The sequence below is a fragment of the Xenopus tropicalis genome, chromosome 4 (genome assembly GCF_000004195.4).
Source record: "Xenopus tropicalis strain Nigerian chromosome 4, UCB_Xtro_10.0, whole genome shotgun sequence".
NCBI lineage: Eukaryota > Metazoa > Chordata > Amphibia > Anura > Pipidae > Xenopus > Xenopus tropicalis.
In genome coordinates, this window is record NC_030680.2 from 36,623,286 (window position 1) to 36,767,464 (window position 144,179).

Consider the following 144,179-nt stretch of genomic DNA (forward strand, 5'->3'; position numbering starts at 1 on the left):
TGTGCGATCGCGAGTTCGTGCATGCACGGGGGGGGGGGGAGGTTCGCCGTTCGCGCATGCGCAGGGGGCGCGACAGAGAGGGGGTGGCCTCGGGGCGCCCGGCAAACAAATCGCCCATGAGTATAGCTTTTACTGGGCAGGCGTTATTCCCCTATCGATATCTACACCTATGTATCTGCCAGTACAGTTCTGCCCTGAACCCTGCCTACTGTAATCTCAGTACTCTGCTGGCACCCAGTGGTAATATATTGAAATTGGGGGTTTTGAGGCTTGTATTATTAGACTGAATTCAAACACACAGTATGAGTAAGGAACATATATGCCAAAGCGTGTGAGATGGTGCTGGGATTATAGATCTTTTTTTGGCATACTGTGCTGCAGATTCCACACAGAATCATGGCTATTTTCCTTTTATTTTACTCTATGTAGTTAAAGTCTGGGATGTGACAAATAGGTGCCCAAGCACAGTTGCTAATAGCAACCAATCAGATCTTTGCTATCATTTTTCAGCTTGTAGGCTGCTCAAACAATAATTGCTGATTGGCTGCTATTAACAATGCACTTTCACAATTTAATACCTATGTGAGTAACTCATCTACACACTTTTTGTCAGGGTCTGACTGAGCCGCCCAGACTAAACCCTTGCCGGCGCTCCACCTGCTCAACTGTTCCTCTCCTGACGTGTTAAATGTATGCGTGCTCGGGGAGGACTTCGGGTAGGGGACCCTGCGGGGTGGGGGGGGGTAGAGGACGCGGCTGGCGGGGGCACTTGCAGGGCTCCTGGGGTGGGAGCCCTGATGGGCCATACAACTCCCAGTCCGACCCTGCTCTTTGTATTCCTTGTAGTTGGGTAGGGCTGCCACCTTTAATGAATTAGGAATCAGCAAGCATCATTTACAAGCGCTATATACGGCTGAGGTCAAGTTTGTTGCAGCCAGTTGCGCAAAAAGTCCTATTCATTAAAAGGTACCTGTGTCAAGAGGCGCTTGTTGCTCTTCCGTATAGTTCTGCTTCTGAGTCTGTGCCGCCACCTGTTGTGAATCAAGCACAGTATGCCTACTGACACAGGAATAAATAGTATGCTGAGATGTACCTTGCACCTGTTCAGGTCCTAACTCACACCCTCTCCCCTGCAGGCTGTTTCTGGGCACAAGTTAAAATTTGGATGAGTCATTGTTGGGGGGGGGGGCAGTTTCACCGGCCAGTGGCTTAACTACATGTACAACCGGCCCCCACGGTCACAGGGTCTGCTGTACCATAATCCCCCCCTCCCTGTGGTGGCTGGGAGGGGGTTGGGGAAGGAGGTACAGGTCATGCTGGGCCCCCTCAGAAGATTTTTCTACAGGGGGGCCCAGAGCAACAAAGTTACACTGCTAGCACTGGTATCAGTCTTCACTGCCACCTTAAGGTGGCCATACACCTTCAGATCCACTCGCTTGGCAATGTCGCCAAGTGAGCGGATCTTCTTCCGCCCCTGCTTGGATCTCACTTCCAACTACAGCAGAAATAAATGACTATTAACTATATTAAGTGCATTTGTATATAATTAATGATATGCCCACAGTCTGGCCAAGGGTCTGCCTGATATCTGCCAATATCTCTTTGAAAATCGCCAAATTAGGGTGAGAAATACATTGGCTTGTTGATGCAGTTCTCGGGGTGACGGCTATTCATTCCCATCATTGTGATTGGATTATTTGGCCCTCCCCTCAAGGTGGGCACATCAGAGAAAGATCCACTTGTTTGGTGAGCATTTTATTGATGGGCAACTTTAGTTAGGGTTGCTGACCATCCAAGAGCTGTTGAGTGAGAGCCTGAGCCTCATATTAGCAGATTAAAATGTTAAAACTTGTTAATACAGATATAGGATCTGTTATACAGAATACTTGAGACCAGGGGTTTTCTGGATAAATGGTCTTTTCATAATTTGGATCATCATAATTTGGCTACTAAAAAAATAATTTAACCATTAAATAAACCCAATAGAATGCTCTGCCCCAATAAGGACTGATTATTTCTTAGTTGGGATCAAGTATAAGGTACTGTTTTATTATTTCAGAGGAAAAGAAAGTCATTTTTAAAAAGTAGAATTTGCTTAAAATGGACTCTAAGGGAGATAGCCTTCCCGTAATTCTTGCCTTCCTCATCTTCCTCTTTCTAGCACGCAATGTATAATGGTTACTGTGGGAGGGTGTCACTGATTATTGCTCTGTGAGACTAATTTTTGTTCCCTTTTTACTTTAATCCTCTATTCAGGCCCTTTCCTATGTATCCTTTAGTCTATTAGGCAAACTACTGCCTAGTTGCTGGGTGAATTGGACCCCTAGCAACCATATAGCTGCAGAAATTCTAAAATGGAGACCTGCTGAACAAAAAGCTAAAATAAATTTGAAAAGAACTGTTTACATCATACAAAAAATTGTTTCAAAAGTGAAGTAACCCTATAATGGCTCCAGTCATTATTTATATTGAGGAACTGACTGTCTAGGACAGCTCCTCCTTTCCTTTAAAAGAAAGGGTACAACAGTTTATTGGTTTTAATATCCAATTATAGGGAAGACCAGGGGAAACAGTGAGCCCACGAGTGGGGGGGCACCTGTGATTTTGTACTTGTGGGCTTGAAATGATGGGGGCAGTGATATGAAAGTACAAACACAGATATAGATAACAATGATTCGTCTCTATTTCTGAATGTGTCCCTGTAAGTAAATGGATTCAGTTCTGAACTCTCTCTCCTACTTGCTGGTACAGGTATAGGACCCGTTATCCAGAATGCGCGGGACCAAGGGTATTCCGGATAAGGGGTCTTTCCATAATTTGGATCTCCATACCTTAAGTCTACTAAAGAATTAATAAAACATTAATTAAACCCAATAGGATTGTTTTGCATCCAATAAGGATTATTTATATCTTAGTTGGGATCAGTTACAAAGTACTGTTTTATTACTATAGAGAAAAAGGAAATCAGTTTCAAAATTCTGAATTATTTGATTAAAATGGAGTCTATGGGAGATGGGCTTTCCGTAATTCGGAGCTTTCTGGATAAAGGGTTTCCAGATAAGGGGTCCGATACCTGTACCTTGGTGTTGCCATTTAAGATATAACCAGCACACAGAATTCCATGCATCACGTTTATTTGCACTGTATTTACACTTGTGGATTCAAAGTGCGGAAAAACACTTATTCAATAAAAACAAACAAACCCCCCCCCCCAATATTTCATGATATACATTCTCTTAAAATAAACCAATACATTCTAATTTATGAGGTGTAGTTCATGAAGGGTGCTAATACATAGATCCCCAATCCCATTCTTAGAAAGGCACCTGTAGACACAAGGGCCCTTAATGCCTTAGTCACACTGTTAGTGCATAACCCCCAGGAGAGGAAATCACTTCTAAAAAAGTGCAAATTAGTAGCAGAAACAATAAGGGAAAAGACACACTGGGCTACTAGTAGCAGCTACTTTTCAAGGCTACTAAACACCAGAAAATACCCTGCCACAGACAATACCGAGAATTGCATCTGCTAAAACACACATAGAGACAATTATCAGTAAATGATCAGCATTGCCTTTTTTAGTAGCCACGACAAGAAGCTGCTACTAGTAGCTCCATGTGTCTACAACCTAAGACTGAAAAGCAAACCTTTAGTGATACTCTGTAGGGCATAATGTTTTACATAATTATAAACTGTATATAGCCAGTCAAGAAATTCAGTTTATTTTGTTTCTCTATTAGAGCCAAATTTAACTACAGCTCTTTTACTGACTTCTGTGTCTAGCCTGAAGCCTTTTCGGACCTTTTTTTCCCTCACAATAGTAGAGATCTATTGTGGGGAACACAACAGCTCTATGGGTTCTTACCCTAAGGGCTCTGGCACACGGGGAGATTAGTCGCCCGCGACAAATCTCCCTGTTCGCGGGCAACTAATCTCCCCGAGTTGCCTTCACCTGCCATCCCACCGGCGACAATGTAAGTTGCCGGTGGGATGGCACACGCGGCGGCGCGATTTCGCGCAAATTGCCAAAAAAGCCTCGCGAGTCTTTTTCGGCGACTTCCCGAAATTGCGCCGCCGCGTGTGCCATCCCACCGGCGACTTACATTGTCGCCGGTGGGATGGCAGGTGAATGCAACTCGGGGAGATTAGTCGCCCGTGAACAGGGAGATTTGTCGCGGGCGACTGATCTCCCCGTGTGCCAGAGCCCTAAGGCTAATGCCAGACAAGGTTGTCAGCCTGCAGATAAATGCAGACCCTATGTTGGCATTAGCCTTTGCCTGGAGCCGTTGTGTCGGTCTGCAGACACACAGAAATGATATTGGCACAGAAATCTACTCCACAAAGATTAATCTACACAGGGGATCTTATTTACCTGCTTAATTATTTTAGTTCAGTGGGAGCAGATATGATTGTTCTGTCTGGGTAATCTTACCTCATTTATCAAGTAACAGCTTTTGTTCTAGGCTTCTCCCGATAAAGCAGTCCCCTTGTTTTATTGGGAGGAGATAAAGCACACAAAGATTGCATTGTGTCCTTAGTGTCTGATGTGTGCTTTTAGGGCTGTGGCACATGGGGAGATTAGGTGCCTGCGACAAATCTCCCTTGTTGCGGGCGACTAATCTCCCCGTTATGCCATCCCACCGGCTTGAATGTAAATCGCCTGCGGGATGGCATACGCGGCGCTGCGATTTCCCGAAATTTCAGAAGTTTCCTCTCAAGGCAACTTCCGCGATTTTCGGAAATAGTGGCGCCGTATATGCCAGTAGCCCAGAAGCTAAAAAAGCTCTAAATATACAGAGAGAAACAAACATAAGCATGTATTTAAATGACTCCCTTTTTCTGCACAGATGAATGTATCCGACAGACATCCATATCCCACACAGTGGCATAACATTACTGAGCTGGGCCCCCAGTCAAAAAACTATTCTACCCCCACTGCATGGGGTAGGTGGGGCATTCCGACCCTTCTCGTGGCCATGGTCACAGACTGTTTTGTATGGTTTTTACACCACTAACTCCACTTACAGCCTCCTCCAAAGTACTCCACAATCAGTTTACTGTAAATCTACAAAAAAAGCCAATGAGTTGGACCTACACACTGTATAGTCTTTGCTGAATTCTGGACTCCAATCACTAATATCTGTCCTGTGTCGAACTATTTAATGTTCTCCATGAATAAACTGTAACACACTGTGCCATACACATTCCCACTGTGTAACACTGGGGTCCCCAACCTTTCTTACTTGTGAGCCACAGTCAAATGTAAAAAGACTTGGAGAGCAACACAAGCACCATAAAAGTTCATGGAGATGCCAAATAAGGGCTAAGATTGGCTATTAGGCAGCCTCTATGCACACTATCAGCTTACAGGAGGTTTTATTTGGTAGCAAATCTTGTTTTTATTCAACCAAAACTTGCCCCCAAGTCAGTGCCCCCAAACCCCCTGGTTTGGGGGCACTGGGAGCAACATCCAAGGGGTTGGTGAGCAACATGTTGCACCCGAGCCACTGGTTGGGGATCACTGGTGTAACACATTCATTCCACTGCCTTTATTCTATGCACCTTTACATGGGCACATCCCTACACCAGAAACACATAACTATTATACGGGACAATGTACTCACTTGATTTAAATTTTGTGCCTAAATTGTTGTCATTTTTGGTGACATATATTATTCTACTTGAAATCCACTCCATGGCTGCACCTAGACTGACATGGTGCCCGTGTGTGTGCAGACACAGAAGGCACCAGAGGCCACTGATTGGCTGATTCCCAGCCAACATATATTCAGCCCCTTGTGGCTCTAGACTTAAGCTGGCCATACATTGAAAGATCACACTGATGGGATACAGGCCATCAGGACAAGGACCATATGAATGAACCAATGCACTCCGTATTCCAATGGGACTTTTAAACCTGCCCAATTGACATCTGCCCAAATTTCTGCAAGGTATTAGTCAGGTAAGCTCGCCTGAGGGTCCCATACACAGGCTGATAAGCTGCCGACTCGGTCCATGTGCACCTTTATTGGCTTGTATATGGCCACCTTACTGTAGCAAATGCATGGGAAGAGGTGTAAAGTAAGGGCCTTAAAGGACATGTAAACCCCCCACAAAAATTTTATCAGTGAACAGCTAAATACTTGCCTCTCCTGTAGTAAGGCTTCAGCACCCCACTAACTCACTTCATCCCCTCCTCAGAACTTACTTTGGCTGTCTGCAACTGAGCATGCTCAGTTCTTCTCAACTCAGGCTACCAAACACACGCTCCAGTCTAGCAGCCAATAAATAGATGGCACTGCTGGTTTCCACTGCACTAATCCAGTTTTTAGGCCAAACCTCTGTGTTAGGCCAAACTAATTAGGATTTGGAGGGGTAAATTTTCTATTTCTATGTTTATATGACAAAAAGTAATGTGATTTTTAGGATTCGTTTTGACCAGGACCATGGATTCAGCCGAATCCAAATCCTGCTGAAAAAGGCAGAATCCTGGGCGAATACAGAACCAAATCCTGGATTCGGTGTATCCATAGTTTCCATAGAAACTGTGCTCTACCTGTGCACTCTGCTGAAGAAACATGGTTTTTCTCCTAACCTTCTGTCCTGAGCTCAGTTTAAAGGGAAACGAAAGGCAAAATCACTTGGGGGTGCCAAAATGTTAGGCACCCCCAAGTGACTTTAACCGCTTACCTCGTACCCCGGGCTGGTGCCCCTGTTAGGAGAAAACAGCACCAGCCCGGGGCACCTGGAGCGGATCGCTTCCTTCTTCCGGTTTCCGTTGCTGGAATGCCAGCGGTGGGCGCATGCGCAGTAGAGTGAAAAGCCGACTTTAATGTTTAAGTTCGGCTTTTCACTCTAATGCGCATGCGCGCGCAGCGAATCAGGAAGAAGCAAGCACCGGCAGCTACCCCGGGCTGGTGCTGTTCCCTCCTCACAGGGGCACCAGCCCGGGGTAAAAAGGTAGGTGGTCAAAGTCACTTGGGGGTGCCTAACATTTTGGCACCCCCAAGTGACTTTGACTTTCTTTTTCTTTAACCATTACGGGGCACAATCCAAGCAGGACTTTATTAAAGTAATTTCTGCCTGTGTAAGCCTGCAGTCCTCACTGTACTGACCATGTGCTGTTTGCAGATGTAAATCAATGTAAATTAGTCACATAAGATGTGTGGGAGGGAAAATTGCTGCTGGGTGGAAGCTGCTATTTGTTTTAGGAAAATATGATGCTGCTAGAGAATGGATGGGATATATGCAATACAAATGGTGTGGATTGGGTAGGGGAGATGTGCCCAACTTATATACATTGTAGGAAAATGTAAGGTTTACATGTTTTTTAAAGCACTGGTTTGCTTAAATGAAGAAGAAACTGACAAGCCTGCACAGAGTCCTGACCTTAACCTAGCTAAACACCTGTGGGATGACCTGGAATGCCATCTGGTTCCCAACATCATTGCCCAACCTCACTATTGCTCTGGCGGCTAAATAGAAGCAAATCCGCCTCACATTGTCCCACCATGAAGTACACAGCCTTCCCAGAGGAGTAGTGGTGGCAAAGGAAGGATCAACTTCTTATTCATACCCATAGTTCCTAATGAGATGCTAGGCAGATATTTCTGGCAATTTAATATATAACTGTGCTTTTTATAAGATTGCACACATTGCAACTCCTTTTAAACCTCCATGTTCAATTCTCAAAACAGCTTACTGCTCTGGGGGCCAAAGCAATGCCACAATGGATCTCTCCTTGGCCTAAATGATAACAGTCAGAATCCTGCTAACATCAGATGCACAAAAAAAATTGCATATACATAAAAAGCTTCAGAATGTACTGTGTCTATATACTCACACTGCTCCAAACACATACCCATATATCATAACACTGTTTCTTGTAAAACATAAACATACAATATTTATGATTTGTCGCAGTGTATATATATATATTTATTTATTCTTACAATGAACTCCATGAAAAATAAACATCTAAAAAACTAAAAGTTGGCTTTATGAAATGCAAAAAGGCAACTACTTAGAGAAGACTTTGGAACACATAGCAGGCTAAGGTGCTAGTTGCATTAACCAATATGGCTTTTTAATCAGGCAAATGGCAAACAGTTTCTTTAGGACAAAGTCAGACCTGGTATAAGGTCCACTTCTCTCCACCTGCATTTTGTAGGCAGATGGAGTCTCCTGCTATAGGACAAAGTCAGCACAGATTTCTGTTCCATTTTGTATGTAATAAAGCCAAGTTCTTTTGTCATGACAATTTCATATGAAAAGCATTCTATGCGGCTCTAAGAAGGATTTTGACCTGCTGCTTTCAATGGTTCGTATTTCAAGCCAACATGTTCTACTCGCACAGTTCTACTAAGTAAAATCATACTAATTGCTGCACAATGGTGCCATAAAAGGCAACTGTTTCTGTGGACCAACACCAATAAGCAGCACAAGGTTTACTGGGGGGATCTAAAATGGAAAAGCGTATACAAGGGGTATGTACGACAATTTCACAGCCCAAAAGCACACACAGAACTTTCACATGCATGTACTTATGCATAACAATCGTAAGAAAGTAAATCTGTTGAACTATGGGCTTGTACACACAGGCATTTTGTCCTTGCACTGCTCTGTAAACACTGTATACAAGACTTTGGTCCATGAATGCAGCAGATTTGTAGCCCTGTAAAGAGAATAAAACCCACATTGCACAAAAAAAACCCAGCATATAAATAGTGTGAAAAATATTAGGGACTTTCTGCGACTTGAAAATATCCAGTGTCAGTGAGCCCTTATCAATACACTTGGGTCTACACTATTCTGCTGTTGCATAAGTATGTACAGATCATCTAATAATATCTATATACACTTTAGTCATACACAAACATACAGTTTCCAAGGACTTAGCTAGGCCACATTCTGCTGCAGAAATATATAGTACAACAGTGCTCTCCATTTCTTTCTGGGATATTCTGGCATTCCAAAAGGTGGGATAACTCTGAATATGCATATGTACGTATAGTGATTGTGCGTGAATATATAAACCCAGGAAAACCACTCCATATATATCTATATATAAGCATATACATCCCTTTTCCAATCTGTAAATACTGACATGTCTCTGGCTTTATAAATGTAACATCCATACATATATGCACATCCAATCATATCCCACCTACAGAGATACCCACAGCCACTGATAATACATAATAAAATGTTTGTATCATGGGAGACTTGCAGAAAATTCATGGGTAAGGGAACACATATGACCTGCAGAGGTATTGTGTATTTCCCTGAGCTGTTGGTTAAGAGTTCCCAGAACAGTTGTTCTGAGGGGTGCCCCTGGATTTTGGAGGGGAGGATGTAGGTGCAGCAGCTGATGAAGAGGAAGATGAGGATGATGAGGAACCACTGCGTGTGTCAACCCCAGTACTGCACATCTTTAGTTTGCGTCTCTTGGCAAGGGGTGCATTATCCACACTCTTTAGGAATACACCCTCTCGCTTTCCTCGGTTAAATGCCTAGAACATGAAAGACAAAAACAGTTGACCAGTGTGACCAAGAGAAAGTGGTAATATAATATGTTCACAAAATCTTTACTGTTTGCAATAGAGGGAGGAAAACAATGTCATGATGCCTGGGAGTGCACAAACACATGGTCTGCATCAGATAAGGGCCACTAGTTCGAATAAGGTGGCCATATATGTGCAGATTTAAGCTGCTGATTTGGGTCATTTAGATTCAGCAGCTTACCTACCGTGTATGGGGCCTTCTAATGGGCATAACTGCCCGAAAATCAACCTTCGAATCGAGGACTGCATCGGCTCATTGAGGAAGTCCTCACTCTGACTGTCCCTATTTCCACTGTTGTAATCAGACCATTTTGCCCAATAAGCCTGATATTGTTCACCTTAGGTGGGCAACCACGTGGGCCCAGACTTAAATGAAGACAATATTTATATGCAGTTACATGGAGCGAAAAAGGAACTGGCTAGAAAATGATAAAGGAAAGTTGCTACTTGGCTGGCTTCCATATTTGCAGTTGGGTTTTCGCAGCAAATATATGCTCACAGTGGTTCCAAAACTGTAATGCTGCCCCCCAGGGTGTACGTGGAGCAGTGATATGGGGGCCTCATTTGCTCTCCTAGATACACCTTAAATACCAAACTCGAAAGTCAGATATCTGATATTAAGCCTATGGTTATGTTGAAAAACATTGGACAGCACTGCCTTGAAATGTTGTACAGTCTTGTTTTAAAAGAGAAGGAAGGAAGTCCAAACCACTGGGGGGTGCCAAACGTTAAGCACCCCAGTGACTGAAATGCCTAACCTGATATCCTGGGCCGGTGCTCCTATCAGCAGAGAACTACACCGGCCCTGGGTACTTTCCAGTGAGCACCACAGAGCAATCTTCTTTCTGCTTTATCTTTCTTCGCATGAGTGCGCAATAAAGTAAAAAGCAGAACTTTAACAAAAAGCCTCCCTTTCACTCTACTGCGCATGCATTGGCTTCGGGGTACTGAAAAAAAAAAAGAAGCAGCAAGAAAAGGATCGCCCCCTGGCAAATACCACTAACAGGGGCACCAGCTCAGGGTATCAGGTAATTGATGAAAATCACTGGAGGTGCCTGATGTTTGGCACCCCATAATGATTTAGACTTTCCTTCTCCTTTAAAGGTTTTAGTTTCTGACTATATGATGGATTGACAGACTGAGTCTGTGGGATGGAGTATTGACTCTTGATTTCAGAATAGGCTGCCAAGAGAAATACTGATACAGCAAATGCACACATGCAATGTGGGCTGCACTGAATATACCATGAAAGTACATAACAGAGGCAGTTCTATTTCACAAAATGTTTAATCCAGTGAATTAGGTACACTCACCATGAAGGTAGCATCCACACAGTTCTTTGTGGCCAGGCCACTGGATTCCAAGACATCTGGAGTCATGAGCGGAGTGGAGGAAAGAGGACGCCCACCGCAAAGCCACTCACTTTCCTGGAGTTCACTCAGACTCAGCCTGCAAGTGGGGTCCACAATCAGAAGACCTGGGAGAGAAATCCCACATAAGTGCTTTGTGATACTCTTATAACTGTGTATTACAGTCTGGGAAGAACACAAAATGGAATGATATCATTTTGGCACTACCCACATTCTAGCTATCTGACAGGAGGGCGCTACGGGTGTTGTGCATCTAGTACACAGGGTCACTGAGGGAAGGACCATATTTTGCTAATTGTTTTTTCCAATAACAAATTACATAAAGCAGCCCTTCGTCTTGTTAATAACTGGGAGGCTGATTTATGAATTCTGTGCACCAGTAACTTAAATTGTAAGCTCTAGGGGTTCTTCTCAAGTAGATTTAATTGCTCTTATTTATTCTTCGGTCTGTGAGCTCCATACTGTTTGAACTGCAAGGCCTGAAGACCACTGTATTATTTACACACATATTTATGTATACTACAGTGTATATATAGATACATTTTATTTTCATTACTGGGAATCAGAAAATCAGTCAAGATGATGAAGCAGGACACTATGGCAAAAAAGAATTGGCAGTTATTCTGATCTTTCTGGATAACAGGTTTTCACATAACAGATCCCATACCAGTTTTAAAGTCTTTTGATACGCCAGACCTAAGCAAAGCAATTTATGGTTCCCTCACCTCTGACCAGCTCCTTGGCCTCCTCACTTACATGCTCCCAACACTTGCCCTCCATGCTAAAATCTCCTTTCTTAATTTTCTGTATGATGTCAGCAGCACGGGTATGAGGAGATTTGCCTCTCTTTACTTGGAAGGGCACCTGGCCAGACAGCATGGTGTACTAAAAAGCAAGAAGGGATGCAAAGCAAGAAGTCAGACCATAATAGCAACATGTCAGAGCAATTCGAAAATACCACAATAAAGTCAGAACCTTGAAGCAAACCATGTATTTTGTAAAACAAGTTCCAATGATCCATACTTGAGGACAAGTTAAATAAAAGATCCCTTCAGATAAATAAAACTTTGTCAAGCGGTTCTGCAATCCCCATCAGCAAATGTACAGGGCAACCTCAGAATTGGGAAAAATAGGGCTGCAACTTCTTCCTACATTTATTCAGATCAGACTGATTTGGCACTGGGCAGAACAAGCAGTTCAGTGCATTTGGGGGATCTAAACAGATGACAATCTCAGCCATTATTTACACAGATAATAAGCAACTAGGCTCTGTTAAGGTTAAGTTGTTGTTAAGTTTTTATGCAAGGAGGAAATCATATCTATGGGCTTAAAGAACAAGATATTTGTGCAGGGCTATCGTCCTTATGTCCTTAGAAACCATTTCTCTTTTGAAGGTCACTTTGTAAGATGGTCTAATACAAGGTCCCTGGAAGCAGATGATTGCCATTCTGTTCATTTGCTGAATATAGCTGAAGGACTTCTGATTCCAGCAGGGAGTGTGTGTTACCATCCCAACAGCTGCAGCTAATTCTAGACCTAAGTACCCCAGTACAAAGCCGAGCTTGCAGGGACAGGGTGGTGAGAATATTTCCAAAAAGCCTGTCAGCATTCCTCTTTGAGTGCTGCTATACTGTGTTCAGAGAAACACTTGGGCCAGAGATGGCTACCTCCTTTGGCAAGATTAACCTATCGCATAGGTTTGTCTATTGCCCCCCCCCCACCCTTTTGTTGTGGGGATGTCCAAGCTGCAGTTAATAGAGATTGCTAAAATAATAAGCTGGGCACACACAGGCTAATATTTCCTACTGATTTGACCACTCCTGGTCAGGGCCAGATCTACCAGGCTTGCAATTGGGTGAGGACTGTCATATTTGCAGGACTCTTCCAATATATCTGCACAGACCCCTAATGTGATCTGGCTGTATGCCTAGGTGTTCCAGCAAATGGCCATCTTAAAACTGTCAGCAGGACTGTAGATGCACTAGAAAGGGAGAGACAATGACTGCCCAGGGCCTGGCACCCAGCCATCCTGCTCCACCAGAGCCAGTTATCTTAAAGCACCTTTCGCCCTGCTGCCGGACACTTACAACCCTCCTAATCAGCCCAATCACTTCTCCCTTGCCTTCCACTCACTCTTTCAAGTGCCCCCACCAGTAATAATTCACTGACCCCCTCAATAGGATTGTTTTGCCACCAATAAGGGGTAATTATATCTAAGTTGGAATCATTTACAATGTTCTGTTTTATTATTACAGAGAAAAAGGAAATAATTTGTATTATTATTTTATTAATTATTTGCTTATATTGGAGTCTATGGGAGATGGCCTTTCTGTAATTCGGAACTTTCTGCATAAGGGGTTTCTGATAAGGGATTCCATACCTTTATAATTAGTTTCAGCAAGCATATCTGACAATATATCTAGATAAAGATCTTGCCATTTTACTACATCCCAAATCCACCCACCACATACATGATCTTGAGGCCAGTACACCCACAAAATTGCTATTTTATTAGCACTGCCCAACTCTCTATGCTTCTTAAAAGTGAGAACATATAAGATACAGAGAACAGATATAGCTTTATTATAAGCAACTGTTCCTCCAGAGAAATTCTCTGGTCGAGGCTTATTGAGCAACTAAAATGCGATCAATCTACGCCATTGGATACCGATGGAAAATTCACCGGTCAGCTCTACTTTCATAAGCCTTTAATTGCTTTCCAAACATGCAGGCCGCCAGTAATCAGCTTCTCCTGTTTCTGTTTGGCTACAAGGAAGGCATACCTCTTCCTCTTGAACTTCATTTGTTAGTCAATATCTCCCTTACCACCAGGACATTTCCTAGGGGTTTGGCCACAATTGTGCAGACCATGGTGCTATGCATTGGCCTAGAACATAATATTTGTAATTGGATAGAAAACTGGCTAGGTTACAAAAAGTGGTGGTAAATGGAACATTTTATAATTGGCCCAGTGTGGTTAGTTCCGCAGGGGTCAGTCCTTGGTCCTTTGCTTTTTAACTTGTTTATTAATGACCTGGAGGTGGGCATAGACAGTACTGTTTCTATTTTTGCCGACAATACTAAATTGTGCAAAACTATAAGTTCCATGCAGGATGCTGCCACTCTGCAGAACGATTTGACAAAATTGGAAAACTGGGCAGCAAACTGGAAAATGAGGTGCAAAGCACTTTGGTAGATATAATATAAATGCGAGTTAAACACTAAATTGTACTGTGTTGGGGGGATCCTTAATTGAGAAGGATCTGGGAATTTTTGTAGATAACAAATTGTCTAATTCCTGGCAATGTCATTCTGTGGCTACTAAAGCAAATAAAGTGCTGTCTTGTATAAAAAAGGGCATTGACTCAAGGCATGAATACATGATTTTACCTCTTTATAGGTCTCTGGTAAGGCCTCACCTTGAGTATGCAGTGCAGTTTTGGGCTCCAGTCCTTAAGAAGGATATTAATGCGCTGGAGAGAGTGCAGAGACTGCAACTAAACTGGTTAAGGGGATGGAAAATTTAAGCTATGAGGTGAGACTGTCAGGGTTGGGGATGTTTTCTGTGGAATAAGGCGCTTGCGAGGGGACAAGATTACTCTTTACAATTACATTAGAGGGGATTATAGGCAGATAGGGGATGTTCTTTTTTCTCATAAAAACGATCAGAGCACCAGAGGCCACCCCTTTAGATAATAAACAAAAAGCATGTTCATAGCAAGACCTAATCTGAACTGATATCTAACAAGTGGGTTACACTGCCCTTTTAGAAAAAGCTCAAACTGGGGAGAATCCTTGTGGATTCCCAATTTCAATCTATAATTAATCTGCCTCTAAGACCTTTTCTGACAGGTAGGGGTAATCTGGGGACCCCGGCCCCCCTGAAAGTTATCATTTGTGGGCCTATTTTCTACTAAAACATCCTCTTTTATGGCAACTTTTGGCAGAGGTTAACTCTATACACGAGACTGGATGGAACAAACATAGGGAAAGCATCTGCACTGCTTTTTAACAATTCAAGTACAAATGCATTCTCTGGATAAAATGAATGAAGGATGGATTAGTGAATGCTGCACTGCTTGCATAAAGAAAAATATCAATAATTAAGAAAAAAAAAGGTTTGTTTTTTTCTTGCTTGCCCATGCCAACCACAGAGTGTAGTGGCAAAGACCTGATCAATAAAATGAAAGCAGAAAACCACTATACCACTTTGTATAAAATAATGTATTTCTCAACAGATACAGTAACCAGTTTATATTTTTCACCTGTAGCTCTGGTCATGCTCTTTTGATTTCTGATGGCTGCCCTGATACTGTATTAAGATGATGGTGATGATGTTCACACCAAAAAAAACATGACACACATTCCTAATTTCTCATTCAGCATGGAGAGTGTGAGCCGTATGCTGGGACAGGCTAATGAATTTCTAACACACAGCATGATTTTATCATCTTATCCACCAGGTGGAGCAATAACCTCAGAACATTTGTCAGCAGCAAAGAGGTTAAAAAAATCTCAAAAAAATGTTTGTTGGCAAAGTTATGATTTGAGGGACTCTTATTGATGAGTGGAAGCCAAGAAAAGAATGAGAGAGCTTAATAATCCTGACTCTCATGGAAAGTTCTACGCTTCCCCTCGAGTTCACTGAATGAAGAGCTTGCCCTGCCACGCCCATGCTCCATGCCTGGCACTGATACACACAAAATGGTGCATTTATTACTCATCAACAAAATGGTCACAGCTTGCAGGATGTGGGTAGTGCTGCTGGAAAGCCAATTTCCTGAAGCACATCACAGGGCCAATGAAAAGAGAGGACGGACATAGGGAAAAAGTGACGTTTAGGAAGTGAATGATAGCAGGAATATGAGAGTACTTTAAGCTCAGGGGATGTGAGAGGAGGGCATAAACTAGTCTCTGCATTAAAGGAACATCAAGCAATTAATTCCCTTTGCTTAAAAACCCATAAAACCCAGAATGGCAGCTCTCTGTGCAGGGTATGATAAAGAGAGCTGCCCTAAAGATGTGCATTTATGGCTCTGTGTGGACTGTTACATCCCCCAGTTATTTCATATCATTCCCCCTGAGCTGGCAGGCCACACCGCTTCTAGCTTCTGACAAGGCTAATGGAACACGTATAGTTGTGACTGCCGCTGCCATCTGGCAGAAAACAACAGAAGTCTAAACATTCCTCAGTCTGTCACTGCTTGTCATATTAATGGCTCTGTATGAAGCATGCCCAACAGTGACAGGCAGCCCTCCACTCAGACATGCTCAGAAGATCAGTTTGATGGAAGAGTTGTCTTGTCAATGATACATGGGCTGCAGACACTGCATTTTCCATACATTAATATGGGAAGTGATGACAGCCGGTGAGGATGGCAGTGCCGGTCAGAAAGCTATGCCTAGTATTAGCCTATGGGGATTGGAAGTCAATGCTATTTTAAACCAGAGGGTACAGTTATATAGGTTGAAAAAGACACACATCCCTAAAGTTTAGCCCTCAGTTTTAGGGAAACCAGCCTAACTGCTACTTGATCCAGTACTTTATTTGTTTTTTAAATAACACACAAATTACAGTAAGTCATGTGACTCAAGTGACTACACTAAGCACAGTTTATATAGTGAATAATGTACCCCCCCTATAGTAAAATGCACGTATATTATAAATCACCAAGTTCCATGACCATATAAAAGAATGATGCTTAAAGGACAAGGAAAGGCTAATTCACATGGGGGAGCCAAAATGTTAGGCACCCCCAAGTGACTTAAATTGCTTACCTCGTACCCCGGGGTGGTGCCCCTGTTAGGAGAAAACAGCACCAGCCCGGGGTACCTGTCGAGAGCGCTTCCTCTTTCCTACTCCTTCCTTGTCCCGGACAAACGCATGCGCAGTAGAGTGAAAAGCCGACTTCTCTGTTCAAAGTTCGGCTTTTCACTCTACTGCGCATGCGCGCGCGATCGATCAGGAAGGAGGAAGTGCTGGCAGCTACCCCGGACTGGTGCTGTTCTCTCTGTACAGGGGCACCAGCCCGGGGTAGAAGGTAAGCAATTAAAGTCACTTGGGGGTGCCTAACATTTATTACTGGCCATGGAACTCCAAGGTGACTTCTAAGGCTGTTGTGGAAAAAAACCACAGGCTGAGAATCAGCCCCTCCACTGGCAACAGCCTCTTACCTTGCCTACCACATTGGTTACCACATTGTGGCGGCCCGGGCACATATGTTGGCTCTGAAATGCGATTTCTCTCGCTGTGTGCCATGGTGTGCAGGGTAAGAGGCTATGCCAGTGGAAGGGGCTGATTCGTGCCCTGCGTTTTTCCACAGGCCAAGAGTCAGCCCCATGAGGCATCAGCCTAAAATCCTCATATTTTACAACAGGGAGTACATTATTTATTATATTATGTTCCAGTGAGTCATGTGACAAAAATGATATCGCTAAGCACCGATTATAAATTATGACATCACTAAGCACCATTTATAAGGATATAATTTACAGGATATTTATGGCTTTGTGCATTGTAAGAATAATATTTACAGCTTGTGCATTACATGAGGAACAATATATTCCATATTGTAAAATATACAGGTATTAGAAGCGTGTTTACACAGTCCTGTAACTAAATTTACCACCCGGCCGTTTGTGAACAGGACAGCCCTATTTCTGCCTGGTGTTCAGCACTGAGAACACTGGACAAAAATCCTCCCAATGGCATCTAAGTGATGCAATAATCCAGCTCCTACAACATAACTCTCCCTCCATCATCATCACGCCTGCCTGATGTCACTTCTTAGCCCCACATCATTTACAGGTTTTTCATAGCTCTTGTGTATATAATAAATCTATTCCCCTCTTAATATATCAGCGTTGAATACTTATACCCCCAAATATATGGCCCATAAAAAAATTAAAGAACTAAGAAGAATAAAAAATGACAGTACTAGAATTAAAATAAAATCTAGCTATCAATTAATATCTAAATATTCACATTACATTGAAATATGTATTTATCATATTGACAAATGACAGATAAAAAGGGAGAAAATAAGAATGGCATGGTAAGGCAAACTATGTAATGGAACAAATATCTCCTTCAAACAGATGCCAATTATTATTATCAAGTATTTCACGAGCACACATGAAACTTACAGATTACATACAAACACTGTAAGATAGAACTCATCAACTTGAATAAATAACACATAAATAACAGTGGGGAATTACCAGGATTACTCCAAGAGTCCACAGGTCACACAGTTCATCATATCCCTGGTTAGAAAATAGTTCTGGAGCAGCATAATGAAGGGTAAAGCATGGAGTGTGCAATGGCCGGGATCCTGGTGGGCGAAGCCTTGCAAAACCAAAATCGATGACCTTTAGAACGGCGTTCTCCCCAGGTGATGACAGGAGAAGATTCTAATAGTGGGAGAAAGCTAAAATTGGTCATGTAAATAACTGGTGGAAATTTCAGCAAAAACTCAAGGCAAACTCTCCTGCTCTCTTGCACATATAGTAAACTCCATCTACAGTCAGCCAGCTTCATACCTTTAATGACCATTCTTTCATGTGGCTAAACATTCACTCGTTTCATTTTTATCAGGTTCCTTGTTCAGGTCCACGCTGAATTTCCAAACAGGCCTTGGCATCTCAGGTACACAGAGGCCCAAAAAGCCCCCCACAGGCCCAATAAATAGTGACTGTCTATGGCATCTTACAGCAGCCCCTCTGGCATTTGCCAGAACCCACAGATTGCCAGTCCAAGCTTGTTTGTTCTTAACTTACCTCTGGCTTTAAGTCCCTATGTACAACTCCGACTGAATGCATGTGTGACACGGCGCTCACCAGACTACGCATTAGACTGCTGGCCTCCACTTCACTGAAACAGGCCTGTTTTTTTATACGGTCCAGTAACTCCCCTCCATCCAGGAGCTCCATAACTAAATATGAGTGGTACTGTCAGAGGGAGAAAATGTTTTCAGATTAAAGTACATATTAATAGACAGAAAAAATAGTTTTAATTTATTTAAAGTCTCTAAGTTTGCCCAGGAGCAGTAACCCACAGCAACCAATCGGCATGTAAAATTTAATGGTCACCTGTTTAAAAGGTAAACATCTTATTGGTTGCTACAGTTTACTGTCCGGGGGAAACTTAGTGCCTTTTATTACATATGAGTACTAAAAGACTGGAGATAAATAAACAAAATAAAGAAACAAAAGTACAGGTATGGGATCTGTTATCTGGAAACCTGTTATCCAGAAACTCTCATATATATATATATATATATATATATATATATATATATATATATATATATATATATATATATATAAATATATAATTAATACTTATTGAAAACACAACACTCCTGTTGGGTTTATTTAATGTTTAAATACATTTTTGGCAGACTTAAAGTATGGTGATCTAAATTACAGAAAGACCCCTTATCCAGAAAACCCAAGGTCCCAAGCATTCTGGATAACAGGTCCCATACCTGTACAGAAAAAATTTAAATGTATGAATTTGACTGCCCCTCAATAGCTTCTTCTGTTGAGTCATAACTGAATAGCAGGCCTAGTACAGAGAAACAAAGACATTTCCAGCAGTGAAGTCTGCAGGCTGAATGACTGAAAAAGCAGTTATGTGCCATATGTGCTCTGGGTAAATTTAGACTTAAAACATCTTAGGAGAAACACTAGTTTCCCAGTAATACTTTTTAACATGAGAATTGCTAACAAAGTGATAAGTAATAGCTGATTGTATACAGGTATATTATGCCAGACCTGGTCATGTAGGACCTCATGAAGTGTGACAATATTGGGGTGTCCCTGACAAAGCCTCAGTGCTGCTACCTCCCTCTGGGTGTTGGCTTCCATCCTGTTACAGGAGACAAGCAAGAAATTCATGAACAAAAGCTTCCATTTATTGCACCATGTAATATCAATGGACTACTTTTACACCCATCTCCAAAAGCAAACTGTCTGCACTTTTTGTTGTTCAAAAGGTACAGATATGAATGCCATAATAAAGAAGGCCCTATATCCTACTATGTACTACAGGTGAAAATAAGACTCAAAGATGCTCTTACACAAAATCTCCATGTAATTCAGGAGGCCTGAAAATTAGGACACACAGATAGATCAGGAAGGGAGAAATAAGTGTCATTAAATGAATAAAAGTGAGAAACATGGATAAATATTGTAGCTAAAAAGATTAATAAAAGAAGAAAGCATTGGTTAGGGAAAACAGATCTGTGATAGCTGGGGGAGGGCAGAAATACCCAGTGGGGCCCTGACTGATAAGTGATTTTAATATAAATGTGAAAAAACACACCTTTCCAAAGTTTTAGGGACCCTAAAAAGTTCCAGTTACTTTGCTGCTGAATGTTCTTATTAGAAGGCAGAAATACCAAAAAGAGAGTATATTAAGGTATAGAATTCAGTTACCACAGCATAAAAATAAGTATACTGTCTTATAGAGTTTGCCAGCTAGCCAACTGAAACATGGAGTCTACTGATTTCATGTCTGCAAGAAGTTACTACAGTTGAACATTAATTGAAGGAGAAATGGCACACACTCCTTAAGGTCCCCATACACTATAAGATCCACTCGCTTGGCAATGTCGCCAAGCAAGCGGATCTTTACCCGATATCCCCACCTACGGGTGGGCGATATCGGGTAGCAAGCTGCTTTAAAAAAAAAAATAATCCGATCGTTTGGCCCTGGGGCCAAACGATCGGATTACATTTGCGGCCATGGGCAGTCGGTTCGGGGACCGCATCAACGAGTCGATGCGGTCCCCGATCCGACTGGATTTTCTAACCTGGCCGATTAATATCTGCCCAATTTCAGGCCAGATATCGGTTGGCCAGGCCGCTCGTTTCTGTCCATACATGGGCCGATTAGCTGCCGAATCGGTCTAAGGGACCGATATCGGCAGCTTCTATCGGCCCGTGTATGGGGGCCTTTAGTCCACTTTATAAATAAAGACAAGTTTTAGGGGACTAAGGAGTGCATGCCATTTCTCCTTCAATTGATGTTCATTTATACCTCAGGCTACAGGTTCGGGGCGCTGCACCTGGACCAACACTTGTCTTTGGTGAGTGCATTTTCCCTATAATTTTGCCAGGAGTGTTTTGAAGTCGCGTGTTGGAGGTGGAGGGTCCAGGCCACATAATTTACTGGGCTCACATTCATTAATGGGGAGCCTTTAAAAGAGCTTTAGAAAGTCTTTAAAAAGTTTTTTTCCCCCTCCAGTTACCATATAACTGAGCCACTTCTTTTTTAGGATTGATACTACAGTTGAAACCTTCACTTGCAATAACACCTCTTGGTAACCAATACCTACCCTTTTAAAGGAACAGTAACACAAAAAAATAACTTTTGACATATCCCTTCTAAATACTTTATTAAGATATGTAGCATTTAAAAAAGTGCAATATTCTTCATGGTTTCAAAATAAATTACATTACCAATGCCTTACTGTGCAGAGCTTGAAAAGGCGACTGCTAGACTTCCGGTTTAATCCGGAGGTTAAATGCTGCATTCTTCAAAGTCCGTTTTGAGTTATTTACGAGCTATTAGCAGTTGGGGCATGGAGAGGGAGAGGAGAGGGATCAGAGACGTACCGTTTCTTCTTTCCAGCTAAGTTTGAATCGCTGTTTGAAGGAGCACTGTGTGTGCCTGCATGAGGAGAGGGAGGGGGTGGAGGGGGGAGCGGAACGGAAGCGTGGTGCGAGACTTAGGAGTGAACAGCAGCCTGTTCTCTATAAATCAAAGCTAAAGTAAGATTTCTTAAAAAACCACTACTGCTATTGAAATTTCTGTATGATATATTTGATAATGAAAGTGTATAGAAGGGATATTTTGAATGTAAAAAAATTGTGTTACAGTTCCTTAAACTAGATTGTAACAATTAAAAAACAATCCCATATACAGAGGAGCTGCAAACTGCTTATTTTAGCTAAAAACATATCTGATAACATTAGCAAATATATGAAAGTTATTAAAAACAAAGGCCCATATCAGTAGATAGGAATGTAATAAAAGAGCAAGAGACAAAACAAGGAGAGGCTAAAATAATCAAAAAGGACAGTATAGGAGAGGGGATGGCAAACAGTCGGAAGAGTTTTATAAAGTGGGCAAACATTGAAGAAGTTTGTGGCACTGCCAGAGAAGTGGAGAAGCAATCAAACACACTGTTGGGGAAGACTGGCATGTATAAACTATAATGTGTATTGTTAGATCTGTCTAACATTGCTTTTCTGCTCTTGTGGGTGTTTTAGGACCAAAAGGCACCACTGTTTTCCATTCAAACAAATACTGTACAGTGCTGCGTACATAAGTAGTGCTTTATAAAGAAAGATATACATACATACATAAAAATGTGAGGGGGTTCCGTTAGCCTTATATGAATAGTGCTGAACTGACCTCCTGCTTATGATTTTCACAGCATATTCCTTTTGGGTCTGCCTATGCTGACACTTTCTGCAGAGCGAATAGCTGCCAGATCCCAGAGCTGGTTCTTCAAGATCTATTTCATAAAGCTGGAAGAATGGGGAGTCCTGGAAAAACAGCAACAGTCGGATACGGTGGAAAATGATAATGAATGATAACATGCAAATTGGTATGGAAACACAAAGCAAAGGGGCTTAGAACATGGGCGCATAACCTAAACTGCCACTGGCGTTATGCTGTCCATTACCTTCATAGCAGCACTAAGAGCTAGAGTAGGACTTCCAGGCTTGTCGGCAGAAGGAGCTGCCATGTCTGTCATCACAGCATTCCGGCCAAACAGGACAGAAGGTGCTATAAAGGAGTAGCCCTAAGTCAAGAACAGAGAAAAATTAAGAAAGTCACAGCCACGGCTTACGCTCATGGAGCTAAAAATCAAGGGATATTGTGGGATAGATGATGCTAATGCCAGATGGGGCATATAAACATAGGTCAAGAATAAGCCCATCCATTGGCCTTTGCTAGCTTTGCTAGTCACTGTGTTGGCCTAGGTGCAGACACATGGAGTGGATTTCAGTGTGAAAACAAAAAAACAGAAACTTCCATGCCAAAATCCACTCTGTGCATCTGCACCAAGGTCAAGGCAAATACAGATTCAATGAGTGCACAGAGTCAAGAAAAAGGGGGATGCAAATGCAAAAGAAAACCTAAGAAACATGATAATGGAAGACATGCAGGACAATGGATTATAGAGGAACACAAACCTGGAAGACTGGAGCACCAGAGGGAGGTGTGCCAGCTGGAGAATAGACAGGATCTAGATTTGTGAATTCTTCAGCAAAATTACTGACATCTGTCTCATTCCTTATTGAAGGGCGGAATGGAGGATTGACCTTGTGAAGTGACAGGGCTTCCCAATCCAAATCCTGCTTAGAAATGAGATAAGAGTTGGTAGTGACAGATCCAGCTCTGATGTGACATTATATATGTTTTGAAAACAACAGTATTCTTACCCTTTTTATGTCAATGTGCCTTCAGTGGCTCTGTTTTATTGTTGAGTATAAATTACATTTCACTCTACCTTAGCAGAGAAGGTAGGATGGCATCACCAATCAATAATAACAAATTTAAATCTATAAATCAATAAGGCTACCTGTGTAATTACCAATTTTTATATGTTTTTGATATATAGAATGATATAAATAAAATGAAAGAAATATGAAATCTTTCTGTAAACAAATGCATGGTTTGTCAGTAATGCTAAAAGGGATATGTTGAAAAACCATTAAGACCAGGATTAGACAACCTTCAGCAATCCAGATGTTGCAGAACTACATACATCCCTTTGTCAATAGAACTGTGGTTTTAATGCTGATGGTTGTACTTCTGTAATTTAGGGAAGTCAAGAGATCTTTACACTGCTATAAACCTTTCTGTACTCTTAAGAATGAGTGCAGTGATCCCTCACCTTATAGAAAGGGTGTTCCTTTATTTGGGATGCCCCTGCAGCTCCTAAACGTTTTTTGGGGTCTTTACGAAGCAGTTTCTGGAGAAGATCCCTGGCCTCCAAACTCAGAAAGGAGGGAATAGAGGGGTCCATTTTCAGGATCCGCCTGGGAGTAGAGTTCTGTATCATTTATCTTACAGTTTTTTCCTTATATTCTCACACATTGTCAGTACTCCACCCATTCCATGCACACAACACTAAAGGACTGTGATCATTCCTTTATCTACAAAAAATGTTTTTTTTTAAAGGAAAACGGAGATCTTGAGGCTGCATTTGCAGCCCTGTGGTGCACACCAAACAGCTGCTATCAAGGACACAAACTGTCCCCTGTAGCTTTCAGCAGGCCCTTTCTAGTTGCCAAGCAAGGGGCAAGTTCTGCAGCAAGCACAAGGCAAGCACAAGACTATGACTTATATTAATTTTCTTACTTGTGCAACAAGACAGCTGCAGGGGACACTGTGTGCAACTGACATTTGTTTGAGACTGACAGGATCCCTTCACTGCTGAATAGATCTGACTCTTAATTCACACTCTCTCTCATTTATTGTCAGCATTATTTTTAGTCTCACCTGGAAACTTCACTCTGTGTGTTCTTTTCTCCCTCTAAGGTGAAAGGAGATGCTCCTGTAAGTAATTCATAGATCAGGATTCCCAAACTCCACCAATCTACAATCTGCATCAGAAAAGGCACAAACAAGTTGAGATATCCTTACTATAATATACTACCCCAGCTGGAATACAATGTATATCTGTGTCAAGCATGCTTACATTCAGCCACTTACCTTACCATGGCCTCCCTGCCCACGTATAATTTCTGGTGCCATGTACTCTGTCGTCCCACAGAAGGAATATGTGCGCTCCTCCTACAGAACGAAACAAGATATAAAAACTTACAGAGAAGAGGAAAAGGACACGCAGGCAGTGCGATGATTACAAAATAAATGGTTATGGCACACAAATAAAGGCTGCTTCAAAGGAAATTTGTACAGGGGATAGCAAAAAGAATGTAACAGATAACTAAGCAAAATGTTCATGTATCAAATTAGGAATTAGAATAACAGCTCAACGAGGCTTCAATTGTGTTGGCTAAAGCAGCAGTTTGCTACAACAGATCGATTACAATGATCGATATGCAGGTATTGCATGATATCCTGTATTCTACACACACATATTGGACATAATCATCCACTTGTTAGAGCAGGGGTCAAATAATACCTTTATGCAGGATGTATGTAAAATAACATATGAAATGATTGCATATGTTATGGGAGTAAACATCTAAAAAGGCATCCTCCACATATATGCATTGAAATTGTCTGTAATTTTATCTGGATGGTATCAGTCATAATGTGTTTAATTATTTGTTCTGCTTAATATGCCACACATTGTTTTAGATAATTCTTAACACCTGTAAATTCAGTTTTAACTTCTCACCTCTTCAGAAAGGAACTCTTTGCTTAGGCCAAAGTCTGTCAGGATCACATGGCCTTCACTATCCAACAGGATGTTTTCCAGCTTAATGTCCCTGTACACGATGCCCAACTATAGAGGAGAGGGATGGAGAAAAAAAATATCCTCTCACAATGGCAAATACAGAGAGCATAGTGGAAGGGACTGACACAGGCATTGCACTGAGTTCCTCCTGTGGGTAGTACAGCTTTCAGGCCTCACCTTGTGCAAGTGCTCCAGAGCCAAAATAACCTCTCCAGAATAAAACCGCACTGCGTCTTCAGAGAAGTTATCCCGCTGATAGAGGTGAGTGAAAAGCTCTCCGCCACTCACATAATCTGTAAAAACACAAGAGTGTACAACTAATAAAAAAGAGTAAGTGATGTGGCACATAGGGCTATAGGGCACATGTACGTCTACAAGTGCAATGCGCAAAGTGCTTTTTTAAGTGCAATTGCCATATTTTTCCCCCCACAATGTTTTTTTCCCCCCCAGAATTTTAGCTATATCATGAACAATGCTTTTGTTACAACTGCATCCGATTCAGTAAAATTACCACAACTGCGCATATAATTTGAAGCAAATCAGACCCAATTGCAAGGAAGTCTGTCTGGCATAATTTCTGGAGTGTGAGTGACATTTGCCTGATTCTTTAGGCACATGTGTGCTGCGCCTATTGACACTGGGCATTAAAGTGGACCTGTCACTCTAATAAATAATTCCAATTTCTTCTCTATTGTGTTTGTTAAGCAAAATTAACTTAACATACTATATAACATACTATATAAATTATATAAATCTTGTTTCCTTGAGTCTTGGGAATATACAATCAGAGCCAGCAGGCAGGCACCATTTTGTGGGCACTGTTATTAAGGCAAGCTTTGTATCACCCCAAAATCTTGTGTATGTGCCAGAATGGGGGACCTGATGCAATTGCCCATGCACTGGCTACACAATTAGATGGTGAGAAGGTAGGGAGAATGCGAGTGCTGAATGAAAGTTTAAGTAATTGTCTGCCCCGCAGGGCAGGCAGTATATGATTGACAGCTGGGATTTTTAAATGCATTTATAATTGGTTTGGATGTGTTAATATAAAAATGAATTTTGTTTAATTCAAAAAGGACTATTATTATACAGCTTTTCATGTCTGGGTGACAGGTCCACTTTAAAGAATAAGTAAACCTTTTTTTTTTCTATGAGTAAAATTACTCTAAACAGCCTCCAGAATTACCTACCTTTGTCCCAGCATTCTCTCTGACCTGGTTCCTCAGTTAGAAGGTATTCTTTATCATTGCTTCCTTGTGCAGAGTGAAGCCCCGCCCCCACTTCCTGTTCAGGTCTCTCATAAAAAAAAAAAAAAAAAAAAAACGGCTAATGCACAGACTGGCTCCTGCTGCCTCCAGGCATGCGCAGAAGGCTCTCCACTCCGACAACCTTGTCGAATTGAAGAGAGAGCTGAACTGGAAGTGGCCCCCATGGCTACACAGCAGCTTTGCTTATATAAACAATAATAGTCTTTCTGAGGCAAACACACCAGTTATACCAGTGCAGGGTAACAGTGCATCATATTGTAATTACTTTAATACGCTTTCATATTTTGAGGTTACTGTTCCTTTAAGGCAATAGAGCTTCTGCTTATATATTCTTGTGCCAAGCAAATTTGTAGGATTTACCCCAACTACATGTTTTATTATTATTCAAACGGAGAGCAACAGACTTTCCCAAATTAATAGCAAATCCAGATAGAATTGTATTCTGTCTGACATAGCAGAGAAAGAATGCTTAGGATATAAAATAGAAGAAGGTCATCTTCAAATATAGCCAATTTAATTTCTGCATGTCCATATGTAACACTGTGTATGGCACCCGATTCAGTATCGGATATTCGGATTAGTCTGTGTATAGCCGTCTTAACACTGTGTTACCTAAACTATGTACAAATACACATACGGTTTTCCTTTTAATGGTAACAGCACAATGAGAATACTTACCCAGTATAAGATGGAGCTTGGCATCTGTCTGGAAGGCATAATGGAGTGTTACTAGGAAGGGGCTTTCCCTCACATGTTCTAGTACGTTGCGCTCAGTTTTAGTGTGCTCCACAGTTTTCTCCTTCTTGACTAGTGCACATTTCTGGAGGACTTTCATAGCATAGAGACGGCTGGCATCTGGCCCAGTCACCTTCCGTACAAGGAATACCTTGCCATATGCTTTGACAGGACACAGGGTATACAAAAGAAGAGTTAAATATTTATAATCAAGAATAAGAAAAACACACAAATGTATATAAAACATATATTAAAGGAAAAATAAACATTTATAAACAACATTAATTAATATTTAATAAATATTCAGTTAAAACATACAAGGTTAGAGTAAGAGATAAACATTATAGACTACAATAAACCAGTGCCCAAATCACAAAAATCTATAGATCAATTGGAACAGGTGTTTGTACACAGGCCCCAAATACGGGAAAGGTGCCCCCATCACACTAACCAATATTTAAGCTAATAAAAACCAAGAGCACAGAAAGATTTGGCGCACTAATGTTTAGAAAAATAGAAAAGGTATCTTTTATTTGTGCAAACTGCATCCCAGGGCTGGTCTTTTAATAAAGGACTGGTTGGGACGTCACATATAAAGGACCCAGTGAAGAAGCCAAAGCGAAACATGTGTCGGTCAGAGTGATGCAGAGTGCGGGTACAGAATCGACTTGGACTAATCGCAGACAGCAATGACTAGTAACAAAGAGACTGCTACTATTGGACTATGTGGCAAGTAAAACAAGCATTTACTTGTTTCAACAGCATGGGTAAAGAGTGTGTAGTTGAACTATATCTTTTAGTACGCACCAGTTTATAGTGGCGGTTGATGGAGCATTTGAAAAGAGGACTGTGCACATTTCCCGTCACTGGTACTATTGATTGGTAATTATTGTAACTGTGGTGTGAATCAATATACAGTCTAGCTTCTAACTGACTCGGAGCACTCGGAGACCCAGAGAGGCATCTCCCTTATTACTGTCACATTCTAATATCAAGTACTCTAAATCAGTGCTGTCCAACTGGCGGCCCCCAGAGGATCCCCTCTGTGTGGCCCCCTACCTGTCTGGCTGCTTTGATGGTTTACCTTTGAGATTAACTGGCCCCATGGTTCTCACCTCAGATTCAGGCTGTAATCCCCCTGTATTGTTTAAAAATGTAATCCCCTGTGTTTTTAACACCTTTTAATCTCTGCATTGTTCACCCCCTGCAGTGTTCACATCTCAGGCTCAGGCTGTAATTGTTGACCTGTTCACACCTCAGACACTGTAGGTAGTGCCTAAACTATGCTGCCTGTGTGTATGGGACACACGGGGAGCATAGGGTAGGCAGAGTATGGCACACACAGGGAGCATAGGGTAGGCAGAGTATGACACACACAGGGAGCATAGGGTAGGCAGAGTATGGCACACACAGGCAACATAGGGCAGGCAGAGTATGGCACAAACAGGTAGGGCAGGCAGAGTATGGCACACACAGGTAGCATAGGGCAGGGAGGGTACGGCACACACAGGCAGCATAAGGCAGGCAGAGTATGGCACACACAGGCAGCATAGGGCAGGGAGGGTATGGCACACACAGGCAGGGTAGGGCAGTCAGAGCATGGCACGTACAGGCAGCTAAGGGCAGGCAGAGTATGGCACACACAGGCAGGGTAGGGCAGGCAGAGTGCTGCCTGTGTGTGACATACTGCCTGCCCTATGCTGCTTGTGGGAGGTGAACCTGGCAGGGGTTTGTTGTGGCAGTTTGTTTGCAGTTGGAAATAGCCATTTAATGGCCCCTAAGGTGTGTAATTATGTGCTGGGGGTTGCTGTGTTATCCACAGAGGAGGAGGAGGCATATGGATTTAAGGGTATATCTTAATATGACATAATATAATTCTTTGACATATGAATGACGGTTGATATCCCCGCAGTAAGGACCAAGCATTTGGGATTTTGCTGTGCTACCACCATTGTGATAAAATAGGTGTGGTTTGAAGTGGGTGTGGTTTTTAAAAAGGGGAGTGGTCAAAACTGGCTTCCATTAGCGGCCCTCCTCCATGTATGCTAGAGCAATTCCGGGCCTCGGCACCGCAGAAGTTGGACAGCACTGCTCTAAATGATGCATATATCAGACAGTGTAAAAGGAGAAAGCCCTGAGTGGCATTAACTTATAGTGGACATGAATGACTTCATAACACTCACAATGAATTTGAGGGGTTTACTAATTTGCAGCTTCTACATGCTGGGACATATGTCATCATAACATCACGTGTTTCTATTTTATATGCATAAGATGTTCCTGACCTTTGCTAATACTATAGTCTGACCCCAGGTGGGACACCACTTGGCGGTTAGCCTTTAGAATATTTTTATTGTACTGCACATTAGGAAGTGGTATAAGGTGCTGGGATGCTGTTTGCACAAATAAAAGATACTTTTTCTAAATATTAGTGTGCCCCAAATATTTCTGTGCCCCCAGTGACCGGATTATCACCAAAAATATAATTTAACATGGGCATGGAATTAACATCATAAAGGGGTTGATAAAGGGGTCACATCGCCCCGAAACGTTGCACCTCCGCAATAAACTTTTAAGGGTTATACCCTTGTTTGTAGTCCTGAGTGCCATTCGCTTTTGTTTGTAACCATGGAATTAACATGCAATACCTCTTCAACTTTCCATCTCTAAAGGCGCCTTACACATGAGTCAATGGAGTATGCTTTCTGACTGCTTGGCCCACAAGCCAAACAGACAGAGTGTGTATGAGGGACCACATACTGTATAGCCACGTTTCTATGATTTTTATAATTTGTGCAAAGGGCACAAAGGGGAACAACAAGTAAAAAAGAATCGGTGGCTCCTCTTCACTTTCTTATCTGCCAAATAACCAACATCCTTAGTACGTGGATATTCACACAGTCTTATCAGCACATGTATAGCAACCTTTGGGCTCATGGTACACTTGGCATACTCTTTTGTTGTCACCATTAAAGGAACAGTAACACCAAAAAATGAAAGAGCTTTAAAGTAATAAAAATATAATGCACTGTTGCCCTGCACTGGTAAAACTGGTGTGTTAGCTACAGTAACACTACTATAATTTATATGATAAGCTGCTGTGTAGCCACGGGGGCAGCCATTCAAGCTGGAAAAAAGGAGAAAAGACACAGGTTACACAGCAGATAGCAGATAAGCTCTGTAGAATACAATAGTGTTTTATCTGTTATCTGCTATGTGCCTGTGCCTTTTCTCCTTTGAATGGATGCCCCCATGGCTACATAGCAGCTTATTTATATAAATTATAGTAGACTTTCTGAAGTAAACACACAACTTTTACCAGTGCAGGGAAGCAGCACATTATATTTTAGTTACTTTTATACACTTTCATTTTTTGGTGTTACTGTTCCTTTAAGAAACATGGTTTCCATTAAAAGAGGACTATTTCAAAAATGAAAATAGAATCTAAAAATAATCAGTTAAACATTCTGTACTGCTTCTAAATTAATTCTTCAGTGCCCACTCTCCACAATCTGTCTCTCTATAGGCAGCTTTGTGTTGGAGTTATTCTGAAACAGGTCTAATACATAGTCTAGGCTAAGAGAGAACACACCTATGTATCTGACATACAGAAACTGTCAAGCAAAATCTTATTCTGATTCATGAATGCAGAGAGACAGATTGTTGATCAGTTATATTTAGAAAATGTCTTATTTCCATTATATAAAGATCATATTAAATGTTCATTTTCATGAAAATTCAGGCTATACAGTAAAGCCAGTAGAGAATAAGAAACACGTGCCATGAGTCCTGAATATGCCACACCATTGTTTTGATTAACATCAAAACATAGAGATAAATAGCTTAAAGGGGAACTCCAGCTTCCAAACCAAAGTTTGTTAAAGAGCCCCACACAACACAGAGCACCCCTAATATACCTATTACTGTAATCTGTTCCTTCAAAAAGTATGAATAAATACAATTTTTATATGCTGAAATCCAGCAGCAAAACAGTTCTACTCTTTCTGCATCATTTGAAATAGCAGGGGAGGAGGGGCTAAATCACTAATGTTACAAATGGTAACGACTCCACAGCTTACAGAGAGCATGTAGGGACTACATAACCCACAATGCATTGCACTGTGATGTTCCTTTCCTCACTGACATCATTTGCAGGGAACTGAGATTTGGAAGATGCAGGCTGAGAACAGTCAACTACTGTTAAATTATATTTGAGACTCAATGTAGTCAGCCAGATCAGCAAAATAGGGGGCAGGGCTTAGGTAACTGTTCCAAATCATATTACATTAAAAATCACGAAAAGGATGTCTATGAAGATTTTCATTCATCCAGGTCATGGTATATCTAGTATAAATAAATTTAAAGCAACTGGACTTGTTTGGTAATCATTGAAGACGTTTCACTACTCATCCGAGCAGCTTCTTCAGTTCAACTGACTGGTATGGGAAGTCCTCAGCATATATACTCTTCCACTAATCCAATCACAATGGCACTTCGTAACTCTTCAGAAAGGTGACATCTGAAACTCACAGAGGTGTGAATGCTGTGGAGTTACTTTGAAAGGATTACCAAAGTATCATGCAACTCTTCAAACAGGTGTTACTTTTTGGAGTTGCATGAATGGATGTGTGAAGAGTTCTAAAACTGCCGAGGTACAGATGTTAGAACAGCATTGTATGTAGCAGACAGATGGTGTCGAAGTCCCCCGCCTCTGTTAAGGGATGGTTTCTCCACTTTGACATGAATGGCCTCTTTTACACCTCTTTCAAACCAGCGGTCTTCTTTGTCCAAAATTTGGACGTTGCTATTTTCAAAGGAGTGTCCCTTGTCTTTTAGGTGTAGAAATACAGCAGAGTCCTGGCCTGTAGTGTTCGCCCTCCTATGCTGAGCCATTCGCTTGGAGAGCAGTTGCTTTGTTTCACCAATGTACAGGTCTGGGCACTCCTCGCTACACTGGACTGCGTATACAACATTGCTTTGTTTTTCCTTTGGTGTTGGATCCTTTGGGTGTACAAGTTTTTGTCTCAGTGTGTTGCTAGGTTTGAAAAACACAGGGATGTGGTGTTTGTTGAAAATTCTCCTGAGTTTCTCTGACACTCCTGCTACATATGGGATGACTATATTGCGCCTTCTCTCTGCCTCAGGATGGTTATTCCTTTTGGTGTTCCTGTTGGGCTTAGTTGCTCTTGTTTTGACAAAAGCCCAGTCTGGGTAGCCACAAGCTTTTAGTGCTCCTCTGAGATGTTTACATTCTGTGAAACTCTGTGAGTTTCAGATGTCACCTTTCTGAAGAGTTACATAGTGCCATTGTGATTGGATTAGTGGAAGAGTGTATATGCTGAGGACTTCCCATACCAGTCAGTTGAACTGAAGAAGCTGCTCGGATGGGTAGTGAAACGTCTTCAATGATTACCAAACAAGTCCAGTTGCTTTAAATTTATTTATACTAGATCACGAAAAGGATGTATATTTTTTAATTGATGTATATTGCAAATTTGCTTGAAATTATGTTTACTTTTCAAAAAGCTTCAGTTGTTTTTGGGTGGTGTTCCCCTTTAAGGTGCCTATAGAGAATGGGTTGTAGAAAAGGGAAGTCCTTACCTCCAGTTCCCAAGATCTTCAGCAGTTCAAAGTCTTTCATGGCAACTCTGTCCTCGTTTCCAGTCAGATTCACTAATAAAGATAGTATATAACAAAGGTTACATATATATATTGGATCGGGTGTTTTTAAGGTGAGGTTTATGAGGTATGTAGTTCATATCCTTAACAGCAAAAGAACAGGCAGGCTATCACCAAGGTACAGTGGGGATGCAAGACAAGGCAGACAGCCTTCACTACAATTTAATTCCCAATTTCAGTCTGGAATCTGCATGACAAATATGGAGAAGAATTTGGAGGTGTTGCTATATAATACATATTTGTCATCCTTTACTCATCAAAGCTTAGTTGTACAGTGGTCAGCTAGGTATCGATGGCTTGATTAAAGGGTAGGTAACCCAAAATTTTGCATGCATTATGGGTCACCCACAATTTTGTGCGGGGGGGCATATAAAATTTTATGGTGGCCCAGGCCACTGTGGACATTTTAAAAACAAACCAGCGTGACTAAATCTTCGTCCCTGACATGTTCTGAGCTACAGAGACAACCCATGGGCCAAAAAATGCTGTGCTCGGCCCATCAATGGCTGGCTGTAGTTAAAATAGTTTACAGTAGCTAGAATGGTAGCCCCCGAGGAGCTAGAGCAATAGGCTTGCTTAGTGATGCAGCCCTCTCTTATTCTAGCCTCAGTAACACGTCACCTATATTGTTTTCACACATTTTATTATTAAGTAGGTGCTTAATTAGTTGTTTTCAGGTCTATAGTACAATGTAGCTTAGAGCAGAGTCAGTGCAGGAGATCACCTCTCCCACATGCAACAAATAGGGTTGCTACCTAACTCCTTTAATACCGGCCACATATTGACTCCACATCCTACGTGGCTAATTAGCTATTTTGACATCATTTGAAAGCTATTTCTATCAACATCTGTGGTGCATTTCTAACCCTAAAATAGACTAGACACAAGAGCACCCCTCAATCTCCTGTACTTTCTCTCTTTAATGGGCTCAGGCCACTGCTAATTTCAAGTTCTGTTTTCCCTTTACTTTGTGGCACAAACATTCTGCTCTGTTTATTTGAATATTCCATAACTTCTATTAGATACAGCATAAAATATCCTTTACAGTTCCTCATGTAGCCCACAAATACTAACTCCTTAAATAAAACCACCAAGCCTCTCTTCCTGTCCCAAGCACTAAACCTTTAGGGTTTTTCCAACTTGTTTAATTCCCCAAGTGATTATATCTAAAGTATAACTTTTATGAACCAACTCATAATGTTCCACTATGGATCCATTTGTTTTAATTAATGATGTCTCTTTGCTTAAGTAATTGAACTGCAAGTTTCTCATATCCGTCAAAGGGCACTAACATGCACACTACTTTGGGGATTTTACATGATGATTTCTGATTCTGAATTGTCCTTATTTCCCTGTCCCTATTATTCACTGTTGCCATACCCCCTTGTTTTTTAAATGTTGAAGGATGACCATTAGACAGAAAGGGGGACAATTAGACCGAAAGGCATAATTTGCAGGCTATTTAAGAGGTGGGAGTGCCCAGGTTTGCGGCAGGTTGTGGTAGCAGTCTTGGCATAATTGGGGAGTTAAATCAGGGATGTACCTGTGTGTGCAAGAGGCTTTTTTTTTTTGCATTGGGGCACCACCCAAGTGGCTCAGTGGCCTAATAGCTTGAGCCCCCTGGGGGAGCACTGCTAACTAGGGATCCACTGAATAATGGATTTGGTTTGGTATTACGCTCATGTGCTGATTTTTCTCCCCCTGAATTTGAATTTATCAAATTACGCAACTTTTTCATGCTTTGCGTCAATTTGTCGCAACAACTACGAAAGTTTTGGAATTTATTCAAGCTTCGGTATCGTGACTTTCTTTAGGCCAGGTTGGAGCTGCAGAGTGCCACGGAGTCCTATGGGAGGCTTCCAAATTCCTGCATTGAAGGTTCAAAGTCCGAAAGGTTTTTTACTCCATTTACGATCGTTTGGATACGAAAATTTCGTAACTTTTGGATCGCACAACAATATTTTCATACGACCACGATACAAATTTTTGGCCAATTAACGCACATCAGAAATGATCTTAGATGGTCCAAATTTTTTTCCAATTGTACTTTTAACAATCTGAAAATCGTATTTTATAAATCTGCCCCTTGGTATTTGACCGAATCTAAAACAAAGTGTTTTCCATGCATTGGCAATGATTACTAATGGCAGCCCTGGCTCTGAGTGTCCTTAGTCTATTTCTCATCTAAAGTGAGCAGCGACCGATGTTTAGGTTTAGTCCAAAAACACTCATTCCAGTAGAAATTATATTCCATAGAAGATGATCATCAGAATTTCTTTGTGTCCATATGCCAGCTCATAAGGGACAACCTGCCACAAAAGTCCCCCCTGTCCTATTAGGTTGGCAGTCGTTTAACCCCTCCCTCACCTAGTTCCATGTTGAAGCGGTATTTAGACTATAAGGCTAAGGGCCATGGCCCAAGGAGATATTAATTGCCTGCAGTTAATCTTGGCTACCGTGGGTGCCAAATCTTCCTGAAATTCTTTCTCACTGGCAATAAACTGGATCGCTGGTGAGCAGGCATACGCATTGATTCGGTTTCCTGCAGGAGGAAGCTTTGCTCAACTTTGGCAAAGAAAGTGACACAAAGGGGCCGATTCATTAAAAGACGAGTTCAAATTCCGAATGGAAAAATTCGGATTGGATACGATAATTTCTGAAGATTGCAAATATCACGAAAATGCTTACGGAAAAATCATATTAGTCACGATAAAATCGTATTGGTGATCCGAAAGTCACAAAATCTTCGTTCCGAACGATTGTAAACAGCGGCAGAACCTTTCCGGATTTTTCACGCAAACGTAAAAAAAGTTGCGCAAGCGTCCGAAAAAGTTACACAAGTGTGAAAAATTCAACGAAAATACACTCTGAGCATTCGAATAAATGCTCTGAGCGTTCGTTTCTTAATAAATCTCCCCCTAAGAGTGAATATTTTATATCCTCTTTAATCAGATTGTGTTCTTATGTTTTTGTATAATTTACATAAGTCCTGAACACATTATTATTTTTTAAGCCTTCACACCGGGAGTTAGTTGAAGTACTCAGAAGACAGAAGCATGGGAAATACATACAAACGTCTCTCATACAGTGGCCTGACAGAAATCATTGACCCCAGCAATGTAAAAGCTTTCTGGGCTGGCTGTGAGACTGCAGTCTGATCGCCCTTTCTTTCTCCACCCAAAAACTCCCCTTTTCAACATGAGCCCAATAAATAGGGCTTTTGCCTAACATACTTTTTCTCCTATTGTTTTCATGAAGAAATATCTAACGTTTCTAATATTTCTGTCACTAAACAAGAATATGAAGCCAGTTTTACTGTAGCACTTCTTGTCACTTCCTAATCCCACAGGACTTTAAAGGAGCTGATAAAATGAATTACCAGTCCGCCAAAAAGCCCCTGATAATGAGCTGCTCAAAGGCTGCTAATTAACGTAAGGGAGGGGTTTTTTTGTTCAATGGTAGATAGGGAGCTCTGAACAATTGCCCTGTATTTGAAAAAAGGTGGGGGCGTAAGTTAGTGAAAGTAGCTCAGCTTTTATACTAGTAACTACTGCTTTATAATGTCAGAAAATATGGATTTGTTTAAAGTAAAATAATAGTTTTAGGGTGGAGGACACCTTAATGAATGATATCTGATGAAGCCAACTGCATGCTGCTTGTGGGGTCATAATGCCGCAGGCATTTATAGTAATTACATATTACTTGTGATGCTAAAATATTGCACGAGCCACGATCAACAGCTTGCGGGACAGACATACTGACAACCAAAACTAAAGCATGTTTTCCAAGCAATGCAAGTTCTAGTAGCAGTGCAAAAAGAACATGTCCATTCTTATACATGATGCACAGTGATGCAAGTATGTGGTGACCCCATCATGACACAGTAATACAAGTTTAAAATTGACACAGAGACCCCAGAATATTATGGTACTGCATAATAGATCCTATACCTGTATGGAAAAAAATGTAATAGCATAGTGACTGGCATGTGAGATGTCATAAAAAATCATAATATAATGAAGTAAATAATAATAATATAAAAACGACATGATACCAACAGAGGTTTAGAATCAATTATCTGAAATGCCTAGGGTTTTCTCAATGTGATCTTTCTGTAATTTGGATCTCCATGCCTTATGTGTGCTAAAAAACATTTCAGCATGAAATAAACATATTCATGCAGCTTACTTATCATCAAGTACAAGGTACTGTTTTATTATTATAGAAAAAAAGTAAATCATTTTAAAATATTAGAGTGGTTTCTTTAAAAATGGGCTCTACGGGATATGGCCTTCCTGTAATTTTGGATTTCTGGATAATGGGGATATAATGGTTAGGTAACCCCAATATATAATGACACCCTGACAAATATAGACAAATGCTTAGTAACACCAGTAAGAATGTAACAGTAGTCCCAACATATAATGAATATTATGGCAAAGCATATGAAGAATATTATGACACATTATCCCCAGAATTATGGCCTACAGTGTATCACAGTACAAGACCATAGTATATTATGGCACAGGACCACAAGTATATTGTGATACAATGTATTTCCCACCCCACCTTTAGTATATGTATGGCCCGGTGACAACAAGCATATAGTATTATGAATTAATAAATCCCAATCCATCACAGTGGATCGCTCAAACTAGGGTCCTTCCAGCTAGATGTTGCCATCAAAAGGTTATATATAAACCTGGTCTTCTCAATAACTGCATAGAATTTTTTTGTAACACATTTTAATTTTAAAGGGGTGGTCAGCTTTCAGTATAGTGTAATGCTTATTGTTCAGCAGCTCTCCAGTGCAGAATTTCAGCAAATATCTGGTTGCTCGGGTGCAATTTACCTTGGCAATCAGGCAATGATTTAAACAAGAGACTGAAAGATGAATAGGAGAGGGCCTGAATAGAATAAATAATAAAAAGTAACAATAAAGTTGCCATCTTTCAGCTAGAAAAAGGCAGAAGAATAAGACAAACATTCCAAGACCAATTAAAAAGTTGCTAAGAATAGGGCATTCTATACCACGTTAAAAAGTTAACTAAAATGTGAACAAGCTCTTTAATATAATCCAGCTCTTAAACATGTGTAATGTCATATAATGAGCCCGCTATGTGTATAAGGTTGCACGGTACATTATTATGATACAGTGACAGCAAATATATTAGTGAAACAGAACCTCACTCCTCTATCCCCAGTCAGAGCCAACTATCTACCCAAGCACATATATTAGTGGCAGTAGTGATGCTGCATTGCTATACAGACTACAGAGGCTGCATTGCTATACAGACTACAGAGCAAGCTGCATTGCTATACAGACTACAGACGCTGCATTGCTATACAGACTACAGACGCTGCACTGCTATACAGACTACAGAGCAAGCTGCACTGCTATACAGACTACAGAGCAAGCTGCACTGCTATACAGACTACAGAGCAAGCTGCATTGCTATACAGACTACAGATGCTGCATTGCTATACAGACTACAGAGCAAACTGCATTGCTATACAGACTACAGACGCTGCATTGCTATACAGACTACAGAGCAAGCTGTATTGCTATACAGACTACAGACGCTGCACTGCTATACAGACTACAGATGCCGCACTGCTATACAGACTACAGAGCAAGCTGCATTGCTATACAGACTACAGAGCAAGCTGCATTGTTATACAGACTACAGAGCAAGCTGCACTGAGCAACCTGCACTGCTATACAGAATACAGAGCAAGCTGCATTGCTATACAGACTACAGAGCAAGCTGCATTGCTATACAGACTACAGATGCTGCATTGCTATACAGACTACAGAGCAAACTGCATTGCTATACAGACTACAGACGCTGCATTGCTATACAGACTACAGAGCAAGCTGCATTGCTATACAGACTACAGACGCTGCACTGCTATACAGACTACAGATGCCGCACTGCTATACAGACTACAGAGCAAGCTGCATTGCTATACAGACTACAGAGCAAGCTGCATTGTTATACAGACTACAGAGCAAGCTGCACTGAGCAACCTGCACTGCTATACAGAATACAGAGCAAGCTGCATTGCTATACAGACTACAGAGCAAGCTGCATTGTTATACAGACTACAGATGCTGCACTGCTATACAGACTACAGAGCAAGCTGCATTGCTATACAGACTACAGACGCTGCACTGCTATACAGACTACAGAGCAAGCTGCACTGCTATACAGACTACAGAAGCTGCACTGCTATACAGACTACAGACGCTGCATTGCTATACAGACTACAGACGCTGCACTGCTATACAGACTACAGACGCTGCACTGCTATACAGACTACAGAGCAAGCTGCATTGCTATACAGACTACAGAAGCTGCACTGCTATACAGACTACAGACGCTGCATTGCTATACAGACTACAGACGATGCACTGCTATACAGACTACAGACGCTGCACTGCTATACAGACTACAGACGCTGCACTGCTATACAGACTACAGAGCAAGCTACATTGCTATACAGACTACAGACGCTGCACTGCTATACAGACTACAGAGCAGCTGCATTGCTATACAGACTACAGAAGCTGCACTGCTATACAGACTACAGACGCTGCATTGCTATACAGACTACAGACGCTGCACTGCTATACAGACTACAGACGCTGCACTGCTATACAGACTACAGAGCAAGCTGCACTGCTATACAGACTACAGAAGCTGCACTGCTATACAGACTACAGACGCTGCATTGCTATACAGACTACAGACGCTGCACTGCTATACAGACTACAGACGCTGCACTGCTATACAGACTACAGACGCTGCACTGCTATACAGACTACAGAGCAAGCTACATTGCTATACAGACTACAGACGCTGCACTGCTATACAGACTACAGAGCAACTGCATTGCTATACAGAATACAGAGCAAGCTGCACTGCTATACAGACTACAGACGCTGCACTGCTATACAGACTACAGAGCAAGCTGCATTGCTATACAGACTACAGAGCAAGCTGCATTGCTATACAGACTACAGACGCTGCACTGCTATACAGACTACAGAACAAGCAGCACTGCTATACAGACTACAGAGCAAGCTGCACTGCTATACAGACTACAGACGCTGCACTGCTATACAGACTACAGAGCAAGCTGCATTGCTATACAGACTACAGACGCTGCATTGCTATACAGACTACAGAGCAAGCTGCATTGCTATACAGACTACAGACGCTGCATTGCTATACAGACTACAGAGCAAGCTGCATTGCTATACAGACTACAGACGCTGCACTGCTATACAGACTACAGACGCTGCATTGCTATACAGACTACAGAGCAAGCTGCACTGCTATACAGACTACAGATGCTGCATTGCTATACAGACTACAGAGCAAGCTGCACTGCTATACAGACTACAGACGCTGCATTGCTATACAGACTACAGACGCTGCATTGCTTTACAGACTACAGACACTGCACTGCTATATAGACTACAGAGCAAGCTGCACTGCTATACAGACTACAGACGCTGCATTGCTATACAGACTACAGATGCTGCACTGCTATACAGACTACAGAGCAAGCTGCATTGCTATACAGACTACAGACGCTGCACTGCTATACAGACTACAGAGCAAGCTGCACTGCTATACAGACTACAGACGCTGCACTGCTATACAGACTACAGACGCTGCATTGCTATACAGACTACAGACGCTGCACTGCTATACAGACTACAGACGCTGCACTGCTATACAGACTACAGACGCTGCACTGCTATACAGACTACAGAGCAAGCTACATTGCTATACAGACTACAGACGCTGCACTGCTATACAGACTACAGAGCAACTGCATTGCTATACAGACTACAGAGCAAGCTGCACTGCTATACAGACTACAGACGCTGCACTGCTATACAGACTACAGAGCAAGCTGCATTGCTATACAGACTACAGAGCAAGCTGCATTGCTATACAGACTACAGACGCTGCACTGCTATACAGACTACAGAACAAGCAGCACTGCTATACAGACTACAGAGCAAGCTGCACTGCTATACAGACTACAGACGCTGCACTGCTATACAGACTACAGACGCTGCACTGCTATACAGACTACAGAGCAAGCTGCATTGCTATACAGACTACAGACGCTGCATTGCTATACAGACTACAGAGCAAGCTGCATTGCTATACAGACTACAGACGCTGCATTGCTATACAGACTACAGAGCAAGCTGCATTGCTATACAGACTACAGACGCTGCACTGCTATACAGACTACAGACGCTGCATTGCTATACAGACTACAGAGAAAGCTGCACTGCTATACAGACTACAGACGCTGCATTGCTATACAGACTACAGAGCAAGCTGCACTGCTATACAGACTACAGACGCTGCATTGCTATACAGACTACAGACGCTGCATTGCTTTACAGACTACAGACACTGCACTGCTATATAGACTACAGAGCAAGCTGCACTGCTATACAGACTACAGACGCTGCATTGCTATACAGACTACAGATGCTGCACTGCTATACAGACTACAGAGCAAGCTGCACTGCTATACAGACTACAGATGCTGCACTGCTATACAGACTACAGATGCTGCACTGCTATACAGACTACAGAGCAAGCTGCATTGCTATACAGACTACAGACGCTGCACTGCTATACAGACTACAGATGCTGCACTGCTATACAGACTACAGATGCTGCACTGCTATACAGACTACAGAGCAAGCTGCATTGCTATACAGACTACAGACGCTGCACTGCTATACAGACTACAGAGCAAGCTGCACTGCTATACAGACTACAGACGCTGCACTGCTATACAGACTACAGACGCTGCATTGCTATACAGACTACAGACGCTGCACTGCTATACAGACTACAGACGCTGCACTGCTATACAGACTACAGAGCAAGCTGCAGTTGTGCATCTGCGCTCTCATTGGTCAGACAGCAATACAGAGCGGGAAAACCTGACACATGCTCTTAGTTCAATAGGGTCACAGCGAGTAAGCAGCTAACAGGACCCCATTTCAACCACTGGACATGGGGCAGTCCCCCCATGTATATCCTAGTGACATGGTGCCATATTCTCAAGTCCTTTGCTATTATATAGATGTAAGCAGATCACAGAAGGAGCCATTTGGTTGTATATTAATCTAACCTCTATTTATTATGCCAATACATTCATTTCTGACACCTTGCAGTAACACCCAGCGATTGCACCACTAATGAGCTAAACAATCAAGCAAATTCCCTGTAGGACTTGGCGCTATACCTGCTGCCCGTGTAATTTCCCGCCTGGGAAGCTACATTGCACAAGGCCTACACCTGCATATAGCACCGGGGGGGGGGGTGCTGGCACTGGAGCAACTGCTGGGGGACCGCAGGGAGTACATTTATGGATTTCTCCTATGAGCAAATGCTTCATCGGTTGTTCTTTCTCTTGTATATTAATAGCAGTAAATAAGCCTCATAATCTGGAACAGTCAGTGACCGGAGAGTTGCGCAATCACTGCCGGCGCTAAATTGCTCAACACAAGAACATGGAGTGCCACATATTCTGCAAATCACAGTACTCTAATAGCTATAGCTGCAGTAACACTGCCCCGGTGCAGCCCCCCTGCGCAATGTACCACAACAAGGCGGGTTATATAACCCTGAGCTCTGTGTATAGAGATTTATGGGTCCCTGGCCCGTCTGTGCGATTGTGTGCGTCAGTAGCGCGGATGCGTTACCATGGATCGGGCTGCGGGTCTCTATCCTGTCCGGATCCCCCATGTCCGGGCCACATCTGCCCACGGCCGCCCCGTCTCCTCCGGTTCTGCCCGTACGCGTCCTACTCTCCCGGGTGAGGGAAAAAGGAAAATGGCCCGGGCAGTAATTGAGGAACTTCCTGTATGTCAGTGTGTGTGCGCTGTGGGGTGTCACCGTGTGTCAGGCTGGAAGGCGATTAACTCTGTGCGTGGGTGTAATGTTTGGGTGTGTCACTGCCTGTGCCTTCTGCTACATAGGGAATTTCAGGCTGTGGCTCTTGCTGGACTACAACTCCCACATCTGAACATTAGTAGGTACACATCGGGATACTGTAAATTGTAGGAGCAACAGGTGGAGAGCCAGAGGTATGGAATGCACAGGTAGCTATTTAGCCAGTGTTTCTTCTACCCAGCCATAATGACAGAAACAGTGTGGGATTGGGATGCCAGGGACCCACCAGAAAACCTTACACCGTAGGTCCACTCTCCAAGCTATTTGTCAAACATATGTCTATGAAGATTTTCATTCATCCAGGTCATGGTATATATAGTATAAATAAATTTAAAGCAACTGGACTTGTTTGGTAATCATTGAAGACGTTTCACTACTCATTCGAGCAGCTTCTTCAGTTCAACTGACTGGTATGGGAAGTCCTCAGCATATGTACTCTTCCACTAATCCAATCACAATGGCACTTTGTAACTCTTCAGAAAGGTGACATCTGAAACTCACAGAGGTGTGAATGCTGTGGAGTTTCAGATGTCACCTTTCTGAAGAGTTACAAAGTGCCATTGTGATTGGATTAGTGGAAGAGTATATATGCTGAGGACTTCCCATTCCAGTCAGTTGAACTGAAGAAGCTGCTCGGATGAGTAGTGAAACGTCTTCAATGATTACCAAACAAGTCCAGTTGCTTTAAATTTATTTATACTAGATATTTGTCAAACACTTCTTACTTGGTCTCTATATTTTCCTAGTTTTTTATCTTTGCATAATTTAATCTATTCTTCTATACATTCAGTTGCTTTGTTTCCATAGAAAAAGAAGTAATGACCATGAATTAGGCCAAATGGCTAGAAGCAGCATGGCCCATTGACACCTGGACCCACCGGGAATTTTCCTGGTATCCCTGTGGGCCAGTCACAGAATGTCAGGGGGATACAGAGACAGGGAGTCTAAGGCTGGCCATACATGTTAAGAAAAATCTTAAAGTGCATGGCAACCTTAAGAACAGCATATTTACCCCCCCCCCAACTACAAACTCACCTGTGTAAAGATCTGTCATGTGGGGGCGCCATACCTAAAGGTGTGTAGGCACCACCAACGAGCAGGTTTGATTTTTCCGTCGGATCGGGGACTGCATCAGCTCATTGATGCGCTTCCCGAACCGTCTGTGCTTATGCCCGCTGTTTTAATTTAATTGTTTGGCCCTGTAGGTGGCCATATTGGGAAAAGATCTGCTTGCTTGGAGACCTCACCAAACGAGCGGATCTTACAGTGTATTGCTTACTTTCCCATTCTCCAATTCCCTTTTGGCTGTCTGCACAAAAATATTTTTAATGCTCACTTTTAAAACCACTCAGATTGTAAGCTCTACGGGGCAGGGACCTACTTCCTATACCACATGGCACTTATATATATATGTATACATATATGTATTTATTGTATTTATTTATTATATCACTTGTCCTCCCTGTGTGTAATTTTGTATTCTGTAAGACTGTACAGCGCTGCGTACCCTTGTGGCACTTTATAAATAAAGTTATACATACATACATACATGTTCACAAAATTAGCATTCTGTGTGTGCAGTCAGTTTGGTGGCTCAGAAGAAATAATAAAATTATTTGTTTTCACAAAAAATGTTTTGTGTCCTACTACAGGTATAGGACCCCTTATCCAGAATGCTCGGGGCTAAGGGTATTCCGGATAAGGGGTCTTTCTGTAATTTGGATCTCCATACCTTAAGTCTACTAAAAAATCAATAAAACATTAAACCCAATAGGATTGTTTTGGCCCCAATGGTTCCGTTTTATTATTACAGAGAAAAAGGAAATCAGTTTTACAATTTTTAATTATTTGATTAAAATGGAGTCTATGAGAGACAGGCTTTCCGTAATTGGGAGCTTTCTGGATAAGGGATCCCATACCTGTATGAAAATTTGTGTGCATGTTCATGAATTAGGGATGTATTGATTCCTGGTTACAGTTTAGGATTTGGCCAAATCCAAGCCTTTTTCATCAGGATTCAGAGTCGGCTGTATCCAAGTGCCTGGCTGAACCAAATCCGAACCATTAAAATCACAACTTCATTTTCTCTTTCCTTATGCTTCATCCAGTTGAATCCTGAATCCAAACCCTGACAATTAGGGTTTGTATTTCCTTGGGGATTTGCTTGAATCCTTTGTGAAAGGATTCAGCTTAATCCCACACTCAAATGTAAAACTTTAAATAACAAATAGTTGTTTTGAGGTCCCTCCTGCATGAAATTATTGGTGACCGATGGCACACATAAAAATCATAGGTCACCTCAAATTTAATGTATGGACCCTACCATATGGGTTCCCTGTTAGAGATATGCGGGCCAGCACTTGCACAATATTGGCAGGTCGAGGGTGGGTTCTGCTTCCGCCCTCCCCTTTTGCACCCAGATGCCTCTATTTATAAGCCGGCGACTACCTCGCCCCTTTGTGCTGTCAGGGATGAGTGGGTTAGGTGCAAGCCTACAGACTTGGGGTATCCGATTGGGTTCGGAGACAGCGGGTTAGGGTCAGGTGCGTGTCCACAAAAAATGGACCCCTGTACGCTCCTCTGTGGTTGCCGAGTTTGCTCTTTCTAGTTACCCCACTGTAAAAAAGGTTGCCAAATAAGGGCTCTGGTAGTCCCATTAGAACTACAAAAGCCTAAAGATGCTGAAATGAGTCTTATTACAGGGTGCCTGTAGCACTAGTTTTTTGGTGTGGGATTTTCTGGTTCCACTTTTACATATTACATTTAATAGTGTGTAGTAAAGCAAGAAGATGTAAGCCGTCTGCAAAACTGGCAAAACTGTAGCCTCCTACCTTTGTGGCAGTATCTCCACTTTTCTCAAAGATGAAATTACTATTTGTTCCTTTTTTATTTTTTTATAGGCCCTATGAGCATAATTTTATCTGTAATTGCAATTGAAAGTGTTTTCTGACTCATGACCCAGATATCTTCCAGCCAAACCTCCAGTTACTTGTCCAGTTGACTTGGCTGGAGGAGACCTGACTTTTTTTGTTTGACCCGAAAGGTTTTAGTAATTCAAAGGTTGGTCCGTACCCACAGGTTGCAGGCAGGTGGGCAGATCCTTTTCCCAACAGTGACATAAATGCTCATATGCTGCACCCCCCCAGTGATGTCTCTGTTCTTACTTCACCCATGTCTGATGATGAGGCAGGTCAAATGTGGGTTGTGAAATGTTGGGCCAGGTTGGAAAGGAGAAGGTTATGGTCAGGCATGGAACAGGAAATTCCAAACTCAAAATAGAGCTAGAAAAAAAAAAGCTAGACAGATTGGGCATATTTGCCAAAGAATGCAAATGGTGTGCACCACATTTCACTAGGACAAACACTAATTTACCAACACTGGACAAATTTGGGCAGTAAGCCATTGTGACTAATCGGATCTTTGTTTTTATTGTTCTACCTGCAGCTGGCTAAGGGCAGCGGCACACGGGGAGATTAGTTGCCCTTGATACATTTTTACTATTGGGGGCGACTAATCCCCTCGACATGCCATCCGACCGGCAGGAATGTAAATCGCTGGTAAGATGGCATATGCGTCACTTCGGCGGCCTAAGTGATGTGTATACCATCCCTCCGGCGATTTACTTTTTTGCCGGTGGACTGGCATGTTGGGGAGATTAGTCGCCCGCAATAGTAAAGATTTATCACGGACGACTATGGGTTACTGCCCAGTTGCAAATGTTCCCATTTTTGCTAAATGAGCTTCCCAGAGGTCACCTACACTAAGGGGCAGATTTACCAATCCAATTCATTCGAACGCTCCGAGCGTATTTTCACCAACTTTTTCGTTGCTTGCGCGACTTTTTAGACGCTTGCGCGATTTTTTCATACTTTTGCGTGAAAAAAACGGAACGGTTTTCCTGCTGTTCAGTACGAAAATGTTTTCGGATCGCCAATACGATATTATCGTGACTTTTACGATTTTTTCGTAAGCATTTTCGTGATATTTGCGATCTTCAGAAATTTTCGTATCCAATCCGAATTTTTCCCATTTGGGATTTGAACTTTTGATTTGATAAATCTGCCCCTATATACAGCAGATTTCAGTTGCTGATTCTGGTCCTTCAGACCGATTTGGCAGCGTATCTGCCCATGTATGGGCACCCCAATGGGCTACCCAGTCGAGATTTGACTTTAAATTGGGTAGATCTCAATTGGGCAGGTTTGATTTTCTGTCAGATCAGGGACCGCATCAGCTTGTTGATGCAGTTCCCGATCTAACAGCACCCTTTCCTGACCCCCGTCTCAGAAAGGGTTAACCCACTGTGGTGCCAGGTAATGTGGGTGATTATGACTTAATGTACTGTAGATTTTAATTTGTATGTTGTGAATGTGGGCACAGCAGCTGCTCCCCTAAGTGCGGCTTGTCCAGATAACACAGCCCACATACTTGAAGAGTGTACGTCACAGTTTTGTCCTTCTATTTAATATTATAAATAAAGTTTGTTTAAAGGCAAAAATGTTTTTTACAGTTGCTTTTGACGTTACTTGTCACATGGGTTCTCAGTCTTTCACTTCCTCATGTATCGGCAGCTATATGTTAATACTGAAACCAGCTTGATATGAGCATATGATCTTTTCTGGCAGATGTTGTACTGCCAAAATACAGTGAAGGTTCCCTTGAAATAGAAATAGTACTGGTAAAATTACTGGTTACACCCCTTTCAATGATTTAAATGAAATATTCACCAGCATGGATCAGTGCTGGTATTAATAATAATAGAGTGTTTCCCAATAACTTCTAAACACTGAAGGAGACATTCACCAACATGGCTCTATGTGGGTAGCAATCAGAGCAATGGCATCCTAATTTTAGGGCCATAATCGGCTCTGTGTGTGCAAGAAAGGCAGCAGGAGGCAAAGGCAGTATTGGGTGGGCACTGGTGTTAGGGCTGGAACTAGGGGTAGGCAAATGAAGCAAGAGCCTAGGGCCACAACGGTGGTGGTTGTGGGGTGCTATCAGGGGCGCTGCTGCCATGTGGGGAGTTGAGAAACTCAATCTATAATTCAATACCTTAAACAGATATATGAAAAGTGAAGGAATATGCTGCAGTACTGCAGTTGCTGAGGTATTTAGGACTCCATTGTACATTTTATGTCAGATAATATTGAATGACTACTAATGCCACACAGGCGTATTCTCGGCAAGCCAAAAAACGCTTGCTGAGAATATGCCCCGCAACTGTCAATTTGTCCTGCATTGTGCCTGCACTGAATGAATGGAATACACTTAGGGGCAGGCACATGTAGCCGATATCTGCCGAAAATATGAAGTCTTGCGTTTTTGGTGGATATCGGCTACATGTGCCTGCACCTGAGCGTATTCCAATCATTCGGGTGAAGGCACAGGTAGGAGTGTATGGCGCATATTTTCGGCAAGTGTTTTTCGGCTTGCCGAAAATATATGCCATATGCATGGTGTGGCATTAGCCTTATGGTTACTAAAAGAATACAACCCCATTGATGATTTTAAAGGCAATTAAAATGCTATTAGCTATTAGGTAGCAGGAATATTACCATCCCACCTTTGTCACTACTTAATTAGACAGCTCTATACCATTGCCCAGCCTCATAAACTCCTTATATGTGGGCTTATATCGGCATGATGCGATTAAATTGCCATAACATAGACTGTTAGCGTGCATGTCGTGTTAAATATAGGTTGGCATGCATGTGCTTGCACCATTGGCTCTCTCCCTGCCTCCCAGCATCTCGCCCTGCCAATTCTGGATCACCCAGGGCTGCCCATGCCACCCACACCGCCCACACAATCAGTTCCAGCCTGCCGTTTCCCACAACTAGCCCCACAACAATTTCTCTTAGCTTAGTTAGGAAACTCACCTGAGGCGGCAGCGCCAGGCAAGTTACTAGGGGAGGCAAAAAGCTTAAAGAGCCCAAAATTCAGAAAGAGACAAAATTCAGATTTTTAAGTCGGAATTTCAACTCTTCTAGTGCAGAAAGCGCTATTGCATTCTCTGCACTAGCGATGTGGCCCCCCCTTGTGGGGAAGCAGCATCAACTTGGCCACCTCAGGCGGCTGGGACCCCTGAAATAGTGCTGGGTGTTGTGACTCTAGGCACATGCTCCTTCTGCTTTTAACTCCAGCTCTGATCTTAGCAGGCAATTAGGTACAGCAGGGCACTAGATATGGAGGAGGGGCTAAAGGAAGCAAATGGGGTCAGTGTTGGACTGAGATGCCAGGGGCCCACCAGAAAACATTTGACCATGGGCCCACTCACTAAACTATTATTCCTTTTCTGCTTATTTAATCTCTTTATTATCTTAGTCTCTTTGTTTCCTTTGTTCTCATAGGGAATGACAAGGAAAGAGGCCACCGGGAGTTTTCTTGGTATCCCAATGGACCAGTCCAACCAGTTCCAGGGAGCTAGGATGTTTAGCTGGAATTTAGCTGAGGCAAAAGGGGTTTGAGTTTACAATTTCATTATTATTGTTGCTTTTTATTACTTAATCTGTTCACTTCCTCTCCTATTCATATACCTCTCATTAAATCACTGCTACTGGTTACTAAGTTAAACAAGACCCGATACCTGCTGAACTTGTATATATGAAAGTTGCTTACAATTACATTTTCTTTCATTATACAAATAACATTTTTGTGAAATAAGAAAATAAATATTCAATGTTTTAATCATAATGAGTTACTATATGCCAGCAAGGCCTGTAAAAGCTAACTGCTGGCATTCGTATGAGCAAATGCTTGCGTGTAAGAGTGTAAATGCTGTCAGTGGTGCTGGGAACCTAAATTTCTCCAAGTACTCCATCATGGTGGCGACATAGTGCAAGTTGTAAAAATAACCATTTTCTTTCAAAAATTCTTATTTGAGCAGCATAGCACTGCAAAACTTCCACATACATCTGGTGCTGTTAATTGCTACTCAGCAGTACATTGCACTCAACTCTCCTATGCCAAATGTTCAAATGGGTTCTGAACAAATAATTTATATTTATTTTTCCCTATAGTAATAATACAAGGGTTGTTGGTAACTAAACTATATAAATATATGTTGGTGGCAAAAAGATTTAATGTTTTATTGTTCTTTTACTAGCCTAAATGTTTGATACAAATTATGGAAAAATCCCTTACTCAGAACCCCCCCCCCCAAAGAAATGCAAGCAGACTGACCATTCGCTTAAAAAAACATGTTGCAACTTAACAAATATATATTTACAGTGAAGCCACGCGGTCATGTATAAATATACAGGTATGTAGGGTATGGCCAGCATTGGTGGCAAGTACTAATATTTTACTTCTAGTGCTGTTGCAAAACACTGCTTTCTGTTGCAAATTGACATAAGTTAGCTTTTTAGACCCCCATGATATGTTTGTGGTGCTTGGGCTGTTGCAGTATTACACCATATTCCATAGATTTTGATATGTTTTCATGTGGTATCAGTTTACTTCTACATTGCCTGATATTTATTTTCATCTTTGTGAATTGTCGCGCCTTTTTCATAGCCATTACAAATTTTGTGAATTGTCGCAACTTTTTCATAAGCTATTATGACTTTCGTGAATTGTCGCGACTTTTTCATAGCCATTACAAATTTTGTGAATTGTCGCAACTTTTTCATAGCCATTATGACTTTCGTGAATTGTCGCAACTTTTTCATAGCCATTACGACTTTCGCGAATACTGATCATTACGAAAAAAACGCATTCGGACGCTTTTCGGACGTTCGTGGATTCGTAAATGTGCCCCTTAGTCTCTACTTATTTTTGAATTCCTGATTTGAAACCAAGCTTTAAGGTGGCCATACACGGGCAGTTTTCAGCCGCTGTTTTGGGTCCTTCAATCAAATTAACCCAATATTGGGAGATGATCCGCCTGTTTGGCAACAATCCAAAATGAGCGGGTCACACCGTGTATGGCCAAGTTATGTAGCATACAAACCAGGTATGTTGACAGAGCCTCCTGTAAGCCAGTCCACAAAGGGGCTACCAATAGCCAATTTTTTCATACTTATGTTGTGCTCTAACTTTTTTATATTTGAATGTCGCTCATTGTTAAAAAAAAAAAAAAGACTGGGGATCCCTGCCCTAGGGTATATGAAAATCCTGGACATTCTTCCCAGAAATCATTCTGCTCTGCATAAAAATGAAGACCAACTAAAATGTTTTTTCCTGATTGGAAAAATCTGCATTGCACTGATAAGCCCCAATAATGGTGAAACCTGTCTACATTTGGGAATCCAAATAGCATTCTGCCCTGGCTGTGCTTTAAACCCAATGTGTGAGGGTTTCTATGTAAATGAAAATTTTAGGAGTTATATCAGAATTCCTTCAGTTACAGGGTGAACATACTAACTAATTGCAGAGAGACTGAAAGGGGATCTAACCACTGCTTTACTGCACTGCTCAACTACACTACAGTTGTTATTGGACTGCACAGAATAATATGACATATTTGTCATATTATTGCAGGTGAAATTGCAACATTTCTAGGTGATTTTCTGAAATGTCATAAAAACCAATAACTTTAGGAAAGCTTTGATGAGGTACTTTGGTGTTGAAAAGACTCTTTACCCATGTTGGATTTGTCAGAATGTGTACTTTCCAAGAATATATGTTTTTTTGCGGGTCTTATGACACATAATACACAACCAAGGGGTCTTATTTGCCAAAGCAGAGTCGGCACCCAAGAAAATTCGTATCCACTAATTTTCATTTGGAGTCTGTACATAACCTGGGGATTTATGTAGTTGGCTCTCACAATGTAATCTTCATTCTTCATTAGTGAAAGTATATTCATTTGCACTTGCCAAAATTGGGCCACCAAATTCCAGTGTTGCAAGTGTTTTGTGGTAAATCCATAACTATTAATCTATTTTAGCATTCTCCATGGATCCTTTACATATATTCAATATTCAAAGAATTGTAGATACAAGCAAATAATGTATGTTAAGTAATATTACCTTTGGTTTTTGTTTTATTTTTCTGCTTTCACCATTTATACTTTCCTATCATTGTCTGTATTACCTTGTATAGAGTCTTCCATTTTGTTTGCCCTCATGTCCTCTTCAGTTATTAGGTCCCTCATTCTCATCTTTTTGCTTCAGTCAGTCACTTACAAGTTTCCACCTTTAACCTCTTCCCCTGGCTGCTTAATTGTTCTGTATGATTTGTCCCTTTCCATATATTCTGCTTTACAACACTTATACCTCTCTGATTTTCCCATTTAATTTGTCTCAGTTCCATGGAATGTTTCCTTACTGTCCTCCTGCTTCTTCCGCCGGGGATAACTTCTCACATGAGACCAATGTGTTTAGGCTTGCTTATATGCAGAGGCATCCCATAATTCTCCACACACCAACCCCCGCTCCACCCACCCCCAAAAGTGCTGTGCCCTCTGAAAATGGGCCTTAAGTTGGCCATAGATTGAAAGACCTTGCCTTGGAATCTTTCCCCGATATGCCCACCTTGAGGTGCTGTTATTGAACTGATTGGGCCAAACAATTGGGTCACATTGAATGAATACAGGCAGTCAGGATAAGGACCACATAAACTAGCCGACTTGGTCTGTTAGCAGCTTTTATCGGTGTATTGTCACCTTTACACAATCACCCACATTGCCCTTGCACCTCTTGTACACCTTAAATGGACAAGGTGGCATGTTCTGTGTTGTTACTAGTGTTTGTGTTAATATTTGGAGAAGTTTGTTTATAATAGGGTAACCAACTGGCCTGTATTTTCTTGTTCTGGTCGATAAAAATGATTTTGAATGCCAATGAAATAATAGGGAAAGAATACTATATATAGGAAGCCTGTTTTTTTTTCTAAAAAAAAAAAAAGGTGGCAAACCTAGTTTATAGCGGACTTTAGTAATCAGTTATATACTGTACACATGAAATATATTACTTTATATGTTATTAATCACACAGACACATTTTAAAGGTCAGAAGCTTTATTTTGCTCAGAAACAATCCACCGCTTCACACTTCTTAATGCTTTGGACATTAAAGTGCTTACAGATTTTTGAAGTTAAAATGTTTTTTTTTCCTTGTGTTTTTTGTTTTATTAACAGAAATGTAAGCTAAGGTTACTTCTCACCACCCCCTAAATAATGAAGAACATAAACAAGCGGCAGTTGAGATAGTTGATGACAAAAATATCACAAATAACAAATTGAGCCAGACTGGGAAAGGGCTAAGCAGATTGAAAATATTTAGGCATTATGAGCTTTAGCATTGGGACACATCACAGTGTCTCCCATAAAATGTGTAAACCTTAGGTTAATGGACCATGGCCAGTCAAGGAGCCTCTTCTCTCCTGCTGCAGATTCCCATTCATATAAATGGTAAACAAGCTGCCAAATGCAAATACTGGAACTGGCACCTTGGCATTACTAAGCAATCCTTGCCTGACAGCATACATAGCTTGTTTCCTATTCACATGAACCATGTGCCATTAACCTAAGTGCAACATATTTTAAGCAGCAGTAATAGTCTGAGATCATTACAGAACTTTTATGTTCATGTTGGTATGTTTTAAATGGCACCTACATTTTAAATAGTCACCATCTAACATTCAAATGTATATATGTCTGCAACAACAGTTAATACGGCTGCTTTACATTCTGCTTTGATTCTTTCCCAGTGGCTCACTCAGAGATACAGTGTCTTCAATAAATCAGATTGTATGTAATCTGTATAGGCCCTTAAAGAAAATAAAGCTTTAAAAGCAAGTTAAAAAATATGGAAAAATATATTTCCATGTACAAACTTATTATAACAAAATAATCAATGGTCTCACCTGCCAGAGAGACTCGGAAGCAGAAGCATCTTTGGCAGGCAAAGCTTTAGAGTGTGTATGGAATTCATTAGAGAGCTGATAATTCTTCTATTTTATTTTTTATTTTGTGAGCTCTAAAAATTTCAACTACTGTTTAGTCAAGAAGTTTAGCATTATATAAAGGCTTCAAAAATGTATGTACAAACACACAGATATATATATTTATATACATGATTTTAGGAAGGGAAATAAAACATTCTACTGTTTCTTTTTTGCAACAGTTAATTCAACCTTTGGCAATTTCACACCTGCTTTGGTGCCACTGTCATTGCTTGAGGAAGAGGAGACCCTGGACTTGCGCGAAGACAGAGATGCCCCACTCCCCTGAACATTTTCATCATCACTCAAAGTGACCTCATAAGAACCCTTTGACTTTGAACCCAAACCTCCAAAGGTGCCAAATTTGATCTTTGAATGTTTCCCCTTTTTCTTTCCACCTTCCAGCGACATACCACCACTGTCAAGCTCCAGTGTACCACTTGGTGAAGACTGCATAGCTCCCTCTATCTCCTCACTCATGGAGGAAGACCTATGTCTTGGCTTTTTGCTTGTAAATAAAGAAAATTCATATTTTGGTGACTTCTCCCTAGATGAGATGACCCTTTCACTTACTACCTCCATACCAGCTGAGCCTACTGCACCTTCAGCTGAGCCCAAACTGGCCTTTGAACTCTTCAGATCACCCTTTGATCCAGACACTGAGACATCTGGAAGATTATATTCACCTTTACCCTTTGCTTTTGAAAAGTTAAATTTAGGCATTTTTATCTTGGACTTTTTTATTTTTATGTCACCCTCTTCTAATTCATGATCAGCCTGGCTTAAATTTGTAGTTTCTACTTTAGGAAAGTCTACGTCAACCCCCATTTCCCTCCCAAGGTGTTCAGGTCCTGTAAACTTAGGCATTAAGAGTCGAGGAAATGAAATTTTAACTGCTGAGCTTTCTGTATCTGCTGATATTCCACTTGCACCAAAATGACCATCTACACCACCCTGTACCAAGCCTCCTACTTTTGCCCCTGCCACATCTATACTTTGTGGTCCTTTAAACTGTCCTTCCAGATTTCCTTTCAAGCTCAGATCTTGCCCTTTTAAATTAATATCTGGTTTGCCCATGTTGAATTTAAGGCCTGCAGCATCTCCATGTAACAATGATCCACTAGCATCAGAATTTGTAAAGTCACTGGCTACACGTAAACCGCAACCAATCTTTGGTCCTGTCACATTTAAATCAGAATCAGGGAAAGAAACATTTGGATCCAAAATACTAACAGAGGGCATTTGAATTTTGGGTCCTTCCAGGCTCAGATCTCCCCCAAAAGAGGAACTAGAGAGGTCTGCATCTAGTTTCCTTAAACTTGCATCAGTTCCAGAAGCTTTAATATCTCCTTCAAGCTTTAAACCTGATACGTTTATGCTGTCCTTTGGGAGAGAAGTATCATGCCCATATTCTACTTTTGCCCCAGACATGCTAAAAGCTGGAAGTTTGATTTTGGATTTCTTACTCTTCACATCAAGTTCTCCAATGTCTAAACCTGTAGAGGATACTTCTACTTCTTGTGTATTAATTTCACCTCCTATGTGCAAATCTGATGTCTTTATGTCTGCCTTAGGACTAGGAAGGGATGCATCTCCCTTTAGTTTTGGTGATTTTATGTCAAATTCAACATCAGGGAAATGAATTTTGCCAAAAAGGGGTTTGCGAGTTTTCGTTCCCTTTATGCCAATATCTGATTTTATGGTTGCATCTCCGCCGGATATGCTTATGTCGGCATTGGGAGTTTTCATGGATACCTCACTATCTAATTCTGGAGTGTTCACATCAAAACCACCTTTCTTGCCTTTGATTTTTGGGCCACTCATGTGAATTTTGGGCATTTTTAACTTGCCTTTCTTTCCCTTACCTGCAACACCTATTTCAGGCATTTCTGCATTTACTTCAACATCTGGTGTGCCGATATCTACTGCTGGTACATTAATATCTGCTTTAGGGGATTTCATTCCAAAACCAAATTTTGGTTTCTTTACCTTAGGCATTTTAAAATTTCCTTCAGGGCCCTCAATATCCAATCCTGTACTTGGAAGACTGACATCTGGTGCCTTAATGTCTAATCCTGTTTTAGGAATAGCAATGTCAATGTTTCCTTCTGGACCTTTTGGGTCAATGCCTTGACCTTCTAGTTTAGGGCCTTTCAAATTTAAGTGTACATCATGCGTGGCTAGATTCACCGAAGGCATCTCAACTTTGGGACCTTTCACCTTCCCTTCTAAACCTTTAATATTAAACTTTGGTGCACTGATGTCGACCTTTGGTCCCGAAGCACTCAGATCAGCTTCTGGAAGTTCAATATCTACATCTTTACCATCCACTTTTGAGCCAGAAAACCCAAACTTAGGCATTTTAAATTTTGGCATTTTTAGTTTCCCTTCTGGCCCCTCGAGCTCAACATCTGGAATTGCTACATCAACCTCTGGCCCTTTCATATCAATTTTGGGTCCTTTCAATTCTCCCTCTACTTTAGGCCCTTTTACATTTAGGCCTAGATCAGGCATAGATACCTTGGGTACAGAAGGCATCTTAAATTTCGGACCTTTCACCTTTCCATCCATATCTACATCTGGAGCCTCAAGATTAATTTCTGGAGCCTTGATGTCAACTTTGGGGTCTTTTAAGTCACCTTCCAGTTTGGGACTTTTAAGATTTAAGTCTATATCAGGCATATGCAGTGAAGGCATCTTAAATTTAGAACCTTTCAATTTTCCCTCTGGGCATTCTATGTCTAACTCTGGGGCACTGATGTCCACCTTTGGCCCTGATACATCTATTTCTCCTTCGGGAAGTTTAATATCTACATCTTTACCATCTACTTTTGAGCCAGAAAACCCAAATTTAGGCATTTTAAATTTTGGCATTTTCAGTTTCCCTTCTGGCCCCTCCAGCTCAACATCTGGAATTGCTACATCAACCTGTGGCCCTTTCATATCAATTTTGGGTCCTTTAAATTCTCCCTCCATTTTAGGCCCTTTTATATTTAAGCCTAGATCAGGCATGGAGACCTTGGGCATAGAAGGCATCTGAAATTTGGGACCTTTCACCTTTCCATCAACATCTACATCTGGAGCCTCAAGATTTACTTCTGGAGCCTTGATATCAACTTTAGGGCCTTTTAAATCACCTTCCACTTTAGGACCTTTAAGATTGAAGTCTAGATCAGGCATATGCAGTGACGGCATCTTAAATTTGGAACCTTTCACCTTTCCATCAATATCTACATCTGGAGCCTCAAGATTTACTTCTGGAGCCTTGAAATCAACTTTGGGACCTTTTAAATCACCTTCCACTTTAGGACCTTTAAAATTGAAGTCTAAATCAGGCATATGCAGTGATGGCATCTTAAATTTGGAACCTTTCACCTTTCCATCAATATCTACATCTGGAGCCTCAAGATTTATTTCTGGAGCCCTGATGTCAACTTTGGGGCCTTTTAAATCACCTTCCACTTTAGGACCTTTAAGATTAAAGTCTAAATCAGGCATATGCAGTGATGGCATCTTAAATTTGGAACCTTTCACCTTTCCATCAATATCTACATCTGGAGCCTCAAGATTTACTTCTGGAGCCCTGATGTCAACTTTGGGGCCTTTTAAATCACCTTCCACTTTAGGACCTTTAAGATTAAAGTCTAAATCAGGCATATGCAGTGATGGCATCTTAAATTTGGAACCTTTCACCTTTCCATCAATATCTACATCTGGAGCCTCAAGATTTACTTCTGGAGCCCTGATGTCAACTTTGGGGCCTTTTAAATCACCTTCCACTTTAGGACCTTTAAGATTGAAGTCTATATCAGGCATATGCAGTGACGGCATCTTAAATTTGGAACCTTTCACCTTTCCATCAATATCTACATCTGGAGCCTCAAGATTTACTTCTGGAGCCCTGATGTCAACTTTGGGGCCTTTTAAATCACCTTCCACTTTAGGACCTTTAAGATTAAAGTCTAAATCAGGCATATGCAGTGATGGCATCTTAAATTTGGAACCTTTCACCTTTCCATCAATATCTACATCTGGAGCCTCAAGATTTACTTCTGGAGCCCTGATGTCAACTTTGGGGCCTTTTAAATCACCTTCCACTTTAGGACCTTTAAGATTAAAGTCTAAATCAGGCATATGCAGTGATGGCATCTTAAATTTGGAACCTTTCACCTTTCCATCAATATCTACATCTGGAGCCTCAAGATTTACTTCTGGAGCCCTGATGTCAGCTTTGGGGCCTTTTAAATCACCTTCCACTTTAGGACCTTTAAGATTGAAGTCTATATCAGGCATATGCAGTGATGGCATTTTAAATTTGGGACCTTTCACTTTTCCCTCTGGGCATTCTATGTCTAACTCTGGGGCACTGATGTCAAGCTTTGGTCCTGATACATCTATTTCTCCTTCTGGAAGTGCAATATCTATATCTTTACCCTTCACTTTTGGGCCGGAAAACCCAAACGTAGGCATTTTAAATTTAGGCATTTTCAGTTTTCCTTCTGGCCCCTCTAGCTCAACATCTGGAATTTCTACATCGACCTCTGGCCCTTTCATGTCAATTTTGGGTCCTTTCAATTCTCCCTCTACTTTAGGCCCTTTTACGTTTAAGCCTAGATCAGGCATGGAGACCTTGGGCATAGAAGGCATCTTAAATTTGGGACCTTTCACCTTTCCATCTACATCTGGAGCCTCAAGATTTACTTCTGGAGCATTAATGTCAACTTTTGGGCCTTTTAAATCACCTTCCACTTTAGGACCTTTAAGATTGAAGTCTAGATCAGGCATATGCAGTGACGGCATTTTAAATTTGGAACCTTTCACCTTTCCATCAATATCTACATCTGGAGCCTCAAGATTTACTTCTGGAGCACTGATGTCAACTTTGGGGCCTTTTAAATCACCTTCCACTTTAGGACCTTTAAGATTGAAGTCTATATCAGGCATATGCAGTGACGGCATTTTAAATTTGGAACCTTTCACCTTTCCATCAATATCTACATCTGGAGCCTCAAGATTTACTTCTGGAGCACTGATGTCAACTTTGGGGCCTTTTAAATCACCTTCCACTTTAGGACCTTTAAGATTGAAGTCTAGATCAGGCATATGCAGTGACGGCATTTTAAATTTGGAACCTTTCACCTTTCCATCAATATCTACATCTGGAGCACTGATGTCAACTTTGGGGCCTTTTAAATCACCTTCCACTTTAGGACCTTTAAGATTGAAGTCTAGATCAGGCATATGCAGTGACGGCATTTTAAATTTGGAACCTTTCACCTTTCCATCAATATCTACATCTGGAGCCTCAAGATTTACTTCTGGAGCACTGATGTCAACTTTGGGGCCTTTTAAATCACCTTCCACTTTAGGACCTTTAAGATTGAAGTCTATATCAGGCATATGCAGTGACGGCATTTTAAATTTGGAACCTTTCACCTTTCCATCAATATCTACATCTGGAGCACTGATGTCAACTTTGGGGCCTTTTAAATCACCTTCCACTTTAGGACCTTTAAGATTGAAGTCTAGATCAGGCATATGCAGTGACGGCATTTTAAATTTGGAACCTTTCACCTTTCCATCAATATCTACATCTGGACCCTCAAGCTTTACTTCTGGAGCATTGATGTCAACTTTGGGGCCTTTTAAATCACCTTCCACTTTAGGACCTTTAAGATTGAAGTCTATATCAGGCATATGCAGTGACGGCATTTTAAATTTGGAACCTTTCACCTTTCCATCAATATCTACATCTGGAGCACTTATGTCAACTTTGGGGCCTTTTAAATCACCTTCCACTTTAGGACCTTTAAGATTGAAGTCTATATCAGGCATATGCAGTGATGGCATTTTAAAATTGGGACCTTTCACTTTTCCCTCTGGGCATTCTATGTCTAACTCTGGGGCACTGATGTCCAGCTTTGGTACGGATACGTCTATTTCTCCTTCTGGAAGTGCAATATCTATATCTTTACCCTTCACTTTTGAGCCAGAAAACCCAAACGTAGGCATTTTAAATTTAGGCATTTTCAGTTTTCCTTCTGGCCCCTCAAGCTCAACATCTGGAATTGCCACATCAACCTCTGGCCCTTTCATATCAATTTTGGGTCCTTTCAGTTCTCCCTCTACTTTAGGCCCTTTTACATTTAAGCCGAAATCAGGCATGGACACTTCAGGCACATGCACTGAAGGCATTTTAAATTTGTGGCCTTTTACTTTACCATCAATGTTAACTTCTGGTGCATTAAGATCAACCTCTGGACAATGAATATCAGCTTTCAGATCTTTAATATCACCTTCAACTTTTGGAACCATGACATCCATGTCTCCTTTAATCTTTGGGCCTTTTAAGTTTAATTCAACATCTGGCATGGAAACTTTTGGACTTTTTATATTTAATGATGGCATTTTGAACTTAGGAGAACTTACTTCTAAGTCTGTGTTTGCAATCTTTACATCTGTTTCTGGTATTTGTGCTTTGGGGCTTGAAAAATTAAATTTAGGAAATTTAAATTTAGATTTTTTCACTTTACCCTCGGGCATTTCAAGGTCTATATTAGGGCCACTAACTGTTAAATCAGAGCCTTTCAGACTACTTCCTTTGGAAACAGAAAGATCAACATCACCTTTGATCTTAGGTCCTTTCATGTCAATTTCTGTGCCAGAATTACTAGGTTTAGAAAATCCCCAAGAGGGCAGTTTAAACTTTGGGCCCTTGATTTTCGAATCTGGAACCTCAACAGACACACCTGAGCTTGGGAACTTAACTTCAGGATCTTTCGTTTTAACTTTAGTAGGCTTTAAGTCGGCTTCCAAATTTACCTCTGGTAAGTCTATATCACCCTTAAATTTTGGTCCTTTTACATTATGATCAGTCTCAGGAATAGAAACTTTTGGTAAACTTACGCCTATCGAGGGCATTTTAAATTTCGGACCTTTTATTTTTCCATCAAAATCTACATCTGGAGCCTCAAGGTTAACTTCAGGAGCCTTGATGTCAACTTTGGGGGCTTTTAAATCACCTTCCAGTTTGGGACCTTTAAGATTGAAGTCTATATCAGGCATATGCAGTGAAGGCATCTTAAATTTGGGACCTTTCACTCTTCCCTCTGGGCATTCTATGTCTAACTCAGGAGCACTGATGTCTACCTTTGGTCCTGATATATCTATTTCTCCTTCTGGAAGTGAAATATCTACATCTTTACCATCTGCTTTTAGACCAGAAAACCCAAACTTAGGCATTTTAAATTTTGGCATTTTAAGTTTTCCTTCTGGCCCCTCAAGCTCAACATCTGGAATTGCTACATCAACCTCTGGCCCTTTCATATCAATGTTGGGTCCTTTCAATTCTCCCTCCATTTTAGGCCCTTTTATATTTAAGCCTAGATCAGGCATGGAGACCTTGGGCATAGAAGGCATCTTAAATTTGGGACCTTTCACCTTTCCATCTATATCTACATCTGGAGCCTCAAGATTAACATCTGGTGCCTGGATGTCAACTTTTGGACCTTTTAAGTCACCTTCCAGTTTGGGACCTTTAAGATTGAAGTCTATATCAGGCATATGCAGTGATGGCATCTTAAATTTGGGACCTTTCACTTTTCCCTCTGGGCATTCTATGTCTAACTCAGGGGCACTGATGTCTACCTTTGGTCCTGATATATCTATTTCTCCTTCTGGAAGTGAAATATCTACATCTTTACCATCTGCTTTTAGACCAGAAAACCCAAACTTAGGCATTTTAAATTTTGGCATTTTCAGTTTTCCTTCTGGCCCCTCAAGCTCAACATCTGGAATTGCTACATCAAACTCTGGCCCTTTCATATCAATTTTGGGTCCTTTCAATTCTCCCTCCATTTTAGGCCCTTTTATATTTAAGCCTAGATCAGGCATAGAGACCTTGGGCATAGAAGGCATCTCAAATTTGGGACCTTTCACCTTTCCATCAACATCTACATCTGGAGCCTCAAGATTTACTTTTGGAGCCTTGATCTCAACTTTGGGGCCTTTTAAATCACCTTCCACTTTAGGACCTTTAAGATTGAAGTCTAAATCAGGCATATGCAGTGACGGCATCTTAAATTTAGAACCTTTCACCTTACCATCAATATCTACATCTGGAGCCTCAAGATTTACTTCTGGAGCATTGATGTCAACTTTGGGGCCTTTTAAATCACCTTCCACTTTAGGACCTTTAAGATTGAAGTCTAAATCAGGCATATGCAGTGACGGCATCTTAAATTTAGAACCTTTCACCTTACCATCAATATCTACATCTGGAGCCTCAAGATTTACTTCTGGAGCATTGATGTCAACTTTGGGGCCTTTTAAATCACCTTCCACTTTAGGACCTTTAAGATTGAAGTCTAGATCAGGCATATGCAGTGACGGCATCTTAAATTTAGAACCTTTCACCTTTCCATCAATATCTACATCTGGGGCCTCAAGATTTACTTCTGGAGCTTTGATGTCAACTTTGGGGCCTTTTGAATCACCTTCCACTTTAGGACCTTTAAGATTGAGGTCTATATCAGGCATATGCAGTGACGGCATTTTAAATTTGGGACCTTTCACTTTTCCCTCTGGGCATTCCATGTTCAGGTCAGGAGCACTGATGTCCACCTTTGGCCCTGATACATCTATTTCTCCTTCTGGAAGTTTAATATCTATTTCTTTACCATCCACTTTTGAGCCAGAAAACCCAAACTTGGGCATTTTAAATTTAGGCATTTTCATTTTTCCTTCTGGCCCCTCAAGCTCAACATCTGGAATTGCCACATCAACCTCTGGCCCTTTCATATCAATTTTGGGTCCTTTCAATTCTCCTTCCATTTTAGGCCCTTTTATATTTAAGCCTAGATCAGGCATGGACACTTTGGGCATAGAAGGCATCTTAAATTTGGGACCTTTCACCTTTCCATCAAAATCTACATCTGGAGCCTCAAGATTTACTTTTGGAGCCTTGATGTCAACTTTGGGGCCTTTTAAATCACCTTCCATTTTAGGACCTTTAAGATTGAAGTCTAAATCAGGCATATGCAGTGATGGCATCTTAAATTTAGAACCTTTCACCTTACCATCAATATCTACATCTGGAGCCTCAAGATTTATTTCTGGAGCATTGATGTCAACTTTGGGGCCCTTTAAATCACCTTCCACTTTAGGACCTTTAAGATTTAAGTCTATATCAGGCATATGCAGTGATGGCATTTTAAATTTGGGACCTTTCACTTTTCCCTCTGGACATTCTATGTCTAACTTAGGGGCACTGATGTCTACCTTTGGTCCTGATATATCTATTTCTCCTTCTGGAAGTGAAATGTCTACATCTTTACCATCTGCTTTTAGGCCGGAAAACCCAAACTTGGGCATTTTAAATTTTGGCATTTTCAGTCTCCCTTCTGGCCCCTCTAGCTCAACATCTGGAATTGCTACTTCAGCCTCTGGCCCTTTCATATCAATATTGGGTCCTTTCAATTCTCCCTCCATTTTAGGCCCTTTTATATTAAAGCCTAGATCAGGCATGGAGACCTTGGGCACTGAAGGCATCTTAAATTTGGGACCTTTCACCTTTCCATCAATATCTACATCCAGAGCCTCAAGATTTACTTCTGGAGCATTGATGTCAACTTTGGGGCCTTTTAAATCACCTTCCACTTTAGGACCTTTAAGATTGAAGTCTATATCAGGCATATGCAGTGACGGCATTTTAAATTTGGAACCTTTCACCTTTCCATCAATATCTACATCTGGAGCCTCAAGATTTACTTCTGGAGCATTGATGTCAACTTTAGGGCCTTTTAAATCACCTTCGACTTTAGGTCCTTTAAGATTGAAGTCTATATCAGGCATATGCAGTGACGGCATTTTAAATTTGGAACCTTTCACCTTTCCATCAATATCTACATCTGGAGCCTCAAGATTTACTTCTGGAGCATTGATGTCAACTTTGGGGCCTTTTAAATCACCTTCCACTTTAGGACCTTTAAGATTGAAGTCTATATCAGGCATATGCAGTGACGGCATCTTGAATTTGGAACCTTTCACATTTCCATCAATACCTATATCTGGAGCCTCAAGATTTACTTCTGGTGCATTGATGTCAACTTTGGGGCCTTTTAAATCACCTTCCACTTTAGGACCTTTAAGATTGAAGTCTAAATCAGGCATATGAAGTGATGGCATTTTAAATTTGGGACCTTTTACTTTTCCCTCTGGGCATTCTATGTCTAAATCAGGGGCACTGATGTCCACCTTTGGTCCTGATACATCCATCTCTCCTTCTGGAAGTGTAATATCTACATCTTTACCCTCCACTTTTGAGCCAGAAAACCCAAACTTAGGCATCTTAAATTTTGGCATTTTTAGCTTCCCTTTTCCTTCAGGACTTTCTATATCTAAAGTAGGTGAATCAAGCTCAACCTTTGGCGCTTTAATATCTATTTCAGGACCCTTTAACTCTCCTTCAATTTTAGGTCCTGAAATATCTGTTCCTTTCCACTTGGGACTTTTAATATTTAGATCAACATCAGGTATGGACATTTTTGGAATTGAAGGCATTTTAAATTTTGTCCCCTTGACTTTTGCTTCTGGACCCTCAATATCAAGTGTTGGTGTGTCGATGTTAACTTTCGGACCTGAAACATTCAGGTTGGTTTTTGGTAGTTTAACATCTACATCTGGGGCTTCTGCTTTGGAGCTTGAGAAACCAAACTTTGGCATATGAAATCTAGATTTTTTATTTTTAACTTTAGCTTCTGGCCCACCTATATCTAAATCAGGAACATCAATATCAATTTCTGGACTTTTTATTTCAACATCTAGCCCCCTCACATCTCCTTCCAATTTGGGTCCTGAAATATCTGCCCCTCCCTTCCACTTTGGGGATTTTATATTGAAATCAACATCTGGCACTTTAGGTAAATTAACATTCACTGATGGCATTTTAAATTTAGGCATTTTCAGTTTCCCTTCTGGTCCCTCCAGCTCAACATCTGGAACTGCTACATCAACCTCTGGCCCTTTCATATCAATATTGGGTCCTTTCAATTCTCCCTCTACTTTAGGCCCTTTTACATTTAAACCTAGATCAGGCATAGAAACCTTGGGCACAGAAGGCATCTTAAATTTGGGACCTTTCACCTTTCCATCAACATCTGGAGCCTCAAGGTTAACTTCAGGAGCCTTGATGTCAACTTTGGGGCCTTTTAGATCACCTTCCAGTTTGGGACCTTTAAGATTGAAGTCTATATCAGGCATATGCAGTGAAGGCATCTTAAATTTGGGACCTTTCACTTTTCCTTCTGGACACTCTATGTCTAACTCTGGGGCACTGATGTCTACCTTTGGTGCTGATAAATCTATTTCTCCTTCTGGAAGTTTAATATCTATATCTTTACCATCCACTTTTGAGCCAGAAAACCCAAACTTAGGCATTTTAAATTTAGGCATTTTCAGTTTCCCTTCTGGCCCCTCCAGCTCAACATCTGGAATTGCTACATCAACCTCTGGCCCTTTCATATCAATTTTGGGTCCTTTCAGTTCTCCCTCTACTTTAGGACCTTTTACATTTAAGCCTACATCAGGCATGGAGACCTTGGGCATAGAGGGCATCTTAAATTTAGGACCTTTCACCTTTCCATCAACATCTACATCTGGAGCCTCAAGATTTACTTCTGGAGCCTTGATGTCAACTTTGGGGCCTTTTAAATCACCTTCCACTTTAGGACCTTTAAGATTGAAGTCTATATCAGGCATATGCAGTGACGGCATTTTAAATTTGGAACCTTTCACCTTTCCATCAACATCTGGAGCCTCAAAGTTAACTTCAGGAGCCTTGATGTCAACTTTGGGGCCTTTTAGATCACCTTCCAGTTTGGGACCTTTAAGATTGAAGTCTATATCAGGCATATGCAGTGAAGGCATCTTAAATTTGGGACCTTTCACTTTTCCTTCTGGACATTCTATGTCTAACTCTGGGGCACTGATGTCTACCTTTGGTGCTGATAAATCTATTTCTCCTTCTGGAAGTTTAATATCTATATCTTTACCATCCAATTTTGAGCCAGAAAACCCAAACTTAGGCATTTTAAATTTAGGCATTTTCAGTTTCCCTTCTGGCCCCTCCAGCTCAACATCTGGAATTGCTACATCAACCTCTGGCCCTTTCATATCAATTTTGGGGCCTTTCAGTTCTCCCTCTACTTTAGGACCTTTTACATTTAAGCCTACATCAGGCATGGAGACCTTGGGCATAGAGGGCATCTTAAATTTAGGACCTTTCACCTTTCCATCAACATCTACATCTGGAGCCTCAAGATTTACTTCTGGAGCACTGATGTCAACTTTGGGGCCTTTTAAATCACCTTCCACTTTAGGACCTTTAAGATTGAAGTCTATATCAGGCATATGCAGTGACGGCATTTTAAATTTGGAACCTTTCACCTTTCCATCAATATCTACATCTGGAGCACTGATGTCAACTTTGGGGCCTTTAAAATCACCTTCCACTTTAGGACCTTTAAGATTGAAGTCTAGATCAGGCATATGCAGTGACGGCATTTTAAATTTGGAACCTTTCACCTTTCCATCAATATCTACATCTGGACCCTCAAGCTTTACTTCTGGAGCATTGATGTCAACTTTGGGGCCTTTTAAATCACCTTCCACTTTAGGACCTTTAAGATTGAAGTCTATATCAGGCATATGCAGTGACGGCATTTTAAATTTGGAACCTTTCACCTTTCCATCAATATCTACATCTGGAGCACTGATGTCAACTTTGGGGCCTTTTAAATCACCTTCCACTTTAGGACCTTTAAGATTGAAGTCTAGATCAGGCATATGCAGTGACGGCATTTTAAATTTGGAACCTTTCACCTTTCCATCAATATCTACATCTGGACCCTCAAGCTTTACTTCTGGAGCATTGATGTCAACTTTGGGGCCTTTTAAATCACCTTCCACTTTAGGACCTTTAAGATTGAAGTCTATATCAGGCATATGCAGTGACGGCATTTTAAATTTGGAACCTTTCACCTTTCCATCAATATCTACATCTGGAGCACTGATGTCAACTTTGGGGCCTTTTAAATCACCTTCCACTTTAGGACCTTTAAGATTGAAGTCTAGATCAGGCATATGCAGTGACGGCATTTTAAATTTGGAACCTTTCACCTTTCCATCAATATCTACAGCTGGAGCCTCAAGATTAACTTCTGGTGCCTTGATGTCAACTTTGGGGCTTTTTAAGTCACCTTCCAGTTTGGGACCTTTAAGATTGAAGTCTATATCAGGCATATGCAGTGATGGCATTTTAAATTTGGAACCCTTCACTTTTCCCTCTGGGCATTCTATGTCTAACTCTGGGACACTGATGTCAAGCTTTGGTCCTGATACATCTATTTCTCCTTCTGGAAGTTTAATATCTATTTCTTTACCATCCACTTTTGAGCCAGAAAACCCAAACTTAGGCATTTTAAATTTAGGCATTTTCAGTTTCCCTTCTGGCCCCTCCAGCTCAACATCTGGAATTGCTACATCAACCTCTGGCCCTTTCATATCAATTTTGGGTCCTTTCAGTTCTCCCTCTACTTTAGGCCCTTTTACATTTAAGCCTACATCAGGCATGGAGACCTTGGGCATAGAAGGCATCTTAAATTTGGGACCTTTCACCTTTCCATCAACATCTACATCTGGAGCCTCAAGATTTACTTCTGGAGCCTTGATGTCAACTTTGGGGCCTTTTAAATCACCTTCCACTTTAGGACCTTTAAGATTGAAGTCTATATCAGGCATATGCAGTGACGGCATTTTAAATTTGGAACCTTTCACCTTTCCATCAACATCTGGAGCCTCAAAGTTAACTTCAGGAGCCTTAATGTCAACTTTGGGGCCTTTTAAATCACCATCAAGTTTGGGACCTTTAAGATTGAAGTCTATATCAGGCATATGGAGTGACGGCATCTTAAATTTGGGACCTTTCACTTTTCCTTCTGGACATTCTATGTCTAACTCAGGGGCACTGATGTCTACCTTTGGAGCTGATAAATCTATTTCTCCTTCTGGAAGTTTAATATCTACATCTTTTCCATCTACTTTTGAGCCAGAAAACCCAAACTTAGGCATTTTAAATTTAGGCATTTTCAATTTCCCTTCAGGTCCCTCCAGCTCAACATCCGGAATTTCTACATCGACCTCTGGCCCTTTCATGTCAATTTTGGGTCCTTTCAATTCTCCCTCTACTTTAGGCCCTTTTACATTTAAGCCTAGATCAGGCATGGAGACCTTGGGCATAGAAGGCATCTTAAATTTGGGACCTTTCACCTTTCCATCAATATCTACATCTGGAGCCTCAAAATTTACTTCTGGAGCCCTGATGTCAACTTTGGGGCCTTTTAAATCACCTTCCACTTTAGGACCTTTAAGATTGAAGTCTATATCAGGCATATGCAGTGATGGCATCTTAAATTTAGAACCTTTCACCTTACCATCAATATCTACAGCTGGAGCCTCAAGATTAACTTCTGGTGCCTTGATGTCAACTTTTGGGCTTTTTAAGTCACCTTCCAGTTTGGGACCTTTAAGATTGAAGTCTATATCAGGCATATGCAGTGACGGCATTTTAAATTTGGAACCCTTCACTTTTCCCTCTGGGCATTCTATGTCTAACTCTGGGGCACTGATGTCAAGCTTTGGTCCTGATAAATCTATTTCTCCTTCTGGAAGTTTAATATCTATTTCTTTACCATCCACTTTTGAGCCAGAAAACCCAAACTTAGGCATTTTAAATTTAGGCATTTTCAATTTCCCTTCTGGTCCCTCCAGCTCAACATCTGGAATTGCTACATCAACCTCTGGCCCTTTCATGTCAATTTTGGGTCCTTTCAATTCTCCCTCTACTTTAGGCCCTTTTACATTTAAGCCTAGATCAGGCATGGAGACCTTGGGCATAGAAGGCATCTTAAATTTGGGACCTTTCACCTTTCCATCAATATCTACATCTGGAGCCTCAAGATTTACTTCTGGAGCCCTGATGTCAACTTTGGGGCCTTTTAAATCACCTTCCACTTTAGGACCTTTAAGATTGAAGTCTATATCAGGCATATGCAGTGATGGCATCTTAAATTTAGAACCTTTCACCTTACCATCAATATCTACAGCTGGAGCCTCAAGATTAACTTCTGGTGCCTTGATGTCAACTTTTGGGCTTTTTAAGTCACCTTCCAGTTTGGGACCTTTAAGATTGAAGTCTATATCAGGCATATGCAGTGACGGCATTTTAAATTTGGAACCCTTCACTTTTCCCTCTGGGCATTCTATGTCTAACTCTGGGGCACTGATGTCAAGCTTTGGTCCTGATAAATCTATTTCTCCTTCTGGAAGTTTAATATCTATTTCTTTACCATCCACTTTTGAGCCAGAAAACCCAAACTTAGGCATTTTAAATTTAGGCATTTTCAGTTTCCCTTCTGGCCCCTCCAGCTCAACATCTGGAATTGCTACATCAACCTCTGGCCCTTTCATATCAATTTTGGGTCCTTTCAGTTCTCCCTCTACTTTAGGCCCTTTTACATTTAAGCCTACATCAGGCATGGAGACCTTGGGCATAGAAGGCATCTTAAATTTGAGACCTTTCACCTTTCCATCAACATCTACATCTGGAGCCTCAAGATTTACTTCTGGAGCCTTGATGTCAACTTTGGGGCCTTTTAAATCACCTTCCACTTTAGGACCTTTAAGATTTAAGTCTATATCAGGCATATGCAGTGAAGGCATCTTAAATTTAGGACCTTTCACCTTTCCATCAACATCTGGAGCCTCAAGGTTAACTTCAGGAACCTTGAAGTCAACTTTGGGGCCTTTTAAATCACCTTCCACTTTAGGACCTTTAAGATTGAAGTCTATATCAGGCATATGCAGTGAAGGCATCTTAAATTTGGAACCTTTCACTTTTCCATCAATATCTATATCTGGAGCCTCAAGATTAGCTTCTATTGCTTTGATGTCAACTTTGGGGCCTTTTAAGTCACCTTCCATTTTGGGACCTTTAAGATTTAAGTCTATATCAGGCATATGCAGTGACGGCATCTTAAATTTAGAACCTTTCACCTTTCCATCAATATCTACATCTGGGGCCTCAAGATTTACTTCTGGAGCTTTGATGTCAACTTTGGGGCCTTTTAAATCACCTTCCACTTTAGGACCTTTAAGATTGAGGTCTATATCAGGCATATGCAGTGACGGCATTTTAAATTTGGGACCTTTCACTTTTCCCTCTGGGCATTCCATGTTCAGGTCAGGAGCACTGATGTCCACCTTTGGCCCTGATACATCTATTTCTCTTTCTGGAAGTTTAATATCTACATCTTTACTATCCACTTTTGAGCCAGAAAACCCAAACTTAGGCATTTTAAATTTAGGCATTTTCAGTTTCCCTTCTGGCCCCTCCAGCTCAACATCTGGAATTGCTACATCAACCTCTGGCCCTTTCATATCAATTTTGGGTCCTTTCAATTCTCCCTCTACTTTAGGCCCTTTTACATTTAAGCCTACATCAGACATGGAGACCTTGGGCATAGAAGGCATCTTAAATTTGGGACCTTTCACCTTTCCATCAAAATCTACATCTGGAGCCTCAAGATTAACTTCTGGAGCCTTCATGTCAACTTTGGGGCCTTTTAAATCACCTTCCAGTTTGGGACCTTTAAGATTGAAGTCTATATCAGGCATATGCAGTGAAGGCATCTTAAATTTGGAACCTTTTACTTTTCCCTCTGGGCATTGAAAGTCCAACTCTGGGGCACCGATGTCCATCTTTGGTACTGATACATCTATTTCTCCTTTGGGAAGTTTAATATCTACATCTTTAACATCCACATTTGAGCCAGGAATACCAAACTTAGGCATTTTAAATTTTGGCATTTTTAGTTTTCCTTCTGGCCCCTCCAGCTCAACATCTGGAACTGCTACATCAACCTCTGGCCCTTTCATATCAATTTTGGGTCCTTTCAAATCTCCCTCTAGTTTAGGCCCTTTTACATTTAAGCCTACATCAGGCATGGAGACCTTGGGCATAGAAGGCATCTTAAATTTGGGACCTTTCACCTTTCCATCAAAATCTACATCTGGAGCCTCAAGATTAACTTCTGGAGCCTTAATGTCAACTTTGGGGCCTTTTAAATCCCCTTCCATTTTGGGACCTTTAAGATTTAAATCTATATTGGGCATATGCAGCGATGGCATGTTAAATTTGGGACCTTTCACCTTTCCATCAACATCTACATCTGGAGCCTCAAGATTTACTTCTGGAGCCTTAATGTCAACTTTGGGGCCTTTTAAATCACCTTCCATTTTGGGACCTTTAAGATTGAAGTCTATATCGGGCATATGCAGTGACGGCATTTTAAATTTGGGATCTTTCACTTTTCCCTCTGGGCATTGTATGTCTAACTCTGGGGCACCGATGTCCACCTTTGGTCCTGATACATCTATTTCTCCTTCTGGAAGTTTAATATCTACATCTTTACCATCCACTTTTGAGCCAGAAAACCCAAACTTAGGCATTTTAAATTTTGGCATTTTCAGTTTCCCTTCTGGTCCCTCTAGCTCAACATCTGAAACTTCTACATTAACCTGCGGCCCTTTCATATCAATTTTGGGTCCTTTCAATTCTCCCTCTAGTTTAGGGCCTTTTACATTTAAGCCTACATCAGGCATGGAGACCTTGGGTATAGAAGGCATCTTAAATTTGGAACCTTTCACCTTTCCATCAATATCTACATCTGGAGCCTCAAGATTTACTTCTGGTGTCTTGATGTCAGCTTTGGGACCTTTTAAATCGCCTTCCAATTCCGAACTTTTAACGTTGAAATCTTTATCGGGCATCGTAAATTTTGAACCTTTCACTTTTCCCTCTTGATATTCTATGTCTAAATTAGGGGCACTGATGTCCACCTTTGGTCCTGATACATCTATTTCTACCTCTGGAAGTTTAATATCTACATCTTTACCATCAACTTTTGAGCCAGAAAACCCAAACTTAGGCATTTTGAATTTTGGCATTTTCTGTGTCCCTTCTGGCCCTTCCAGCTCAACACCTGGAACTGAACTTTCTATTTCTATCTGTGGGCCTTTCAGACCGCCTTCCAGTGTAGGAATAGAAATATCAACTTCTTTTGCTTTAGAACCTTTCATATACAAATTAAGATCAGTCATTGGCACCTTGGGTAAATTTACATTCTTTGAGGACATTTTAAAAGTAGGACCTTTAACTTCCCCTTTTAAATCCTGAACATCAATTTTAGGGTTTAAAACAGCCACATCAGGAGCTTCAGCTTTCAAGCTTGACATGTCAACATTAGAGTCTTTTAGCTTAATACCAGCACTTTGATTCTTACCATTAATCTGTAAATTTGCTGCCAGGGTATCAGGAGATGCAGCATAAATGGAAGTAGCTGTCTCTTGAAGTTTCAGATCAGTGTCTCCAGTAACCTTTTTCATTCCTGAAACTTTAAAGGAAGGAATTTGATTTTTGACCTCTGCGCTATCAATGTCCTTTTGAGAATGTTTTACATCCAGTATGGGTGCTACCATATATACGTCTCCATCACTTGTATCTTTTCTTTGACCAGGCAGAAATATCTCAGTTGTTCTGACTGTGCTGTGGACACTTGTTCCTCTGCAGCTTTCTGGATAGTCTTTAACTATCTGATCTCCTGATAACTCACTTCTACAAACAGCTGATAAAGACAGGTTTGATTCAGATGTTTGTGGTACCTTAACATTGATGTCAGATTGTTCTACTGTAAGCCCACCTGGTTTTTGCATGTCAAACCGTGTTTCTTTTAGCATGATAGTAGATGACTGAAAACCAGAAATCCCAAAAGTACTGTCCATACTTGCAAAGTCAGTGTTTATGGCGGATTTTCCTGCACTGTCAGCTTCGGCACCTTTAAGTATGGATCCTTTCATCTGTATATCAATGGATGAGGTTTCTGAATCCTGAGGTCCTCTTATATGACCCCTTTGGGCAGCTTCATATGAGGATCCTTTGACATCTATTTTCTGCTCATAACTCTGGTATTTTGGTCCAGAAACACTTGTTAAGTGTTTGCTGCTTAAACTTATGTTACCATCACTGTGGATTCCATAAGGCCCAAATGCTCCTGCATTTGTTACCTGTGAGTAAACAGAGGAGTTGGAAATACTCTGTGTGCCTCCTGTCACTAAGACTCCAGGCCCTGTTGTTTCCAAACTAATCTCTTTTCCCATCTCAAAAGTTCTTCCAGAAATATCAGCACTAGGAATTTTGATCACAGTTTTTCCCTCCTCCGTCTCTATGCTAGTTTTGGAAATCTCGGTTATCTCGTGCCTTGGAATCTTAATCTTGTACTCAGGGCTACTAATATCAATCTCCTTTGTGCCTTTAGAACCAGTAACGTCTACTGTGTAAGCGGTTACCTTCCTGGTGACAGTAATTGTCCTTGTTTGTGTCTCTGGCTCCAGAGTTTCATCTGACTTCAGGCGTGGCTTAATTTTCTTTGTGTAAATTCTTCTGTACTCTTCATCATCCCCACTCTGCAGAAGGAAACAAACAAAAAAATTATTAAGATAAATTATTATTTAGATTATAAATTAGATTATATTTCCTGTGTAATATACTTTCATATACAGAGCCCTGCGTTCTTTTTTCCTATGAGGCTTCTCATGGAAAAAATATCATCATGTGAACAGGCGAAATATGGGGAGACTTAAGGGCACTGCTGAGAGAACTGAAGGTATGCCTGCAGCTTGAGATTAACTCTTTATTAGCCTTTCCTTCTCCTTTAACATCCTTTTGTTTAATATGGTGCCTATATAGAGAATTATTCATCATGTTTTACATATCAAGGTGCAATAACTTTTTTTTCCCAAGTAGTCGAATCTGTGTTGGCAGCATTGGAATTAGGCTAATAGCACAGTGGGCAGGTATGAAAGTGTCCGTGTCTCTCGGAGACTATTCCTGTTCAATAAGTAGCAAATGCTTATGACACTCGTTCTGCAATGAAGTGAGCATTTCTGAGTGATCCTCACCCCACAGCACTAGTATCTGTAATATTCTGCATGTTTCCCAAATTAAAATAAATGAAATATGAAGCAGCTGAAGGCAGGCAATGCTGTTTTCACATCAAGGTGAACAAAATTTTTAAATCTAAATGCAATGATTCAGCTTAGCAAGTGCTTTTAAGGCAACATATACATAGCTACATATCTGTTTAAAGGGGATGCCGGCTTCCAAACCAAAATCTGTTACATTGTTGTAACCATACAACCTAAAAACCCCTAATAAACCTATCACTGTAAGTATGAATAAATACAATTTTTTATGCTGAAATCCAGCTGCAAAACTGTTATTTTTTTCTGCATCCTTTAAAATCTTGGCAGGGAAAGAGGGACAGACACGAATGTTTGTATTGTAACAACTCCACAGCTTAAACAGCGTGCTGGAACTACATAACCCACAATGCATTGCACTGTGATGTTACTTATTGACATCACGTGTTCAGGGAATTGTGGGATTTGGAGGATGAAGGCTAATGACAGGCAAAGGACAGTCAACTACTGTGGGAGACTAATCTCCCTGTAGTCACAGGAGAGATTTAAAAGTTGCTTAGAATGGGCCATTCTAATACATACCAAGAGTTAACTGCCCCTTTAAGATCTATATATTTAAAGTAAAGAAGCCTGTATCCCCAATCTAAACAAAGCAGCATAAGGTAGAGGAACGCATGAGTTAACATAGCCTGTTCTTTTCATGTCAATGGGCTGATTTCAGTAAATAGTTAATAGCTTGTGATGAATATACTTTTTACCTACACTTAATTTTGAAACATCTATGTTTCTGTTTCTTGCACTAAACTAAAAAATTATACTTGGAATATTTTAAACGTAAGACTAAGAATAATCTTTTTAACTGATGTATCATAATCTGAAGTTGTGCCAAGTTTCCTCCTGTAGGCAACATCGAACGACTTTGGAAAAAGAAGCCATACCGACTCTTATTGCTGGCGGAAAGCCTTTTCAGAGCGGTTTGTCACCCGCGATAGCAGAGATCTATCATGGGCGACTCAACTGCTCCATGGGTTTTTACCCTTAAGCTGATGTCACATGGAGAGATTTAGTCAAACCATAATTTGCAGAGGAAATTTTAAAAAAAACACTCTACATAGATGCGTGACTTTAGTGGTCAAGTCCTTTATGATATTGAGATTTATTACGGCTTGTAACTAATAAATTCAGCTGATTCCCAATCCTTGGATTTGGCCTGCTTACAAAACGAACTGTATATGGTGCATCAGCAAGTACGCAACATTTTTTAAAATTATAGCATTAATTATATCTACCCTAAAACAATCACAATTTAGCAATACCCATTACTCACATTTACATTGGTTATATTCACTCACCAGAACAACATCAGGACTTTTTAAACTGAAGACATCATGGGACCATGTCATACCAGGCTGTGGGGAGCGATCTCCTTTCCTCTGGAGTTTCAGTCCCACAGTGTGATGTCCTACATTTGTTAGAAGTCTCTCAATGTCCTCTGAAGACATGTTATCAAAGTATAAAGTTGCACCAACAATCTGATCACCTGAGCATAAAGAAGTAACAGGTGGGTTAGGTTCTCATAGCTTCATTATTGGGACCACTGAGGCACTGGCAGAAATTATAATCTTTAAGGCTGCAGCCTACATGGTGATTTCAAAAATACCATTACAGGGTATGTTTACTCCCTTTTAGAATGTAAGCTCTTGCGAGCAGGGCCCTCCCCCTAGTGTCTCCAATCCTCATTCAATGTAACTGCAATCCATTTTTGTGAATTGTTTATATGTACATGTTAACTGTTATGTCTTTTTTACCCCTCTATTCTGTAAAACGCTGCGTAATTGATGCCGCTATATAATAATACCTTTTTTGTCAATTCCAATCCAAGTTGACTTTGCAAAAATAAACACTTCCCCAAATATAATCTTATAGTAAAAACTGACTGTTCCAATTAAATACAGAATTAAAGATTGTGCAGTTGTACTGAAAGCTGTGGCCGTCCTCGCTGAAGTTTTGTACCCGCTGCCGATGACATTGCTGAACCCTAAGATCGGGTAAGTGCAAGCTTTGATTCTGGATTTAATGGGAGCAAACCATTTTTACTACAGGATTATATTTGAAATAGTGTAGCGAGGTGCCTGTCTGTCACCTTTTGTGGCTACCAAAAGAAGAGCGTTTCTCAAACTTATCAGTGGCAACAGCCATGGTGCAGACTGGGAAACAATAATTATAATCCATTAACATAACAGCAGAAGCATCCACCCATAAATAACTTCTAAAAGCAATCAGTTAGCCTTTTCTTTCCAATATATCTTGGACTAGGGTCTTTTTTAGGGAGAGGTGGTAACTTTGAGATTAGCACTGGGGTCCTGACTGATTCTGATCTGGGTACTATCTTCAAGAAGCATGTACACCCTCCCTATGTCTGTGTAAGTTTCCTATACTCCAAAAACATTTAAGCAAGTAAATTGGCTCCTGGTGAAACTGACCCTCAGACTTGGTGCACACGCTATAAATATGTGGCAAACAGTTCACCGAATTGGTTCCAGATGGCGGATAAAGACTGTGCCTTTATGTAACACACAAATATTTCTGCATTGAAAGTTTGTCTATTCCATGTATAGAAGCAATGCATCTTTAACATAAGTACAGGTCCACATGGTTTCTTTATAAAATAAAATTAATTATGAACTTCCCTAATCCTGTTCTCACCTTCTTTCACAACTCCGGTTTTGGCAGCTGGGGAATCCTGCACCAACTGCTTGACAAACACCCCCTCCTCATTCTTATCCAATGTGAGGCCCATGGATCCACTCCCCTGCCAGTTGGGGAGCAAAAGCTCTCTTGTTTCTTCTTCTTCTTTATCCATCTAGAAAAATGAAAATTACGGTTTAAGCATATGTTTATCCTTTAACATACCAGCTTTATGATTCAAGATTAAAAAACATAGTTAAAGATACCACACTAATATATATTAATTGTGTATCTGAAAGTGGCTGATTTGAATCACACTCCAAACTAGAAACCCGATGATCCTCAGATGTCCTATTTAGTATAGTGATATCCCTTTGTTTTGACTTCTGTTTGGCTTTTTACACTGGCCAGTGCCACACAAGTGCCATCTTTGGCACTTTGGGTTTTGTGAGACCACAGCAAAACATTTAGAATGTGATTAATGCCTGATACTGAAGATGCTCATATACAAGAAGACTCCTGGTTACTCTTTGGTTACTGCACCTGCAAACTTAAAGGGAACCTGTCACCCTGAAATTGTTTCCCCCACCAGCTAAAAGAACCCGCACTCCAGTTGGGGGAAACAATAGGCTCTCGCCAGCGCTAGGTCACCTGCACTGTGAGGAAGCTCCCGGTCTGGGCAGCCATGTTGTATAATGTGCATGCGCATAATGGGCAAGTCTACCCGTTTGTTCCTTATGCACATGCGTCTTACGTAGGTTAAGTGGATGCACCTCACAAGCAAGTACACAATCAGCAAGTTATGGCACTAAGTCATTATGGCTCTTTTTAGAAAAATAAAAAACAATTGAGAATTTGTGTATGATGAACTTCACACCCCTTTTCACAATGGTGAGGAACGGGTTGCATTACACTTTGAGCCTAAGGTGTGGGAAATGGTTTCCCTTCAATCAATTATTTTTCAGAAGAATTTATGCTCCATTGCTACATAAGCCCAACTGAATTAGCTCAAGTCAAAATGGATTAATTCCTGCTAAATACAACTAGATCTCTTGCTAGGATACTCCTATACTATGCCAAGAAACTAGTTATTATAAACTGGATGGGAACTACTATGCCCTCAGTGAATCAAGTGAATAAATCCCTTCTCTCTATCAGATTAACCTATGAAGCTTGGGCCTTCCTGGAAAAGATTAATAAGATATGGTCCCCTTGGCTAGATATACACCCCCTGTACTTTTGCTGTATTTAGAAAGGTGGCCATACACCTTCAGATAGCGAGCGGATCTTCGCCCGATATCCCCCACATACACGTGGGCGATATCGGGAGAATCCAGGCTAATTTGATTGTTTGGCCCTGGGTATAGAATTATAACAACGGGTATAGGCAAAGTTTAAAAAATGTAGTCGGATCGGGGGCCGCATCGGCTCGTTGATGCGGTACCCGATCCGACTAGATTTTTTAACCTGCCCGCTCGATATCTAGCCAATTTCAGGCCAGATATCAGTAGGGCAGGCCCGTCAGTAGTGCCCATACACGGGCCAATTAGCTGCCGAATCAGTCTAAGGGGCCAATATCGGCAGCTAGAATCGGCTCATGTATGGGGACCTTAAGTGTATACTGGAAAGTACTTATGGTTATCATTGTATAGTACTATATGCCAAGGACATGTTACATGCACCATTTTTTGTCTCCTTTCCTTTACTGTATTTTTTTCTGCAAATTTAATTTTAAAGGCAGTTAGACACTGCATGCTTTTAATGTATACAGCTACGGTACACGGAAAAAGTCTACACTAGCACTTTATAATTCGAGCAAGTCCCGGGGAGGAATATTTTAGTGCAAAAAAATTTAGAATTTGGCTATTTCTAAAGGGTACTGGAAAATGAAGATGAGGGCCATGTTCCCACTCTTGGTGACGGAGGTGCATGACATGAGAAGCAGCTATAGTAATTATCTGACGGAAGTAAGACCAATGAAAGTTTACTATATCCATTTGTGACATCTAAAGTACATTTGAACCTAAACATCTTTGTAGATGTGACATTGCATTTTCCTGCAAGATACTGAGTTGGAATTTCTTAAAAAGTGAGTCATTTCTATGAACAGTGGTAGATTTCTGGTTATTGCCAATAGAATAATACTAAAAGGAAAAAGTAATGTTATTCTTATAGTAATTATATTTGTGGTTAAATCATTTGTACTTTTTTTTTACCCAATACCAGGAAATTTTGTCTATTTAAAAGTAGAAATTACTATTAATTTGGGGCCTTTTGGGGCAACATGTATTTCTGCCATCTAGCCACCAGGGAGTGCCAGAACAACATGGTTTTTGGATGCAGAGAACTGATAACATAGGACCATTACATGGCTATGGCTACATGTGCAACAGAGCAGAAGACAAAATGGAGGGCACACATAGAAAATTTTGAAGGACAGATAAATGATTTAGACTTCTACACTTGCAGCGAAAAAAAAAAGCACTGGACTTGCACTAGGACAACTTAAGCAAAAGGTACAGTACCTTGATACTGGTTAGTCAGTTACCAGTTCTGTAATACCTTGCTGGCTATCTCTGCACGGATGTTTGCATGAGGACTCAAGGCTGTTGGAGTAAAAAAAAAAAAAACGAAATAAATAAATATCTTTACCAATACTGATATGAAACATACTCAGCTTAAAGGAACAGTAACACCAAAAAATAAAAAAGCTTTAAAGTAATAAAAATATAATGCACTGTTGCCCTGCACTGGTAAAACTGGTGTGTTTGCTACAGTAACACTACTATAATTTATAAAATAAGCTGCTGTGTAGCCCCGGGGGCAGCCATTCAAGCTGGAAAAAAGGAGAAAAGGCACAGGTTACATAGCAGATAACACATAAGTTCTGTAGAATACAATAGTGTTTTATCTGTTATCTGCTATGTGCCTGTGCCTTTTCTCCTTTGAATGGCTGCCCCCGGGGCTACATAGCAGCTTATTTATATAAATTATAGTAGACTTTCTGAAGTAAAAACACAACTTTTACCAGTGCAGGGCAGCAGCACATTATATTATAGTTACTTTTATACACTTAAATTTTTTGGTGTTACTGTTCCTTTAAATCTCTAATTATAACATGAAGCAAGGCTGCACTCACAAGAGCTGTCAATCAAGCAGCAAGACATGATCCAAAAAAGAACAATGCTTGTTTCCCCACAGTGGACTGGCCAATAATCAGAATCAGGTCATATGGGTCAGACCAAACCCCTTTCAATACTTGCATCTGCATGGCAATGTATACACACCTGGATGTGACTGTTGCATAGCAGTCTGATCACAAGATTAGCCCAATTTAGCATTACCTGTCAATACTATACTTGCGACTGCTTATCCAATCTTACAGTTAGTAAGGTTTAAACAGAGGCCATTATTGAGCATTAATAATCCCCATGCATGAATATACATAAGAGCTTAAGTCTTTGTAGTAGGAAATCCTAAAAAAAGCAAGCTAATAGTCAGAAGTCACTCCACAGCAGACAACAATAAGCTTACAGCTACACTTAGAAATAAAGCAGGGTGTGTTCAAGTATTAAACACATGGAGCTCTATAAAATCCATGTGACATTCAACAAACCTCCTTGTGTCAATAATACACAAAAAGTAGAATTAAGAAACTCCCTTTCTCATGATTTCAGTGGCACATTAGATGCCCTATAACAACTAGGCACTCATAACTTTTATCAGGAGAACTCTGTACCCAACTTGTTTGGCCCTCTTTACCTCTTGTATCAGTTACTAGTTTTTGTATGTACATCTGTATGTTCAGTGTGCAGTGTATATACCCATTTATTGTACAGTGCTGCAGAATATGTTGGCACTTTATATATTTATATTTATATACTTTATATATAATAATAATATCTGCCCTTCTCCTACTGGGAAGTATAAGACTGTCTAATGTACCCAAGACCATTTTGCCATGTTAGAATTAAAATAAACAATGGTGAACCCAACAAACAATAGTATTTTTAGTTGCATGCTGGAAATAGCCAGAACAAAAATGGTAATAATTCAAAGATCATACAAAAATAAAGAAGATGAATTGAAAACAACATAATTTTGTTAAAGATGAGTTTCCCCCTTTAATGTCCCTTAGTATATTGATCAGGTTGAGTGCAGTGAGATCAATTATTTTGTACACTTGTAGAATATCTGCTTCCATTAACATAAGGCTTAGAATCCAAGACTAACTGGAGAAACGACTTAACTACTGTTTTAAGATTCCTCATGGTAATCATCCTGCTGCTCCCAAGGGAACATCACAGGAGCCTTATTACTCTGTATTTTTGATTGTTATAGAAACATCCTGCAGAACCTGCTGTTACTCTGAATTAATGCTCCCTACCTCGCCCACTGTTAATCCCATGATTATTGCTGTACAGACTAGGATTTTCTCCATAATCTGACCAAATTTGGTTAAAAGTGGACAGGTAATTAGATCTGATTAGATCACAGAGAGATCCAGCAGCTTGATCCATAAGAAGAAAGGATTACTCCGCAAGCCACAGCTATAGAACTACACACAAAGGAACCAAGAGGACTGAGCATACACATGCTTTGCCTGAATTCAGGATAATTTTCAATGGCAGCATTTATCTCAAATGTGGGGTGCAAATTACAGCTAATTGTTAATTGGGCTGTTGGGGGGGGGGGGAAATCAGGGTGACTCCTAAAGAATTTGTGTCAGTTGACATGTCTCCTAACATGTTTTGGTTTAAAACAGACCCTAATCTTTGTTTCTAAACATCGGCATAGAGCACACTGAGCATGTGCAATGCCAATGACAAATTGGGCCAATAGTTGTTTATTGTCCATTAACTGGAGCTCCAAAGTGTATAGGGAACCCTATCAGGGTCAGTGCATACATTCAAACATACTCTAAAAACTGAAATAAGTTTCAATCTATCTGTGCCCCCCAGAGGCCAGAAGGTCAAAAAAAAAAAGCAAGCTTTCATGGGTTTATCTCAAAATAACATTTAGAGTGCCTCTTGTACAATGAAGCCATGTTTGCAGTGTAACACTAGCACACACAACATACTTCATTATTGCTCTGGACACACTAGACCATTTTAGAAATGGAACAGAAAAGGCAATTATTTGTGTGCACATAGTAGGGAAAGGTAGTGCATGGGAGTACCCTTGTTTCACTGAGAAAGCTGCAACATATACTAACATTTTCAAAATAATCACTGCACCAGAATAATGCTCCGTGAAAGGTTGGAAGCCATTTTCTTTCATTTCTGCACAACAAAATGCCCATGCAGACACAATAAAATACAGAGCTTTGCTAACTGCAAAACATGATGGCTGGATTTCAAGTTCTGCATTATCTTGTCCACTCTCAGAAAAGACTTATAACCACACCCTAGAACTCCCAATTACTGGATGAAATACAGTTCTCTCACTAAGAGCTTCATTAGAGCAGATGCCCAGAGTTTTATCCCAGTGCAACTTCCAGCTCAGCTGGAGTACAGTCTGGAATTGCTTATCCTCTGATTTAAAGGGTAAATGCCTAAACCGTGGCAGTGAGCTTGGGGGTCTATCGATGAATGCTCAGAAATGGCCCGTGTGCCATTGGTCTTATTATATCAAAACATTTTCCTTTAATTTACAGGCCAATTTAATGTCTGCTAGCCGTATGGGAGCTTTTCCTATAAATTGTTGCCGTGAGCATAAAGTTGTATACTATATAGATAGAACCATACATGCAGAATACATATTTAGGAGAGTAAGACATCAGATTCCTGTCAGTTAAATTAGTGCTGGGTGGGGAAGGGATATACTGCAAGAAAGCAAGGCATAAGGGTGGGCGAATTTGCCAGGTTTTTTTTTTTCTTTACAAACCCCCCCCCCCAAAAAAGGGGGGTCATTTGAAAATAAAAAAAAAAACGAGGTCTAGAACAAAGCAGGATTGTTGTGTTCTGTGAACAGAGGCGCTTTGAGGTGCAGGAATGCAGGGAGGCCGTGCAGAGACATGCTGGGGAGGCTGTATGATCCAGCAGAGCTGGTTTATCCATGTATAATGCCACATATACCTCTCGGATTACAGAAAGAGAGGAGGGAAAAAAGTTGGAGGAGAAGATCTGCCTTCCACACACGTCTTTAACATCTGCAGCTGATAAACTCCTTCCCCCTCTCTCCATACTCTAATAAGAGGAAAATATTTCTTGCATTAGGCATTTGCTTTATTTTACTGTTTTCAAGAGAGGAATAATTCCCTGTCCCTGAAGAACTTTTCCAACCCACCCCCAAAATTCCACTAGATCATCCGTAAGTGCATAAAGGTGGGAGCAATTTTGGCTGTCTCTATTTTATAACGCACAAAGGAAGAAAATAATGGCAATAATCACAGCTGGTGCCTGGAGAATTACGTGGTACCTAGTAAGTGGAAGGTGGCAAGCTGGGCAGGCAAAAACAAACAAAAGTAAACATTACAAAATACCACTGATTTGGGAAGAACAGCTTGTCTCAGGAGGTCGGCAAACAAGGGGATCTCTCTGCCTGATTTGTCCACCCAAAAGTTTCCATTTGGCTCCAGTTAAATCTATTTGAGCCACACGCAGACCATGTGAAGAGAAGCCCATAACCACAGCCATTTCAGCCAGGCCTCATTTGCTTAGCAGCAAAATGAGGATAAATTAGGATACTTATTTTTTAGAGGTCATCCCCAATTGCTGGTCTGCCCTTTTTCAGGTACTCCAGTTTTAAGCTGTGTATATGGTTTTGTGCTCATTCTATTTGAAACATTTAAGGACAACACCTGTTAGAGGATCAGAATCATTTTTGTACAGTACTCCAAAGGCAACAACATACCAGGAAGGTCATAGTAACTGCCCTGCGGCTATTGTGACTGGCATCTCTCACAGAAAACTAAGGGTTTGCAGCCTCAGTAGATGAAGAGCTGTGTTTTGCTCCTCCACTGACCCCACAATGGCACTTGCCCATACTTAATACATCATTTTCTATCAGGGTCAAGTTTTAAGAATATTTTAAGAATAACATTTTTGTATAAAAACTTAGTTTTTTGTGCCAGTCTGGTATGTACAGTGTAATTTGTATTTCATGTGTCCCAGTGTGTGACCAGATCCTGCCAGCTGGCTGTACAATAAGTGATCTCTATGTAGAACTTACTCACTATCCATATCAGTATTGGATCAAAAAGGCAGCCTTTATATTGCGATTAAAAAATCAGGTGTGTGTATATATGGGTGGAGGAAGAAAAAGGAGAAATGGAAAAATAAAATGGGTTCAGTAAGACAGTCTTGCTGTGAATGTCATAGCTGAATTTCAGGTAACGTGAGAGGTGGAATGTTTTCATGGAATGTTTTGACGCTATTTTCATCTTTGTCACATGTGTCAGGGCACAGGGGCAATGGGGATCGAGTGTCTAAGAGACATCCAAGGGACACTAAGAGAAAGAGGTTCAGGAAAGGAGTGTTTATGGTTGCTATAAAAGCCAAACCTTGTTCAACGAGGGCCACGGTGGCACCCAGGAAACCAGCAGTCCCATTGACAGCAGTACCCCCTTATCCTGTAAAATACTGCGGCAGTGCAATAGTGGGGTTCTTTCTCCAACCACATAGTTTTTACTTAACAAAAGTGGACACTACTTGCATTACCACCACTTACACTATTTCTCACAAAAAGGAGTGCCTTATGAGCTTGCACATATGTAACAACAGGTGAGGAGCTGAATCTGTCTGAATACAAATAAGCAGCTTCCTTAAATGTGTGTGAGCTGCCATACTTCCTGGGAGACAACTTAATTGTATACATATGTGCCAAATGTGTGTGCCCTCCCCCATGCAGAAATAATGGCCCACTGGTATTCTATTTAGGCCTTAAAGCAGAAAGGCAATTCTCACACTGTTATCCTATTTCCTGGTCCAGGAGAGTTACATTCCTAATGTGCTGGAGGAGGGGCAGCTTTAGGGCAAACAACAAAGTACTCTCACCACCCTCATCACTCACCTCAGCAATGTACAGGCAGGCCTAAGCATGTATACGGAGCACACTATGTACAGCAGGAAGCTAAGGGGTTAAAGTCATTTAAAAGCTATGATTATACTAAATATTACACTCAAAGTAACTGTAATTATCATGTCTCGGGATATACCATACATGCTATTGGGTGAGAGTGCAGTTGTTCAATAAGGAATTAGCCCCAGTGTAGTACCTATCTACACTGTGACTTAAAGTTAATGCAAATTCGTTGGGGGGGGGGGTAACTATGTGTCAGATATGGTGCTCCCTGTTTTTGGAGCTTTTTGAATTTTCTCCCAAACCGCAAAGTATGAGGATACATGCCTCAGTCAGTCAAAGCCGAGGTAGGCTTCGGCCTGAATAAAACAATTAACAAATTGCCCCTTGGATTTACATTCAAGAGTTAAGGGTCAAAAGGCAATGTCTGCAAGTAGGAAATCGTACTGGATTCCCACAGTAGTTTTTTTTCTGCTGATTACTGCAAATGGCAATTGTCTTTCAAAAGAGAATTTGCCTTTCATTAGCCAGCATACATACTCTGTATTTTGTGAGAAATTGCCGACCTCTTCAGTTTACTTGGGGTCTTGCCAGGATTAGCAACAGGGCAGAGCAGGATAAAATAAATATATAAAACATATAATAATGGGTCACAATTACATTACTTATCAACAGGAGCACAGTCTGTGTTGAGAAAGGGGCTTCCTGTCCTGAGGAGCCCCTAGTGCTGACTGCTCCTGGTCTAATGAAAATATTGAACACATCACTTCATGTTAGACTTATATTTACACAGATATAAGATAAAAAGGATCTTTGTACAGGATAACCTTTGTCCATAAGTGAATGCAAACCAAATGTAACACAATACATTTCCCTTTCAACCACACCAGTTACTTCATTCCAGTTCCTTGCTACACTGTGGTTCAAAGTAGGTAATGGTTACATTACTTTCTGGTTAAAAACGAAAGAATGAAAATACAGATTGCTACAGTTCACCATGGGTCAATCACTTGTGTGGGATTTTGGAGTTTTTTTTTCAACTGCCCTTAAGTTCTTTCATAAATATACTTTTAGGTAGAAGTGCAGTCCATGCACTAGATCACCAGTTGGTGCACTGAGCACCAGTCCACAATACTCACCATGTGGGGTGCACTATGTCTTAGCTAATGTAAAGAAACCCATTTATACCTATATGTAAACTGAAAGATTATGTTAATGGCATCTAACTGCAAGTACTTAAAGATTATGAAAAATACTGCAACTACAGTTTACTAGTGTTACAAACAACTGCCCCAAACCTTGTGTCTCATATAAATAAAATAACAGTTTAAAAGAAAAGTTTAATGAAACAGCTTTAAAATGCTGTATACCATGCAAGTTATGACATAATGTTGTGTTGAAACATGTTATTGCTATCCTTATAGTTGCTTTGTATTTTAATCCTGATTCCAGGCTACCACTGTGCAACGGTTTGGGGCATCCTTGAAGACAGAAATTTTCATAATAATAATCTTTCATGTATATGGCATAGATATTTTCCACACTCCTGCCCCAGTGGAGTTTACAGTCTAAATTCCCTATCGTACTCACTCAGTTGTTATCAGGACTCATTTAACCGTTTGAGTATAGAAGAAAACCCACCCAAGCATAAGGAGAACATGCAAACTCCCTGTGCCCGGGATGGAATCGAACCTTGAATCCAAGAATTCTTGGCACTGCTCTCTAATATCTATAATCTATATATATTATGTCTAAAACTGTACACAAACCCTAGGCACTAACCCACACTGTGAATGCTTCTGTCTTAGATGGCAAAGCAGTGGAAATAAAAACCATTATGTATCAGTGGATGACTGAAAAGGAAGCAGACTGTAACTAGATGAAAGCAATGGCACACAAACATGCAATTAAATACAGATGAATATACTTTCAATTTAGAGACTTTAGTAGCTCCATAAAGTGTTTGTATCAAACTGCTAAAAATAATAAACACAAGACATAGAGAAGCAGTAAATGCACAAAGGTCTGTAAAATAAATTGCAGCTTTGCTTAGGGCAATGGCACATTGGGCTAAATGCACATGCTCTGATAAGAACTGTATGACAACTGGCTGGATCACTCAGTGACGGAGACTCAAGTGGGATGCAGGGATAGCAACTTTAGGTAATGTAACGCAAGGCATTTTCTGACTTAAAAGCAATCACACCCTTGTTTCCTGGAGCTTGCCATTCATTAAATCCCAGTAGATTTTCAGCTGGTTGAAATACATTTGGCTACAGAGTGCCCATGTGACATTAGCCTTAGCTGTTTCCATCATCATCTCCCTTCTTTGTATGAAAGCCGGAGGGAGGTCAAAAAGACCAAATGCCATTAGTTACACGGCTGCTATGGGCAGTTCCATTTATAGCTCTGTCTAGCGTCCACCGTCCAAGTAACCACTTTCCAAGGAGGTCAGGCACATCCCTATGCTGTTAGGACGACTCCTTTGGGCTTCTCGACTCCTTTGGGCTTCTCGTTTGTGAATTTGGGAGGTGATAAGAAAGGCTGGAACCCAGGGGTCACTTACAAGGCTAAGTATCAGCTAACACCAAAAAATGTGTGAATAGGATCTTACTGTTGGTGGTTACATGCATTTTGATCAATGAGAAGACCACAAAGCCTTTGCGCCATATCAGAGCAAAGGTAGGTACTTCCCATTCAGTTGAAAAATAACTGTACTGCCATATTTCAGATGCTGTACTTACACTTCCCTAAGGACTATTATTTAAAAATACAAAACTGAAATAAAAACAGGAATTTACAAAATATTTCTATGTTCCGTTTTGTGAGAGCACCACCCTATGCGCCCACTTCCTCTTTCCTTGCAGATCCCCCAAAGCCTCAGCCTATGCACACTGCATTTCCAGGAGGGATTTTCTGTTACTCTTGTTACCAGGTGACATTGAGCGAGAACAAAGGTGTTTGGCCTGAGGTGGGACACACCCAAAGACGCCTACATAAACAGAGTGATGAGCACATACAAAAGGTACACAGCCTAGAGAAGAATGGCGCATATATTAACATGGGAACAGGTACAAAGTACCGAGGAAAGATACCAGAACCCACATACAAAATATATGGAAATAGATAGACTAGATTGATAGGAAACACACAGACAACAAGATATTGACATAGAGGATCCACACATGGATGCAGTAATGTCACAACTGCACCTACATAAGGGGAGCAGCAGGAAGAGCTTGCTATCCCAAAGTCCCTTCTGAACAGGGCTGAATATCTAACATGTAGGTCTGTTCATTTGGAAGATTGCCCCTGGGGTAAGTGACTGGATCACATGGGTGGGGCTTTTTTTCAGGCTCCACACTCTATTAAGCTATCTAAGCCAATAAGCTGCAAATCTGGTCAGCAGCCAATATCATCCTGTCTCTGGTCAATCTATGGGTGGAAAAAAGGGTGGAAAAAATTGGATGCCTAATCTGAGGCCCTTTGGGTGCTGTTGAAATCTATATACTTTAGGGTGTCAGTGAGATATAAGAGTTGAAGTTGCTGGAGAGCTGGAAGCTGGACATCCCTAATGATCCCTTATGGCAAAGGGATGCTTTTGCACAGCACCATGTAAACATGCTGAAACTTCATTAATTAAGGATACCCTTATAAAACCAAGTCTGTGTATGCAGTTCATACATGCTGAATCTCAGTAAAGCAGAGAAAGGAACTAATTAAAATCTCTCTTCCTGCAGCCGCACCCATTCAAGGCACTGCCAGCAAAGCAGCTCAGCTCTGTACAAGCGCCAGAGTCAGGATGGGCTTTGCTCCCCCCAGTAGGTACAAGAAAACTTTTAATGTCATTTAAGAGGAAATTCCAGAGTCTTATTGCCACTTTCACGTCCTCACTTACAGAACAAGAACATTTTTGTAGAGGCTCATGGGAAGCTCATACCCAGAGCAAGTTAATGCTACTTCCTCCCTGACGGTTACTTCATTAAAACCATCTATCCCCTGCAAAGGCCCTTGGGGCAAGTATCTGCCAATAAGAGGTAGCCCATTCAGGCTAAATAAGTCAGAAATACACAACAAAGAATTCAAGGCCCATAAGAAAGTGAGCAGTACCTGTCTGAGCCTTCCCACACTAGTGTTTGAACCCACATTTCATTTCCCTGAAACAATTATAGCTCTATTGTTCTTAAAATGCAAGGCTTGCGGGGACTGCATCAGATACATGAGCAGTTTTCAGGTTCTTTAATAGATACTGAGGAGCTTGCCAAAAAAACCATTATAAAAAACAAATTAACTAATTCCTTTAAAGAGAGAGGGCAGAGAGGAAGAATAATCATTCCCCCACCTTTAAAAACTGCTGCAAGGAACACCCAAGAAAATTGATATTGCAGTACCCACTTACACCGTAAACACAAATATGAAATAACGATCTCAGTACACTGTTTCTTTATATAGCACCACAAATGCGCTTTACAGGGCCTAAACACAAACTGGGATATAGTAATTATAACTTATGATAGTTAAAATATATACTTAAGAGCTAGGAGAGCCAACACAGTTTGGATGACATCCTTACCCCCAAGAGCTTACAATCAATTAGAAGAAGGTGAGGGACAGAAGGAATATGGAAAGCTCTGTCCCTTCATTTTACTGTCTATTTAAGGGAAATTCCACTGGAAAAAAATACTACAGAGTAAATTTCCACAAACATTCACAAAGTATGTATGTATGTGTATAGATACTAAAGCTGAACTGTTGAATTTTTTAACAAATGCAGTAGTATATTCCATTGTATGCTCTGCAAAATAGCAAACTGCTGCTGACCTCTTAATGATAATGTTACTGCTTTAGACACAGGCCTAGTACTGTAGTGCACACACTGTCATCTGTATAAATGCCCTCAAAAGCCATTAATATACACCACAGGCAGAACATTCTCTTAGAGGGTCTTTGGCAGGCCTGGACTGGCAATCTATGGGTTCTGGAAAACAGTTTCTGCTGTAAGATGCCATAGAAAGTCACTATTTGGCTTGTGAGGGGCTCTTTGGGCCTCTGTGTATATGGAATGTCAGGGCCTATTTTGACTCCCAGTCCAGACCTTTGGGCATTGTTAATGAGCCCTGCCTTCAGCACTACCCACTGAATGTTTCAGCTAAAACTATCTCAGTGTGCACAGAGGACAATACAAAGACCTTTTCCATCCAAAAATAACAAAAATGTATTTCTTACTTTTCCAATTATACATGTACTAAACTTTTTCTATTCAGGAGACAGAGCACCAATAAAGAAGAAAATGAGGTTATAGGTGGAGGGCAGCTAAGCGAACAGTAGGTTTATAAGATGCTGATATTAGATGGGCTAGGTCCTGTGAAAACAAACTGCACAAAAACAAAGAGACGCCTTCCCCAAAAAGCCCAAACTCCAAGGTCAGGGAAAAGAGATAGTTTGAATTGCAGGAGAGGGCGTGGAAATATCAAAGATTGAGAGAAGGTTTGAGAGGGGTGTCAGGGTGCCTTACGTCACTTATGATAAGATCTTGCTCTTCAAACTTAGCAACATTCTTCTGTGTATGTACTGACACCTCTATGATAATCTTAATAGGTGTATCCTAAGGGCAATGACACACAGAGTGACTTGTAGCCAGCTACTTGTTGTGGCTACAAAACAGATAAGTGATAATTGTCTCTGTGTATTTTACAGTATTGTCTATTGTAGGGTATTTTCTGGTGTTTTGTAGCTGCAAGCAACTGACTACAAGTAGTATTGTGTGTTTTAGCATTAAGGGTAAGATCCCACAAAGCAGTTGAGTCCATAGGAGTCGCCACTGAAAAGCCCTTTGCATTGCTTCTTTTTCGGAAGTCAGTGCAAATTGCCTGCCGGAGGAAGCTTTGCGTGACTCTAGATTACCAAAGCGATGCAAAGGACTTTTCACCGGCGATTTAAATTGTTGCCGGTGGAAAGATTTTTAGTGGCAGTTTGTCGCCTGCAATAGCAGAGATCTATCAAGGGCGACTCAAGTGCTCTGTGGGTTCTTACCTTACACCCCCCACCACCCGACAATAAGCCTCCAGATTGTGAGATGTTGAATAAAAAAAATGCATGCCGTTTCAGACAAAATGCTAAAATCTTCTTGCTTAACTGTATGAGGGAGGTATGAATAAAACGTCCTTATCAGCAGCTGCTTCCTGGTGAGTGGCAAACATGCTACCCTATAGAACACCATAATTAATTTAGGGTGACTTCTGCATTCTTGGAGAATGCTCATTTAATAGTACTAGGGTGCAAGTGCCAATGAATGCCCCCTGTGTAAATGTCAATAGGAGGGGGCCAAGCCAGAGATGGAGAATATATTTAAATTTGCAAGAGTTACCAGCCACACTGAATGTTTTAATAATCATAACAAACACGCATGCTAAGAAACAGTTCTAGCTACACTATCCTTTGGTTGCCGCCATGCTAACATGAATGTCCAGGATGTTTTAGTACAACATATTTGTCTTGTCAGGTGAATGTACAGAACGTGCTCTGCAGGGGATGTGATGTAATAAACAGCTAAATATGGATCAGGCAAAAGCTGGTCAGACTCAAGTGTAAACAGGGTTATGCACCAACAAAAAGCTGCCCTCCACCAAGAGATCAGAGTATTTTGTCCAACTGGGCATAGCAAAACAGACCAAATCTGAGGCAATCCGCTGGATTTCCTGAAAGAACTAATAGCCTGGGTTGACCCCTGGGGCACATGAATGTTAAACCTCGTGAATTGTGATCCTTCAATACAACTGCAATTTAAGCCACACATTTCAATAGTTAAATTGCCCATATACAAGTGTTCATGCACAGACACAGGGCTACAATACTGATATAAGAATAAAGTCGCATACCAAAATACCAAGTAAAAAACCCATTTTAATCATTTATTAAAAACAGCATAAGCAACACTTATTTTTACGCTAGAATTCCTGTCCAAAATTAGCCCATCAACTTCAATTGGTTATGCCAAGTCTGAAGTGGTATAAAATAATGGTGTAAATTTAATTTACACTGTTAGCTTAGAGTAGAAAATGGAACCAACCTTATAAACAGCCATCATAGCTCTTTGCAATGGGATTACTTCTGCTCATTGGATTTATTTAAGGACATGAACACAGCTTTAGGCTTATGTCCCACACAGCAAATTAGTCACCTGCAATAGATCTCCGCCATCGTGGGTGATTAAACACTCCGAAATGCCTTTCCTCTGGCAACAATAGGAGTCGCCAGCGAAAAGGCCTACGCATCGCCTTGATTTTCCAAAGTCGTGCAAACTTGCTTGCAGGAGGAAACTCCTATTGTTGAAAGACATTTCAGAGTAGTAGCAGAGATCTATTACAGGCATCTAACACGCTCCATAAGACATTAACCTTATAAATACACCAATTTACAGAATGTTCTGCACATCATTTTACACACCTTTACAAATGTGGCCCAAGTAAACAATACAGAAGGGTGTGTATTACCAGAGCATCAACAGGGAGTGCTTTATTTATACAAGGCCAGTATTGCACACATAGAAGTGAGAAAAAGATATGTTATCACTCTCCCTTATCAGGGCTCCTGTTATATGTAGGATTGCCACACTTGCCCTGTCACACCTCCATCTGGCAAAACATCTCATGGAACTTTTAGGGCTCTGGCACACGGGGAGATTAGTCGCCCGCGGCAAAACTCCCTGTTCGCGGGCAACTAATCTCCCCGAGTTGCCTTCCCCCTGCCATCCCACCGGCGAACATGTAAGTCGCCGGCGGGATGGCAGACGCGGCGGGGCGATTTCGGGAAATCGCTGAAAAAGACTCGCGAGGCTTTTTCGTCGATTTGCACGAAATCGTGCTGCCGTGTCTGCCATCCCGCCGGTGACTTACATGTTCGCCGGTGGGAAGGCAGGGGGAAGGCAACTCGGGGAGATTAGTCGCCCACGAACAGGGAGTTTTGCCGCGGGCGACTAATCTCCCCGTGTGCCAGAGCCCTTAGATGCTGTTGCTAACACCTAACATGGGAGAAAACTCTATATTAGCTGGCACAAAAGAATGATTTGACTCATTCAATCTACCCAGAAACTGCTCAGACACCACAATTTCTCATATACTGTCCTTTCCCAATGGACTTAACAGCTCTGCTGACTGATAATCCCAAGTAACCACCAATTTTAGTGAGAGAACTTTCACATTTAGCAACTAATGGAACTTAAAAGGGGCACCTAAAGCATGAACCAAACATGGTCCCTATACCAAGTATCATGAATTCTACACAAAGCACCAGTGCCTGATTTAAAGCCAAGCAAACAATCAAGATACCATCTAGCTCTTTTGGGCAGGGCCCTCTTCACCTCTTGTATCAGTTATTGATTGCTTTATATGTTACTCTGTATGTCCAATGTATGAAACCCACTTATTGTACAGCGCTGCGGAATATGTTGGCGCTTTATAAATAAATGTTAATAATAATAATTATGAAAGTGTGGTCACTATGTTACTTTATATATAGAGAGTTTTCTATACATACATACATGCATATATATACACACTCATAGGAGGAGTTGGTCTGCATCCCAGACAATGAAGATGCATGTGGATCTTGCTTGGGAATTAGATTTTTCCATACCACAGCATGCAGAGATTAAATATATGATTTATATATCATTCATCACAGCATTTCATTTACATTACTCATAATAGAGCCACATCTGTGGGAAATGAAAGCTGTTTCACATATTCTCTCATGCTACACAACAAGATTCACACTGTTCCAAACAATAATGGGTGTGTCCCTTGGCAAACAGTTGTGTATATAAAGCTATAAATCCTTATACAACAAAATGCGAGGCAGGCACAAACACACAATTACTTCCTAGCAAGATGTGACTAACTAGGGTGCTCACCCACCAGTACTGTACTGTGCTATTCCATGTGGCTGATATTACCTCAGCTTGCCCTACAGAAGCAACGTGGTAGTGACCAGTGGTGGGCATATCTGGCCAACTTCTCTCCTGATTCTGAATGCAGTACTTCACCAATGACATGTTCTTGTACAAAGGTTATCAGCAAACCAACTTTTTCCCTGGAGGGACGTTTCACATTTCTCAATTCATAGTATAGGATTTTGAATGCTATATTAGGGAAAGGGGAAACGTGCAATGTATGCCCTTTTTCAACATAAGTCCAGGCTGTAAGGCTAGGAGTCCTACTGAGTCATGAACACTCCATTACCTTTCATTATTGTATAGTTTTGCATTGATGAGAGAGAGATCTTGGCTCCCCAAGCTTATTCAGCTCTAAGAATACATGTGCTAAAGGTAAAACTGGTTGTTCTACACATGCCTTAACCAGAAGTAATGATAAAGATTTAGTCATTTAGTTTCCAAAGAATACAGATGTGTCAGGCACCAACTTGTTTACATAAAATATTCACTGCTTGGTAGCTAGTAATTAACTGGCAAGCAAACTTGCCACTTTGCTTATATTTGAAAAGGATACAATCTCTAAAATACACACTGTTCCCATACTGTACTTGATAGATAGTAATTAACTGGCAAGCAAGGTATTGATATGCAATTGCCAGCCTATCTGCACAAGCAATGCAGAATAGAAGTAGTGTAGAATGGGAGCTGTATTTTCTTATGTGAAGTTTGCTTAAACTTGCAATGACAAAGCTACTACTTCTGAGCATGTAAAATTGATCTAAATTGATTTTGTGGCACACTGATTCCCATATACAGAAAACTAACGTGAAAAAACTACCCAGGTAGTTCTCAGCACTTGATTGGTTCAAGCCCCACTTTGTAGTTCCAACCATCACTCAGGATCCACTTTAGTGAACAAAAGTGGCACAGGAATTCATCCATACTTCCAAGGATATTTAGGGCAGCAAATCTAACCATAATTAGCTTTCCGACTGGGTGTAATTAGGAGACCCAAAAAGCATCCTCTTCAAATTCCCCCCAAACTAACCTTTACCCTGCCCCTCACAAGACTCCTTCAGGCCCCCCTAAGGGAGGACCAGAAACACAGTTTAGGAACTGCTGCCCTAAGGAATATATTTCATTTGACCTCATTCTAGTCATAGGATTGTACCTACCTGTATTGCATGGCCATGGGCCTTATCTAAACCAATATTTGTTTAATAGGCCAGAGAGATAAGAGACAGTAAAAGGATACTATAATTATATGCTTTTCTCTGTTTTCCTATTTCTGCGACTTTACTTTAATACAGGTATGGGACCTATTATCCAGAATGCTCGGGACCTGGGCTTTTCCAGATAAGGGATCTTTCCGTAATTTGGATCTCCATACCTTAAGTCTGCTAAAAAATAATTTAAATAATGAATAAACCCAATAGGATTGTTTTGCCTCCAATAAAGATTGATTCTATCTTAGTTGGGATCAAGTACAATGTTCTGTTTTATTATTATAGAGAAAAAGGAAATCATTTTCAAAAATTAGAATTATTTGTTTATAATGGATTCTATGGTAGATAGCCGTAATTTGGAACTTTCTGTATAATGGGTTTCCGAATAATGGATCCCATACCTGTAATACATTTTGGGGATTACCCCTTAAGTTACTGCATACAATAGTGCAAATTTATCATGCGTATTCCTTCTCCCCATCTATACACTGGCCTTGTTCTGCCTTTATATTATAAGATTTTGTATGTGTTAGGTCAGTATAAACTGAGAAATAAGACAATAAAATATAGTGGTCCAGGGTGCCTGGTTCTGTATCAGTTCACTACTGAATGGCTACAGTAGTCTTTGATTGGCAATATTATCAGCACCTCTGTACAGATAGCAGGGACAAACAAATTGCAACACCTGTGTAGAGAGCGAAAGTCATATCTATCTGTCAATTGTGTTTGTATTGGCACTTGAGTATACATTTCCTAACCGATAAGCACTCTGTGGTCATATTTATAAAAAGGCCCTAGATCCTACTAAAATCCTACTTATTTCCTGTATGTTACATATATATATACACTGTTACTTCTGCTTTATGGTATAGGTCAGTGATCCCTAACCAGTGGCTCGTGAGCAACATGTTGCTCCCCAACCCCTTGGATGTTGCTCTCAGTGCCCCCAAACCAGGTAGTTATTTTTGAATTCCTGACTTGGGGGCAAGTTTTGGTTGCATAAAAACAAGATTTACTACCAAATAAAGCCCCCTGTAAGCTGATAGTGTGCATAGAGGCTGCCTAATAGCCAATCACAGCCCTTATTTCGCTCCTCCATGAACTTTTATGATGCTTGTGTTGCTCTCCAAGTCTTTTTACTTATGACTGTGGCTCATGAGTTAGAAAGGTTGGGGATCCCTGGTATAGGTGTTTGGGGCAATTTCAGGCGCTTTAAGACCTCTTATTTTTAGAAGCTTGGGAGGTTATGCCAAACACTCTGAAATCAACCCCACAGCGTACTATGACATGACAGAGCTTGTGCCACTGCTTATCAAACACAGTTGGGGAGGCACAAGCATACAGACCCAAGGCATCACTACTTGCCTGTCCTGCAAGGATCTATATAATAGGTTGCTCTCTCCATAACAATGAATGACATAACTTGCCGTGAATGGCATTTGACCTCTGTTTATCAGCACTTGAGTACTAAACTCATTGTATTCTATATGGCTTATCTGTTATCTGCTATGCTAATTGGGCCTTACAGCCCTATTAAAGCTTAAGGGCAATGACACAAGTATCCCTTCGTTGCCTGCAGGCAACCACCTCTCCCTTGGGCAACAAAAACCCAAAGAGACATGTCATCGGGCATAATCATCAGAAAATGCAGAAGAAGGCATTGACCCGCAAATAAAACGAATCGCCACATGAAAAGTGTTTTAAATGCAGTGATCCCTGTTATTTTAGATTAGGTATCTTCTGGCACTTTGTTGCCCACAGGAAACTCCACAAATAAACTCCTGCATAATAGACTTCTATTTATCCATAAGCCAAAAAACTGTGCTCTGTAACTGCTTTATCATTTAAAAAATATCTAAGAACATATAATAAATTAAGAACAGGCAGAATATATTTTCAGCATAAGTTCCATTTATATAGGGGTACACTTCCCTTAAACCACCTTTGATAAGACTTTTTTTATTTAATATACAAACATTGTGCTGGTTTGTGCTAATATAGTAGAGTAAACTACAGCAATAAAACTGAATCACTCTAGTGCAAATACCATGTGACCACATTAGCCAATAGGCTCTTCTGAATGAACACAGACAGTGCCAAGTAGGCTGCACCACTTCCCATTCAAGTGAAAAGGAAGCTGGGGATGAATGGGGGAAATAGCGCTTAATACCAATATATTTCAAGTGTAACTGTGCTTAGTACAGATAAGTGTGGTGTCTTTTTATGTATGAAGTGTGGAACTTGCTGCCTGCTCTGTCACAGACATGTTTCCAAAGAAGACACAAACTATTCCCTCCAAAATGGCAGACTGTGACCAGGCCACACTCAAAGCTGGTTTGTTAGAAGCCCATTACCATATACAGACTAATGCTGATAAGATAAGGAAAATCATGGGATAAAGAATGAATATCAGCTCTTCAGTACAAAATTTTTCTAGATAAATACATTGATACATAATAGCATCTTCCATTTGTGTTCTTCAGGGCCACAAACAACATCAGTTAGAATCACAAAGTCTACTTCATTGGTTTCCAATTCTACAACCATCTCAAACATGCAACATGCCACAGATTTTTATTGTAATTAGTTATAAGAACAAAGTCCTCCAAAATGTGGCCAAGAATCTATAAGGCCAAGTACACAAGAAGAAGCTAAGATTTCCAACATGGAGGCACAAAAGCTAACTGCAACATAGCAGTTGCTGGGATAATGCAGCCAGTGGTATTATGTATGGAAGCTTTGACTAAACCAGTCTCCAAGATGTTTTTCCCTATGGCATGTCGTGTCCAAAATAATGGCAACAATTGCCAGTGTGAGAGCATTATAAATCAGTTCTCCTGATAACAAATGGCTTAATGGGGTAGCCACTGCATTTTTCCCAGTGATAGCAAGTGGTAGCTACCAGTCTCACTCAAGCCAATGAGAATCCCATATGACAGCAAAATGCTCAAGAGCAGCTTCATGAAGGTGCTGTTGTTTGTAGAAGAGGATGAAGCAGGCATACAGCCCATTGGAACACCAAACTGTAACTTCCCATTAGCTCCACAGTGACTGGCTGCTTGACACATAACTATTGCTATGTATGTCAAACACACACAGCAATGCAACTTTCAGGTAATATTCTAGTTAGTAGTTAAAGAAGATTTATTTTAAGGCAATGGCATTCAGGGTGTATTGTCGCCCAGGAAAGTTAGCTATAAGCATGGGTCTCTAAATTACACCAGAAAGGAGCTACTGGCCTCCTGCTGAAAAGCTCTAGTAAGTTTTATGGATTTGCAATCTTGAAAAAAAAAATTGAACACTACTTAAATCCTTTCACATTAGAGCAATATGTAATGTAGCTATTATAACTTCTGAACAAGAGCTAGGACCCAAAACAAACTTTTGTGTAGCAAGTTGCTTATTTGCATATGGATGCAATCCCACACCTTGTGTCTCAACCCTTTTTCCTTGTAGACTGTAAGCTCTTTTGGGCAGGGCCCTCTTCACCTCTTGTATCGGTTATTGATTGCTTTATATGTCACTCTGTATGTCCAGTGTATGAAACCCACTTATTGTACAGCGCTGCAGAATATGTTGGCGCTTTATAAATAAATGTTAATAATAATAATACAATTTCCCATGCACAGTGACCCCGTTCAATTAATGTTTGGGCCTGTGGTGCCCTTAGTACTTTACTGGTGATCTACTACTGCTTGCACACAGCACCACCTAGCATGGGCGATGCACCACCAGATAGGGAATGTCCAAAAGGTAAGTGATTAGGATATGGAGAGCTAACACTATCTTGGGGTTGCTGTTCATTGGGGAGAAAGAACAGCCAGCAGGCATATGCACTGATGCAAGCAACTAAACAAATGTTTATTTTGACTTTAGTTGTCAACCTACAAACACGTGGGATGCTTGTGTCTGGCTATAGACAGATTTCTATGGGCTATAACATAAGATCTATTCACAGGGTATAAGGGGATGCGGCTGACAAATAATTTAGTATATACAGGATTAGGTTCTATTGTCTGTAGGTAAATCAGTATGTGTTTAGAAGAGATTGTCCCCTTTTTGAAGTGCCTGCCCGCCCCCCCGCCCCCCTTTTCTAGTCACTTAAGCAAAAAGTCTTAGCATTCCTGAACATGAAAGAAAGAGAGAGATAAGGAGAGAGATAGGTAAGCAGATGCACTCAACTGCTCTGCATACTGATGGCAGGGCAAATAGATGCTAAAGCTACATAGATACCCCCCCCCCCCCCATGAAGGACTGATAGCCTGCCCTGCCCACAGCAGAATATTTGCACCTACGCAGCAGTGACACACGTGCACATGTGAAGAGTGGTTTCCCCTGGTACATTCCTGTCTGCTTTCCCCACCCCCTCAGCTCTCCCTTGTGTTCCCCCCTCAGAGTACAAACTGCTGTGAGTCACTCTGCTCCCAAACCAACATTCCTGAAGGTTCCTGGACAGAGGCCAGAGCTTCCAGGCACACCCAGATCACAGCAATATGCAGAGCAATACACAGACGTTCCAGGCACATCAAGAACAGAGCAATGTGCAGAGCCCTGCGCAGCCCCCTCCCCCAAGTTCCTAACAACTCCAAACTGCCAAGAAGTTTTATGAGGCAGGAGGAATGTTTTCTATGAGAAACTGTCCCCCTTTCAGGTCTTCTGCAGGCTTCGGCCCTACACATAATAATTTCTAGATCTGCGATTTCTGGGGGCTAAAATGGTTTCTCCTACACAAGAAACTTTTAAGCCCCAAGATGAAGCTGTTCTATACAATAGGGTATCTAACTTGTGCCCAGGTAATCCTGCAAGTCTGACATGCCATGCCCCTAAACTATCGTATCAGGGAGTAAAATCTCTGCCTCCTACCCAACAATCCTAGATCAGATTGTATCTATGTTTCTCCCACGATTGCTGTGCCTTTGTAATACTTAGGCTGGTTAAAGATTATAGGAGTTGCAGTACAACGCATAAAGTCTTTTTATACTCTCTCTTTGCCCATTTACGTTATTTTTCCTTAATTGTTTAAATCAAGGCTTTGTTAAAATAATCCTTAGCAAATAGGCCATGCATCTTAAGGTTCAGTTAATCCTCCGGCCCTGGTGAAAATCGAAACTTCCTTGGGCTCTGATCAGAGCTTTGAGGGCATGGGCACCGCACCCTTCTCTCATATTACAGCCCTCTGGACTCATTCACGCCTAGAATTTTGTGAAGCCCTATCCCCCAATCACAGCATGAGATTTGGGTCCCTCCCATCATACAAGGCACGCTGAGCTCTAAGAATACAACACAAGACGTATACATCTGCTGGTGGACAAAATAAATACATTTGGCACATAACATTACATGCAGGTTCTACATCTGTCCTATACAGAGGGAAATAAACACACAAATATAAATCATAAATACATTCTGCAACACAGTCATAAGTTTGTTAACTTAGTTAAGCAGAGACAACACATTGTGACATACTATCAAGTTAAACCGGATTACTCCTGGCACATGTGACTTTTTCTATTTCCATGATCTGGGCCAATTCCATTGAATAAAGTACTGATCCAGTTCTGTCTTGAGAAATAAACCCCACATGGGTCATAAATCTTTATTTATACTAAAACCTCCTGTTTGAAGCCAGAACTCCATAGGTGAACCCAGCAGCAGCAACAGATTTCAAACCTACTTCATGGTCAGGTACTTGTACACACAGAAGCCATGGCGGCACAGCTTCACCTCAGTGGCACAGTCCATATGTATATTTATTTCACTGTGATAAAGAGCAGCGTGCCTTTCATGTAAGGCAACTGAGAGTTTAGGAAAGCTCGGCAAGGCTAGGGGTAAGTAATTGGCAAGGGCCCTGGCTGACGCACATGAAGAAGTGGCAGAGAGACCTCCATGCACAAAAATGCCCAGGCAGCACATATTGAGCTCTGGGCTATGCAGGTAGGACATAGGCACCTATGGTAGCAAAGTAGAAAAGGGGAACAGTGGCTTACTGACAGCCTGTATAATAGGACAACTGCAACAATACTTTAGATCAATGTTGCCCAAGTTAAATTACAACAAAAACTATCCAGAGGTTTGATAGAAGTTGTATACAGTTCAAAACAGCCCTCAGGTTGGATGCTGTTCCCCCCTCAGTGAGGGTCTCTCCCTCCTGATGCTGTTTAAGCTCCCCACCCTAGTTCCCTCTTGCCTCTTGCCTCTTGCCTCTTGCCTCCTCCTTCCTCCACTCCCAAAATCTCCAGCAGGGGAGGGTGTGGTGCCCTGTAACTCAGACCTGTGTTGTAATAGCCAGGGAAATCCTTCCAAAGCAAACATTACCAATAAAGCAAAAAGGGAGAGTTTGCCTGCACACACTGCTGCTGGGAGTCTTTATGCCATAACTTTACCAGGACAACTCCCAGCATTATAGGCAGGAACATAGTCCTGAGCCAAGCAACAATGCAATTGTACAATAAAACCAGATAGTGTACACAGAGCAAACACTGAGGGTAAATATCCACTGAATGCAATATACTGCAGCTCACAAAAACCAGCAAGCTATAAACTACAATAAATGATTTACATCTCAGAATATAGAAAGAAGAGCAGAAAGCATAACTGTAACGAAGTAAAAATAAAGTTCCAACAGGACTATTATACAGAATAGGGAATAAGGGACATGGGATGCCAGTCTATGGGGACAGGCAATATGATGGGCAGGCAGCGCACATCCCAAAGCAGCGCAAAAAAGTCCTTTACAATGCAAATACAACTTACAACCCAAAATGTCCAATTTGCAAAACTATAAAACATACCTGTAACCATTAAATTTCACAAGTAGTAAAACAAAAAGTCCCACCAACAAAACCGTTCCCGACCATCCACACCCGCGGAATCCAGAAGGTGCGCACTCATTTACCAAAGTTCTGCGCGTCCCAAACTCTGGGGCAACATCCCGGGAGTGCGCACTCGGCGGCATACAAGGCAGTTATACAGTATATACATGTATATAATGGGTACAGTGAATGGGTTATTACCTGGGTGCTCTTGAGCTGGCACTACATGTGCAGGGAGCCAGCGGCTCTGTTCTGCCTGGGTAAGCAGAGCTAAGTGATCAGCTCAGGCAGGGCAGGGCTCCTATACAGGCAGAGCAAACCCTGCTGGGTGTGTCCGTCTCCCAATCCTGGAGAGGAGGCTGAGCTTGCCCTGCCCCGGGCTAGGCGTGTGCTGCTCTCAGTGCAGAGAGTGTCTATAGACTTACTTCTACACAGGGCCCCATGTGCGCACATACCTCTATCCCAGGGGCCCCAGCCTGGGCGCTTATCTACCTGTGCTGGAACGCATGCTCCTCACAATTCTGCATTAATGCGCTGGGAACTATGCAAGGTTATGTTGCACTGACATGTATTTCACATAGATATTTACTGCCTCTAACTTTAAAGGCGTAGGGGGGTCCACTGCTCAGAAATATTGTCTTTTATTCTCACTATCTGCTCTCACGCTGTAGCCTGTTCATATTGTCTCACGCATGGTGGGGACTGTCAGTGGTATAACTTGACATATATGGCCCATATAGCAAAATCACTTTAGGCTTCCCTAAGCTTTGCGAGTAAGACATTTTTCATTACCACATACTGAAACTGCTTGACAATTCCCTGACTGTCTCCCCTATACTTACTGTGCCCAGTCACAGGCTCTCTGTTGCCTCTGTAGCAGCAGTCCCCCAACTTTTTTTTTTCTTATTTAAAGGTAAGTTTTTATTAACAAAAAACAGATGTGCCAAACATTTTACAGAGTACATTTCCCACTCAGTTTTAGGTTATCTAGTCACCTTGCTCATGAGGTCACATACTATGCAGGTTCAGTCCAGTCCTGCCTCAATCCATGGGGCCCAAATCTGGTCAAATTTAATTTATGTTCCTTGCGCTTCTAAGGTAAATTTGATTAGTGGGATTGCCTAGTTTACCAAGTGCTTCCATGTTTTGATGGATGGTGGGCGAGCTCCCATCCAGTGCATAGCAATATTTTTCCTGGCATAAAAAAGGAGAGTTCAGTATCGGTTTCTGGAGTAGCTGCTTGGTATGGTGTCCTCTAGGATTCCCAAAAGGCATATGGAGGGAGAAATAATGTGGGGGAAGTCCAGATTCTCAGCTAGTACAAATTTTGTGCCAGTATCGAGCAATGTCAGGACAGGACCTGTATGGTGTAATATACAGTTGGTGCATAATCTTGTATTGTACACGTCAATCCCTGGTTGATATTAGATAGTTATAACAATTATCAGTTGCTTCCTCCCAGTCCTCAGTTGAGGGATGTCAACAAGCCATCGAGCTCTGGCTGTTTCAGATGGTTTGGGTTTGGTAGAGAGGAGTGTACTGTAAATATGTGATACTAGTTTAGGGGGTTTGGGCTTGTGAAGAACTATTTTTACCAATGGTCCACATTTAGGGTTGCCACCTCTGCCGGGTTATATACCTTAACAAAGGGATGTGCGTGATGTCATCGGCACCATGTGTCTCTGACATCATCAATCAAGCCGTTTACATCATCACACAATGTCACCACATGATGACATTTCTGGCCACATAATGAAGTTATGGGTGGGATTTTTGATGCAATTTGGAACATTCTGCCTGATTTTCAAAATGTTGAAAAGCGGGCACAAGGTTTTGACATAGACAACCCCTTGAAAGAGCGGACTATGTTTGCCAAAACTGGACAGGTGGCAGCCCTAGCCACATTAATATGTAAAACTAGTTTGGGAGCGACACAAGCATATAAGAATTCCTGGGGTGCCAAATGAGGGCTGTTAATGGCTATTTGTTAACCTCTATATGGACTGGCATTACACCAGGTGAAGTCTATAATGCAACAATGCATTGACCAATCCGCTGGCTATCTGTGGGTTTTGGCAAATGCCAGTAGGGCTGCTGTAAGATGCTATAGATATCCTCTACTGGACTCGTGAAGGGCTGTTTGGACCTCTGTGTACTTGAAATGCAAGGGCCTCTAATCGCTCTCAGTCTGAACCTGATAATATCCAAACTATTGGCAAAATAAACAGTTACTGTACAAGGAGCTAATATTTATGATGTAAATATGAGTCAAGATCATCTGGCCAACATGCACCAAAAATCATTGTTTACATTTCATCAGTACATGTATGACCAGCTTTAATAAATAATTATGTAAATAATAATAACATTCATTAGTACCATCTCCTGTACTACATGCAGGCTTGAGGGATACAACAATTTTTAGCACATTATACATCACATTTGACAATTAAAACATATGGGGCTGTGGTTTTGCAGGTAAAGGGTAAAATGCCCTTTCCAGTTATGTACCGGTATTTTAGTTTTATAGATAAAGCTAAGAGTACCTTAGGCCAATGGCACAAAATGACTACTCACTGGACAACTAAGCAATTTCTGGATAAAACTCTCCAGATCTTGATTGGGCAGGTTTGATTTTCATGTTGTATCAGGGACAGCATCGGGTCATTGATGTGGTCTGCTGACTGACAGCCCATATACCTGGCATTTTAATTTGATTGTAATTTTCCAACCCGATAGATGAGACGACCAATATACAAGGCCTTTTCCGATATTGGTCGCTTGCCTCCCACCATACACTTACCGATTATTGTACGAAACAAGGTTTCATTTGATAATATGGGTGTGTGTATGTCCACCTTAATTTACACAGCAGATAAAAGTTAAGCTTTTTTACAATACAATAGAGTTAAGTGGTGATAAACAGGTACAATGCCATGCATGACTTGTTTAACACCTACAGAAAGAATAGAATGAAAGTCTTATACAAAATTAGATTCATTTTGACAAGAAACACATTATTAGCTGCTGTCGGCCTGACAGACATTATAATCTATGAATGTATTTTTCAATTGTTGGTGGCGCAGGATTGTGTTGTACATATATTAAGGGTTCTTACACGTGGATGCTTGAACACGCATCTATTCACATGCATGTGCAAATACATCACACAGTACAGGATGACTTCAATCAGTTTCTTTCTCCAAAGTTTTGTAGCTCCATGGGGGGACAGACAGAAATGTTCACCATTCAAAGCAAATTGGTATCACTTGTAAGCATTATAGTTATGTAAATATTTTGTTTCTTTTCTGGCAACCAACAGAAATCATGGGGAGAGGTAAAGGGGGGCTGTTCAATAGTGCTTACTATGGTTGATTTGCCAATGAGAGTGGGAAAGATAATATGGCTTTATCTGAGGCAACGCAGATGCAAGGAACTTGAAAATGATACAGATCTATTAAATCTGAATCTCTAATTATACTGTAAATAAGACAGCACTATTAAAGGAACAGTAACACTAGTTACATTTAGCAGGAAAGTATCACTATGCCTTTAATTAATTTAATAATTATAATTAATTGTAATTTAATTAATTACTCACACTGCAGCACTGCAATAAGCTGACATTTCTGTTTAATCCCCTTTTTAGTGGCCAGCATGGGTGAAGCTAAAGCTGGCCATATATGCACCAATATCATCATATGAAATGAGGTTTTGTATAATATTCGGTGTGTGTATGGTGGATTGACGAGATGACCGATATCGCCAAGCTTACTTTGCCTCCTTTGGACGCACGTACCTCTAATGAATGGCATTGATTCACACAACTGCATCTATTTTTATTTGAGCTAAATATATGAGATACATACATTGAAATAAGTTGTAACTGTATTAATTCTTTTCAATGGAGGGTCAGTCTGCCATTACCTTAGGGATTGTTGCCCAAAGCTCAGGCCATTGTGGCCTTTCCACAAAAACAGCAACCAGCGCCTTCCTATGCAATATTGTCTCCACTTCCTGTCCTAGAGGTACAAGCAAGTTCCGCAAACACACACACACAAAATACCATAGGAATGGTCATTGGCTTAAAGTGACCATTAATGTTGAGATCCGCTCGATTTGGTGAGGTTATCAAACAAGCAGATTTTCTCCCAATGTGCCCACTTAAGGTGGATGATATCAGACTAATTTTGAACCCCACTGATCCTTCGAATCCTTAGGGCAAAATGAATGAAGTACAACAGGCATAGGGGGACAGAGAACCACATCAATGTGGTGCCCAGTCCGACAGAATAATCAAACCTGTCCAAACACCTGACTGACTTTCGGCCAGATATCAAGCGGGGAGGCCCGTCTGAGGGCCCCATATGTGGGCAAATTCAAAGGACTTGAATCGCCAGCTTAAATCCACCCGTATATATGTCTACCTTAAGGTACAATTTGTGCTGAGTGCACAATTTGTCATTGATGGGCATAAGAGTAAACAATCAATATGCTGTAAAACATGGTGGAACATTCTTTATTGGCTCACATATATATTGAGACAACCCATTAATTTGACAATACCCTTATACTGACGCAGTGCATTAACAATCTTTGTATAGTAGATGCACCAGAAGGCCTTTCCGAGAGCTCGAATGAACGCTCCGAGCGTTCGTGTCTTAATAAATCTCCCCCTTGGTATTATATTTAGGTGTACCCCTTGCTGTTATTCACTGGGCATGTTGCTATTTATTAGTGGGCCATGTACTAATGGTACACAGATCAACTTGCTTCCACCATTATTAGCTTGGGTTTTTTTTTGAGAAAGTATAGTTCAGTGATCCTTAAGCAGTGGCTCATGAGCAACATGTTGCTCACCACTGTTGCTCCCAGTGGCCTCAAAGTAGGTGCCCATTTTCAAATTCCTGGCTCCCCAATACTTTTTACATCTTTATTTTTGTGGCTTGTGAGTAAAATAGGTTGGGGATCCCTGGTCCAGCTACTGGTGAAGTTTAGTAAGTGTTCCAGTGAAATCTGTGTGCTTCAGACTGGAGCTCAAGTCAAAATTGTCTGAAACACTTCTCTTCCCAACCAAACTAAAATCTACCTATCAATAAAGGTAATCCATATCCATGCCCTTAATCTATCCCTGTTTTTCCTTCCTTATCAATAATGTATAAATCAAAAACAGTAATATCATTTCTTTTATGACTGAAACTATGTAAACGCAAATACTGATTATGTTTAATAAAAAGAAGTTACAAAAAAAAAATTGTCTGAAACACTTACATTTTTATCCTAGCTGGGCTGACCATCCAAAAAAGCAAATATTGGTGCCTATTGTCAATATACATCAGCGTCTGAGCAGGGTTGCATTGTGTCTACAGGAAAGGAGGTGCAGCTAGATAAACTTCCATAGTTTTATAGAAAACACATGTAGGACCCTTGCTAACAGTGAGGCTTTTCCCTGTAGCACACCCCACCCTTGGCGGCCATGTGTCTCATGGATTCTGATTTCTCCAGTATAGTATGGTAAAGCACAAATATATTATGTCTTGTCTCAAGCATTAAGAGGAATAAGCACCATAGGGATTTTTTTAGGATTTATATTAAAATAATAATAGTAGTACATAACTGAGTTCTATCATCCTATAAACACAGAAGATACAGCAGAACAGCAGTTGTAGGCAAGTACCACTTAAGAGGTGCTACTTTTGTGTGACTGGATTCAACATAGGCATAATGCTTCATGCGTCTACTAACTTATCTAATGAAGTTGCAACATAATAGTTTTAACAGGCATGCCCACTAAACCTGATTAAATGTAAGCCAGTATTTGGCCTGTGTATGTGCCCAAACTATGTGCTACAGTCAGATTGATTGGGGAGGCTGGAAAATTGCATTGGGTGTGATCCATATCTGCCAGTGCATGCTGCCTTTCTTCATCAGGTTTTCCCAGCCCCCTTGTTAGCCCTGGGGCAAAACGTGGCTAAGGTTAATTTCTTTGGAGACATCAACAAACAAATGGATCTACCCTGTGTGTCTTTTAGACTATGAGCACTAACAAGCAGGGTTGTTTTTACTTGTAGTGTCGTTAAAAATTGGTATGTAATGTGTATGTTTGATGTGTATAACCTTCTGTTGTACAGTGTTGTGGAATATGTTGGCTAATTAATATAAATAATAATTTATAATAATAATTAATAATAACTTCAGTCTAGGTCAGGGCTGTCCAGCTGAAGACCAGCAGGCCAGATGTGATAATTTTAATATAATCTGGCCCTCAAACATGCTTTATGAGAAATACTTGGCGGACTACGTTTAAAAAATGGATGGCACTGATGTAGGTAATGGATTGTGGAAACATTATATAAGGAGAACTACATTTTATGCTGTTGCTAACCTCGTATGCACGTTTGATCTAGTGGGACAGCAGAAACTTTCATCAGGTATAAGGAAGCAAATAAAGCATGCAAAAAAGCTATCAAGCAAGCTAAAATAGAAATGGAAAGGGATATTGCAGCTAGGAGTAAAAAGAATCCAAAATAATTTTTTAATTATGTGAATAGTAAAAAAATGAAGCAAGAAGGGGTGGGAACCTTATTATCACGGGGGGGTAAGTTGGTTGATGAGAACGGGGAAAAAGCTGAAATTTTGAACTCTTATTTTTCATCTGTCTATACATCTGAGGAGCCAGCTAATGAAGGCCTCTCTTTTAATATGCCCAGTTCTAGTAATTTAGCTACTGACGCGTGGGTCACTCGGGAGGAAATTCAAAAGAGACTTGAACATGTAAAGGTAAACAAAGGTCCAGGGCCGGATGGGATTCATCCCAGGGTATTAAATGAGCTGAGCGATGTGATTGCCAAGCCTCTTCACATAATTTTTCAGGATTCATTGAGGTCTGCCATGGTGCCGAGAGACTGGCGGATTGCTAATGTGGTGCCGTTATTTAAAAAGGGATCCCGTTCTCAGCCTGAAAACTATAGGCCTGTTAGTCTGACATCAGTAGTAGGAAAAATTTTGGAAGGGGTAATAAGGGATAGGGTACTTGAATACATTGCAGTTCACAATACTATTAGTTTGTGCCAGCATGGTTTTATGCGTAACAGATCTGGCCAGACTAATTTAGTCGCCTTTTATGAGGAGGTGAGTGGGAACCTCGATGCTGGAATGGCAGTTGATGTCATCTACTTGGACTTTGCTAAAGCGTTAGATACAGTACCTCACAGAAGGTTAATGATCAAATTAAGGAATATTGGCCTAGAACATAATATTTGTAATTGGATAGAGAACTGGCTGAAGGATAGAGTACAAAGAGTGGTGGTAAATGGAACATTTTCTAATTGGACCAGTGTGGTTAGTGGAGTACCGCAGGGGTCAGTCCTTGGTCCTTTGCTTTTTAACTTGTTTATTAATGACCTGGAGGTGGGCATAGACAGTACTGTTTCTATTTGCTGCTGATGACACAAAATTGTGCAAAACTATAAGTTCCATGCAGGATGCTGCCGCTTTGCAGAGCGATTTGACAAAATTGGAAAACTGGGCAGCAAACTGGAAAATGAGGTTCAATGTTGATAAGTACAAAGTTATGCATTTTGGTAGGAATAATATAAATGTGAACTATCTACTGAATGGTAGTGTGTTGGGGGTATCCTTAATGGAGAAGGATCTAGGGGTTTTTGTTGATAACAAGTTGTCTAATTCCAGGCAGTGTCATTCTGTGGCTACTAAAGCAAATAAAGTGCTGTCTTGTATAAAAAAGGGCATTGACTCAAGGGATGAGAACATAATTTTGCCCCTTTATAGGTCCCTGGTAAGGCCTCACCTTGAGTATGCAGTGCAGTTTTGGGCTCCAGTCCTTAAGAAGGATATTAATGAGCTGGAGAGAGTGCAGAGACTGCAACTAAACTGGTTAAGGGGATGGAAGATTTAAACTATGAGGTGAGACTGTCGAGGTTGGGGTTGTTTTCTCTGGAAAAGAGGCGCTTGCGAGGGGACATGATTACTCTGTACAAGTACATTAGAGGGGATTATAGGCAGATAAGGGGTGTTCTTTTTTTCCCATAAAAACAATCAACGCACCAGAGGTCACCCCTTTAGATTAGAGGAAAGGAGCTTCCATTTGAAGCAGCGTAGGGGGTTTTTCACGGTGAGGGCAGTGAGGTTGTGGAATGCCCTTCCTAGTGATGTGGTAATGGCAGATTCTGTTAATGCCTTTAAGAGGGGCCTGGATGAGTTCTTGAACAATCAGAATATCCAAGGCTATTGTGATACTAATATCTACAGTTAGTACTAGTGGTTGTATATATAGTGTATGTATGTGAGTGTATAGATTGGTAGGTGTGGGTTGTGTGTGCTGGGTTTACTTGGATGGGTTGAACTTGATGGACACTGGTCTTTTTTCAACCCTATGTAACTATGTAACTATGTAGTGGACACCCACTGCTGACACAGTGTTGGTTGCCAACTAGACAGTATTTTTTTGCATTAACTGGTGAAAATGATACTTGATTGTAAGGTTATTAATTAGAAATGCAGATAAAAGAAATAGTAATGCCAGATTTTATTTTACACAAACGGTGGCAACCCTAACAGTCTTTGGACTATACTTCCATTAATCATTATAATCCATACACAGTATTAAATCAGCACTTACTGAGTATATATGATAAGGCAAACCGGTAAGGAAACCCCTAGACCACTAATTCAGCCCCATACATATAAACCCACTGACTCCTGTAAGGGTCACCTTTAAGAACAAACTAAAATCTTATATGGACACAGCGAAAGTTGGGTTGTTGCGGTTTACCAGGTTTAGCAGTGAACAAGAGCTGCTTTGTGCATTCCTATTGCCCTAGAAGGGATGCATAAGCACATGACTGTTGTCTCTTCATGACAATTACAGGTTCTAAGAAGCCTCAGGGAGTTGATAGATGTGCAAGTTAAACCAGCCTGAATGACCTAGCCCCTGTGGCAAGTAGGATTGTGGGAAAAAAGCAATGTTTTGTTGTTGTGTGTTTTTATAAACATCTAGAGAGTTCAATAAATAAACATAACACAGAGATCTATAACAACTACCAGGGAACACAAAAACATTTGCGGGGTATAAAAGAGGAATCCTGTAATTACTAATAGAAGTTTGTTGCTGACAATCTCAGGGTATACAGCAGCAATGAATTGAGAGTATCCAGGCATACAACTTATTTAAACAAATGCTGAGATAAAGAGCAGAGGGAAGTTGCCTGGCAGGCTGCAAGAGGGAAGTGCAACAAGCTACAGGAATAGAAGGGGTTTGCACAAGTATATAGTATAACTCATGTGAGACACACTGCTCTGTTGACACACGTGGAATTTTATAAACAAAGGAAACTCACACTTAAAAAGTTTTAAAACAGCTTAAGAGACAGGAGTCGTGATGCTGCCACTTTACATTCTTCGTGCAGATTATTTATTTACTAACCAATCCACATTGAAGAAAAGGAAAAAAAAGACATCATTGCTGAAAAGCTTCAAAATAGATGCCCGCAAACTAAGGGGTATAACTATAGTTACAGCAGACCTAGCGGCAGCTAAGTGTGTGTATAGAGAACTAACAGGCTCCTGACTGACCTGATCTGTATGTGAAACCGATCATCTTGCACAAGGGTTTAGTAAAAAAGGTAGGGGGACTGGGTAATAAATAAATTGTTGTGGGTGCACGAGGTGTTCCCATATATATCAACTTTGATACTGTAAAGGGGAATCCAAAAAGATTTCCATTGTTGAACATTGGGTGTGACAGTCTTAGGCTAGTGCCACACTGTGTTGTACCTATACACAGGCTGAGAAACTGCCCATCATCTTGCTTCCATAATGGATGCATGTCTGTGCAGTGACATTGGCTTGGGTGCAGACACATGGAATGTATTTTTGTGCAGAAATGTATACTCTTGTGTTTTCATGGGGAAATCCTCTCCTTGTGTCTGCACCCAGACCAACCCAGTGCTTGTCATGGCAGAAATGCACATGAGCAGATGCGAGGAACAACCCAGTGTGGCCATGGCCATAAATGTGTGAGGCCTTGGGGACTTAACACATTACTGTCACATAGTTTCTTGCCTTTAGAGAAACAATTCAGCTACATCTTGCTATGGATCTTTAGCCAGGGACCTTTTACAGCTTAATTTGCACTTCAGCGCCCTATCTTTTGCTGGAGATTGATAGTTCAGCAATATCTGGACAATTGCCTGTTCCATGCACCATATACACATATTGCAGAATGGCATTTATACAACTCATATCTGGCAACACAACATTTTACTGTTGTGTTTTAGGTATAAACTTTCTACAGTTTTTAGAATAACAGATACAGTTTGGAATGTCACAGTGCAACTGAAATCCTCAATGCTGCTAAAGTAGTCTTGGTCTGGTAAATAAGGAACAGTTGCCAACTATGTAGTCCCACCCAGAAGGTCCAGAGGTCCTGGATGATTATCAGAACAGCAGGCCAGCAAAGAACCGCAGCATTCCTCAGTTTGTAATTTGGTGCTATTAATTTGTTTCAGTCTCATTCATCTGTTTGCTGAAGCTGTTAGGGCATCACTAACACTAATATATTTTTGTGGATGTGGTTCTTTTCGGTTAGGTTGGTACCACCATGGCAGTCCTGCTTACAAGGCCTAAACACACATTAGATACTGGTTAGCTGGGTGTTAAAATGACTCTGTTTCTGCTGACCTGACAGCTCTTGTGGATTTTTGGCAAGAAATCTTCTGTGCCTTGGCCACCAAACCCAACATTAGGTCCCATTGTTTCAGAATAATCAGTTTACTGTTAGTAAGCATAAACATAATTAACATACATATATCACATAATAACGTGTAGGCCACTTGTGATATGAATCCCTGTTTGTTAGATAAAATCATGGGGCCACATATAAGTAAAGGACACCTCTCCACAAAACTAGTGTAAGGGGTTCTTTATAAGAACTAGTGGGTTCTTGACACTGTTGTCCCACCACATCCTGGGCTGAGAGATTGCTTGCCAGCTCTTGCTCACTGAAGGTACCCCTTACCTTTGCACCCTAGGCATGTGTCTCTTCTGCCTACCCCTAGTTCCGGCACAGAGGATTCCCAGGTGTGCCCAGGCTTTAACACAGGGTATTAAATGAGCTGAGCGCTGTGATTGCCAAACCTCTTCACTTAATTTTTCAGGATTCATTGAGGTCTGGCATGGTGCCAAGAGACTGGCGGATTGCTAATGTGGTGCCGTTATTTAAAAAGGGATCCCGTTCTCAGCCTGAAAACTATAGGCCTGTTAGTCTGACATCAGTAGTAGGAAAACTTTTGGAAGGGGTAATAAGGGATAGGGTACTTGAATACATTGCAGTTCACAATACTATTAGTTTGTGCCAGCATGGTTTTATGCGTAACAGATCTTGCCAGACTAATTTAGTCGCCTTTTATGAGGAGGTGAGTGGGAACCTTGATGCTGGAATGGCAGTTGATGTCATCTACTTGGACTTTGCTAAAGCGTTTGATACAGTACCTCACAGAAGGTTAATGATCAAATTAAGGAATATTGGCCTAGAACATAATATTTGTAATTGGATAGAGAACTGGCTGAAGGATAGAGTACAAAGAGTGGTTGTAAATGGAACATTTTCTAATTGGACCAGTGTGGTTAGTGGAGTACCGCAGGGGTCAGTCCTTGGGCCTTTGCTTTTTAACTTGTTTATTAATGACCTGGAGGTGGGCATAGACAGTACTGTTTCTATTTTTGCTGATGACACTAAATTGTGCAAAACTATAAGTTCCATGCAGGATGCTGCCGCTTTGCAGAGCGATTTGACAAAATTAGATAACTGGGCAGCAAACTGGAAAATGAGGTTCAATGTTGATAAGTGCAAAGTTATGCACTTTGGTAGAAATAATATAAACGCAAACTATCTACTGAATGGTAGTGTGTTGGGGGTTTCCTTAATGGAGAAGGATCTAGGGGTTTTTGTTGATAACAAGTTGTCTAATGCCAGGCAGTGTCATTCTGTGGCTACTAAAGCAAATAAAGTGCTGTCTTGTATAAAAAAGGGCATTGACTCAAGGGATGAGAACATAATTTTACCCCTTTATAGGTCCCTGGTAAGGCCTCACCTTGAGTATGCAGTGCAGTTTTGGGCTCCAGTCCTTAAGAAGGATATTAATGAGCTGGAGAGAGTGCAGAGACGTGCAACTAAACTGGTTAAGGGGATGGAAGATTTAAACTATGAGGTGAGACTGTCGAGGTTGGGGTTGTTTTCTCTGGAAAAGAGGCGCTTGCGAGGGGACATGATTACTCTGTACAAGTACATTAGAGGGGATTATAGGCAGTTGGGGGATGTTGTTTTTTCCCATAAAAACAATCAGCGCACCAGAGGTCACCCCTTTAGATTAGAGGAAAGGAGCTTCCATTTGAAGCAGCGTAGGTGGTTTTTCACGGTGAGGTCAGTGAGGTTATGGAATGCCCTTCCTAGTGATGTGGTAATGGCAGATTCTGTTAATGCCTTTAAGAGGGGCCTGGATGAGTTCTTGATCAATCAGAATATCCAAGGCTATTGTGATACTAATATCTACAGTTAGTACTAGTGGTTGTATTTATAGTTTATGTATGTGAGTGTATAGATTGGTAGGTGTGGGTTAGGTGTGCTGGGTTTACTTGGATGGGTTGAACTTGATGGACACTGGTCTTTTTTCAACCCTATGTAACTATGTAACTATGTAACTATGTAACAAATTTGCTATCCTTCGTTTCTTATTTCCACCATAGGCCTATATAATGCTTATATTTACCAGCAGGTCTTTCTACTGGATGCTAAGGCATCCCTTTAGATTAGAGGAAAGGAAGATTCATCTTAAGGTGCAGAAAGGGTTTGTTACATGTGAACTGTAAATTTGTGGAATTCACTCCCTGAAGCAGATATATTAGATAGTGTCGACAAAGGATTAGATGCGTCCTTAGAAAATGAGACAAAACAAGTTTCTGACAATTAGTACAAAGTAATCCCACAACTGGTTTAACTGCCCTTTTGGACATAGTTTAAGATGAAGGTTTTTTCTTTCTCTGCATCAACTAGCAAACAGCATTCAAAAAAGGTTAAATTTGATGGATACGTTTTCAATCTCAACCATTATATTACTATGTAACATTAAGCACTTTCTACATCTTCAAGGACCCTGGAAGTCAGCTTCTCTGCTGGGCCCAGCTTCACAGAAGGGGGCCCAGTTCTAGACAGGAAAACTTTGCTTGCTAAATGGACATACTGCCTGAGATGCCTGAGATGATTTAACACACGGCTGTCCATCTGGAGTCCCAAAGAGAAATGCAGCAGTCCAAGACACTTTTAGAATTTTTAAATTCTCATTAGAGAGAGGCAAATTATAAAGGCAAATAAGTATACAAATCAGAAAAAGAAGACCAATTGCACCTTGTCTTGGAATATCAAGATCAAAAGTTTACACTAAGGTGAACTTCCCAATTTGCCAATGCAACTCTGATGACAGAAGTGTTTTTAGGCAATGAATTTTACAATCTCTAAACTCACATAAGTTAATACCATGGCTAGATAGTCGGGCTGAGTAAATAAAAGTGAAGGAAGGGGACGAGAAAATATGTGATGTTAGAGTACTTAAGGCCTACCTATTATAGGAGATTTGACATACTATGGGGACCAGTAATAGTAATTTTAATTTTGTAAAAAAAACACAAGATTGTATTGCATTTTGGGCTACACTTTCCTTGGTGTACTGCAATTCCCTGGGTGGGGGATGATTGTTCTTAGAATACCTGACCATATACTACAAATTGCAGTGATGGAAAAATCAAGTTGAGTGGAGATTTTTTTTATTTTGCCATAGTATGCTACAAGGCTGTTGGATAAAATTATGCAGTGCAACTAAATGAAATATTACCCCCCCACCCATGCTGCAGTATGAGGAAAGGCTCTTACCTTGCCGTATGGCAGGAGCAGCCCTGTCTATATGAAAATAGAGCATAGAGTTTTACATCAACATCTTAATGGATGTAAATTTAAGAAAGGATCTTTAGTAAATATTCATTAAACAAGAGTTAATCCTTACAGGGGATAACTTTTACTCAGTGGTATATCTATAGAGGGGCCTGGACCGCGGGGTCTGCTTCCTCTGTAGTTCTAAGAATTCCCCCCTCCCCAACCACTCTTTTACCTACATGGCACAACTGGCTGGGGAGCAAGGGACTTGAGCGGGCAGGCTGAGGGGAGGGAGTGCCGGGTAGGTGCAGGCATGCCCCTCCAAAGATTTTTTTGTGGGGGGGCCAGCACAGTGTTGTTACGTCACTGCTTTCACTTTATATTGTCACTCATGCAGAAAATGTACAGCTGATACCAGGAAGATGACCAAAGAGGTAAAAAAGAAGTATTGTTAGTTGAGGGACCTTGCAAGACAGTACTGGGGCAGGGACTTAAGCCATGTCTTAAAGGAACAGTAACACCAAAAAATTAAAGAGCTTTAAAGTAATAAAAATATAATGCACTGTTGCCCTGCACTGGTAAAACTGGTGTGTTTGCTACAGTAACACTACTATAATGTATATAATAAGCTGCTGTGTAGCCCCGGGGGCAGCCATTCAAGCTGGAAAAAAGGAGAAAAGGCACAGGTTACATAGCAGATAACAGATAAGTTCTGTCGAATACAATAGTGTTTTATCTGTTATCTGCTATGTGCCTGTGCCTTTTCTCCTTTGAATGGCTGCCTCCATGGCTACATAGCAGCTTATTTATAGAAATTATAGTAGACTTTCTGAAGTAAACACACAACTTTTACCAGTGCAGGGCAGCAGCACATTATATTTTAGTTACTTTTATACACTTTCATTTTTTGGTGTTACTGTTCCTTTAAGTCTTAAGTCATGGCTACTAAACGACAGAAAATACCCTGTCATAGACAATACTAAGAATTGCCTCTGTTAAAACACACATAGAGACAATTATCAGTAAATAATCAACGTTATCTATTTCTGTAGCCTTGACAAGTAACTGCTACTAGTAGCTCAACGTGTCTTTACCCTAAGGGCTCTGGCACACGGGGAGACTAGTCGCCTGCGACAAATCACCCTTGCCACGGGCAACTAATCTCCCCGAAATGCCATCCCACCGGCGAAAATGTAAATCGCAGGTGGGATGGCATACGCAGCGCCGGGATTTCCCCGAAATCACAGAAGTTTCCTCGCAAGGGTGATTTGTTGCAGGCGACTAGTCTCCCCGTGTGCCAGAGCCCTAAGCGGAATGTGTTGTGAAACTGCCCATATGCGAGTGGCTTCAGCCTTCATGGTGCAAAGTAGATATCAGCAATTAGGGTGACAATGCATTAGAAAACAAAGTAAATTACATTTTGCATTGTTTTTAGCAAAACCAGCTGATTAACAGGCCTGGAGAACAACTGCCTTCTGCTGCATTGTTTCAAAAGTCATAATCAGGAATAAGCGCAGAGAACAAAAAGGGTCAAACAAATACTGCTTTCAATGCCAATTGCATTTACTATTCAATAACAATTATATAGTCTTAAAACCACTGAAATTTTTCTTATGCATGTATATTGTGTTAAGCTGTGCAAATATAAAGATGTCAGCCTTAAAAATGTGGGCAAATGTCACAAGGATTGCATTATTATTATTTATATAGCACCATCAATTTATGCAGCGCTTTGCAGAACAGAGGGGTACAAAAGACATAACAGTTAACATGTACATATGAACAATTTACAAAAAAGGTTTGCAGTTACATTGGATGAGGATCAGAGACACTAGGGGGAAGGCGACCTTAAGGTGGCCATACACATTCAGATTTTAGTCTTCTTCCAATTAACATTTGGATACCAATCGTACATTTAAATGCAATGATCTAAAACTAACATTCACGCTGAAACTGTAGGATAAAGCCCTAAAAATAACAAATCGGAGGATGTTCTGAACATGAAATATTTGGCAGACACCATACAAAAGTGACTTCCTAAAAATGCATTGTAGGTCCTCCAAGGATGTCGTTAGATGCACAATACATGCAAATGATTTTATCATTATCTGACGACCAAACGCCATGGTATCAAAATGATCGGGACAATTATATCGGTGCATGCATGGCCAGCTTTAGTTCTATAGGGTAAGACCTTTTTACCTCTTGTACTGTTTATTGTTTTGTGTGTTCATCTACATGTTCAATGTATACGCTCATTTATTGTACAGTGCTGCAGAATCTGTTAGCACTTTATAAATGCATTTTCCTGTAATTTATATAGCATTGACTCATTTACACAGCAGGGTGAACTTCATGCAGATAGTGCCCTGTCCGTAATTGAACCCAGTTATTTTATGGCACTTTAGATCTTTGTGTAATTAAGTTCTGGCCAAAGTATTTTTAAGAAAAAATGCGTAAAAAAATTATTACTTTTTTTTTACACGCATAATAAATCTGCCCCTAAAGGTGGCCATACACGCACCGATATTATCGTACGAAACCTCGTTTCATACGATAATCGGTGCGTGTATGGTATGTCAGCGAGCCGACCGATGTCGCAGGAAGCTGCTGAAATCGGTCGGCTCGTCGATCGGCCAGGTTAGAAAATTTTGATCGGGCGCCATAGAAGGCGCCTGACCAAAATTCTCCCTTCAGAGCTGAATCGGCAGAAGGAGGTAGAAATCCTATTGTTTCTACCTCCTTACCTGCCGATTCAGCCCTGAATGGTGTGTGGCGGATCTGACGATGTTTCGTGCGACCGATGGTCGTACGAAACATCGTCAGATCGCCACGTGTATGGCCAGCTTAAGGGTACTACCGCACAAGAAGATTAGTCACCCACATTAAATTTTCCACTTTACAACTGAGAGGCAATTCTTAGGATTGTCTGTGACGGGGTATTTTCTGGCATATTGTAACCGTGACAAGTAGCTGCTACTAAGTAGCTCTGTGTGTCTTCACCCTTAGGGTAATGTCCCACATAGAGATTAGTCACCCACAATAGACCCCTGCTTCCCGGGGGCGACTAATCTCTCTGAGATTACTTTTTACTGGCAAGGAAGGGAAACACCGGTGGAAAGTCCTACACATCACTTTGGTTTTCCCAAGCTGCGCAAAGTTACCTGCAGGAGGAAACTTGGTGCAACTTTGCATAATGGAAGTGATGCATAGGCCTTTCTACTGGCGATTCCCTTTGTTGCCGGTGGAAAGGCATTTCTGTGGTAGCAGAGTCCTACAGCGGGCAACTAATCTCTCCATGGCACATTGTCCTTAAAGAAATAAAAAGGGCAATTTTTGTATTGGTTCTATAACATGCCCTTATTGTGATGCTGTGCTGAGCGACAGTGCAATATAGTGCAATTTACATGTATACATGATACTCTGAAATGACATGTCCTCTGTTGGAACACTCACTGCTGTGATCCAACCTGTCCCTGGAAACTATGTTAAAGGCCCAAACATCCACCAAATAATTAGTTATTGTCTATGGCTTCTTACAGCAGCTCCTCTAGCATTTGCCAGAATCCACAGATTGTCAATCTGGGCCTGACTTCAACCCAACTGAACACCTTCACGATGAATTGCAATACTGACTGCAAGCCAGGCCTGATCATCCAATTGGACACTACACCCAACTTTACTAATGCTCTAGCACAGTGATCCCCAACCAGTGGCTCACAAGCAACATGTTGCTCACCACCCGCTTGGATGTTGCTCTCAGTGCCCCCAAACCAGGTAATTATTTTTGAATTCCTGACTTGGTGGCAAGTTTTGGTTAAATAAAAACAAGATTTACTACCAAATAAAACCTCCTGTAAGCTGATAGTGTGCATAGAGGCCCCTAATAGTCAATCTTAGCCCTTATTTGGCACCTCCATGAACTTTTATGATGCTATTGTTGCTCTCCAAGTCTTTTTACATTTTACTGTGGCCAGGGCCAGATTTCTGAATAGGGTGCCCCGAGGCCGCCCACTTTTATCGCCCGCTAAAGTCTCTGCGCGTCCTCTTCCCATTGCTCCGTTTGTGGGCAAAATATTCCAGTGCGGCTGGGCGGGCATGCCGCCCCTAAATTGCTGCCGCCCTAGGCCCGGGCCTTTGTGGCCTCACAAAAATCCGGGCCTGAGTATGGCTATTGAGTAAGAAAGTTTGGGGACCTCTGGCCGAGCAGATAAATGGAAATAAATCTCACCAGCAGTATTGCAACATCTAGTGGAAACCTTACTAGCAGAGTACAGACTGTTTGCCTTGGAATGAAATTATGGAAAGTTTTTTAAGTGAACTCATTCACAAACTAATCTTCTAATCAATCTGTTGGAAATGACCTACACAGCACATATGTTGCTTCCAGACCAAATCACCCCTTACTGGGGCATTTCCTTACAGTAAGTAGGCAAGGGAAGCATACAAATGCAAGAACTGATGGGAACATGATTGACAGCAAACATAGAAAGAAGATCAAAAAGAATTAGTGAATTAGGAATGATATCCATGAGAATGACATGGAAGGAAGAGAAATGTCTGCAAAATCATGGCAAATATGAACCACCACATTCACCAATCAGATTATTATTTACTGTACAGGTGTTTTGTATTAGCAAAGTGCTTATCAGACTGCATTGCAGGATAATAATGAAGGCTTGAGATTCCTACAACAAACAGGAATGGCGGTATATTAATGAAGTTGGCATTTCCAGATTGAATCTGCGATAGGTATATAGGTCTAAGCAATTAGAGTAGAGAAAGCTTACCTGTAGTACAAGGTAGGTCCAGGTGCTCATGCCCCAGACCCTCAGCATAGGGGAGCCCAATAGGAACCAAAAGATACATGGAGCAGAATTTAGTGCAAAAATGCATACTCACATGTTTCCCTGCCAAAATACAGTATGTTTCTTGCACACAGCCCAATGCCATGCCTGTCAGAGCCGATAAAGGTCTGAATGGATGAGAGCAGATGGGCTGTTGCTATGTGTGGCATTAGCCTTATGCATGGAATTGGCATTGGGGTAGTAGAACTAGAAAGGAATCTCTCTTTACTCACCTTTCGTCTATAGAAAGAGAAAGAAAGAAATTATGGCAAGACAGAAAGGAAATGGGTGGAAGAAGTGTGAACATCAGGAGGAGGCGCAATAAAAGTGTGAAGAGGAAAGTAAGCACTACTCTCCCTCCAAACAAGGCATCACTTTACTTCAGCAAATGAACTAACTTGTCTGACATCTACATTCTGCCTTCCTTTCAGCACATTCGCTGCTTATTTTTTTCGTATTAAAGACAGCATTCTGGAATCAATATTAGGCACCTGTTCAATGTATCGTTTAAGCAACTCAACCCATGTATTGTTCCCTCAAATTACTTGTGCAGTTTCAGCTGCTCCGAGTGCCTGTGTATTATCAAGTACACAGAGAGCCTGTATATTTTCAGCTGCTCAGAGGGCCTCTGTATTTCTAAATACTCAAAGTGATTGCGGAATTTCAGCAGCTTAAGTACCTGTATATTTAGTGCCTGTGTAGCTTCAACTGTCCAAGGAACCAATAGATTTTAACCTACTCAAAGCACCTTTAAAATGTCATTGTATGAACTAGTAACAATACTTCAGTAGAGCTGCAAAAGAATAGCAATGCTTTGCTGATATCCAATCTTTGGCATACAAGATGCTGAAGTACAAATTTTAGCTATGACTTTTAATGGATTCTGGGGGTTGTCTTTTAACAACAGCTATCCCAGCTCAATCACAGGTAAGACAAGCAGTGTCAGAGTGGGGTATGTGGGCCCATCTGGAATTTAAGCACAAGAACCCTGCCCCCCCCCCCACCGCCAAGACCCCCTGTTGTGCATACCCTCCCCACATGTACCTTTCTTCCCACCATCACATTCCCTCACCCATTGCAGTGTACTTTTTATTCTCCTCCCGCCCCACAGACCCTGGGCTCAGTGTCGGACTGGGAACCCAGGGGCCCACTGGGAAAACCTTAGACCCTAGGCCCACTTCCAAATTATTTTTTTTCCTTTCCTCGCCCAACCTCTTTATTCTCCTAGTCTCTTTTATTTACATGCTAGCATCTATTCTTCCATCTATTTTTCCTCTTTCTTCCCATTCAGAAATAGGGAATGACCATGAAACAGGCCAAATGGTCAGAAGCAGGGGGGCCCACTGGTACCTGGGCCCACCGGGAGTTTTCCTGGTATCCTGGCGAGCCATTGCGACACTGCCTGGGCTGGCAGCGGGTAAGGTGAGGAGAATTCCACCAGGGCCAAGGCCCACTGGCATATTTCCTGTTGTCCTGGCAGCCAGTCAGTCTGACCCTAAAACTCTAGTCTGACCCTAAAAACAAGCTCCACAGGTTCATATCACCATATTTTATCTACTGATAATATCCAATGAACTACCAATAACAGCCTCTGTTTTGCAGCACAGTGTTCATGAAGGATGGTCTGGGGAAGGCACGTAGGTGTATGGCATCCTGTCCCTTACCCACCCCCTAAATTGAGCATCATTCACACACTGAATGCTCTGCACCTTACGCTTCACTCAGTAATGCCCTGGATGCAAGTGCACTTTTGCACCTCTTGAAATTGAGTTTGGGACATTAATAAATAGCCCTCTAGAGTCTACATGCCCTACATGTGTAAGTAGCCCTGCCACTGTTTGCCAGACAGCAGGAAATGTTATGACGAAACCACAGGAGTGGGGTTTGCAGATGGCAAACCTTGAATTGGGGGCCAAAGTTTGTTGGTTTGCCTCTGCAATATGGCTGTCTGATATAGAACACCCACTGTAATTTCCAACAGGGTTCCATTCACACTAAGGGACATATTTATTAACAATTGAGGCAGACAACACCAATGATGTTGCAATCAATCAGCAATTAGATTTGAATTATCACTTATAAGTTAGAAAACAAAAGAAAAGATTTGAATGGTTGCTATGGGCAACATTGCTGTTTATCTCCATTGTTAATAAATACACCAGGCTGCCCCTAAAAATAACCAATAATGTAGATTAGTAGAAATTAATACTGTTAGAGCTACCTGTTCCAAATTAAACTTTATTTTAATAAAATCTACCTTGTTAAAACCGTCAAGCTACAAGGCTGGTGCTGACAAGTAGAAACTGGTTTTATATCAGTCTTATGACATTTCCATGCCCACGAGTATTAGCTTCAGTCTGGGCGCTGGCTGTGGGGTGTGGGGTGACCACACAATGTCTGTTTACAGTGGATACGGGCAGAGAAAGGCAACCAGTAGCGAGTCATAATGGCAAATGTGCTGGAGGGAGGAAACCCAGCTCACTCACCACTTCCTGCAATCACTGATAAAGAATTATATTTACAGAAATGCTCTTCAAAGAATATACGGTATCTATATCTAAAAACTGCGCTGCACTTTGGTCTGGAGTGTGCGCCTTTTGCCTATATCTCCTTCAGTTATAGGGTTACGTAGACTTCAAAATCTATATTAATACTGCTGGGACACCAGGGAGCAGGGCCTTTGCAGTTGCCTCAAAAATGTTCGTTAGCCCATGCCCTTAAGGTCTTATTATATAAAAGTCAGTGCCTCATCCTGGCATTACTGTATTTTCATGACTACTCACAGTGCTCTCCCTGTTGTAAATGGGAAGTAAGCCAAAGCAAGTATTTAGAATATAAGTTTTGCTACTCTTCCAGTATAAAGAAGCAATGATCAAAATAGCCACTATGCCACAGCCCTTGCACTGTGCTCAAAGTAATTTGAGATTCTTAACGCAATGCTGGTGTTTTTTTTAAAGTACCAGGGTCATAGAGTCTCACCCAAGGTCAGAAGGAGCTGACATGGAAATCAGATCCAGGCCTCCTCCAACAGTAATCAAGCTCCAGTCAGTTTAGACTGTGAATATATGTATATATAATATTATCAGTGGGATACAAGTAAAATACAAGTTATTTTAAAAACAGGCCTTAGGTGCATCTTGTACCTGGTTATAAAGAGCAATCCACATAAAGAAAGCAAATGCCACAATATCAGCAAAAATAACTCTGCAGTCTATGTGGGGCGTAACTATAGCAGAACCAAACCCTGCCATTGGTATGGTCCTCATAAAACCCTATTTAGATGTCAACTTCTGGACACTGGATATTTTGGGGTGTCCTAATAAATTTGCTGTGGGCCCAGTAACTTTTATAAATAAAAAGTATATTAAGCAGCTGTAGTTTTAGTCACTAAATTTTGGAACTTCCTATTACAATAAGTTTAGTAGTTTAAAGAGGGTTTGTAGAGTATAAATATAAATAATAATAAATAATATAAATATATTTCTATGTAATTTATATATATTTTATATGAATCTTTTGCCATGGTAGGTTGGGGAAGTTAGTATTACAGGCTACTTTTGTTAAATTATGATTCTCTGCCATGCTTTACTTTTCCTCTTACTCCCCCCCCCACCCCGCCCGTGTCCCTGTTTGGCCAGGAAGTATTTTGCTTGTATTTTGAGCCGCTGCCTTGGTTACCAGCTGTATCCAGGGTGTGTGTGTATATGAGGCTGTGTGTGCACGCTCAGGAATCCCCGGCCTGTGTGATACATCATTTAAGGGAACCTCTTGTCACACTGTTGTGGGTGTGTTATGATGGGTGTGAGTGTGCGTGTTACTCAGTAACACACTCTGTGTATGATTCAGATCTAAGAAAAGCATGTGATTTCTGCATGATATAAAACCGCATACCCTATGCTATTCTCCAATTCCTTTTTGTGGCTAAAAATATATAACCAAATACTTCTTTCCACATGCAAAAAAAAAAAAACCCCTTCAACCTTTACTTTTGTTCTTTTCTTGCAGAAATATCCCCTCCAAACTCAATTTGGTCTGCAACCTGTGAAATATCAGATTTTCACTATGAGCATGTTGGAATACACAAAAAAAATATATATTTAGATGTTTCCATATCTTCATAAACGATAAAACTGACAATGCCACACGTGCAGCCTTTCAGAAGACTGGAGGAAACAATTTATCTGGCGCTTATCACTTCCTCCTTTATCTTGCTCTAGTAGATTACAGCCTGCTGCCCGGGACATGAGGAAAACATAGGAAAATGGCTTCTTCTAGTCGGCTCACAACTACTACTTGCAAATGCAAATAAGCATTTTTTGTGGTAAAAACTTTTCATTATACTAGTATCTATAGTTATATAAGGGCAGTATTTTTAGGCTATACCCTAGTGAGTGCACTTCTTTGTTTTCTTGTATGAGATACAATTTCTCTATTTGCCATAGACCTCACTATTTTGTACTTTCTGCAACTTTTAATTTTACTTTTATTAAAAAAAAACAAACAAACATGATATGGTATTTACTATTACTACTACTACAAAGATATTTTTGCTTATATCTTGACTCAGGTCTTTAAGCACCTGGGCATTTGCTTTTTTACAATAATACTCAGGGACAGGAGGCCTGATTGTTAAGGGCAATGACACACGGAGCTACTTGTTGCTGCTACAAAATAGACAATACTGATAATTGTCTTTATGGGTGTTTTATCAGAAACAATTCCTAGTTTTTGCATAATGAGCTCATCATCAAAAAATGAGGGTGTTTGACTGTAACAGTAACCCTCAAATCCATGGGGGCTGCTAGGAGGTTGTTAGGCCAACAACAATGCTGCCCGGAGATGCAAGGATGATGCTGGCAGGAGATGCAAGAAGGATGGAGATACTGACATAAAATAAATCTTTTTTATCTATAAAATGTTCCCTTAAAAGTATAGCCCCATGCTTTTACATTACCCATCTGATCCTCCGTGCTCCTCTGTGAAGGTCCTGACATATTTGTGCAGCAGTAGTCCATTAGCATTAAGAAATATAACTAGCAGGTTGAGAAGGGACAGTCAGCTTGGCAAAACAGTCAGGTTTAGGAACTTCAAGTAACAATTACTTAAAAATGTTCACCTATCATTGAAAAATGATGAAATGACCTGAAGGTAAGTTTTAATGTACATTAATATTTTGAAGAGTAGTTTTTTGAGTATCAGTATCACTTTAAGAAAAAGGGAGGGGGTCCTGGTGCAAATTTTGTACCAGAGGCAGAGTGGGATTAGTGGGGGTATTAGGAAAAGTGAAATGATTGTAATGAGGGAAGATACAATCATGGAATTGATACCACAGTATAAGAGGGTAGAGAAGAAATAGTGAATGTTGGGCTGCAAAGAGAAAAGAAACATAGATTGGACAGAAAAGAAGGGAAGGGAAAAATGATAAATGGTCCACTGGGTCACCTTGCTCTCCAGTCTAACTATTATCAACAATAGCATAGCCATAGAAGAAGAGATATATTAGAAAACAATATTGATAAAATAAAGTGTATATTGAGGGGCCTCAAATCCCATGAAGGTGATCTGATCAACAGAATCTTACAAAACTTTGGGGAACCTATTTCTTCTAAAAAAAGAACCCATGTTGCATTTAGGCTAATGCCACACGGCCTAGGTTTATAAAATTACACTTGCACAATGTACACTGCACCCAGTTGTAGATTGTTTGATACATAATTCCCATAAGTCGTGTATTATGCATGTCTCATTTTGCACAAATTGTGATTATTCAGTGATTCCAGATAAGCCTCTACTGAGGGAAGATTCACAGTCAGTGCAGCAAACACCCTGCTTGTGTATAGTCAGTGAAATTTCAAACTGGGTGTTCATTCCGAGGCTCTCTGGTGGGAATGTACAAAACAGGTGTAAAGTACTGTCTATAAGCACCCAGCAACCAACAAGAATTCAGCTTTAATTAGTGTTAATGTAGATGACTAGTCAGAGCAAATTGTTGACTGGTTGCTATGGGTCACCATTCTTGTGTAACATGAAACTAGTTGTTGTGAATTCCCATCTGTATATTCTTATGAGAGAAACCATACAATTACATGGATCCTTCTAATCTCTACGTGCTGGAGACAGTAATGTGCTGGCTCTCCGGCCAAGTTCCATAAGATGGTAAGAATATCAACATGTGAAGCTGAGTGGGAACTTATATTAGAATCCCCCTCCTTCTTCCCTTCCATAGTTTTCCCACTGAGTCTACAACAGCATTCACAAACATATGCACAGTGGCTTGCGGTGATAGGTTTTGGCTTGATTATCATAACCAGATCATTTAATTTCTGGTTGTACATGTGTTATAAATTAGACCCAGGAGAGAATGAAATATGCTAACTACCCTTTGTCATTAATCATAATAATTACAGTATTCATAAGGGATGAATTTATTTATGTGCGAAAACATTTAAGTCTTTATAAAAGTGAAGATAAAGAGCTTTATTTAAAAGTCTATAGGGCATTGCAGATATGTTATTATTCTTAAATAGTGGGCTGTTGGGTTAAGCCTAAAGGCTATTTAGGGTGATATTTGGGGGAAAATACTTATTTTACTCTCAGTTTCTTGAACTATAGAAGAATGGCTGTAACCATGCAAGGAGCTGAAGGTGCCTCGCCAAATTTTGGGCCACAACCTGCTACTGCAGGATTAGATTCAGGATTTTCTCTTTACAAGTTAATTTTTCTCAGATAAAAACATGCATATTAGGATAACATTCCATGTTCAGAAGAATCTTCTGTGGAGGATTCAATATACTGCTAAATCTAAAAGTTATAAATTCAGTACATCCCTAAAATGAACCATTGGGGCCTATCTCTTTTGTAGATACACCATAGCAAGCAGGGCATAACTAGATGTTACTGGGCCCCCCATACAGTGAAACTGCTGATTAAATAGGGCCCTTTATTCTTGGGTCCCCCTGCAATAGTAGGGTCTGCTTCCTCTGTAATTACACCCCTGACACCAAGCTATATTTAATAAAAAGTTTTCAGGGGCTAAAGGTCGTTCTACCTGGGGATTAACACTACCTTTGGGTAGTTCTTAGAGCGTGGCTACTAATGAAAAATATATATATTTACTTTTGGTATATGATATGCTTCCTTTATCAAACCAGGAGAAAAATCATGGATTGGCTATTTATGGATGTAGAAGTTTTGAAGAAGAAAAATAATCAGAAGAAAGAGCCTATTCACACTTATGAAGAATGTTATTGAGAGCTAATTCACGCTCCTGCAAATATTTGAGACCCAAGATTCAAGAGCAGAAATAACAGAGATGCCATTGCTGTTGCTTCTGACTGAATTGCAAAACAAGCTACACACTTGGGATGTTGGCAGGGTAATCATGTGTGTTGCGGAATACATAATATCTTCAGGTATTTGGCTCAGCTGTCCTGTTTTTCACTTTGCCAATATATTTCTCCTGTAGCATGGGAACAAAGCCATTGTAGAACAAGCTCAAACGCTGCTTGCCCCTTGCCTGCTTCAGATTCCATAGAGATCTACAGCAGTGCCGAGCAACCATCCTTACTCCAAGGTTTCACAGTTGCACCAATGCAATTTCATGTTTACAACATGGCTTGCTTTTAGTATAGGAGCAATTGCAAAAGGGTAGGATGAAAGTGAACTGGGAACTTGAGGACAGTGTATACAATGTGGCTAAAAAATAACATGTAATGTGATCTTGGGGAGAAATGGTGTTTTGTGATAGGTTGATGTGCTTTTTCTTAACATGAAAAGATAAGGCTTCAGGGAATCATCAGCGAGCCATATGTTGCCATTGCTACATGGCATTCTCTAGTTTTTAAATGACTCAGGGCCAGATTCCTGAATAGGGCGCCCTGAGGCCGCCCCCTTTCTCTGCCCGCCCACCTCGACCGACCCCACCCCGCGCATGTGCGCCACTTATCTCATACGGAACAGGGGCAGTTTTATCAGCCTTGCTTTATACATTATTTCTTAGTCTGTGTTTCACCATAACAGTCTAAACTTAAAACACAGGTTTAGGGTGTGTTTTCCCTCAGACAAAGTCTGCTGAAATCACACTCCTGGCTTCTGCCCAAATGTTTAGAATAAAGTCACAGAATTCTTCTCCTCTGATTTTCAAAGCTACTCCTTAAGGTATATCTCTGATCTAGACTCCTACTTGATCCTGCATTGATAGCCATGGTTAATATATCCCACATGCTTCAAGGGTTTTTTCTTCAAGGGTCTCCTAGTCAAAATAAAAGTCCCTTTTGATGAATTATATTTGTAGAAACCCTGCCTGTTCCCTTTCAGCAATTTCCTTACATAACATTATCAGCCTTCTAATGGAATAGTTACATCTATTTGGTTACGGGAATTTTTACAAATTTTTCTATACTAGGGATTCTTAAAGTAAGGGTTGGAGCCTAAAATAGGTTTCCATGCTGTACAAAATAGGCACAGCAAGGGAAACAACAAGAGAAATCTCTTCCTAAACTACAAAATGGTAATAAAAATGAGGTGTGCAATTCATTCCAAACCATTTATTTTTCAGGAAGCTAAGCTCATTTTAAGGCTTAATTCAAGAGAAGAAACCAAGATCTGCAGAGAGCAATTTTTATATAGGTCAGATCATTCTCTTGCCTTGCTGGTTGTGTCAGGACCATCTTACATATCAACTACCGGCAACTTTGCATTCACAACAGACAACAGGCCTCTAGTAGTAGTAGACTGTCCAACCTTTGGCCCTTCAGCAGTACAGTTCCCACAACCTTCTTCAATACTACCATCCCCAAATGTTTTGGATAAAAAAAAAGAATTTCTTTCTGCATCTTAATTGTGTTCTTGCTGCACAAAATGATTCACTCAGCCAGGCGACTAAGTGATGCCAACCACATGAATAATTATTTAAATCCAAAGCAACAAACACATTTGTCTCTGTACAAACCTGAAAAAACTTGGAAACTTAGCCTGGTGAATGTATGTATTTAAAACTATTTATTTAGCTCTACTAGGACATGCAGCCCTGTATTGTTTTACAATACAGTATAGAAAAGTATACACTGTGAGGAAAAACATTGTAATAAATACATATAAATAACAGAGATTAAGTTCCATGGGATGAGACACAGAAGGAAGGAGTACCCTGCCCTGTAGAGCTTGCAATCTAAGTGGTACATAGAGAGATCTAATTTTAGTATAAAAATATTATTATAAAGAAGAAATGTGCTAGGCAATCTATAAACAGGTATACTGGAAAGGATAAGCAAACCCAAACCCAGGAGGAGGCAGCAGGAATTTAAAAACATAGATGTGTGTCTGGTGGTTCAGTTCCCAGAAGCTTGGAAAGAATCTAAACAAGTGAGGCAGAGAATTCAACACATGGTATGCTGAGAGGGGTGGTCACATTTTACCATTAACCCATGTCAACCAATCACATTTTAACATTTATGATTCATCCTGTAGATGGCTGACAAATCTAATCTCTTATTGGTTGCTATGGGTTACCTGTATTAGTAAATGAGCCGGAGTAGTGATAAGTTTTGAGAAGATCTAATGAGAGCTACATATAGCAGAAATTAATTGGGGGATTGTGCATTATGATGATATAGTCATGCAGATTCAATTCTATTGGTGAGATGAATATGTCTGACTGCAACATGTACAGAATTATATTTAGTATGGAGGGAAAGCCAGGTCAGCATATGATAATGTCGTAAGAACACAGAGTTTTGTGGCATATCAAGGGAATAGGTTAAAAACAACATTTAGAAATGCTGTAACAATGAACTGAGGACATCATTTTATTTGTTCAATCAGTAGAAACTTTGAGGTGGGTTGTTTCTGATGTTAGTCACTATAATCACGGTATTAGGACATTTTTTTGCCATACAATCAGCAGTTTAAGGTGGTCATACACAGACCTATAAAAGCTGCCAACCAAGGGGCACATTTACTAACCCACGAACGTGCCGAATGCGTCCGATTGCGATTTTTTCGCAATGATCGGTAATTTTGCGTTTTTTTTCGGCGTCTTTACGATTTTTGCGTAAAAACGCAAGTTTTTCGTAGCCATTACGAAAGTTGCGCAAAGTCGCAATTTTTTCGTAGCGTTAAAACTTGCGCGAAACGTCGTCCCTTTTAAGTTTTAACGCTACGAAAAAGGCGCGACTTTGCGCGCAAGTGTTAACGCTACGAAAAAATCGCGACTTTGTGCAACTTTCGTAATGGCTACGAAAAACTCGCGTTTTTACGCAAAAATCGTAAAGACGCTGAAAAACTCGCGTTTTTACGCAAAAATCGTAAAGACGCCAAAAAACTCGCAAAAAATACGAAAAAGTCGCAAAATGTTCGTTTCCAATCGGAATTTTTCCAATTCGGATTCGAAATCGTGTCTTAGTAAATCAGCCCCCAAGTCTGTATGGGACCCATTTAGACAGGCCTACCTGACCAATCTCTGGTCAAAAATTTAGCCAGATTGTGATCAGGATGAGGAACTCATTGACTCATTGATTCAATCCTTATTCAGGCAGCCTGTATCCCATAGATATGATCCAATATTGCCCACCTCACGGTGCTTATATCAGGGAGTGATTGCCTTATTTAGCGAGTGGATTTTTCAATGTATGGCCAGCTTTAGTTGTATTTATATATTGTCTTTTTTAGTTTTGTGCATACACCAGGAAGTAGGTGCCATGGACTGGGTTCCGCAGTGCAGCAGTTGTAAGCAGGAGGAGTAAGGATGGATAGTAAAGTAGGGCAACATACAGTAGCCACAGTAAGGTTATGACACCTTCGTACTTAGATGCTGCAGATTATACAGTAAAGAACTGATGTTTGGGCTACACTGATACACTATTTCTGCTATGAAGGGTCCCACTATATATATATTTAGCATAAGTGCATTTTGGCTCCTGCCTGAAACCTTTAAAGCAGTTATAATGGTAATAACAAGCAGTTATAATTTGTAATAAATTAATTCTCTGGTACCTAGAGATACACATAAGAGCAATTAATGGTTTCAGTCATTCATATTCTTTGATGCTCTAGTTCAGTTCTGTCCAACTTTTCCATGAAATGACCTGACACAGCTGTGCTAAACCTACCCAGTTAAGATAGTGATCCCTCACCAGTGGCTTGTGAGAACTTATTGCTCCCTTTCCCCTTTGATGTTGTTCCCACCAGCCTCACAGCTTGGGCTTATTTATAAAGAGCTACACATGCAGCTGGAACATCTCTTGCCAGAATATACAAAGGCAGTGCTATCTCCAATACAAAGGCATTTTGGTGCCGTATTCACAGAATGATTTGTAAATGCTGTAATGTTGTGAATTTTTGACATCGTTTTGCTCAGCTTTGCTGAAAAACATTTACACAAGGGTGTTGTTTAGGGCAAGCATTAACAAGACCTTTTTCCAAGATGAACTTCCAACACACATTACCCTATCATGGCATTAGTCACTTATGATGATGTGGATTAGGGGGTTCTTAAAATACCGCACAGCAGCCCATGAATTCAGTGCTGCATAGGGTCTGAAATCAGCAACTACTGCAGAGGAATACGGTGATGTGTGCTATAGGAATGTGTACTGTAGGAATGTGTGTTCTAGGAATGTGCCATATAGGAATGTGTGCTATAGGAAGAAATGTTTACTTTAGGGAGTGACAACCTGCAGCACTGCATCTGACCTACAGCTTCCAAGATTCCTCTATTCTCTTACGTCCCCGCTGCAAGCTTAGTAGCATTGCTGGGAGTCCAAGTTCCCCCAAAAGCCCGGGTAGGTTCCGCTGTCTGTCCTTGCTTATTGGTTCCACTGCAATTTATCAACAGCTTCTTTGTAGAAGTGTAAAATCAGGAATTAAAATGGTAAAGCAGCATGGTCTCATGTGATCATGAAGATGAGATGAATGTGTCTTTTACTGACCCATGGGGGGAGAATCTTAGTTAATAATCTGATTTACATTTCAAACGCTATTTGTGTAAATTGTAGTTGGGAGCAAATAAAAATCTCTTTTTCAACTTAAGGCTAATGTCCCACGGAGAATGTTAGTAGGAGTTGCTGGTGAAGCCACATGAAGTTGTCTGCCTAAGCAATGCGTAAGCATTTCAGAGCGGTTAAGGTGCCCATACATGTTAAGATCCGCTCGCTTGGCGATCTTGTCCCAATATCCCCACCTACGGGTGGTCGATATCAGGAAAATGTAGGCTAATTTGATCATTTGGCCCTGGGGCCAAACGATCGAATTCTAACAGCGGCAATGGCACAGTCGGTTCATTCGATTGGGGACTTTATCGGCTCGTTGTTGCGGTCCCCTATCCGACTGAATCTTTTAACCTGCGTACGAGGTTTCGTACGATAATATCGGTGCGTGTATGGCCACCTTTACCCTTCAGCAATATAGAATCTAATATTGTAACAGGGTGTCAGGTACTGTTGATTCTACTTTTCGAGGTTTAATGTCAATTTATCAGAACTTTACTTTGTTAGGCAACACAGCACCCAAGAAGGGCAGCATTTTGTCTTTTCAGTTTCAAACATTTATAACCCAATGCTTGATATTGTCTCCCATACCTTACAAAAAGATCAGTATCCTGCTGTAGTCCTAGCTATACATGCTGTAGGACAACAAATGAGTATTTGACCCATAGCTCACCTTAAAGAGATACTGACACCTGAAATTAAACATGTTTTTTAATATATCATAACATTGTCAATGATTGCGCAAACAAACCCACCTCCCCCCATGCCACGCCGACGCAATCACGCATGCGTGGGCATTTAAACTCCCATACGGAGCAGTGGGGAGAAGTCCCCTGCTCCATATGGGAGCGAAATGTCACAATTTTGTTGCGGCGGGGCGGCATGCCGCCCGTAAATTTCTGCCGCCTTGGCCCGGGCCTTTGTGGCCTCGCCACAAATCCGGGCCTGATTACCTGTCTGATCCCCCATGTTCCTCAATGAGGGGGCACCCATATTTGTGCAGCAGGAGGCCGTTATCATCAGAAGCTGTAACTGACAGGTTGAGAAGGGACAGTCAGGTTGACAAAACAGTCAGGTTTAGGGACTCCAAGTAACAATTACTTACAAAAGCAGCTCTATCAGCGAAAAATGATCAACATAACCTATAGGAAACTTTTTATATACATTAATATTTTGAACAGTAAATTTTTAGGGCTCTGGCACACGGGGAGATTAGTTGCCCGCAACAAATCTCCCTTGTCACGGGCGACTAATCTCCCCGAACTACCATCCCACCAGCGAAATTGTAAGTCGCCGGTGGGCGACGCGCTGCACAGGCGATTTCGGCAAATCGGCAAAGTTGCCTCACGAGGCATTTTCTGCGATTTGCCAAAATTGCCTGCGCAGCGTGTGCCATCCCATCGGTGACTTACATTTTTGCCGGTGTAAGTTTGCGGGCGACTAATCTCCCCGTGTGCCAGAGCCCTTAGTGTCAGTATCACTTTAAAGGAATTGTAACACCAAAACATAAAGTACTGTTGCCCTGCACTGGTAAAAGTTGTGTGTTTGCTACGGGGGCAGCCATTCAAGCTGGAAAAAAGGAGAAAAGGCACAGGCTCTATAGCAGATAATGGACAAGCTCTGTATAATATAATGGTGTTTTATCTGTTATCTGCTATATAACCTGTGCCTTTTCTCCTTTGAATGGCTAGCCCCATGGCTACACAGAAGCTTTGTTTATATTAACTTTAGTAGGGTTTCTGAAGCAAACACACAACTAGTGCAGGGCAAAAATATATTATATTGTAATTACTTTTATGCAATTTTGTTTTTTGGTGTTACTGTTTAAATTGGCATTGGGTTAGGTTTCCAGGAATTGAGGAAAATTACAAATGGCAAGGCTATATTCCGTTATGTAAAATACAGAAAGGATAATATATCTGTTTGCAACTGTACAGGCTTTCAGGAATATATCCAGGCACTACAAATCTTAACCTAATTGGCATTTAGGCTGAGCCTACTATGCTTAATTCCTCCCTAGGCTGCCAGCACAGTGTGGAACCTGTGCCATGTTATGCTGTAATCTTAGTTGCTCAGATGAAATTTTTCACTGCCTGGATCCATGAAAAAATATGGCAAAATTCTTTTAGATTAAACCAATCTGCAGTTAATGTGGCATGAAATGATTTATCTCCCTTTGTCTAGTAATTTGTTTACTCCTTTATGTGTATGTTAAGTTTGGGGGTGGCGGGGTTGTTTTTTTACAGTGATAAAATTTAACTCCTATAGCATTTTTCTCATAAAATCAAGAATAAATTTTTATACCCATGCTTAGTGAACAAGTTATTTATCTTATCTTACAAAATACATACTATTTGAGACCATTAGCTTTCATTATCATTGGCCAGTGTCGAACTGGCCCACCAGGAAACCAGGAAAACTCTCGATGGGCCCAGGTGTCAGTGGGGCCACTTGCTTATAACTAATTGGCCAGTTGCATGGTCATTCCCTATTTCTGTATGGGAAAAAGAGATGGAAGGTTAGAGAAAAGAGACTTGGATAATAAAGAAGTTGAGGGAGGAATAATAGTTTAGAAAATGGGCCTATGGTCCAAGGTTTTCTGGTGGGCCCCTGGCATCTCAGTCCAACACTGTCATTGGCAGATCTATTATTATTACTACATATTTATATAGTATTATTCAAATGTTAGCAAACGGGATGGCATTATCTGGAGATTTGCCATATGCGGTAGCGCATTTTTAACAAGGAGAACAAATCTCCACACGTGCTATTACCCAATGTAACATTCTTGTCATATATTAAAACATATTTGTTTATAACCATAGATGCAGAGAGCTGGAGGTAGTATCCAAACCCTCCCCCATATGGTCCCTAGGCAATCTCCCCCTGTTACTGCCACTTCAGCTTCCTGCTTTGATTTCACACTATGCTATTAACTTGCTAAGCATTACAAATACTGCCCTGTCCCCATTGCAGCCACTTATATGGTTTGCCATTTGTGCTTGATAAATAGCCACAGAGGGCTGAAAGGCTCGGCTGCACCTTGGCAAAACATAAAAGAAAGCTAAGCTCTCAGTAAACATAGTGCAGGCCTTTTATACCGTAATCCCTGAAACCAGAATCAGACAATGCACTTTTGTCAGATATTAACCTACTTATTTTTAATTATTTATAAAGTGCCAGAGTTCATATTGCATTCAGCTCTACAAATGGGCGGAAAATGCAGCACTGAGGATATAATGTGTACTCAATGCCAGGAGAGGCCAGGCTACAACTGCCAGCACCTCCTGACAGCATTTGGTGAGTTATAGTTCAGCATCATTTGGGGCTTTAATACCCATACCCTAAAGATGATTATTCTTTAAATACGCTATTTAAATCACAGTGTTACAATAACAGTCACAAGGAATAATAATATTAACTATGACCTTCATCATTGCAGCTCAGACTCAAACTACCCTGCCTAAATCATATAGGACTGAAAGTATAACTGCCCAGTTATAGTCAGTGCTGTATTCCGGCCTGGTGCTGCCTTACGTACCCCACCTCAGCCTGCCTCCTTCTTCTAGCATCAAGCCTTCTGTGCAAACTTCTGTGCAGGACTTGCAGATACCCCCCACCTCATCTTTGCGCAAGATTTAGCAGCAATAATTCTATAGCGATTTCTATATCTACTATGTAGGTAACAGAAGGCCACACCCTAAATCTGCCACCCTAGGCATGGGCCCACGATTGCCTATATGGCAGATATAGCCCTGGTTACAATTATGTCACATGCTCTCTCTATGATGTTTGAAGGGAAGCAGGTCCTGTTCATATATCATAAAGAATGTTTTTTGGGATTGACTAAAAAGAAATTTAGCGAGTTGGATATTTGTATAATTTGCCAGTTTAATTTTCCATTTGTCATAGGAGGGGCCTCTAATGCAGTAATATTTATTAGTTTCATACTAATTCATCATATTTTATGTAAAAGTGTCTCACATGGGACCGTGGGTCTTCCATGGTTTTGCCTAAACCAGAATGCAAGAGAGCAAAACGTATTGCTTTTACAGTAACTGTTGCTCTGTCTGCTTTTTCCCTTTGTTTACCATGCACTGGTGGCTGGCCAGCAGATGAAAAGACCAGCCCCACTGTTTTTCAGCAATGGAATACACATGGATACTGATGGGTCACAGAGGGGCAAAAGCAGCCTGGTTCTATTGTTGTTGATCTACATCTCGCAGCATTTCCCTGACAGCCATTCACTTAGATCCTATTACTGGAGTCTTGGCTCCAGTCCTGACCAGAGCATCATCACTGTGGAGTTTATATACAGTATTTACCTGGGTCTCCTCGAACAGTCCAAGAACCAATTGGTGTAAATGGCTAAAGCCATGCATTCCGACTGGAGGGCCAGATGTGGCCCGGTTGGAGACATTGATAACTCACAAACTGTTCAGTTACTCAGAAGAATTCTTTCGATATCATTTTAATTTGCTCTGCCCCCCCCCACCCCAAAAAATGTGGTATGTGGATTACTGGAGCATTACTGGAGCACTAAACTGCTGGAGGGTGCTGCTGAATATGGTGGTGCTATGTAAATAAAGGTGGAAGGGTAGGTGGAAGGGTGTTTAAGGTGACCATTGATGGGCACATTTAAGATGCCGATTTGGCAGATTATCTGCCTGTGTATGGGCACCCCCAACAGGCCTACCCAACTGATATCTGTCCTATAATTGGCCAGTTTTCGATCAGGCAGGTTTGATTTTCCCATTGGATTGGGAACCACAACAGCTCATTCATGTGGTCCTCGCTCTAATGGGTCCTATTCTTGTCATTGTAATTCAATCGGATTACTTTGATATCACTCACCTTAGGTGGGCATATTGGTGGAAAGATCTGCTCGTTTGGGGACCTTATTTATTTTGTATTTCCTGTTATTTATATAGTGCCCACACGTTTTCACAGTGCTTTACAGAGATTCATCACTCAGTCCCTGACTTGCGCCAAATGAGAGGATATTATAGTGTTTGGCTAGCTTTAGGTAGAACCAAGACTCAAGCAATATCAGATCATGAGGTTTCTTACCTTTCCCTGTCAGCATCTGTATTATATTGTCAACAGTATGTATTTGCTTTGTTTCCCTATTATACAGGACTGTGCTTAAAGGAACAGTAACAGCAAAAAATGAAAACTTTATAAAGTAAATGAAATATAATGTACTGTTGCCCTGCACTGGTAAAACCGGTGTGTTTGCTACAGTAACACTACTATAGCTTATTTAAATACCCTGCTGTATAGCCATGGGGGCAGCCATTCAAGCTAGAAAAAAGGAGAAAAGGCACAGGTTACATAGCAGATAACAGATAAACTCTGTATAATAACAGATAAAACACTATTGTATTATACAGAGTTTATCTGTTATCTGCTATGTAACCTGTGCCTTTTCTCCTTTGAATGGCTGCCCCCATGGCTACACAGCATTTTTCTTTATTTAAACTATAGTAGTGTTTCTGAGGCAAACATACCAGTTGTACCAGTGCAGGGCAACAGTACATTATATTGGAATTTCTTTTATACACTTGAATTTTTTGATGTTACTGTTCCTTTAAGGTTCAGGCCGGCTGAACTCTGACCCTTAGTTCCTCCCTGAAATTCTGCACATCAGTAAGTCATTATCAGAAAGAAGGCTAACACATCCCCTGGGAGGTTTAGGGGCAAACAATAAGATGTATCCAAGTTCCCAGAATCTACCCTGGTTTTGATTCATCTTCAATTTATTATATCTTAATTTGAAATTCCCCAACCTTTTGTATCTATATGTAAATGTAGAAGGTGTAGGGGAGCCAAATAAACATAAATAACGGATGTGTTTTACCAAATAAGTGCTATGAATGGCTTTTGCTTAGCCCCAAATTGAATACCAGTCTACAACAGCATGCAGTGTGCACATTTGCAGATTTTACATAGAACATGTAGCGCATAATGTAGCAGGCCATGGCAGATATGCACAGGCTTACAGCTTGAGCTCATGGGGCAGATAACCAACTGCAACAAATCCAGGCACTCAAGGATTCCACAATGGCTACAAAAAATGTAAAAAAATGTAAAACATTTGAAAAAAATATGTAAATGTCAAAAATAAAGTAAAAAAATGTTTATTGAAAATTAAATTTAAAAGTTCAGCATCTGTAGCAGCCCTATGCATTTTGTGCCCTCTTGAGCTCATGGCTACATGCCCTTGTGGCCCTTGTGGAATCCTTGAGTGCCTAGATGCCCCCTGATTTGTTGATAAAATTATATTATGCCACAGTAATTTGTTATTCAGTACAGTCTCTCTTTCCACCCTGATTGAAGTGAATAGAGTGCTCCTGCAACAAAATCATATCAAACCAAGGTCTTGTGTATCATAGTATAAAATGATAATGTGATTTAGCAGTATAATACTGCTCTACACAGCCTCTCTGGCTGCCTCTTGTCAAAGCAATATTGCTACTCACAGCAACCTAGCCCCATAGTGCCCTAAACCCATTAACCCTTAAGGTGGCCACACACGTGGCGATCTGCGATCGTCAGACCCGCCACTAACCTTCAGGGCTGAAATGGCAGATAAGGAGGTAGAAACAATAGGATTTCTACCTCCTTCTGCCGATTCAGCCCTGACAGCAGATTTTGCTCAGACGCCCAATCAAAATCTTTTGACCTGGCCGATCGGCGAGTCGACCGATATCAGCAGCCTCCTGCGATACCGGTCGACTCGGCGACTCGCCGACTTGCCATACACACACCGAATATCGTACGAAATGAGGTTTCGTGTATCGGTGCGTGTATGGCCAGCTTTACTATAAATTGCCAAGATCATATGCACAGCAATTCCTTTTGCCCATAGATTTCCTCCAGATCTTAACCCAGGTAGAATAACAACCGCTGCACCTCCTGTCATTTTTATAGGGCAACAGGATAGCGGCAGCCAATAGCTCAAAGCAAGTGTAGGAGACTTCAAATTCCAAAGCACTTCAGTTGGACTCAGAACCTGCATTTATGCCACTTCAACCTGCAATACAAATGCCAACTGACTTCCATTTGTCCGGAGGCAGAAAACATTGTGGCTACAAGCCTCTTTGTGTGTAGATGCTCCACATAAGCACAATAGATAGGGTGTTTTTACTAAAGCTTTTCATCTAATAATTATTTTTTTTTACATTTACAAAGCAGTTGTTATATTCATTCTAATATTTACTAAACTGTTCGAATGGGAAATATTTTATTTTCAAACTCCATTAGAGCATACCCACATGGTACATGGCGTTCTCTGTTAAAAATAAACTCCCATTTTCAGAATCATCATCAAAGTGCCCCCACCAACACTGGGCAAATTTGCACATTGAGCAGTAACCTTTAATAATAAATCAAACGTTTACTTTTATTCATCCTAGGCATCTTTCATCATTATGTTATATCTCATGATACCAAATGTCATGCTCCAAATTCCATTGCTTTATTCTGCTTTTTCCTATTCCACAGCAAAATATTTCCTTCCTGAATTCTGTTGAGTAAATGTATATTTGCAAGAACGCCTTCTGCTCAATTCTCTCTGCATCCTTTCTTTTCCTGTCATAAGCTTTTGGTGATACCGCTTCCCTAACATTTAAGCCCTGCTCTATAGGAAGCACTGGAAGCAGGGGGATAATTTGGGTAGCCACAGGTTACACATCCTTGGTTTTTTGTTTTACACATCCTTTTTTCTTGCATGTATTGCCAGTGCCACCCTCTTATCTAACTGATGCCTGTCCAATATTATGTATACAGCAAGCTACAGCTGTGCACTATACATGGGTGCTATGGGCTTGTAATAGAGAGAGAGGGGTGCATAGGCAGGTGTACCACACAGCTCTGTCACTGGTATGACTTCCAGCCCTAGAAAATGGGCGTGTGGCCAAGCTGCAAAGCTGATTAACTGCTTGGTACCTCATTAATGTGTTTCTGGTAGCCATAAAAAAGTGATACTATTTATTGCCATTTGTATTTGTAACTAATTGCTGATATAAACAGAGCCTGAAGCTGTTAGTAACTGCAATACATGACCTAGAACATGTAACTTATTACATGTAACTGGCCAATCATATGTCATACAACATGTTTGAGGGCTGGATTGAATTTATCAGGGTTGCCACCTTTACGGTTTTGACCTGGACAGCAAGGTTTTTGGAAGGGCTCTCCAGGTCAAAACTTCCTGCCTGGTTTTCCAAATTAGGAAAACCGGGCAGAACTCTCTGAGATTGATGCTGTGATTGGCCAATCACTGATCGCCACATCACTGACCTGCTCCCTCCTGCCCCTGTGATGTCACTGCCATTCCCCTGCCTGAAGTAGAGAACAGGGAAAGGTGGCAACCCTATGTCTCAAAGTAAAGTCTGTGGAGCCTCTGAGCAAACTGGGGGCCATAGAAATCCTTTGGGGGGACGCATCCGACCCACAGGCCTCCAGTTGGACAGCCCTACCCTAGAAGGAAGAATAAACATGGGCCAAACTACATGTGCAATACAAAGAAAAAATTAACAAACCGATCTCACCTCAGAATTGTGGAATAGCCCACTAAACCTTCTAATTTTGTTGCTAAGGAAAAGCATACCTCCCAACATTTGAAAATTGGAAAGAGGGATAAAAAGAAATGGCGTGCAACATTTTTTCATTGCACCCTTTTTTGCTACCACGCCCCCTAAATACCACTCCCATTTTACTAAATTTGGCAGGTTATTTAAAGTTTGAACACATTCTGTGTATTCAAGCTGTGATCCTATGAAGCCAATGATACTGTGTTGGGAATAGCAGAGCTGTCACCCAAATAATGATGCAACATTTAGCAGATTTAAAACTGCCTCTTCTTTATAAATCATTTCTAAAATATTTTTTTTTAAGTTATATTCAGAATAATTGTTAGGCTGCTGACATAAGCACTATGATATAGACCACGGTCTGAGAGATAAATTTATGCACAGGAGGTCTCACCATCTATTCCCAAAATTCCCCAAAAGGAAATTCTATGGTATTTACCAAATTCCATTAAATGCAATATGGATAAGTTTACAGGTCTTAAAGGAACAGTAACACCAAAAAATGAAAGTGTTTTAAAGTATTGGAAATGTAACGTACTGTGGCCCTGCAATTGTAAAACTGGGGTATTTGCTTCAGGAACACTACTATAGTTTAGGCACAGGTTACATAGCAGATTACAGATAAGACACCATTGTATTCTACAGGGTTTATCTGTTAGCTGCTATATAACCAGTGCCTTTTCTTCTTTTGAATGGCTGCCCCCATGGCTACACACCAGGGTTTATATAAACTCTAGTAATTTTTCTGAAGCAAACACAAAACTTTTACCAGTGCAGGGCAGCAGTACATTATAGTTTAATTTCTTTAAAATAAATAAATTTTTTGGTGTTACTGTTCCTTTAACAAAAATGGTTGAAAACAGCATGTTCCAAAGATTTTCAGAATTTCAACTTTATAAGAAGATAATAATGCCAATAAATGTAGTGTGCAGTACAACTACAGTAAGGAAGTGGTTAAAGGTTTTAAATAACTAGTAGTAGACTGGTCAAATTTAATTTTTATAAATATATCAGTTTTATATAAATAGTAGAATTGCATTTACATAATATATAACCCAACTGCTGTGTGTTATCACAGTAGTGATAGTGATAACATGGATATATAGAAACCTTGCAAAAGCATATGATAGTACAGATAACAACTAAGGCACCTTAATATTTATTTCTGACCTAGGAGTATACAATATGTACACACTTGTTAGAGGACTAAAGACAAACATTCATGTTCATATATAATAGGGGACTCCACCCAAATAGCACACAGCACTGATGCATATTGGGAAGCAGTGATGGAGCAAGGTGGTAATGATTAAAGACACAATGTATTGCAGTATATGGTTATGATCAAGAGATACAAACAAAGAATTGTTCTGGCTTGTCCACACTGCTCTATAGGAAAACTATACCCCTAAACAAAGTAGCTTACAGTATATGTAAAACCCTGCTTTATATAAAAAAAGAATTTTCATAAATATACACCTGTTTTTTCACAGTGCACACAAACAAGTCAAGACACACATACATGCTAGGCCCCACTTATTAACTCCCTCTCTAAAAAACCTGCACAACTCTTCTCTACCTTTAACTCTCGGCTGTCCCCTCCTCCGCCCCCTCCGTGTGCTTCAGTCACTGCTCAAGCTATTGCTGAGCACTTTAAAAATAAAATTGACACCATCCGAAGTGACATTGCACACCTTAATCCCCATAACCATTCACCTCCCTCCCTACATGCTACCCAGTCTCTTCTTGGCTCCTTCTCCCCAGTGACTGAAGAGGAAGTCTCAAAACTGTTGTCTTCCTCTCACCTTACTACCTGCCCGCTTGATCCCATTCCTACCAAACTTCTACGTAATGCCAACCCCTGTCTTATCAAAGCCTTAACTCATCTATTCAATCTCTCGTTCTCTACTGGAATCTTTCCCTCCCAACTGAAACATGCACTTATAACCCCTATTCTGAAAAAACCCTCCCTTGATCCCTCCAATCCTACTAACCTCCGACCTATCTCTCTGCTCCCATTCATCTCCAAACTGCTTGAGCGCCTAGTTTACAACCGACTGACGCTATTCCTCTCTGACAATAACCTCCTGGATCCCCTACAATCGGGTTTTAGACAACAACACTCCACCGAAACTGCTCTAACCCGACTAACAAATAACCTCCTATCGGCTAAAGTCAAAAAACACTACTCGCTACTAATACTTCTCGTTCTCTCTGCTGCTTTTGACACTGTGGATCACCCTCTTCTCCTCCAGACTCTCCGCTCTCTTGGCCTTCGTGACACTGCCTTATCCTGGTTTTCATCTTATCAATCAGATCGATCCTTCAGTGTCTCTTACAATGGGGAATCATCTTCTTCCTTGCCTCTTTTTGTTGGGGTTCCTCAAGGCTCTGTCCTGGGCCCCTTACTATTTTCTCTCTATACCTCCTCACTTGGCAAACTAATAAATTCTTTTGGCTTTCAGTACCACCTCTATGCTGACAATACTTAGATCTATCTTTCCTCTCCTGATCTCAACCCAGAGCTTCTAACTCGCGTCTCCTCCTGCCTGTCTGCTATCTCCACTTGGATGTCCCAACGTTACCTTAAGTTAAACCTCTCTAAAGCTGAATTGGTCCTCTTTCCCTCATCCAACGCCCACATTGTTCCTGAGGTATCTATAGAGGTTAACAATTCTACCATCACCCCATCTTCCCAGGCCCGGTGCCTTGGGGTTATCCTTGATTCTGCCCTGTCCTTTACTCCTCATATCCAATCACTTATCAAATCATGTCATTTTCACCTAAGAAATATCTCCAAAATACGATCATTTATCACCCAAGATGCTGCCAAAATTCTTATTCACTCTCTTATAATATCTCGCCTGGACTACTGTAATTCCCTATTAATAGGCCTTCCCCTCCAAAGACTGTCCCCTCTCCAGTCCATAATGAATACTGCTGCCAGGCTCATACACCTCTCCAACCGCTCCTCCTCTGCCGTGCCGCTCTGCCAATCCCTGCACTGGCTTCCCCTACCATCCAGGATAAAATTCAAACTCCTGACTCTCACATTCAAAGCAGTCCATAACTCTGC

General features: G+C 41.0%; 2 protein-coding genes across 30 annotated transcripts; both read right to left on the reverse strand.

The window, feature by feature from the left end:
• Nucleotides 1-7,906: 7,906 nt before the first annotated feature.
• On the reverse strand, nt 7,907-43,030 carry rps6ka4 (ribosomal protein S6 kinase, 90kDa, polypeptide 4). Its single transcript, XM_002941455.5, has 17 exons — nt 42,820-43,030; nt 32,988-33,059; nt 27,330-27,548; nt 25,561-25,676; nt 25,324-25,431; nt 24,672-24,752; nt 24,459-24,562; nt 23,851-23,995; nt 23,147-23,308; nt 22,633-22,752; nt 22,359-22,492; nt 19,712-19,805; nt 18,713-18,883; nt 18,155-18,346; nt 11,659-11,818; nt 10,877-11,040; nt 7,907-9,512 (listed from the first exon to the last, which is right to left on the reverse strand). Exons 1-17 carry the CDS (start codon nt 42,860-42,862, stop codon nt 9,297-9,299), a joined length of 2,301 nt encoding a protein of 766 aa, XP_002941501.1. The 5' UTR covers nt 42,863-43,030; the 3' UTR covers nt 7,907-9,296.
• A 9,982-nt stretch (nt 43,031-53,012) lies between these two features.
• Nucleotides 53,013-102,035, reverse strand: ahnak (AHNAK nucleoprotein). Of its 29 annotated transcripts, none has more exons than XM_031900677.1 (7): nt 101,932-102,035; nt 79,264-79,344; nt 76,757-76,913; nt 75,403-75,590; nt 71,699-73,534; nt 68,939-69,076; nt 53,013-67,789 (listed from the first exon to the last, which is right to left on the reverse strand). In XM_031900677.1, the coding sequence occupies exons 3-7, from the start codon at nt 76,911-76,913 to the stop codon at nt 54,116-54,118; spliced, it is 15,993 nt and encodes a 5,330-aa protein (XP_031756537.1). In that variant the 5' UTR covers nt 79,264-79,344; nt 101,932-102,035; the 3' UTR covers nt 53,013-54,115. The 29 variants fall into 29 exon arrangements, with proteins under 29 accessions (XP_031756537.1, XP_031756534.1, XP_031756535.1 ...); XM_031900674.1 differs by having other exon boundaries at nt 68,939-69,235; XM_031900675.1 differs by lacking the exon at nt 101,932-102,035 and adding an exon at nt 101,710-101,727 and having other exon boundaries at nt 68,939-69,235.
• Between the last annotated feature and the right edge of the window lie 42,144 nt (nt 102,036-144,179).

Bases quoted from the DNA above. Each gene is read 5' to 3' on its own strand.
- ahnak (XM_031900654.1), bottom strand. From the start codon at position 71,698: ATGCCTTCTATACCCAAGGTCTCCATGCCTGATGTAGGCTTAAATGTA. The intron at 71,056-71,214 runs GTCCCAAATTTA...GAAAGGTGAAAG, and splicing joins TGTTGATGGAAAGGTGAAAG to GTCCCAAATTTAAGATGCCT.
- rps6ka4 (XM_002941455.5), bottom strand. From the start codon at position 42,862: ATGGGGGATCCGGACAGGATAGAGACCCGCAGCCCGATCCATG. The intron at 23,996-24,458 runs GTGAGACTAAAA...CTCTACTCCCAG, and splicing joins ACACAGAGTGAAGTTTCCAG to GCGGATCCTGAAAATGGACC. The intron at 18,884-19,711 runs GTCTGGCATAAT...TCCCTCTGACAG, and splicing joins ATGAGGTCCTACATGACCAG to TACCACTCATATTTAGTTAT.